Here is a 144179-nt window from a genome sequence, read left to right as displayed (position 1 = left end):
GAGCGAGGAGGATGTTGGGTCGTTGCAGCTTAATAGTGAGATTAATTGCTTTATCCGTTCACACTGCCTGTCAGTGGGTACCTTAACTGCTGATTGTGACAGGTGAAGGACAGGCTTTTGTCATATGGGAAACTCTCTGCATTCTTCTATCGGGGTGGAAAACTAGGCACGGGCTTTGATGCTTTCCTCCCTGCCTGCCACCACCAAGGAGCGGTGCGTTGCCATGCCGCTTGGTCTTCCGAGCTGTGCACCAGAGGGCTAAAAGCCACGAGACACACACCTCCGGGGAGCAAGGGAAACGAGGGAGAGGCCTGGCACTGCTTCAGCGGCTCACCAGGAGTTGGACTCCTCCGAGGTCCACCTCTGCCACCCCTGTCCCTGCCAGAAGCCGCGGCCAGCGTGCCACGGTGCCCAGCGGCCGGGCGGGTGCCGCCGGTGGGAGTGGGAGCCCTCCCCACGCTGCCCGAGAGCTGCCCGTGGGGCTGGTGGTGCCAGCTCCTGCCCGAGCCGCGCGCTCCCGCCGTGGCTGCTGAGAAACTGCCCCTTTCCCGCCTGGATTTCATTTTGCAGTTGATCTGATGAGCGTTTTGACAATGAGAGGAATGTTTTCTGTCGTGCCGATTTCATAATGGGATAGGTATCTTGGTGTAATCCAAAGAATAACCCAGAGTGTGTGTTCTGTCTCTTGTAGGAATTTTTGGTCTGGAAAATAACCAACTTGAGGAATGTTTTTATGCCTATATTTACTATGCTTTTTTCCTTAATTGGAAGAACACTTTTAGTGATCTTATACTGATTTTATTTGCACTGAAAGCAAATTTAAGCAAGGCAAATGTTTTAGACTGCAAATCTCTACATATTCTTCTGTGGCCTTGTCAAAACAGCCAGGAAAATGCTGGCTGTTTATTGAATAATCACTGTGAGAGAGTTACTAGGAGGAGATGGGTGTTGCTGTGAGCTATTTGCACATTCTGATCCAAAAAATAAATAATAAAAAATAAAACTCTGGGAGTGTGAACCTCTGTTCCAGGGCTGTGGCAGCAGCTCTGCCTTGCCACTGCTGTTTCAGACTGACTCTTTAGTCAAATGCACAGTTGACTGGATGTCACTTAGGTTTTTTAGCACTACACGTGACTGTAGATGAAAATGCTCATGTTTATTGTGTGGACTTTCAGTCGTAATGTTTATAGGGCATTTGTAGTAATATTGATGATGTCTGCTCTCTGATTAATCTGTGAGCAATTTATCTTCTGGTAATAGCAGGTGCTGCAATCCTGTCAAACAGTTCTTTGTTTTCTTTCTGTTCACTGAATATGGAAAAAAAAAAAAAGTTGACAAATAGTTATGTTTAGAACCCCATAAATTGGAATGTAACTTTAGATTATGAACAATATTTGTTTAAAATCCCAATTTTCAACACTTAGGACTGAAATGAAGAAAGTAAATAATTTTCCTTCAGACTTTGGAAATGAGGCAAATATCCTAAGGGTATTGTGAGTTCAGTGAAAACCTTGGTTTCCTAAGTTGGTATTTCTTTCAGATGTATTTTTTGGTCTAGCCTTTGTGGCATCATTTGTCATATCTTTTTCTTCCCTGATGAGAAAATAATACTTTCCTGGGTTCTCCTGTAATACCTATAGCACCTGTAGAATATTGTCCTGTTGGTTTTGATGTCTTTGTGACTTGGTATTTCTGCTTCTGTGAAGTTTCTTTTGTTAATGTCAACTTGTCCTCAGCTACATGACTTGGTATCCGCAATCTGTATGCAACTTTCATGTGCTGGAGGCAGCAAAGAGCTCATGATTTAACCAAGTAGGACTTCTGCTACATTTCCTATCACTTCTCTGTCCTGGAATAGTTTGTGTTTGGTCTCTTAATGGTATTTCTTTTAGCAATTACCCACTTTTCTTTCCTCTGTATTTCCTTAAAATTGTCTCCCCAATGCTCTCATGCACTAGTTTTCTCAGTTTATTGATTTTTATCTTCAATAAGTACTTTATTATCCAGTTCTCTTCCTTCTCTTTTTGGCAAGAAATGCAGTTGCATTATTCATTCAGTTGCTTTCAGTAGGTGCCAAATTCTATCAATTAAATTTTTTCTTCATAAGATTTTTTTTTTGTTTGGAGGGGTGGGGAACAAAAGGTTTCAAATTGTGACTTGTTTTGGAATTTTCTAGTGCTTTCACTGAACTTCTCCTTAGAGATATACTTACTCCAGGTCTCCTTGATGTCTCTTTTTTGGCCAATACATGGTAGAAAATTAGTTGCTCTTGACTACAAACCTCTTCTGTGCTTCAGCTTTTGCAAATCCAAGCTCACCTAACAAATTCAAAAGTGTAATATGCAGCATGTTATTTGTCCTTGTAACATCTGTAACAAGGTAACATCTGTCTTGCATTATTATGCAAAAACATCAGAGCCAGTTTATTTTTTTTTCCTCCATAGTTTACATGCTCCCCTGTACCACTCAAAGCAGCAACAGGCATCCAGCTCAGAGAAACTAAGCAGGCATTTAACAGTGAGGCTTTTCAGACAATCTTGGTTATTAGTGACTTTACTTAGTTCAGATGCAATAACAAAATATCTCTGATACAATGTCATGCTTTCTCTGAATGGGACTATACCTATGTCTGACTCGTACATTGCTAATAACCAAGAAATTGTGGACTGAGCTCCACTGTACAAAGCAGATGCTATTTTACCTGATTAATCATAATAGCAATAGTATTTTCAGCGAACGGACAACCACAGACTCCTTGTGCATTTGCAAAAGTAAAACTTCCTCCCCAAAAGAGTAGAAACAAAGAGCATAAGGAGGCTTTTTGCTCCACTTCCTCCAGATTCTGTCTCCTGTCATTATCAAGCTATCACTACATCTGCTGCTGGGTTTCCCATGTATCTTCTAGTGGTTTTGACCGTATTATCAAGTCAATTCACACATTTAGCACACAATACCCAGAGAAGCTTCATGGATTTCCTTATTCAGACCAGGGTTAGTCTGAATCGGACTCTGTTTTGACTCCTGATTCCTGTTCTCTTATTTTTCTGTGAAGGCTTCTATTGTTCTCTAGCACTGATCCAGGCTCCCAGTACCTTGACAATATTTAATCTGATGCCTTGCTGTTGAGAACTCTGGAACAGGCAGAGATAAGGAATAATGTCTTGCTGCATGAGAAGGAATGAAAGACATTATTCCTTTCATTGGGGCGTGCCTGGGATATCTGATCTGAGTCTCACTGGCTGCGTTTGATATTCTTGGCAAAAAAGGTCTTGCAAAGTCTGAGGAGCTTTCATGGGAGCCTGACTGGTAATTTGCCTCACAAGTCGCAGAGGTTGTACTCAAGCCTCTGCATCTTTCTCCTTGTCTTACCCCAGGAAGTTTCTGCAAGAACTTTTCAAGTCTCTTAACTGCTGTATTCCTCCAGGCAGAATTTCCCATCCCTCTGTCTTCTTGTCTTTGAAAAAGAAATGGTACCTTTCTCAAAGCAAAAGCATCTTGCTTGCAGATAAGCCTAAGAATTTAGAGGACTGCCTGAATGGGGTGTGTAGTGCTACAGAACAGTCACAGGACTAACACCAACTTGAAGTGTATCTTCATGGCTCTTCAAAGGTGGACTGATCATCCTCCTCTTGAGTTAGCTAGAATTACCAGCCTAGATTGAATCTGGGGAGTTGTACTAAATCCTAGGCTTGCAGAGTCATGCTAGCATAGTATCCATCTTCTCTGAATGTAAGCCAGACAGGTCCGCATGACCGCTGTTCTCCAATACAAATTTGTACTTAATTGTTCTCAGAGAGATTTTGGTTTACCTTCAAGGAGTATTTTGAGTTTCTCCTCTTGTTCCTCATTTGCATGAGTTTAGATTGACATTATATCAGGAGTTAATATTTTGTAAATTCTTTTGCTACAAAACCTTCTGCCAAGTAGGATTCTACTATGTGCAGCTTAGCACAACAAGGAAAACACAAATGTAGAATCTCAAGCAATCACTCTTTGCTTTTCCAGGTGATGATTCTGTCAATTTCCAAATGATGCTTCAAGAAATAGTCAATACTGGAGCAATTCTGTCAACTCAGTTTCTATAAAAAGTTCAGAAACCTGTTGTGCAGAAATAGGTTTATTGTGCAAGACAGAGAGGGACAGCTGATTTCCATGACAGAGGACATCGTGTATGTTCAGAATGGGCAGGGGAGGGTAGTTTTGTTCTCCAGTGTTTGGTGTCAACTGATGAGTAGATTTTCATTGCTGTTGGACCACATGTAGCATCCTAGAGGATGTCGTGGAGTCTCTCTCCATGGAGATATTCAAAACCAGATTGGACATAACCCTCAGCAACCTGCTCCAGCTGACTCTGCCTGAGTAGTGGGTTGGACTAGATGATCTCAAGAGGTGCTTTCCAGCCTCAGATATTCCATGACTCTGACTAGTATCAGGGTTTGGAGATCCCAAACTAATGAAAGGTTCATTCCAGCAGAGTTGCCAGGTCTTAGTGTTGGTGCTTTGGATATGGGAGAAAAATATTGTAAGAGACTGTTATGCCTTGTAAGGAAGATTCAGAAAGTTAGGACATGTTGTCTGAAGGCACAACTCCTCTGGGAAGTCAGTGGCCCTTTGATTGAACACTGACTTCTGAAAGTAAGGGCTTTGGTGTTTGTGCAGTGCTTTGTCTCTGCTGGGTCAGTGCTGCACACAGGTGCATGCTCCTCTGGTGTGCTCCTGGGTGGGATGGGGTGAACTGTAGGATAGGATTAGCAATCAGCATCCTGCAGGTTTAGGGTGGTGCAGTACCCTCCCAGTCACAGTCAGGGTTTTTTCTTGTAACTGAGCATTTTTTTCCAAGTGTGTTACGTTGCCACACAGATGGTCCTTGCTTCAGCTGAGTGTGTCTCAGTAGTGCCTCAGATGAGCAGGACTTCCGTGTTGTTTATGAGGTCAGAATAGGAGGATACTCGGACTTAAAAAAAATTTACAACTTTTACTTATTACTAAAACTTTTAAAAAGAAACAAAGCTTAAAAGAATGACAAAGTGTATTGGGTTTACGTGGCAAGGTTTTGGTAGCAGGAGGGGCTGCAGGAATGGCTGCTGAGAGGAGAAACCAGGGGCTGTGCTGCATCTTGGACAGCCAGTTCCAGCCGACTCCAAGATGGACCCATTGGCTGGCCAAAGCTGAGCCCATCAATGACGCTGGTGGAACCTCTGTGATATATTTAAAGAAAGGGCAAAAGAATGCTGCACAGGCGGTGATGAGGAAGAGGAGTGAGAAATATGTGAGGAAAACAACCCTGTGGACACCAAGGTCAGTGGAGAAGGAGGGAGAGAAGGTGCTCCAGGTGCTGGAGCAGAGATTCTCCTGCAGCCTGTGGAGGAGACCGTGATGAAGCAGGTTGGCCCCCTGCAGCCCATGGAGGACCGTGCCAGAGTAGATATCCACACTGCAGCCTGTGGAGGACCTAATGCTGGAGCAGGCTCCTGGCAGGAGCTGTGGCTGTGGAGAGGAGTCCACACAGGAGCAGGTTTGCTGGCAGGACCTGTGGCCCGTGGGGGACCCACACTAGAGCAGTCTGTTCCTGATGGACTCCACCCCATGGAAAGGACCCACGCTGAAGCAGTTCTTGAAGAATGGCAGCCCATGGGAAAGACCCATGCTGGAGCAGTTCGTGAAGGACCGTATCCCATGGGAAGGACCTGTGCTGGAGCAGGAGAACAGTGTGAAGAAAGAGAGGCAGAGACAAAGTGTTATGAACTGACCCTGACCCCCATTTACCATCCCCCTGTACTGCTGGTGGTGAGAAGGAGGAGGTAAATCTGGGAAGAAGAGGGACTGAGGGACGGTGTTTCACATTTTGTTTTTATTTCTCACTATCCTACTCTGTTATTAATTGGCAATAAATTAAATTCATTTCCTCAAGTCTGTTTTGCCTGTGACACTAACTGGTGAGTGATCCCTGTCCCTATCTCAACTCACAGGCTTTTTCATCATATCTTCTCCCCTTGTCCTGCTGAGAAGAGGGAATGAGAGTGTGTCTGGGTGGGCACCTGGTGGCCAGCCAAGGTCAACCCACCAGATAAGGCTTATTCACTAACAGTGCTATAGTATGAAATAAGATGCTGTAAACATAGATTATATACTCTTAAGGAATTTTATGCTGATGATACATCTCTAGATCTTCTCACTTTAATCTTATCACTCTGTACTAAGCTCTGAAAAAATTATTTCTACTCATTCTATTCTCTCAGCTGAGAATAAGTACTGCAGAGCAAGGAAAAGCAAGTGCTTTTTGGATTGATTTTTGTCTGACTGCTGTCACAGTCCAACAGAATTTATATGCCAGTGTAGTGATTTTGTCTAGCTGTGCTTATATTTTGGATTTCCATTCGAGAGAAACCATGGGCAAAACCTCTGAAATACTTTATATGTTATATTTATCATCTCTGAAGTATACAACCCCCTCTTCCACACAGAACAAGCGACCACATGCAGAACAATGTGCTTAGTACATAAATGTCTTGCTTGTACTCACTTCATCTCTTGTCTGAGAGAGGAGTTGTGTGGAAGAAAAGATGAGTGAGCCAACTACTGAAAAGCTCTGGCCTGGCTGCTTTCCTTTATCTTCAACTTGCTTGAAATATTCAAATCAGGAAGATCAGAATCAAATAACAGCAGTTAGTGTATTGTTGGGATTGCCCCCTTAATCAGGCAAGTTAGCTGTGATACCTTCATGAGTGCTGCCTGCCTCCAGGTCTGAATCTCTACCAGCTGCACATACTATCACATTCTTTATCATTGTCTCTCCTGTGTAATCAATAGTGGTTGCCTATTTCATTGTGCTATATATAGCAAAAAAATTTAAAATGTACATATATATGCAAATATCTTTATGCATATGTACATTTATTTATCTGTATGTGAAGCTGTGATTATATATACACAAAAAATTATGTTTTTTCCTTGAGAAATTAATTTCTTAGTAATTTCATATCAACAGAATATCTCATTATATATAAATGTTGTGAAAGACCTTATTAGACAAATAGACACATGAGGGATAAAATGAAAAGTTGCTGTGGAAACCATAACCTGAAATAAGTCTTTATTTTTTGCACTCAAAATGCCAGTCTTTGTCTTCTATTAGAATACTGTTTGCATATCATTTCTTTCTTTAGGAAAAAGAATCTGAATTGCTGATACACAAATGGAATCCCATCTGACTGTGCTGTAAAGTGAATCTCAGACTAATGGAAATTCTTTTTTCCTTTCCTGTGAGTATTTTAAGACCCTCTCTTGTCCTGGTATCAGTCTGGTGTAAGGCAGAAAAAAATGTAATCCCTGGTGGTCATTACTGCCCAGCTATGACCAGCTGCAGCAGTTTGTTGGAGCTGTTGATATTACTGCCTTCACTGGAGCTAATTTTGATGTAGGAAACAGCTTGGGGTAGGGTATAGAGGAGGGAAGAAGACAGACTAATGAAGATGCTAAGGCGTGGAGGAAGCATTTTGCTAAATACAAAACATTCCTTAGGTCTCAGCTGCAGCTGTCATCTTCCCTCTATAGCACATTCTTAGAAAATCACATCTTAAATATGGCTTGTCAAATAAGCAAAAAGCGACTTGAGCTCTGTATATACCAACCACTTTGGTACAGAGAGGCTTGATCGCACTAAAGTTGGTGTCCATGTTCTATCCTTGAGATTCTTCTGTAGCTGTTATTTTCTGTAGTCATCTGTTGGCAGATGCATTCACATAGTGTTAGCCTGGGTCAGGAATGTGCTGTTGAAAAGAAACTCCCGATGGTCCATGCTTACTATGCTGGGTTCATACTGTCAAGCAACCTTGGAGCACACAGAAAACACTGGATCTTTTCTGATGGAGCTACAGCAGAATGAACCCTGTGGGTACACCTAATGCTCTCCAGCTGCTAGCGGGCACTAAGTTCACAGGATCAGACTGTGATTAGCCCAAAATAAAATCCCCCCAACCCATGCTGTGCTCTGTCAAACCACTCCTGCTGAGCTATACAGCAGATGAGATAAACATAGCTTTTGTTAAGCAAGCTCTTCGTGCAGTGTGTTGGTTTTTTTTTTTCTTTAATCTGTTTTATATGCAAGAAATAACTTGAGCATCAGCTCCAAGAAGGCACTGAAAAATGCCAATTTGCAGTGCTTGTGCACTGAAGATGTCTCGATGATTACACAAGTAGAGTTCATGGAAAATATGGGGCCAAATATCAAGTATGCTCCTGCTATGTGCCTTTCTGTCTAGGAAAAATCATTACAGACTGATTTTTCTGGTGACCTGCTAGCCCTGGATTGCGTGGCAAGAAAACATAGGACCCATGGCTGCATGTACGCACTGTTGCCAGCTAAGCCTCATGTTTTTATCACAAATGTTGAAATACCACAGAGAATGATGTAATGTCAATCTGTACAATTATTTGCAAATGCATGAGTCCCATTTGACTTATTCAGTAGTTACATATTAAAAAAATAAACTGGCACAGAATTTCTACTGTTATCACACAACAGCTTGCATTTAAAAAGCCATTGTGCTAAAGTGTAATTTGAGAATTAGCATATTTGTAAAAAAAAAAAAAAAGGAAAAAAAGCAAAAAGCCAAATGCTCAGAATACATCTACTAAATAAAATGTCAAGACCAGTCCCAGCTCTGGAGTTTATACTCAGCAAACATTTTATATACAGACACTATCTGATGTGCAGGCAATTTCTTTGCCCTTCTGGTTTTAGTGTCATCGATGTAGAGCTCAGCCATGGTAGAATTTGATTGAATTTGCTCTTGAATGCCTCTATGCTGCCTTATAATCTGAATAAGGAGTCAGCTGTGAATCAAGCCAGCTCAGACATTATGAAATTCATCTTTCTTTTAGGAATACAGAAGTGACATCCTGGAGATGGCTCTGGACTGTTCTAACTGTGTACTATATTTTACAGGGTGATTCAGAATTGCCATACTAGACAATGACATTTTTATTTCAAAGATAAATACGAGGTGATTCTTTACAAGTTTCACCTCAATTTGTTTAAGAAGGATTATGAACGTTTTCCCTCTGCCAGCATGGTTGGCCTGCGTTAAATGAGCTGTACATTCCTAGTGGATTGGTGTCCATGCCATAGAAAACGGCTTCTACACTGGCATCTTTGTGGTGGGTCTTTGCAGAGGCAGACGGTGAATGGGTATGGACAGGGAATGCCATGTAGCCAGTGCTAGACTGAGGAAACTTGCCTGACCTTGTGATCTCGGCAATATGTAGGATGGTTTCTGGCCACAGGGCTCTTGATCAAGCCCCTTTTCACGACAACGGTATTTTTGTTTTGATTAAAAAATGTTATTTGTTTGTTGCAGTATAACAGCCAGTAAATGGAGACGTGTATGTATGTTATCTGCCATCTGAAACATAAGCAAACAACCCCTGTCCCGGTGTCTTGATAAGAGTGGCAGAAAGTTACTGTCCTGAGGTAGTATTTTGGTTTTGCTCACTTTGCATTCATCTGACAGGAGTACTCCATCTGTAGCTAGTGGGGGTTTTCTGGCTGCATTTCATACCGTCTGCTTCAGCTGCAGTTTGTGGTTTACAGAGGGTGCTCGGGATTGTGTGCACTAAGTAGGCCAGATCCCGATAGCTGAGCATTCACAAGTAGCTACTTGCCTTTGATCACAAACAATTTATTGATGAGTTACTTGGGAGACTATTGCTGCATGGCAAGAAAAAAACCCACCAACATCCACTCTGGCTTAGAGAAAATATAAATAAAGTCTAGGAATAATTTAGGTTGGAAAGGACTTCTGGAAGTCACCTGGGCCAAACCACTGATCAAAGCAGGGCTAACTTCAATGTTGTATTCCATCTTGAACAGTGGTCAGCAGCAGAGAAGAGAAAAAACATAGAAAAATACAGCTATCTTGTGGTTTGAAAACCTTATCTAGCTTTTTGCAGTTAAGGATGTAGGACTTTTTGAGCTGGAGGTAGCATTTGAATAATCTCTTAATAACCATTGATAAACCTGCCCCGTATGATGACTTCAATCTCAACTAATTTTTTGGTTTTAATCTCCAAAATAAACTGCAGCAAAGCATTCCGCTAATTTAATTATGTTCTGTGAAAAAATATTTATGCTGGTGGTTGAAACCCACTTCTTGATAATTTCCATATGTGCCTCCTGAAGAATCTAAGTGGCCTGAAATGAAAACAAAGCAATAAAAAGGCAAGTAGGGTGGGGTGAGGTGTTCTCTGCTGTGGCTGTTGTTATTTCGTAAAGGGAGGCCCCAGAATACAAAACAGTAAATTCAGCAGAGTGAGCAATGAAGGAAATTAAGAGGCTTCCAGATGCATTAAAGACTGAAGGCAGAAGGTATAAGGGACCTATGTGGGAAGGTTTTTATGTATGAATTGTCTCAACTAAGAGTTGTAGGACAGAAACCCTGTGGGCCAGGTGTGCAGGTAGGGGCAGTGTAGTAAAATGCCAATGGACAACTGATGATACAGTGGAGAAACGGGTACATGGACCTTCATCACAGCACCTGGAAGTTAAGTGCTGAGAGGAGAAGGGATTACTGTGGTGCACCTGAAGGCTTGATCCCTTGCAAGAAGAAAACAATCAACAAGTAGCAAGAGAAGCAGAAATGGCAAAGATGAGCAAAGCAGCTTGCCCCTCAAAAAGAGAGGCAAAACTCAGAGGCCTGTTAGTAGCTCAAGGCTTCAAGAGGGACAACGTCAACATGAAGAAGTATTAAATCCTGAAGGAAAAAATAAAACAAAATAGCAGGCTGTCCAGGCTAGTTGGACAGCCAGGAAACACTGGGCCCTTTGGTGAGGTTGTCGATGCCATCAGTGTCAACACAGCTGCTGGCAGAGGACACCCCAGCAGCACTGTGGATCTGTCCCAGGGAGGCGTGGGGGATGCTGCTGCCCCTTCTGCCTGCCTCTCCTTGGCCAGCAAAGGTCCTCAGATGCCTTATCGAGGTCATGAGTGCAGCAGTTCTTAGCCTAACAGCTCAGAAATATCCTAGCTGTCTCTTATGTGTGTTAGCCGATACATAATTGCTTTACACTTCACAGTTATGTATATTTTCGTGTGCCCAAACTGACCCAAAGGAGAGGCTGTAACATGTGCCCAGGATGAAGGACAGTAGGGAGAAAACCCCAGAGATTCTGACCTGTCCCCGAAAGGGCACATCTAGGAGCATGAACAGCCCTTGTTGAGGAAAAACTAGGTTTTTTTAGTGAGTGGGAGGATTATGAACTGCAGCCCTGAGGAAGGAGCTGGGACACGGTGCTGAGGTTGAAAAAGATCCTGAGGGTCAGAGGAATGATCAGCAGTGGATTTTTCCCTGTTAAGCATCAGTTCCTGGAGTGAATAAAAAACAACTGTGCCAGAAAGATACTCAAAGGAGAGTTTGCTCAGGTGAGCTTTGGTAAAGTACTTTCAGTCCTTGGGAGGAAGTATGAAAGCCAGAAAAATTATTGCAGGCTAGTGAATTCTGTATAAGGATTGTGATTAGGAGGAAAAGCCATGCAAAGGGGACTCATCTCATGATGGATAATGCTGAAGACATAGCTTCCTCAGATCCTAATTAACAAGACTTACGAGAAGAGCTTTAGACTAAGAAATGAGGAAAATAGTTTGGGAGAGTAGTGAAATCCTTACAGCTATTTTTGTACTAAAAAGAGAAGGTGAAAAAAGGAGTAAAACTGCCGCCAACTTTAGTCAAGTTGGCAATTCCAAGTCAAATTATTTACTTTTACATGGCTAGAATGTATGTGGCCAATAGGAGACAACAGACATGCCTGTGTATTCACACCAGGCAAGTGTATTGCAGATGATGAGCAGAGCATGAAACTGAATATGATGTTGACTGGATCAAGGTGGAATAGCAGCAGTAATTATTACATGACAAGCAGCAATCATGTTGGAAGCTTGCTGTACAGAAATCATAGAAATAACAGTTTAAAGGTAGTGGAGGAATAGAATAATATTTTAAAGATGTTAAGAAATTATAAAAAAAAGACTGATAATGTGGATAAAATAGATTAGTTATGATCAAAATCACTCTAGGAAAGGATGTCAAAGGAGGCCCTTCTAGGATAGACTGGGGATTTGAATTTGGTTATGAACAAAGAATTATTTAATGGTATTAGAGAGAGAAATACTCCTGAGATTTGTATCACAGGTAATTGTAATTTCTCAGTCATCGAGACTGAAAACCATTATCAATCACAGGCCATGGGTGTGACAACCAAATGATCTGTTTAATTGAGCAGTTGATGAACCAATGGAGGGTGGTACTACTTAAAATTTAATTTCTGTGACTAACATTAGCAACTTAAAGGAGATGGTTGTAGAAAAAACCTTGAGTGAGCATGTGAGGTTGATTTAGTTGATGTGACCTGGAAGACTCTTATTCTTAGTTTAGAAAGGGAAAACCATGCACAGCTGGAGGGAAGTAAATGGTGAAGAATGGATTAAGAAGCTCAAGATTTCACTTTAAACGAAGCCTGGAATTTCTTTATGTTAAAGATGTAAAGCTGTTGGGGACTTCTCTTCTAGAGCAAAGGAAACAATAGCCCTAGCCAGCTCTGGAAATAACAGCGATTTCTCTTGAAATGTATGTTAGGAACACACAGAGACCCTCCAATGACAGGAAAAATGGTTACCCAGCAAAGAGACCTGTCTTAAAGATCAAGAAGCTCAGGAAGAAAATGGGAATTGCTAGCAGCTGTGCTAAGGCTGGTCTTGCAAAACACCTTCAAATGTTAAACAGTGGGCTCTCTCGGGGTATGTGCAAGAAGAGCTGTGATGGAAACAGCCCTGAGCTCTGAAGTCCTCATCACATCCCCACAGTTTGGGAGAGCCGGGTGACCCTGTGGGGCTTGTGTTTGGAGTCACACACAATCACTGGTCTATAAGTAGAAAAAGTGTGTGCATGTGTGTGCGTAAGAACCACCACAGAGAAACATTTGGATTTATTTTCTTTAATGAGGGGGACACTTTGGTCCAAGTTTGCTTTCAGCACATGGCGAAGTGGGCCAGGTCAGACACCTCTTTGGCCTGAGACAGGTGCTCAGGACAGAAAGGGCCAGTGCATGCAGTGAAAAGGTTAGCGAATTAATACTACCAGTGTCTTTCAGTGCAAAGTGTTAGGAAATTTTAATTATCAGCCTTACCAGTAGCTTGATGTGTAATGACTTCACATCAGAGGATTCAGCAGGTGCTTGGGCAGAGAAGAAGATGAATGAATCTGTCTTGACACAAGGTGAACATTCAAGATGACTCCCATTAATTTTTTGTGTCTGTTCCTTAGGAATGGAGATAAATGCACACAGCAGCAAACCCCACCTGCCAGGGAGGATGTGCCCCTCCTCAAATCTTGTCATGACTGTATGTGAGTAAGAAAGCAAATGGCTGTGATGATGTGACAACAGTTGGCCAGCATGCAAGGTGGTTTTGCTTACTCCATGTCTGGAAGATCACACGCCTTCTTCAGGATACCAAGTGGTAGCCTGGGGAGTTATCTTAGCCTAATGTTGAACAGACAGGGAAAATTTGATTCTGGACTTGCACAGAAACGTGCTCAACATTTCTCTCCTGGCTTCACACAAAATTTCCTCCTGTGCATAATTTTTCACTTTCCAAGATCTCTGACAACATGAGCTGACTACATCATTGTTTGCTCTCACTGATTACTCATAAAACCTCTGATTTTTTTCTGTTTTACCTTAAAATCTCACCTGTTCGAGTCACAGTTCCAGTGTTTGATTTACTCTCTGATTATAGAAGAAAGCTGATGTTCCTGGATCTTAAAACGATTGAAAACTCAGTGTAACTGGACATCACAGCTGCCAATGACAAATGAAAAGGATCCCAACTGTACTATTTTTCTGAAGTCTTAGCCATGATTTTGAACAGTAGAGGTTAAAAAAAAATGATACTAGCTAAAAATAATAAATACCTATACATTCTTTGAGAAAATCTCTACTCTAGACCCTGCACTTTTATGTCAAAGTAGCTGCCTGGCTTGTTTTCTAACTTTAACATTTTACAGACTTTAAAAAAATGCTATAATGAAGCCTAAGAAGAGACTAAGATAATGTCATAGTAAGTGAGAAGAGTTGGGTTTAATTCTTTGCTGCTGTTTTTTTTTTGTGATCTCAGACAAGTAGTTTTTCTCTCTCTGCTTTGATTCTTCATCTCTAGTGAGGACAATAGCGCTTTCTTGTTTCTCCTGGAGATGCATTATTTTAAACTCCATAAAAGACAATTAAGAGCTCAAACACTAAAGCAAGGTGTTTTAAATACAACAGCTCAACAAAAGTAGAAAAAATCTCTGAGGCTCCTGATGTTTAAATTCAGACTGTTTAAATATTTCTATCAATCAGTTTGTTGTGTCCTCTGTGAACATGGGAGATGAACTAGTAACATCTGCATCTCAGTGGGTTAAAGATATGAACCCTGTGGGATGAGCTTGTTTCTCTTCTTTGTTAAAATAGGGAATAAGGTACTTAATGAATTGCTCTTGTGCTGTTTGACTTTTGTGGCTAGTTACAGCTTGGGCCTAGTAATATATTTAACCAACTTCAAAAGAGAGATGAGGAGATCAGCAAGAAGATTGCACAGCACATTTATTCCCCTATAGCTATAAAGGCTGTCCACAAAAGACACTGGCCAATACCTTTGGATTTGATGAACTTCAGGCAGAAACAGCCTGAAAGGAAGGAATTCCCCAGCTACCTCTGGACAAAACAGCCACCTGAGAGAGAAAACTGTTGACTGATAGCGCTGTCATTCAGACAAATGTCTGGTTTATCATCAGTTTCTTTTTCTTTAATCCCCATTTTCTTGGGGAGCACTCTTTAGTCTTCTGGGGACAGGGTAACATCTTTATTTTTGTACTTCACTGGTTTATGCTTGAAAAAAATTCTAGGTTCTCAACTTTGCTCTCGTGTCACAATTGCAAGCGTGCAAATGGACTAACATGAATTTGCGGGCAATGACTCTGCAAGTAGGAGCTATATATCAGACTCTGGCTGTCTTGTCTGTGAAGCCTCTCTGGGCAAAGCAGTGGGTCAACTGTGAAGAAGTGGGTGGTACCTGTGTGAGGGGAGAGAGGACCATGATGATGCAATTGGAGCAAGGAAACCACCACAATGTGTGGGACATAGTATGAAAGAAGGAAACAGAAATACATCTCCAAAGGAGCAGGAGAGAAATGGTAGCAGAAATTACAGTCTTTTCCTGGATTAGTAAAGGATTATTTTGTATTTACATTTCATAACTTAGCAATGCTTTAAATGTATGTATATCCAGACCAGAAAATGCATTGCTGAGGGAAGCGATACTCGTCATGCCTCTTCCTGGCAACAGAGACCAGAGTCATCTGGAGCATATTCGTGCTGGCTCGCTCTACACTGTTCCCACAGCATGACGCTAAGCAAATAGCAAGCTGTACTAATTGGTCAGCAGGGGATTTCCTTGAACAAAAAAGGCCCTCAGAAGGCTCAGAAGTGCCCATACCTTAGCACAGCTAATGACAGCAGCCTACATAGGAGAAAGTGCTTGTATTAAGTGGAGTTCCTATAGGTATACAGGCCTGGCAGCTCCCTTGGCTGTGTGTGGGCTGACCTTTCCCTGCCTGCAGTGACCTTAGCCCTGTGGACCTGTGAGCCAGCATGTCCCTGCATTGTCCTTCTGCAGCTGCAGGCAGAAGGGACACCAGCTTGGTTGAACGCACAGAGAGAGAGACCTGTTGGCAAGGTACTCTCCCTAAGTGCTGGATTGTGGATTTCACTCCTTTTGGTTGTGCTTCAAGCCACGTTCAGCAGTCTGGCTCACCATCAGTCTTCATTTCCTTTTCCGGGGCCTGGGGAAGCTGCTGTCCTTACGTGTTTTAGGTCATTAACTCACTTCATTTTACCTTAGGGCCTCTGACAGATACATTCGGTAATGCAGAGAAGATAGCTCATTTTATATATGTGATCTCCTGCAATGTTGATGATATCGTTTGAACTTCTTGCCTCTTTCAAGCAATGAAACTTCAGGAGATGTGTTTGAACAAGGAGACTTGCCATGCTAGAATATTCGTCTGGGTACACCACGTAGTGACAGAAATATGTTGGGACAGGAAAACAAGAGAAGGAGTTTACTTTGTATTTGCCGATTATACAGTGTAATTTTGCAGATAGAAAGAGCCCCTGTGTTATTTCTGCATCAAACAAATATCAAATATTGTGAAGAGTACTATCTGGCAAAAAGTCCTACCCACACTTTCCTGGGCTATTGAATAGGAGGATGTGGTTTGCACCGCCTTGTGACCACACTGAAGGTGAAGTTATTGTTTGGAAAGCTACCTAAGTGACATGGGAATGTGAGCTCACCACTATTTAAAACTAGCATGTCTTTAGGGTGTCTAAATATTTGTAATTACTGGAGTCCTACTTCCTTTACAGCAATATATCCCGCAGCAGAAGGGAATGAGATGGGATCATACTGCCACTGTTTATTTCCTTGGAAATGCAGCACAGATAACTTTAATTGGACCCATGCTTCTTATGAAAGATTTGGAGTAATCTTTGGTTTGATTTTTTTTCTCCCCCTTGCAATTCAACAAAACTTGGAAAAGGAAAGAAATTTCCAGATCTGGTGACTTTTTGACTGTATAGCAGTGAAAGAGAGCATATGGGAAAGAAAAAAGGGAGAAGACATTGATAGAAGCACAGGAGTCAGAAAATGTCATAATTTTCCTTTCCACTTCACAAAGCAGCTCCAGTGGCTCCTGTGCTGCCTATATATATTTAAAAAAAAAAATAAATAAAATTCAAGCTGCAAGTGAATTGTATGAACAGTTATACATTCACTTTCCCGGTAACAGGAATGGAACTGGACAGCTGATAGGGATCAACTGAAGCACTTCGGTATAAATCAATGATTAGGCAATGCAAGAGAGAAAATTCCTTAGCATGAAAAATAGCAGGGGGATTAAAAAGAGTCCTTTCAGCTCCTGAGTTCTCTTCTTTCTCAGAAAAGATATGCCACCACGTATCCCTTATATTTGGCAATTTCTAACTCTGGAAAGGATCATTTGTGACACGCTCTATGTTTGTGTACACACATTTGTGTGGCCTATACTTGTTTCTTTTTCTACTTTTTCCAGTCTAAGTCGAGACTTGAAAGCTTCTCTACACAGTAACTGCAGTTTGCATTTCTGTTACATCCAAATCACACTTCAGATGCTCTCAAAGATTTTTTTTTTTTTTTATTGTTATAATCCTCTTTTTTTCAAAGCTGGCTAGGGGACCCTCAACCAGCACTTCCTGCAAGTACTTGGCTTTGTCACATGGGCAACTCTTCAGTCCATTTTTCTCTCCCCTTCCCTAGTGTGATCTTGTGACTGCAACATAGCAAAGTCATCTATTAATTTCAACACTTCCTCCTTCCCACCTCTGTCTTGTTACTGTATTTTAATGCATTTCTTCTCTATATTTCCATCTTTCTTCTCCATCTGCCTCCCCCTCTGTTGAGACCAGTCATAAATAGTCAAAAACTATGTCATGAGTGTGTTGCTGCCTGAGTTTCAGGCAGTTAGACAGTATTTATTGATGGAGTTGCACCTCCTGGGGTGTAATTGTACATCCACTGCTGCAGTCAGCTCAGAGCTGGATACTCCAGATGCAGTCCAGCAAAGAGGGAAGACGAGCACTCAAACTCCCCGGATGCTGCTCTTGCGAATGTGTTTGTCTTACGTGCTCGTGGCCCTACAAACCTGGATGGTTTGTAACCTGCTGCCCAGTGTGCCATCAAATCCTGGGACCTCGGTAGAATTTAACAGAAAATATAAGAAGACAGTAAGACTTAAACTATGTTGAAGTGTGGATATTTTTCTTTCCTAGAATGGGATTCCAGTCATTGCCCAGTCTTTAGTTTCAGAGACAATTCTCCACTGCCCTGTGCCTTGCTTTGTCCTTTACACCAGTGCAGTGTGAGAGTGGTTACAGCTTTTAGAAATGAGGAAGTTTGAGCCGCTTTACACAGTACTGTGCAATAGCAAAAGGTGGTGAAGGGCAACTGTGAACAAAACCTCTAGTCTGGTAACCACAAACAAATCCAAAACAGTTATTATAATTGATGTCATTACTTTAAATGGAAATGTGAGTTGCTATCTCCTACATGCTTGGTATTGCTCATGACTACTTAGAATTTAATCCCAAAAGAGTTGTAGTAATGGTCCCTTATGTTGCTGTGTATGTTCACTGGCCTTCAGCTGTGATCCTTCTTTGTGTGTCAGTGTGTACCTACTTGCAATAAGTCTCTAAATTTCTAAACATTGGTCGTTAATGATCAAGCCCTAACGAAGGGGAGTGCAGGTAGACCTCTGGGGCCTGAGAACTTTGCTGGGAAGGGGAGGGATCCCGTGCTGATGGTTTCCCAACCTGCGGGGCCCTTCGCGCTGCCAGGCGCAAGCCCCCACCTAAGGGTGCACCCACGCAGGCCTGGCCGCGGGGGGGTGCCCGCCGAGCTGTGCTGGGTGACGGCCGGGCACCGGGGCAGCACCGCCTGCGATGCGGGGGGACAGCAGGGAGTGGGGTTTTTCAGCCCGACGGGCCCGGTGGAGGAGCTGACCCTGCTGGCAGGCCGGGCGGGCGGGTGCGGGCAGCGGCGCCGGCGAGGCGGGTCGGCTGCCCCGAGGCCTGGCGAGGGGGCCCCCCCGGCTGCCCGGCGGCGAGGGCTGGGGGCCGGCGGGGCCGCCGCCCCCAGGCCCGGCGGAGCGGGCGGGCCGCGCTCCCGGGGCCGCTAGGGGGAACTGCCCGCCCGGGAAACGGCGGCCGGTGCCGGGCGCTCGGCAGCCGGCCGGGCCCTCCGGCTGCGGGGCTACCGCCGGCCCGGCTCGCCCTGCCGGGCCCTGCCGCCGGTGCTTGGCGAGCGGGCACGACCCTGTCCTGCCGCTGCAGCGGGTCTGCTGCGGCACGAACGGCCTGGGACGTCCAGAACAACTTAAAAATCGCCTCTGGTTTCTCCTGTTTCCAGAATCCCGGGTTTGCATGCTACAGGATTTCTAGCCTTCAGATAGACTGTTTGTTTGTTCGTTTGTTTTTATTTTCGAAGCCCTCTTAATAAATGTAACAGCCTGAACATCGCGGCGGCTCAGACCTGTCAGAGCCAAGGGACCTCCTGAGCAGAGGGGTGAGCTTTGGTTTCGGTCCTGGTTTTGTTTCCCCCCTGCTCCTCCCCGGGTGCGCAGGAGGGTGTCTGACTGCAAGGAGGACTCGGCCTTGGCCTTGGCCTTGGCCTTGGCCCTGCGTGGGCTCTGCGGCTGCCCTCGGCCCGTCACAAAGGGTTGCACCCTTCAGGGGGTGTCTGGTGGCTGTGGCAAAGCTGCTCTGCCCCTCGAGAGCTTTCCTCTGAACAGAGGCAGAGCCCAGCCTTTGGGGAAAGCCTGATCTGCTGCTTTGGCTTTTCTCCTCCTCTCTGACACTTCTTTCCTCTGTGCTGTGTTTCCTTGTCTGCACGTTAGTCTGTAATGCATCACTCCTCCTTTGGTTTTCCTTGTGCAGCTAAAGATGAGAGAAGGTAGAACAGGTTACCATTTCACAGCCTTCCTCATTCCCCTGAAGCGTTGTTAAATGAGCTCTCCTGTCCAGAAACACAAAATAAGTCAAACCTTCTACTGAAATAACTCTTACCCTTCATTCAAGGTGTACATTGTGTTGTGTCTAAAGAACAGTCAGAGCATGGAGTGGGGTGAGTAGAAGGGGTGCTTCAGAGGACTGTTACTTGATTTATTTTCTGTTGAATATAGACTGCCTTTTTTTTTTTTTTTTTTTTTTTTTTCCTGTCTTGTTTGCAGTTTTAGAGCTTGGAGGGTGTTTCAGTTGCTTTTTGTTAACTCTTCTCCAGTCAAAGGAAAAAGAGAAGTGGTGGAATAAATTGGTTATGAAGTGCTTTAACGCTGTGTTCAGTGAGCTGAAGACACAGGCGAAGGCCAGGCTGGCAGGGGCTGGGGAAGCTTGGCATATTTAACAAGGAGAGGCAGGAAACATGGTAGTGGTTTAACTGTGTAACTTGTATTTGTGGACCATAAAGCAAGTTGAGTGTATACCCCTGGCCATGTCTAAAGCAAGGTACAAAATCTCTATTAAGTACTCTTCCTGTACTCAGAGTGGCATTTGAGAGGGCAGCATTGAAATGTAGACAAGATTTTAAAAGATGTGCTTTGATACTACTCAGTTTTTTTTTCTCTGCTGTTTGTAGCCTTTAAAATCTCAGTACTTGCAATTCCCCAGTCTTACCGGCTGTGTATGCCTGGTGCTGACCAGTATTGTCACACTAGTCTTCGAGAAGGATCAGATAGAGAGTGCTGTACTGACCCTGTGTGGGATGGAGATGGCAAAACAACCTCCTCTCCCTCTCTCAGCTCCTGGGAGGTGACAGGCAGCTTCAAAGTGAACTGGCACTTCTGGTAGTTGGAACTGAGCTGTGATGAGTTCAAGCAAGTTTATTTCAAGGCTGCCTGGCTCTATAAGCAGAAAACTGCTCATTCTTTCTCTCTCCCTGTTCTCCTCCTTCCCCTTTGCTGATTTGCTTTGCTCCACAGCTCTCATTTTCTGCCCTCAGACTGTGGTATGTGATTTCTCATGCAGTTCAACAAAGGGATGCTCATAATCCTGCACCTGGGGAGGAATAACCCCCATGCGCTGGTATGTGCTGGGGGATGACAGGCTAGAAAGCAGCTTGGCAAAAAAGGACCTGGGGGCATCCTGGTGGACACAAAGCTGATAGTGAGCCAACAATGCACTTGCGGCAAAGAAGGGCAGTGGTGTTCTGCGCTGCATTAGGAGGAGTGTTGCCAGCAGATGGAGGGAGGTGATCCTTCCCCTCTGCTCAGCACTGGTGAGGCCACACCTGGAGTGCTGGGTAGAGTTCTGGGCTCTTCAGTATTCAAGAGACATGGACATACTGGAGAGAGTACAACGAAGGGTCACTAACATGGCGAAGGAACTTGAGCATCTCTCCTGTGCGGGAAGGCTGAGAGAGCTGGGACTGTTCAGCCAGAAGGCTCAGGAAGAACTTACCAATGTATATAAATACCTGAAAGGAAGGTGCAGAGAACATGGAGCCGAGCTCTTTTCACTGGGGCTTAGGACAAGAGGCAATGGGCCTGAAACATGCAAGGCTCCATCTGAATGTAAGGAATACTTTTTTACTGTGAGGGTGACTGAGCACTGGCACAGGTTGCCCTGAGAGGTGGTGGAGTCTCTATCCTTGGAAATATTAGAAAGCTGTCTGGACATGGTCCTGGGCAGCCAGCTTTAGGTGGCCCTGCTAGAGCCAGGGGGGTTGGATGAGAACCTCAAGCATCTTGTGGTTCCGTGATTCTTGCACTAGCTTTGAAAACACCCTTTGTTCCCTTCTTTTGTTTTGTATGCCAAATGGCACCCCAGGACCTCACCCAGGTTGAGGTGATGGCTGCCCACATCCCTCAGTTTCTGGTTTTCTGCCTGTAAAAGGGAGATAAGGCCTCCTACCTACCTCACACAATTAGTTATTTCTTTTACACTTTAAAAACAAGATGGAAGAAGTACTTGTCAAAATGCAAAAGACCATCAATGACGTTAGGAACAGTCCAATGGTAATAGAACTTATGTCAGTGAAAAATAAGGTCATGCTTACCTGTTACAGATATAATTTGCTTGGAAAACTGGTTTAGGTTCAAAATGACTGCAGTTTACTTGCTGTCCAAGTAGATGTGGAAGAAAAATCCACAACCTGAAGACCTCTGACTTGAATTTTTATAGTATTAAATTCCAATATTTTTGCAGTATTAAATTCCAATATTTTTTGCATTTAACCAAGCTGAATGATGACCTTAAGCTTCAGAGCCGAACTTTCTGATGACAGGGAATGCAAATCCTGTACTGACCAGCACAGAGCTGATGAGGTAGTTCAACACTGTCTTGCTAAACATGCCGGAAGGGTTGAAAAAGCCCAGCTCAACTAGGATAGACATTAACCTGCAGGAACTGAGATTAAGGGACCATTGATATCTGGTTGAACTCCTCTTGCCGGGGAAGGTGGGCCAGATGTTGGGTTGTTCTTTATTTTGTTACTAGTTAGTACTGACCAAGCTTGCTGCTGGTGGCATTCTCCTTGAAGAGATCTCTTTTTGCATCTGGTTAGGGGGGAGCCGTGCTGCTCTGTGTTGAGCCCACCTGGTCATGAGTCAGTTCAGGCTGCTTCCTGGCTTCCTCTGAAATAATAGATAGATGTGGAAGATTTTGAATATTTTTGCTGTGGATAAAGACACAGCTTCGCTTCTGCTGGTTAACGATGTGTGTTTGTGGAGTGACTATCTTCTAGTGACTGCCAGACTAGAAACAACTGGAGTGCAAACTGGCTGATTTCTTATTTCATGGCTGTGGACTATTTTATGCATCTTTGTACTGTGAAATATGGGAAACCAGGCTTAGCCAAAAGTGAGTTGCTTAGCAGACGCTCGCTGTCATACAAATTAGCCACAGCTTTTGCATCTTGGAGTGCTGCCAGCAGAGGGCTAGCTATTGCATTAAATGTCTACTACCAGTCATGATCTAAACTGAAAGTGAGAAGATTAATCGCTCTTCTAGCATTATTTTAGCAGTTAGCACTTTTTGTGGCATTAAACATGTTTTTCATCTTTAAACCCAAACCATAAAATACTGCTCTGAGTTCCAAACCAATAAGTGTACGGGAAGAACAGGAAAAGGTTTAATTTAGTGAGAGAAAATATCATGCATGTATAGGAACTATCTTGCTTTAAAGTAGAAAGGGAGGCTAATTTTGTTAGTGCTGCCCATCTGGTATGTGACAATGAATACCTTCAAGGCTATAGTTAAAATAAATATAGGTCTTAAAGAGTAGATATAATTGATTTGAGCTACTAGTGGATAAAAAGTAATAGCATTCAATAAGCATCTTCTTTCACTTTACCTCTTCCAAGATTTTTAATACATAACTGTATTAATGAAACACATCACTTTTTCCTTCCCTAAAAGTATTTCCCTCTGAAATTTTCCCGAGTTGCAGAGTTCTTACTTAAGAATGTGAAGTAAACGACTGGAATTTAGGACACTCATACTTTAGTAAGTTCCCAAGGATATAAGGTTGCTTTCAGTCATTGGTGTCTGAGTGAGGGATCTGATACCAGAAAGGCTGTTTTGAATTCGGTTGGTAACCTTGACTGTTCATACCAATGCTGTTGACTTCTGTTTCTTCTGTTCTCTGTACTTTCTTCTTAACGAAGCTTGGTATGATCAGGAGACTTTAATTTCTTGAGTTACTAAATGATGGCTAGAAACACTAGATCAGAGAAATGTTTGTTTCTTTTAGAGGTTTAGCCTTCCTGGTTCAGCAGAGAAATAAGAAATTTGACTCAGGCTCCCCAGAAGACAAACGAAAAATCCTGAAAAAAATAATCTGTTTAATTAATTTCAGGATTTTGCAGGGGAGAAGATGCCAACATCTTGCTGGTAATTTTTAGCAGTTCTGCTATTGGTACTACTGTCCCCGTAGTACAGCAGTACTTTTTGGAGGAGGAATACGAGAGCCACCATCAGACACCATTTACTACTCACTTGGGTGTTGGAGTGCTCGAGTGCCTGCTGTGACCAGCAGATGACTGCTGACCTGTTAGCTCTCCCCCTGAGAACACCTGCCCATGCTCAGGTGCAGCTCTTGTTTCCAGATGAGGTACAGTGTCAGGTTTATGCTTAATCCTTACCCGGCTGCTACAAGGGTTTCCCCTTGCTTTTCTTGCAGCATTTACTCTTTGGTGTGTAGAGTTCAGAAAAGCCCTTCCTTTCAATGACTACAGCGGTCATTTTCTGTTTCCCTTCTGCAAGAGAATCTGAAATGCAAAGGCCAAGTAGTCATGTGTACTTGCCTAGAAATAATGCTGAGTTTGTAACTACTGGAGAAAATACTTTGGCACATAGTTATTTCCGTGTACCTCCCTAGCACTGAGAACAATTAGGCACCAGCTGAAGACAGTGACTGCCAAAAGCGCATTTGGATGAGGTGGGTGTTTCTGGGTGGTACAGTCATGAGCTAACAAGTGTGACTGCATCACTAAAACAGAAGTATATTTGTATCCTCAAGCCCTTAGGAGGGGTATGCCATCCTCAAGAGGAAAGGACACCAATAAAGCATCTGTCAGGGAGGAAAGGGAAAGAAATTAGTACAGGATAATGAGGTGTATTTAACTGCTACCTGTTAGCAAAAACCATCCACCTGAACTGGATATAGCATTCACAGCTGCTTCAGGAATTATTCTCTGTGAAAGCTGAAGTGGGAGCAGGTCAGCTGCTCCAAATCCAGTTCTCTGGGTGTTAGAAGAAATCTGAACTGATGGGCGGGCAGCAAACAGCAACGGGGAGGGCAGTTGCAGGAGGGATAGGGATCCAGGAAGCTTTGTGCAAACCCCAGAGGAGATGTAAAGCCTTTCCCTGCAATACACACACAGAGTCTTCTGATAGAAATGGGAAACCAGACATCATTTTTTCTATTTTCTGAGGCTGAACTCTCACAGGGTACAGAACTACTTGCAAAAAAATCTTAGCTTCAGTGCATAAAATCTTGCTCCTGCTCTATCTTTGAGTCCAGTGCTAAGCTTCAGTGGATGCCTGTGTACTTCATGGGGAGGGGAAAGCAGCATCCCACAGAAATCTTAACCTTTATTCATTTTGAAAGAGGAACTCACGTTTTTTTCTTAACACATCACATGCATGGGTAAATGCTAGAGATTAAATGATACTGTGTGGGGTTGTGTGATAAAGTGTTCGGCACAGTGGATTTTGTTAGAGAATGAGTGAGGAGGTGCAGTCAGACACCAAGAAATGATGGTCCGCAAGCCGCAAGTGCTTTTAATAGGATAACTACCCACTCGTTTGCTTAGATTACTTGTAGTTGCATCTTCCACCACTGGGGTGTTGAAGGGTGAGCAGATACAGCTCAGTGAAAATGATACAAAAGAAACCACCCTGCATCTTGAGAAATGTTTAGCAGCTTAATTAGATTCAGAATATAATACTGTTAACAGTGCATAAATGACAGCTATTTTCTGTTTATCTACATATCATTCCATTCTTTGAGCTTTGTCCATTATTATTTAAATAAGAGTATATTAAGTATCTTTTCTCCTCAAAAGCAACCCCCTATTTTTTCTTCCAATCTGATTTCACAAGGTATTGTCAAACTTCTTATGTGTAAGAGGATAAACAATATACTCTACCCTCCAGCAGTCATAAAGGGAGAAGCAGGGGGAGAGGAAGTCCTGCCCCTAGGTATCCAATGTTATGACTCAGTACTCAGGAAATGTGGGAAACAGAGGTCTTCAATCTTAAATGTTTCAGTGGGGTTTTCTTTGCTGCCTTCTGCTAATCTGCTAATCCTTTTAGAAAGCTGAATTCCGTGGCTCTTTCTGGAGACAGCAGAGCACAGCTGATGTTTAACGCAGTTTTTTCTTTCAGCATAATGCAGCCATTACCGAGGTCACGGGGGCTGCAGGGGCTGTGCTCTGACTGCAATGGTAGCAAGTGCGCTAGCTTGCACTGAGCATGAGCCAAATTCCATTCTGTCGCATCCTAGTATCTTCAGATTTAGCTGTGCCACCGCTGCGCTAGAGCTACACGGCATGACAAGTGAGCTTTCCATTAGATTCTTGGCTGGGTTAAAATCAACAGTAAAGCAAATGCACCGTTTCGAGTACTTCTGAATAGCATCTCATTTGGACCTTGATGTGAAAGGAGAATACAGTAAGTTGCAAGTGACAGAAACAAATTAGTTCAATATCTCAGGTTTCAAACCTCGTCATCTTGCAAGAAACACTTCTGACAGCTGTTGTGTCAGCTGGTAGCTAGTGGGCAAAATATAAAAATTATTAAACTCCAGATTTTGTAATGCAGGGGAGGGAGAGGGGGAGGAAGAAATGACAGTGATGTCTTCTGTATGGGTTTTCTTGTCTAATGCAAACTGCTGAAAGTTTCTCAGAAGAACAGCTGCAAAGAGCAGTGATACTTTTCCCAAACTAAGGGTGTGCACAGTGGTCTCACGTCTCAGCTTCTTTGTGATGTCCCTAAGCTGCTGGCCCACGTGCCAAATCAGAGCACCGCTGCAGGAGACTGCTGCTGCTGACAGTGGGGTTTGTAGTTCCTGTAAGGAGCCTCAAGTCCCTATTCCTGCTAGACAGCATCGAATGGCTGGCAGCGAATTCAAAGCTGGGGTCTTAGTGACATAGATTGAATCTGTTTGTCCTGAAAAGTGCAAGACCCATCCCTGGGTTCTAGTGTGGCTCTCAGTGATGCATCTGCACTCAGGGGTAAATGCCCACTGCTCTGTTAGGACTCTCAGCTGTCGGCAAACTTGCAATACTGGTTCTGAGGCAAAGACTGTTCTTGCACTCATGGCTTGGCATCTAGAGCATGTAAATCAAGGTTGGACAAGGTGCCATCTTTGAGACCATAGAAGGCATCCCACAAAGGAATTTATTCATTGTGGTTATCCTTGACTGAACCAGCTGGCCGGGGCTGGCTGGAGTGTTTACAAGGCCCTTCTAGCTCTGCTGGGACTGGGGGAATGGACTAGATGCTCTGGGGGAAGGAGGGGTTTAGAGGTGCCAGCCAGTGAGCACCCCACAGGATCCCCTGCCCAGGTGTGCACTGCATACTGCCCTTACTGGAGAAGCTGCTGCACAGCCTTTTCCAGACACCCACACTGCCAGCACCGTGGTCAGTCTCTGCTTCCTCACATGCTTGGAAAGAGGGTGCACAGCCCTAGAGCTTGAGGCAGTTGAGAAAAGACTTCGGGGACGTCGGGCTTCTGGGGGTGGAGGGCTGAACATGCTGAGCGGGAGCTGTCAGCCCGAGTTCTTCATTAGGTGGCCCTCAACCAAACCTCACTAAGCCACCCGCCATCGGCAGTGCTGTGGGGGTCCTGGCACAAACTGTGTGGCTGGGTTTGGTGCTGAAAGTCAGAGGAGCTGTGCCTGGCCAGGTGTGTGAGGTAAGGATGAGGATGCGAAGAAAGGTGTATCTCACGCTTCTCTCCCTTCTAACATCTCCGTAAGGAGGACCAGCTGCTCTTTATGAACTTACCCTCCCCAGTGCTCACTGAAGTGGTGTCTCAGCGCACCAGGCACTGCGTGCACCCAGCTCACGGCAGGTGCCCCAACTGGCTGTTTCCCTTGGGGCTGTGCCCACGCTTGCTGTGGGTGGCAGTGGCAGAGGGCTCACAACACTGGCTTGCTGTGAAACTGGAAACCCATGAAAGCACCTTGCCTGCTGCTGGGGTGCTGCGAGGGCATAAGGCAGGGAAGTCCTTCATCTACGGGAGGAGGCAGGGCTGCAGCTGCACTCAGCTAACTGACACAGAATGATGTTAGATATGTTTAAAGCTACTACCCTTCACTGGGAGTGGCTTGGCTCTATGCTGCAGGCCTGTGCCAAACTAATAAAATAATGACTTAATTCCAAGGTGTATTTTCTATCTTCTTGTTTGTAATTAGGGTTTAAAACCTGCGTGGTGTTTTATTTAAAATTTCATTGATGACGGAGGGTTATTTTTTTTACAAAATTTTGTTTCTTTGTCTACTTCAAGCATATATTTCCTTCATATTTAAGGTAATACCTTATGCTTCAAGTTAGGCAGCTATGCAAATCCCATCTGGATCAGAGCCATAATATACTACCTCTTTTTCCAGGGAAAAAGTGATCCCAGATAATCCATCTCTTTAAAACTTGGGCAATTTATGCTCCCAGTACTACTGATATAAAAAAGTCATATTGTAAATGCAGAGTCTTGGTGCTTTTCCTTAAATACAACAAATGTAATCTCATTTACATAAATTTATACAGGTTAAAAAACAATGTGTATGTTCTCCTTATATGAACAAAAGCTCTTAAAGATATTGCCTACACCGCACAAGCTTCTGGAAGGCTTTCTTGAAGTCTTCATTAAAGATTGTGTAGATTAGAGGGTTAATAAGGGAATTTATATATCCCAGCCATGCTAGGAAATTAGACATGTCTTCTGAGATGTGACATCTTTCACAGGTATTAACAACTACTTCTTTTACAAAAAAAGGAAGCCAGCAGATCACAAATGCCCCCAAGATCAGACCCAGTGTAGTTGCTGCCTTTCGCTCTCTTGTGCTAGAGATTCTCTGTTTTTTCCAGGACTTCTCGTGCTTAGATTCAGACCTGGGGCTTCGTAGAGTGATATTGATTTTATCGCAGTTCACCAGAGGATCTGATGTCTTCTCCACTGTGCTGGGCATTGAAGCCGATTTGGTGCTTCTTTCACCTGTGTCCAAAAGGACTTGTCCATTTACCTCCTCCCTTACAATCCGGCTGATGCTTCTTCTGTGAAATGTCTTTGCTGCCTTGTATATCTTGTAATAAAGGATCAGAATCAAGGCCAGCGGGATGTAGAAGGCGCCAAATGTAGAGTAAATGGTGAAAACAATGTGGTCATGTTTGATGATGCATTCGTCATCCCTGCTGGTCGTCTGGTGCCGCCAAAACAAAGGCGGCATGGAGATAAAAATGGATATGATCCATACCACTGCAATCATGATGCCAGCGTGCTTGGGTGTCCTTTTCCGTGCATATTCCACAGCATCTGTGATTGCTCTGTACCGGTCCAAAGCAATGGCAGAGAGATGCAAGATGGAACATGTGCAGCACGTAATGTCCACGCTCAGCCAGATGTCACACACCACTTGCCCCATGATCCAGGTCTCCTTTACAATGTAGACGATGCTGAAGGGCATCACTAGGACTGCCACAAGGAAATCAGTCACTGCAAGAGAGCAGATTAGATAGTTGGCGGGGTGGTGGAGCTTTCTTGTCACAATTATTGCAGTCATCACGAGAGAATTGATGGCCGTTGTCATTAGTGCAAGCACAGACAAGGTAATGGAAATGAGAATCTTGGATGTCACCCATTTGAATAGTTCTTCTGATGTACCGTTTTGTTCAGTTGAGTTTATTAAATCCATGTTCCCTTTTAAAGGTGATCTTTACCAGTAGCAGTTACCTGTTAGAAAAGTAAAAACATTCAGAAAGTACACCCTTAGTCTCCAGGAAGTCTTGATTTTTGTCATCTTATGGGCCCCAAACTTAGAACCTCAGACTTGCTATTAGAAAAGATTGTGGCTCCAGATGGATTTTCCTGGCTAGCACTACGTGGGATTCTCTCCCTCCAGAATAGGGGCCTCTTCTTTCTCCTTGGCCATGCTGTTGTGAAGGGCATGTCCGCATGGCGTGGGAGAGGTGCATGCTGTGGGGCCCAAGAAGGTGCTGCCCTGTGGGGAGCTGCACGGCGCTGCACAGGGGAGCCTGCTGCGTTCCTCGAGCAGGGCAGCAGCTTCAGGGCAGTCCCTGGGGTGCAGAGCCAGCCCTCCTGCTAAATATTCACTCTGAGTGGACTCTAGTGGAGGCTTGAAACTGGTTAGATGTGGATAATCTCACCCTAAAGCAGGTACTAATACTGCTCTTAGGCTAGCACTGTCCACTCCGCTAAGCAATGTAATGACTGTTGAAAACTTTACTCCACGGGAAGCAAGCATAATGCTTCTTTTCTCTATACAAACTCCTTTTCTCCCATCAGTGTGTGAGTCCTCCCTTGTGTGTAGATAAACATGGGCTTTCTAAACTGGGACATAGTTTTAAAGAGAAAACAGAAATGTGAATCATTGCAGTATAAACAGGAGAAGGAACAATTGCGTGTTGAAAGTTTAATTTTAGAGCTTCCTCTTATGCGGCTCTAAAATGAAACAGCTGAATATATTTTAAAGCTTTAAATAGTTGACTTATTGTCTGACTGAAATATTATACATAGATTAGAGTCTTGAGAACATCTTTACTTTTCCTTAAGTTCTGCTATTCTGTGGTTGCTGCCGAAGAAAACTGCAGAAAACTTGGATGCGAGTTGTTCTGCTAATGACTCTGTCTATGGAAACACTATAACTCCTGTTATGGATCTGCAGGAAGCAAAAAGCAGGAAAATACTGCTGAAATAAATTCTCGGTTCTGTTCTGGGATGTGAACCCTACTTTCTTATCAAGAAGGATTCCTGAGCACTCTATAGACTGCAGCTGAAGTAGGAGTTTCCAGCTTTTTAGATTGGAGCTTGTAACTCACAGTAGGAGGATTGGGTTTCATCCTCTTGTGAGCTTTGACTGGCAATTTATTGTGTGTGTAAAGTCTACCTGATGAACCCCTAAGTGGGGTTCACTCTGACAAATTTTAGAGTGTAGTCAGTGTGTTGCACTTGTGTTGCTTTGGATGCCACATGTAGGGAAATAAGTGAACTAAGTGAATAATGTTTCTTAGGAAAAATGGGTCTCATTAACATAACTAAAGCTTTTTGATATTATGCTGGAGTGGCTGAAAAAGAATCTCATATACTGTTTATAACCTTGGATTCAGATCACTGACTTGGTTTGATATTCTAACCTGGGCAATGCTTAATATGCTACTGACCTACTCAAAAAGGTTTTTAGCATTGCTTGACCAACTTTTAATTGTTTGGAAGAACAAGGAAAGGAATTGTATTTTACGTGGCGATATTTACAAATGCTGAGCAGAATCTTGTCCTGTACGTGAGCTGATTACAGCATGCATGTGCTCTCTTTCTCTCTGTGTTCCTCTCTCTGAACTTGAAATATACTTGACACGCATAAAAATAGATCTTTTATCATGTCGGTGTCACCTTAGAACCTTCTGAATCCACTTTAATTGCTAGTTTGCAGATATTTTTGCCTAAAGATAGCTGCCTTCCAGAGAAGGAATAGGCACATATAGTATTATCTGGTGAATGTTAACCTCTGCTAAATAAAACTTAATTTTTGATCTTGTATAAATACATGGGAAAAAAAAGTTTATTGGGAAAAATTAAGACTTCTGATGATATCCAGCAGTTGATCATATTTTAGAACAGTTACTCATTATGGTTAATTACCTTATACATTTCTAACTCTTTGCATATTAGTCCTTAATTGCAAGCAGGCAAAAAGCAATTTAGAGATAATGAAATCTGATTAATAGCTTTTGAAAGATTATGCAGTTTGAGACCATAGAGTAAGGAAAATAGTATGGGTGGGTTCTCAAAACTGGTGTGTAGGAATAAGTAGGTTTCCTTAGTGCTGCAGTGATTTGGAGGCTCGCTGTAAGAAGCACAGTGACAGAAGTCTGCTTACTTGCCATGTGCAGTGATTATGCTTCTCTGTGTGGTTTTAAGATTATCGGATGGTATGCTCAGATTTCATTCAGGCTGCTAGCAAGGAAATACAGCAGTATTGATGACAGCCACACTGAGTTTTTAGTGTACTGCTGTTAGATAGGTAATCGTGTTGGGATCTTCTGTTCGTGGGACATAACCTGTTTTTTAATGGTACCCATCTGGACATATGCCCTCCTGCTCCTATGTGGAGCGTTAAGACCCTCTGCTGTTGCCCTCACAGCCCTGGCAGCAGGTGTCCAGGGTGGTCCCCGTGGGCTGCTGTGCAGACCAAAGAGTGGGGCTCCATCCAAGGGAGACAGTGGTATGGTGACAAGATCTACCCCCCAAGGTAGTGGCTCCCTTTGAAGTTACGGAGCCATTCAGTGGGCTGTGCTGCTTAGGGCTGCCAGTCACAGAGTTTGGTGGCTTTCCTGTCCAAGGGGGGATGGGAATCTTCTGCTAACTGTGGTGGGAATTCATGCAAGGTTATTGGGCCATCATTAGCTAAAAAGATTGTTTTATAAATACGTGGAGTTGAAACACTGGTAGCATTTAAGATCTGCTGCCTCTCTCTCTTTTGATCACTTCCAGGATCAACTAATTCTGGATTTTCTCTTGCTAAGTTTAACTCAGTCCAATCAGTGGTCATCACTGGCTTCTCTTCTCAGCAAGCAATGGAACCTCTTTTAGGAGTATGAAGGATGATCCTATAAATAGTGCACTGGATTAGGATGCAGGAGAGCTGGCTTCTGCCCCTCTGCTGTAGGCTTTCCGTGTCAATTTTTGAGCAAATACATTGAAGTGCTTCAGTTAATTCTCTGTAAAATAGCTACAGAAGTACTTCCCTGCTACCCTGCTTTGCATACGTATATTGCCTTCTCTTAGTAACATGAATTATCTCTTGTATGCATTTAGGGCAGGGAAGATCTAATCTCAGGTGATCCCCCAGGTGCTGTGGGAGAACTACAGCTCAGTTTGCTGTTATCCTGGTGTGAATCTACCAAGCTCTTGCCTCACAGAGCAGGCACAGTCCCTCTGTCCTGCAGTGTGGGCATCTCTTTATGGCCACATACCTGACATAAGACTTCAAAATGAAGCATGGAAGACTTGGACCTCTGTTCTATGAGCAGTGAATTTGTTTTCGTGAATGAAAGCAAACTTGCAGCCATGCCGAGCTGAAGAGAAATCTGTATTTCAACAAATGTAGAATGGGTTCAGCAGTGACCTGTAACTATTTTCAAATAAATTATTACAGTCCATTTGTTGTAAAGGCTACTTTTGTGGAACTAGAAACTCAGTGCCCCTCTTGAAGGACTAAACTGAATCTATCAGCTTATCACTGATATTTCAAATTCCATGGAAGTTGCTCTTGCTGCAGTTGGAAGTGTTGTCTTTTATTATTACCTTTTCAATACACAACTGTTGTTGGAAAACTTCAGAAAGACTTGAAGCTTCAATTGCATTATATTGTCCTGAATTTAAGATTGGTGAAAATGCTGTCTTGTACTTGATCTTCATTATAGATCTTAACACCGTAAATTAATCTATTACTGCTATTAAACTACAGATATGGTATTTCGGTTGACCCACTAAAATACTAGCCTTCAATTGCTGCACAAGAGCCCTGTAAACAAAGGAAGCTGCTGTTCACCTAAGATAGTATATCTGTTATCTTGGATACATGAACATTATTGTTTGAGGAATTAGATACTTCTACAAATCTTTTTTCCTTCCCTCCCAGATACGGCATGTTAAAGTGACCAGAATGTAAGTACTTCCTTGTTTGTAAAAACACATATATCATCCTACTGATCTGGTTTAGAAGGCATGGGGGAAAATGTCTGTGCAGCCTTATCGAAAAAGTAAACATTGAATTTGTCTAGTGGCCACTCAAAGAAAAGGGAATGTTGTTGGCGCTCCTCAGTTTTGCAGGAGCATGTGTATATGTTACTAAGTCCATAACCACCTATTTATGTCAGAGATTTACAAAATAGTAGTAAGATTGCTCTTGTTCAATAGCATTAGTCTGCCCTTCCAGGTTTGGAAAAGAGCATGCCCCTGCCTTTGAGCAAACCTGGAAAATAATACGAAACACCAGTTACTGGAGAACCATGGCTGGGAATGCCTTTGGGAAGGGCATCATGAACCTGCTGTTTGGGATTCTGAATTTAGACTGAACTGCTAGAAGTTCACAGCTCTTGATTTTTGGACCTGGTTTGTTTTATATTGCTTTAAGTACTGGTGGTGAGAAAACTTGCTGATTAGAGTTTAAGTAGTGCTTTTGAATACAAGTTTTCTGAGTGTATGGGGGGGTGTGTTTGCTTGATTTTTTTCCATGTGGGTTCTTTAGCAAAATGTGTCTTTAATTTAAAAACAGTAACAGTACACAGAAAGCAAAATGACTGAGCTAAGGGTATTTAAATTGCTATAGACAGTAATAACAGCCTTTGTGCATTAAGTAAACACAAAGTTGTGTCAGTGGCACAGATAGATCGTGCCCGTCTCACTCAAACAGGCTTCAGCTGGCCTTGAAATGATGAGGTGTTTCACCTGCTAGCAGGATCTCTTGCTCTGTTGGCCAAACTGATTTGTAAGCTGGTGAGAAAGGTCTAGCTTTTGTGCTCCAATGGAAGTTGATCTTGTGAACTTCTTTTCCTGATGAAAGGGAAGACTATACTTGTTTACAGCTATCCTGTTTTTATCACCTGCTCCTGAATAGGCTAGCTAGATACTTACTGAAGGTAAGACTAAAATAACTATAGAAGGAGAAAGTAGTTATACGTACCAGCTTTGTATGGGACCTAAAATTGCTTCTGAAACTGGTATTTAAGAGCTTGTAAAAATTTTCCCTGGTGTGGCTCTGCACCTTAGATAGCAACCACGTGGTGTTCAAATGACAATTAGCTTAGTAATGATCTGTCATATTAAATATAAATAAAGGGAAATAACACTCTTTTAGATTAAACAAATCTGCTTAAGAAGGGTGAGCTTGTACTTGGATCTGAGAGGGGGATATGTACTTCACAGAGTGTCCCAGCAGATGAGGGAGAGGGGCACTTTCACTTGATTCCTAGGGTCCTGTCCTTAAATTCTTGCCTCCCAATAACACTTTCTAAGGCTCTTAAAGCTACAGTGCATCCCCTGGGACAAAGCAGAGGTAACTGGCAGGTTTGTAAGAGAAGTTACTTGCCAGCTGAAGGCAACTGCTGCAAGCCTGTCATTCATGGAATGCGAAATAGATAGATGTCTACCAGCAGTTTGAAGTGCAAAGCAGGAACCACAAGGTTGCTAGCTTTCCTTACCCCGTCTGCATTTTTGTATCCTTAAAACTCTTCTTCCCCCTCCCACCTCATATCTGCTGTTTAACCAGGAGGCAGGGTTATTTCTAGTCCTTATGATCTCAGCAAATACTTGTACGTGCATGCTGAAGTAATGCTTTGCATTCCCTGTTTTACGTGGTACTCTCCCAGTCCATGGGATTAGGCACATTCTGGACCTGAAATGTATTGGTAAACTGGAGGAATATCCCAAAAGCTCTTTAGGTTTTGCTGCTTGAGTGTCTATTGACTAGAGTTATTTATTGTTTTCACTTGTAGAAGGTTACATCAGACCCATTTCTAAAAATAACAGACCACAAATAATTGTAAATTCACAGATAAATTAATTGAACTAATATTAACTAAAGATAATACAGAATTCTGCCTCCTAAGCATCCCTCAGGAGAAACATGGGTAAATAGTTAGGTTTTGCAGTGTGCCCTGAATATCAATTTAACACATGAAGGAAACAAATCAGAGTCCTGGAGAATAGGTGCTTCCTGCTTAGAGATGCACAAATCCACTTATTGCCTGAGTACAGGTGTTCTGATTTCTTGCAGAATGGCAAAGAAAAGTCCATTTCTGTGCCCTTTATGCAAAGCCCAGAAGTTATATTGTAAACCTGCATTTGATGCTTTTCTTAGCTATGTTGCAGTCTGAGTCCCTGTGTTGGCAAAATGATACACTGCGGTATGTTTTGTGTCAGGCACAACAAAGATTATGCTTGCTTTAATTTTCTGGATGGCTCTTTAAATTCTTTCAGCCAACAGAAATAATCCCAAATGGCCAAAATGACAGAGTCTGACAGACTTAGCCCTGAAAGTTACTGTCCCATATGTCTGCTCTGTCATGTTATTGCTCCTGGAGCAAAATCAACAGGAGGGAGGTAGTGCTTCCTCTGAAGCAGCTGAAATGCAAAGTATGAGGGCTTGCTCAAGTTGCCAGGGAAGGTGAACTTGCCTTCTGCCACTGGATGCTGACAAGAGAGATGCAAGTACCAACTCAGTCAGGACCAGAATAAAGATGGTAATCTCTGGCAAAGGGACAGAGTGAAGCACTGAAATAGCTTCTGTCCTTGCCTCCCTGGTGTAATTAGCTCACCTTCATTTTTCCTACTGAGGCTGTATAAATTGCAGCTTGCTGGCTGTGACTCCTTTGACACATCTCTCTCCAGCAGACTTTGGTCTTTGCTTCGTTACTTCATGAGCTTTACCAAATGCTTCATGTTTTCCCGTCTGCAAAATACCAGACTCTTCAAGCCCAAATGTGATGACCCCACATAATCAGGATTCCCGTGCCACTGTCACAGGGGAGCAGCTCCTTGCCTCCTGCATTTCAGAGGTGTTATTGCAGTTCCTGGGGAGTTACCACTTGAGTGAGCTTTAAACTCAGCCAGGTAGGCATAAGCAGAGCACTCAGTAAAACCTGCCTGGGAAGCAGGGTTGCTACATAGGTGGGGTTAGTCTGTGAAGCACTGCCTGGTGCCTTTGCTGGGTTCTCTACTTGCATCGGTTGGACAACAGTGTAGTCCTATGCTGCTTGTCAAGCCTGCCTGGAGGATACCTCCCCTGCTTATTGTCATCACATCTGTAGCAACTGCTGCATTTGCTCACATGGAAGAATGATGTTCAGAAAGTAATTATGCATTCCTTGCTACTTTTAGTGTTGAAGTTGAGGGTTTGGGTTTTTTTTGTCTCCTTTTGGAAAATTAGTCACTCATCTGTGTTTGCTCTTTATTTCATGTCCCAGTGCCATCAGTTTTAATCTAGTTGAGGGAGATGGTGGCGGGGAGAGGGGGTAGGCAAGCTGGCTTCTCGGTCAGTCCTCTGGGAGGGGGGAAGGAGGAGCAGCAGCAAGAACGGCATGGTCCACAGGATGACGGACTTGCTTATATAAAACAGTAAGCATGCCTCCCAAATGCAACTTCAGTTGTTGGGTGACTGGAAAGTGAACCTGTTATGAATTTGATCACTTTGGCTGGAGAAGGGGAAAATTTCAGACCCATCTTTGTAATTCTCCAGAGGAGATGGCAGTGATTTATTTCTGTAGTCGATTAGATGAGAGGATTCAGTTTCCTGTGTTATTTGAGGCTGGTCTGAATCCCTAGACCAGACGTCTCAGGGTAGTGGTGTGGATAGCTGCCTCTTATATTGTATATGGTGTGGGAGAGCCCCAGAGGACCAGGTCATGGACAGTAGTGCCCGTGGGAGCTGCTCCCTGCCATCTCTTCTGCTGCTGATGTTCTCAGCTGTGTAAATAAATGCCTGTGAGAAATGAAGTAGTGTCTGGGCACCCCATCCCCCTGTGTGTGAACTCTACACTGAGCAAAATGATTCCTTGATGATGGCAACTATTGTATACAGACTGACAAAGTCCCATGTAACCACGTGGCCAACAGCCTGTCCTTAGAGGCACATGTCTCCTTGGATGGGGGGTTGGATTCTGAACTTGGACCCTCCATATCATGAGTGGGCCATTTACTTCCTATCCCCACTCGTTGGCACCCATCCTTAATTTAGTTTGCATCTAACAGCCTAAAATGTTCCATTCAACCAAAAATTTTCAGTGTTAGAAAGAGACGTTTAAACATTTTTATTTTAGTTCTGTTGAAGAGAAAGCAAGGCTTTTGTTTGTTTTTGTTTCAAGTTTTTTTCGGATTGGCAGTGAATCAAAGAATTGACTGTTCACCCATTTGTAGATGTAATTTGCACAACTAGTTTCATACTGTGCAGGAGTGGCTTGCTTTCATGATTATCAACTAAATTTGTACAGTGAAGTGAAAATGCAGAAGGGCTTTGCTTGTGTTTCAAAACACCACCTTTCAGGTAAGGGCTTGAAACCTGTAGGAACCACAAAGCAGCATTGGAGCAAGGAGGTTGAGAGGCAATTTTACTTCCTTTGAACAGTAATAAAATGCAGCCTTGTTTCTTCCACTTCCCACTCATCCTTATGCTTTGGGGCCATGTGTTCTTTGCCAGCCCTCTGAAAACACATGCCTGTGCAGCTGTAAGTCAGACCTTTTTCACTGATACACCTACCTCTGCAACTCTATTACAAGGAGTTCAACTTTAAAGGAAAAGGAAAAAAAAAAAAGTGTTTTCTATTTAATAGGCATTTTGGTGGAATAGCTTCCACATTACCTGACTTCTAAGATAATGTGGGCACCTTATGTCTTAGTTCCTTGGGAATTTTATCACATGTGTTTTTTATTATATAATAACTGTGAAAGCTTTTATTCAGCTGGAAGAAACTACCTTGTTTACTCCTGGACAGTAACAACACAACTGATATTTTCAAATACGTGTCTAGAAAAGATCTCTGTTTCAATCTATAACAGAAGAAAACATCATTTTCAGGCTATCACATGGGCTAACAGTAGGATATTTGTTTTTCTGCTGTGTGCTCACCAGGACAGCTTTGAGGGAGAACTGGTCTCAGAAGAGTTTGTTGGAAGAGGATTGAAGGCAACTCGTCACTGTGTTCTTGCTCTGCAGCAGGGCTTCTGCATGACACAAGAACAGTACAAGTCTGTGGTTAATCACTTACAACTCGGAGAGATGGCAAAATTCATGTAGTCTGCAGTCTCAGCTCTGCCTAGTCTTTGGAGACTGATGCTTTTGTACTAAGATTATCTTACTGCATACTTCCCAGTGTCTTTCCCTGTACTTCTTTTCACAGTATCATTTGTCTTTATTCTAGTCCACATCTGATCATCTCCTAGACTGAAGGACTTTCCCTAGGTCTTGTTACCCATATCCAATGAAATAACTCTATTGGATAGTAAATTCTACACTGGCTTTGCACTAAACAGTAGTTCTTTAGGTTTTTTGTTTTGTTTTGTTTTTATCAGGACTAACAGAGGCAATTCAGGCGATTTCCTCTGAATGATGCGCATGTAGCCCTGGCCAAGAAGTATTTTAAGCAAAACAAACAAAACAGTCCTTAAAGTTGGTGGGTTTGAGAGTGGGAGGGAAATTAAGAGCATCAACTTTTTAGCCGAAGTAGAACTCAAAATTTTTTTTTCCTGTCTCCTTGGGAAAGACACAGAGAAAAGGATTTACATGCTGCCAGAAAATCAGGCAGAATTTGTTGAAAGCTTTCTCAAAGTGATGTATCCATGGGAAAGGATTTTGTTGTGGAGGAGGGTTTGGTTTTTTCCTTCAGACAATGCTTTTCTGTCAGGGTGCCAGGCTGCCTTGCCCTGATGACTTCCACCAGCGAGCAATGGCAGCTCTAGGGAGAGACCGTGTAAAGGGAGTGAGGAGAGGAAGGACAGGTACGGGTGCAAGGTCCTGCAGTTTGCCTGGGTGCCAAAGGGACGTGGGCCCTGCTCTGTGCAGAGGACTGGATGGAGGAGGACATGCCGTGGGGGAATGGCATGAAAGACCCTGTCCTGTCCAAAATGCTGGCAAACTGTGAACCCGCAGGAAGCAGCGTGGGCTGGGGAGGGTGGTCTTGTTAAAATCTGTACTGCACAGGGTCTTTCTTGAAACTGCTACACAAAAGCCTAGCATGGGAGAAGTGAACTTTGAGAGCGCAGGTGGAAGGCTGGGGAAATCTTACTATGTGGATCTGAGATGCTTGCAGAGGCAGGTCCTGTATTGAAGCTGTAGGAAAAAATCTCAATCTAGGAACCTCCCCAGGAGTTTTCATTTTAGAAGTGGTAGCTAAACTGTCCTTGGGTCAGGCTGGCTTAGATCACAGTGGTTGGACTGTCTCGCAGTGGACTTGCAAACACACCATGTGGTACAGTATCAGCCTGTAGAGATCCAAGCTGTGCCTCCTCTATAGGTAAACAGGGACTCCTGTTGGTAGAGTTTGCATAGTGACGAGGTGGAGGTATACAGCTGATACTGGTGCTTCCTAACTGGTGTTGCCGTGTTTTTTAGATGTTTCTACTAAGATTTATTCACCACTGTGTATACTTAGGTTGGGGGCTATCTTTCAAAAATCCAGATTCTGTGCCTACAAACTTAGATCTGTACTAAAAAGGACATGACTTTTACTGTACTCTGCATAGGGTGCTACAGTGCTGGTAAAGCAAAGCATAGAGCCATTTTTGTACGTGCTTTCTCCTGTGTGGGTCTGTTAACTGGTCAGACTCTAGGTGAGCACCACAGGAAACTTTTGTCTAGGGAGTGTATCTTTCAAAGGGAGGGGCTACCAGATACCTAGGAAGTCCTCATTTGCTGCATTCATATGCTTTTCTGGTTGTGTGTGGTTTTTTTTTTTTTTTTTTTAGGACTTAAATCCTGTCATTGACACAACTGAATGTTTTAGCCAGAAGAGTTTAGTTCACTCAGTGAATTGGCATAAGTGCTAATGGCAAAAAAGCATTTGTTCCATGCCTATGTCTGAGATCTGGGATACAGCTATACTGGCAAAACTTCTCTAGTGCAGATCAGGCTTTAGCTTTCTTCCTTTTCCAGTTTTAAAATACTCTGGAGCTCTTGAATCTCTCTCTACTTCAGTTTATTACTGCTTTACAACATGATCCCCTTTAAAAGTATCAGTATTTGGAAAAATAAGTCCCAGGACAGCCTGCATAAAATCAAGCGTGTGGTGAGGAGAGCTATGCAGATAGGAGAGAATGCATCAGATGGGAAAGGTTCCACTCGAGGAAGTGGAGTGCCTATACATCTGTATCCCATTCTGCTGCTGAATCGCATTGAACATACACAAAGACAGTAATTTCTTTGAAGAACTGGGATGCCAGATAGCATGTCTGTGTGGCGTGGTGGAAGCCAGAGTTTGGGATTTCCGAGCTGTCTGAGCAAGCCGGCAGGTTCACCTGCCTTGTCACGGGCTGCTGCGGTGAAGATGGGAGGGAGGTGACTTGGGGCTCGTCTGGGAAGGGCTTGTGCGCGGTCAGGATGGGCATCTCAGCACTGTGTTTTGGGAGACAATGACTGTCTCTGCGGTCAGCTGGCATCACAGCTTGCTGAATAATTCCTGGAAACATTTGGTCTTGGGTGTATATTTAGGGGTATAACAATTTAAAGGAAGCTCGTAGCAGCAGGACAGTGTTAAAATGCATCCAAACAGAGAAACAAGCTTTCTGGATCTGTCAGGTCTCCTGTTGCAGGCTCTGTGATTACTAAATAAGGTCTTAAGCTCTCTAACACTTTGTGAACTCATTTTCATTTCTGATAGGAAAATAACAGACTGTCACACACAGCTTTTTTCCTTTGCATAATTCTGATGAATTTGACACTTGACATACAACACAGATGACTGCTAACGGCTTCTTAAAATTTAAGCAGATGATTCAGAATTAATTATGAAAACCGGCCTTATTGTTGTCCCAGAATTCAGTACACACAGCAATTGTCCAACAAGGTTATTCTGCTTCAAGTGATCCCCCAAACTTCTCATTTTGTTAAAGCCACTAAAGAATCTTAAATGATAAACCTAAGAAACCATTTCCAAACAAAATTTCAAAGGTCTTTTTACTGTTGTTGATTTTTTTTTTTCCCTCTTGAGAATCTGTCAATGTTGGCTTTCTAAGATCTTGTTTTAAAACAACTTTGTGATTAGGAACGCCTTCATCACTGCAGAGAAGTTTAGATACTACTTTATCCTAGGGGTGCTTATAGGCAGCAATTCAACTCTTTGTTTCCTGAGTAAGAAAAAAAGTATGCCGTTTCAAAAGAGGGTTGAGCAAAGCTATCTTTTAGATTTAGATTATAATACTAACATAAAGAAGCAATAATTCTAGCTACTGTTTTCTCCTTAAGTTGTATGCTGAGAAAATGAAATTTGTCTTTTTATATGATAAGAACATTTCTTTGTAAACTTGGTGTATACTTGCAATATCTTTCAAAATATTTCACTAGGACTTTTAAAAAGGGCATTTGACAGTACTTACATATGACAACATGTAGTATTAATTTGGTGGTGAAGAGAAACATTAAATGGTCTGTATCTAATTGCCCAAAACTGCAGGAGGCAAATCTTCAGAAGGCATATCAGTACTCTGAACAGCTTTAGGAGAGTTGAGAAACCTCTGGTGGATTCTCAGCAATTGTAGGTTGTCTATGGCCCCTGTAGTTTCTGAGAGAGATAAAGATTATAAGATGTGCTTTCACATAATAACATAGTAAAAAACAGGAGTAAAGGTCAGAGGCAAATGGTTAATGTACTGATCTTCAGAGGCTGGAAGGGGCCTGGAAAAAGCAAAGGTAAGCTATTGCTTCTGTATGGTCTGGCTTGTTTGTTATGTATGGGAGCAGCATTGTGCTTAGCACTGTTGGAAATGCCGAATTCCTTTCCCTAAATTGCTCACAGTCCAACTCTCACATTGGGAAGTTGGAGGATTTAACTATGGACTATAGTATGAGAAACTATTTTTCTACCAGGAGACTGGAAAAGACCAAATTATAATTTTGAAGCCCTCTGCTAAAATACCTTTTTCAGTTTTACCCTTTGAAGCTGCTGAAATTTATGGAAAAAGGCTTTTAACATTTTAACATCAATATACTGTTGACAAAGAATGAGAAATACAGTATAGGGTCTCTCATTGTATACCTTCATGTCGGTACATATGTATAGATTGCATTGTATTTGTGCCTATCATTTCTATGTTTTCTATTTTAAGAAGCCAGTATTGAAAACTATGTTTCTTTAGTGTTAAAAATGAGTTTTTGCTCTTTGAAGCCGAAGAATATTTTAATGTTAATTCTTCTGGAAGGAAGCAGTGAACAGATTTAGGCAAGTCTCCACATCTGTATAGTCCCTATTTCGTTTTCTGATTTCAGTTTTTCCCACTTTTAGCCACTAAGTGATGACATTACATTCCGGGCTTCTTTTACCTCTTTGTTTCTTGATACACAGTCTTTAGGATGTAGTTAGGTCATATATACCAAACATTCCTCCAGTAGTCCCAAGGTTTAGATGCTTTCTCAAAAAGATATGGATCTAGCTACAGGTAGTTATATACACATATATAAAGAGGGTGCTTTCTCTTATCAGTTGACCTGAGAATCTGAGGCTTTAAGTAAGCCTGAGGAGAAATAGCCACATCACTAGCTGATGACGCCAATTTTGTATGGCCTGTCATAGCACCTTTGTGATATTATATGTAGCATAGAAAATGCTAAAGAACACCACCAGGCTCAATCCATTGCAGAATGTAGGGACTGACTAAGTACATAAGTCCTGTGGCACGTGGGCTCCATCTTCAATACTTGAAAATTAAAGTCCTGAAGATCACGCTGTGGTTTCTTTGGAGCATGCACTTTAAACAAACAAACAAAATAAAGAAACAACCACCAAAACCCCAAAACAAAAACCACCACGGCAAAATGAACCAGGAGAGTGGGAGTTTGTGAACAGGCAGTGGTATCTCGTGTAAGGGAGCCAGTGGAGCCGCGTCCTGTCTGATGCGGCTGGGAGCTACGGTAACTTTATGCTCGCTTGTTTGTATGACTAGGGTATGCCGCCTACATAAAAGCATACTTGGTCAATCTAAAAGGGCACACAAATAAACTTTTGCCTGCCTGGCACTCCCAGGTGGTGACGCGATGGTGGGGACCGGGTGGTGGCAGGAGGCGGTCGGCATGCTGCGTGCGTATACCCTCAGGTTAGGGAGGTCTGTCACCACTGTGACTGCCCCTGCTCCCGCCGTGGGAAATCTCTGCCCCGGTGCCGGGGGGTGGCCGGGCTGGGGCTGACCTCATCACTGGCCTTGGCTTGTTTTGCCTTGCTGGGGGCTGCGGGGCAGGTCTGGCTGGCCACCTAGGCCACGCTGGACCCAGGTACTCCCAGGGATGGGAGGAATCTGCCCTCCTGCAGTGGCATTAGTCCCTGAGGGTTGGGGGGGTGGGTATTGGTGCTCCGGTAAGACTTTCAGCCCCTGTGAACAGGGCGGGAGCCCTGTTGCGGCTGCTGTCAGAGCAGGGGAAGCTCCAGCGCCTGCTGCTCCTGCTGCAGCCTGCCCGGCTGCCGGTGTTCCTCTCTCCGCTTCTGAGGTACAGGCCCTGCTTAGCAGGGGGATCGCTGAGCCCTCAGCATCTGGTTAGCGACTTGCTATGTCAGGAAAAGCTGTTGGAACAGAAGAAACCGAATGTGGTTGCCAGCATCTAAAGAAATCAAATATACTATTTTTACTTGGAAGCTCTAGCTGTAGGTGTTTAACTCTGGGTTTTGGGGCTAAAAAGTTTTGACACCGTTAGCTGCAGTTCCGAGGCTTGCTGTTGCTTGACCTCTACTGCAACATGTATTATCCTTTCTGATAATTCAAATGGATTGCTTCAGACCCAGGCACACAATCACAGTATTTTCCTTCTGCAAATAATTTATTCCACTTTCTTTGTTTTCTCTGTTTCTGATAATGAGAATTTTTTTTTTTTTTATTAGGAAGCATTAGGAGCTCATTTAGGCCATGCAGCTAACTTTGTCCTAAAATCTTAGAATCTGTTGTGTTAGAAATAACATTTTATTAAGATTACATCTATATATTTTTTTCCTTTTGATTACTCCAGTATGACCTGATTTGACCATAATATTGACTGTCAGTACTTTCAATTCACTAGACAGTATGCAGCACTGCATGAAAGAAAACCTCATAGACATAACCATTTATTCATCAATTAATCTAAATCCAAACTTTAATTTGAAAAAAGCTGTAACAAACAGCATGGGAACTTTCAGAAAATATGTGATTTGAGGTAGTGCTGTAGGAGGGAAAAATACTCAAATGTACTGAAGTCCTTGCTTCTCTATTATTTTTGGCTAGCAGTGGTAAAAATGCTACAGACCTTTAAATGCCTTGAAGGTTTCTCATATATCTCAGTTGGAGATGAGGTATAACTTGGAAAAGAAGTGCAGAAGGACACTGAAGAAAGAAGCAAAACAAAACAAAACCAACCCTGACAAAAAAAGGAACCCAAACAACACAACCCACCCCCTCTACCCCCCCCCCCCCCCCCCCCCCCCCCAAAACAAAACTACAACAAACCAACCCCCAAAATAAAATTTGACTACTTCTAATAACCCTCAAATATGGTACAGGATCATTAGATTAACCTTTTGTTATGATGAAAAGCATTGCTGTAAGATGTGTTTCAGATGTATTTAATGGGATCAGCAGGTTTATGCTCCTTATTACATTGAAATGGATAAAGATTTTAATTTAGATAAATGGGTACGTGACATGGTCTGTCTTTTTTTTTTTTTTTAATATATCTGCTGCTTTTATGTTGGCTTCTGACTTCTGTGATGATTAACAGATAATTACGTTTCCTGTAGTGAGCAGTGTAGAAGTTAGATGGCAAGAAGGAAGTATGTTCTTTGTGCAGATGTTGCTTCTGCAGCAACACCCAGGGAAAATGATGGAGCTGGTGTTTATGTGGATAATGCATGATGAAAGCAGCTGCCTCTGCCCAACACAGTGAGCTTGGCTGCCTTTTTTACTGGTTTGCCTTCGCCCAGTTTGGAGGACTGTGGCAAAGTGTGCCTCTTCAGGCTGAAGAAATAGATGAGTCGGTTTAAACGCTAGAGATTGTTACTCAGAAGTTGATATCTATGCCAAAACTATTTTGGCAAGGTCCCTATTGGATGCTGAATTGGGGCAATGTGGATCAAGCAAGTGTGCTGGCACCCTCATGCCTCCCTGAACCGATTTCTCTCTTCTGCACCAGGGCACCTCCTTACCCCCTTGGCATTGCATGCCCAGGATCCCACGCGCCCCGTGACGCCCAGCAGCTGGTGCCAAGCAAGGTGGTGGGGTCCCTTCTGTTCTTTCATGACTGCAAAGGTACCAGGAGATCTTGGGTGAATGACTGACTTAAGTGTCTCTGTATCTAAAATGGGCATTTCAGTACTTGTGATTCATAAGTATATTGAGAACTGTTAGCTGTGTGGATAGTCCTGGAATTGAAGAATTGAAGTAAGGAATAAAATGCACTTAAGATAGAAAGTATCTAGTTCAAATAATCTGTTACAGTTTACAATTGTTCTTCCTTTGGTCTGACTGTGGGCTAGTTTAATCAGAGCCATTTAATTTCATCAAAGGTTGCTCAGATGCTGTGGTGCAGAGTGCCACTAATGATACCCAGAAAGTCATGCTGCAGAGCAACTCTGAAATAATGATGCTCAGTATTTACAGATGTTATCACGGGCAGATGCTTGCACATTGCTTGAGGTAACCTTGTAAAGACAAGTGATTATTACAAGTTTGGGTCTCTGAAACAAACCTGCGGTGAATAGCTGGAGCCTCAGGGGACTGCTCTTAGCAGCGCCGTATTCAGAGAAGGAGCAGATCTTCCTGCCTTTTTTCTCTCATCCCCTCCTGGTGGGATAACAAAATGCAACGAAAAGGGGTTTTGTTCATCAGACGTATCAGGTGTTTTGAACACAAAGCAATTATTTCTCAGTCCTTTTTCCCCAGAGATTTCCTTTCAGCTAGAAAAATAGATACACACCAGCTAGGTCTCCTTGCCCTCTGCCACTGACAGTATCACACATGTTTTTCCCTGTCTGGCTGAACACTTGCCAGACCAAGGCTTAAGGTGTGCTAGTCTTAATAGGCTTTAAGGAAAAAACTGTTTGATTGTTTCTTAATAATGCAATTTTTTTTTAGCTTAATGTAATTAAAAATCTGCTGCTGCTGTGAGGGTTGTTACAGAGGATCCAGAAGGAGGATATTGACCAGTCTTCAAAGTACAAGAAGTTGGTGTCTTGGTGACTCTTCTTTTGTTGACAAGTAATACTAGAGAAGAGGTACTTGTGACCTTTTATTCAGCTGTTGTGAGTGTGCTTTCTTGAGTTTTTGTGTGGGTAAAGAAGTATGCCTTGGAAGGAAGCTTGGCTGCGTCATTAATGGTATTGTGCTAATGAAAATCTGCAGTATAGTTTAGTTGTTGAGACATCAGTTTAGGAAATCAGTAGCAGAGGGCTCTTAATCTGCTTGATTCCATGGCACGACAAAGTTATTTTCCAGTCTGAAGCTGAAGTATTTGATTTTTTGACTGCAACTGTATGTGCCCCTTTCATCTTATAAGAATAATAATAGCAACAGTTATTTCTTCAGGCCTTTTCAGCTGCATGTGTTGGCTGCATTGCAGGTTGATAATAAAAATGGTGTTATAAATTGCAATGACTTGCATATGGAAATAGGTCTTTTTAATATTCTCAGTTTGCCATATATGATGATTACTGAACTTGCACTTTAAAAGCAGTTATATAAAACCAGAAATAGGTGTGTCACAGGAAAGGCAATTGTCTTTGAAAAGTTTTCATAAGCTGTGCTATTGAGTATTTATATGTGTGGCCTCAGAGCAGGTCAACTAAAAAGTATCTGCCTTTAAGAATGTCACAAGTGTTGCTTGGGACCCCTGGGAGAAGCAATATTTGGATCATTTATCTATCAAAAAAAGACCAGTGAGCACAGGAACTGTCTTCTGACTATCGTCAGAATAGTAAAAATGTCAGTCTGTGCAATTCTTGCAGTTTCAAGACTTTGCTTTTCATTTAAGAGTCTACTGCCCTTTAAGACCATTTAACCAGAGCATTAAAGGCACGTTCAAATTCTGTGTCCTGTTCAGTCAGGATATTTTTATTCCTATAGGTATGCTACAGATGCTTGAGAATTAACAGTTCAGTTGGAAGGTGGTGAGAAATCCAAATGCCTCCTCCTGGGACCTAGTTTTGTGTGGTTAAAAATTATGTTTTACCAAGTATAAAGAAGCTTCTAGTGCTATTGCTATAGTCATATATAAGAGAGTTGTTTAAAAAGACAACAAAGACTGCCTATATTCATTAACTTTAGCCAAAAGGCATAGAATCAACTGTTTGCTTTTCCTAGAGCTCTGTTTTCTACCAGAGAAAAGCTCATAAAGATCTCCTATTCTCCATGAAACAGGACAAAGAACCTCATGTACCAATTTCTTGAGAAAGCCTTTCAACATCTAGTTGGCTTCCTGCATATCTTTAAAGGACATTTCATCTTAGTTAAATATTTAAAACAATTGCGAATCAACCTTAGGAAATAACTTAAGCATCTAAAATTGTAGTGATTTAAAAGAATTAAGTATCATTTAATAGTATTTCCCTCTTCTGATATATTGCAAATGCTGCATCAAAGACTACATTTATCTGTTAAACTACATATTCAATACCTAGGCTTAATGGTGCCCCTGCTCCTCCAGGCACTACTGCAATTTTCCAACCTATACATATGGAGTTAATGAAATAAACATTCTCTATAGAGGAGTTGTAGCCCTTCATTCAGTACATAGAATTATGATAGTAGTAATAATAATGAGTGGCAATGGAAAAATTCACATACATATAGATGTAATTATCCAGATTTTCTGTGTTTGGACATCTGGATTGACACTTTAATTGGTTGGTGTTTTTTATTAACCTTTCAGATGTTTGATAATATGAGCAACAGAGTGTCTGTGGTCAGGGAGAGAAGTTGACTATTTCCCCCCCACACACACTTCCTTGTGTACTAGAAACACAGAAACTAGTGAAATTAAAGACAAGTTTTTGCCTTTTGTTTTAGCTGCAAAGCTATGTAAAAAAGGATGACTTAGTACTTCAGGAGAGGTAGATGAAGTACTTTCCTTTTGCTCTAATGGAAACAGTGTCCTGAAGGCAAGCCGAGCTCAGTCTGCAGTTTTGTACAGCTTTCAGGGTATCTTTCTGGGCAATTTGACCAAATGCTCCCATTTGGCTGTCTTTCCCCATCCATACCAGCAGCGAATTGGTTACATTTCCCCTGCCAATCTCTGTACAGTCTGCAAGTAGTCTGAGCAACAAGCACTTTCCATTAGTTCTGCAGCAGAGAACCCAGCAGCAAATCATTCCTGATGCATGTCCCGGGTAGGAGATTTGCTTTTCAGGTCCAGTGCTTCTGATCTGTAATGTAGAAACCCAGATTAAGTGCACTGAAAGGTTACAGATAGCCTTGTTAGCTCTCACTTGAACTTCTTGAGGACTTCTTTTGATGGAGAAAGTACAATGCAGGCCTTATACGTGTAAGGGGGAATACTGAAAACATTGAGTGATTTATTAAGTCTGGAGAACAAGGTGGAGATATAATGGGTATCTAGGATGCTGAAAAGCCCTTTGAGACAAGGATCTTACCATTAAGAATGACTTACTGTTTAGTGGTACTTTGCATTTAAGTTTTTTATCTTGAAGCAATTATGATTTCAACCAGGTGTTGAACTGTAAATAAGTTTTCGAAGGTGTAAGCACTTTGCTTCCCAGTCATCTGTTCAGGCACTTAGAAAATGCCTGCTCTCCTAAAGCACCAGTGCTTAGCAGTCTTGGTGGATGTGCTTGGTGAATTGAAATAAAATGCTGTTAATTGATCCATTACAATCTCCCTGCCAAGAGTTGTCTCCTCCGAGGAAAGGCCGTCTAAGTTTAGGTGCTTTAAACTTCTTAGAACGTGGATTCAGACATGGCAAACCAAAATGTTCATCCTACCTTGTATAAGGCTGCAGTAGTTTTCTCTAGTTGCTAGTGCAACAAGAGAACAGAGTATAAATAACTTTTCTCCAAGTAAAGCCAATGGAAAAGTTTTTGACTAAGTACTCCTTGATGTGTTTAAGGATAATAAGACAGAAGGAGGCCCTTGGGTTTTCTTGTACCTAAAGCAGAGGTACGGGTTGAAGGTCTCTTACATAAAAATATATAACTTGAGGATGTATCCATGAGGAATAATTTTTGTAAGATTTCTCTCCAAGTCTTATTTTATCTAGTAAGAAAATTAATTTTCCAGAAACAAGAGTGTGGCTGAAAATAACTGTGCTTTGAAGTTAACTTGGTGCTTAACTTGAAAGTCTATCCTTTTTCCATTTCAGATGGCTGATGCTAAACTGTGACACATGTTTGATTTCAGTGCTTTTGACAAGAGGTATTGTTTGAAGCAGTGGAATCAGAAAAGAGCTTTTCTGCCAAGGATGGCAGATGACGCAGCACCAGATGAGGCATCACCAGCATTGTTCTGGGGCTGGTTGTTCATGCCACATGCTTGTATGTGGGCAACAAAGGGATCTGGCATTATCCTTGGTGCACTTGGCACCTTAGCAAGCAAACTACACCTATGAAGTTCAGGAAAGAAAATTGGAACAATCTGTGTAGTTGGTAGGTTGTCTTAAAGCACATTTAATGTTGACAGCTTCCTCTCTTAGGCTGAACTTGGCCTCCATGTTTTACATTGTGTAAGCTTGTCTTTCTTGGTGGAAGTTGGATGAAGGATTAAAAGTAACAGAAAGCACTTTTTTTTTTTTCTGCCAGAGAAAGCTATCCCTAGGCTTAAGCTCCTGATAGTGGAAAAAAGGCTACAGTTAATATTTTTCTAACACAGTGGTACATTGCTCGAGTGTATGGAGAAAATAAAACCTATCTGTGTCTGTCTTTGTACTAATGACACTAAATACAATGGACTTGGGGTCTGAGAAAGTCAGTGACCACTCTGTGTTCCCTCTGGGAAATTCTCTTTTAAAAGCTTGAGAGAAATGGCTCTAGCAGCCACCCATGTTTTAAATCCCAAAGGGGCAAGCTTCAGCTGGCACCCTGTCTCCTTGTCTGCACTGGTCAAAAGGATTAAACCTAATCACTCAGGGAGTGGGTGGGAATGACAGCTGCCTTGTGCACCTCTAGCATGGCTAGAGGTGGTGTATGTCCTCCCATTGCTTCTTCATCCGTGAACTGTGGCTGGAAAGCCCCATGGGGAAGCTCAGAGAAGCTTTTCTCACAGGATGGCTTTCTGCTGTGTTCAAAATTTAAAAAGTACTATGCTGGAGCATTAGAGAGCAAGCTGGAAGTAAATTAAGACAAAATTAAGACAAATCAATTAGCTACAAGTGCTATTCAGAGAGTGTTTTGAATTGAAATAAGCACCTAAGATCATGGAGTATTCTGTCAACTTCCTGAACATAAGGGTGGAAAATGGAGGAAGTCCATTTTAGTACACATGTTAAGCCACACTAATTAGAGCTAACTGATGAGTTCCTTCTGTTGGGAAATTTTGAGTCTGTACTCTCAAAACAAGAGCAGCTCTTTAGAGGTCTAATTCTCTAGCATGTCATGTATACGTTCCCCTTATGACTGCGTAAGATTTCAGTATCCACGTGTTACACCCCACATTGGGAGTGTGTGGGGAAAAATAATGCTTTAGAACACAAATGGTGGAATTTATTTGACTAAGTGCAGCCTCTAATCCTGAAATGTCACCCTACACAGAGAAACAAGCATCTCTAGGGCATTTTTATTCTCATTATGAAGTAGATGTTTCTACTGAGTCAGATGAATTATGCCCGAGGGTGCTTATTTCTCCCCACTGGTTATAAAGGGAGCCTAGGAAGACTAATTCAGATATAGAAATCTGCAGTATGGACCTCTAGAGCTAGAGGAAACAAATCCTGCCCAAGATACCAATAATAGAAATTTGGCAGATAAATTCCCAAGCTGAATATTTATCATGTCTATAGTGGTGTTACACAGTGGTCCAAGAAGTTTGTAGAAGTGCTTAAAAACTATGGGGATGTCAGGGCTGCAATGATTCATCAATGAAGATAACCGACAGAGCAAGGGCATACAAGAAGTATTTTTCAGGATGTTTGCAGTAATGTTAATGTCAAGATCACTTTTCTCAGGAAGTTTATTCCATAGGGGTTTACCAGTTATCTTTACACCCTTGTAAAAGGGAACTTGGTGGAGAGGCAATAGGGAACTGAGGCCTCATCTCATTTCAGCCTGTCTGTGTAACGCTTTGCTTATAAGGTAGGCACTTTCCTGTAATTCTTTTGACCTTAAAGTTCTCCTTTTCTTTCTCTCTTCTGATTTGAAAATAGTATATTGTGCCACTTGGATTTTATCCTATTTGTAATAATCAGTTTCTCATAAATGGGAATATGGAAATCTCAGATGTGAGGTAATGACTCAATTTATGGAACTAAAGAACTTTTAGTGAGTCTACAACAATATAATTAAAATCTCAAAGAGTTTATATGTTTTTAAAACCTGCCATGGATGTTGGGATGTGTTGAGGGCCTGCGTCTAGTACTGCAAAGGCTGGCTATTTCCCTATATTAAACTATACAAGCATTTTTAATTTCAAGGACATGAAATTGCAAGCTGCTAAATATATATATATATATTTTTTTTTAACCTATATGTGTCTCTATAAAGACAATGAATTGTGACTGCCTTCTCATCTTGTGCAAAGAACAATAAGTCTTAGAAGGCAGAAGCTTTAAAGATTGGTAGTTTAATTAGAAAGTGCCCTAAATGAGAAATCTCATCAGTTTAATAAATTTCCTCTGGGATGAAAGAGGTTTCTCTCAAAGGAAATTGCCAGATGTGTGATTATTTAGGATCACTAGGGAGACCTTGGCATTTGAAGTCAGGGAACTCTTAACTGTGAAGTGTTTGTTCCTCACGATTTTGAATTGGGTGCCTATGTGCACACACTATATGTATGTATATAAAATTGAAGAATGTGTATATATGCATACATATATGTGTGTATATATGCACACACACACACACACACACACACAAACAAACAAACAAACAAAAGGAATAGGTATCTTTCCTAGTAGTGCTGGGGGGGCCATAGGCTGGTATCAGGAGATGTTTTTGTAGGGGGTAGTGAGGAAACAACATTGCTGGAAAGGGACATGTGGAGTGTCCAGAGATTGGACTCCTGCTTCCAGGCCTGGGCAGACTGAACAAAAATCACCCTTTGCAACCTCCCACACTGCTGGTGGGACTTCTGAGAGTTTATTGCATGCCATGTGCCCTGGCCAAAGCAAAATCTGGCAGGGATGGAGAGAGTGGTGAATCTCTCCTTCCAACAGCTGCTTTCTGGTCCTCTTGGACACCACGATGTGGTGTTCCCAGCTCACGTCGTCCAGCCTGCCCTGGGCCAGACAAGGTGCAGCGAGGAGGCAGCCGCTCCCTTTGCCCTGCTGCCAGCATCCCCCCTGCCCGCGCTTTCCCCAGGACAGCATTTCACATCGGGATGGCCTGATGAGGCAGGCTCGGAGCCATCCTCACCATGTGGATTTTGGTTACCTTGCTCTTCTCACACTGATGCCATTGGGAGTTATTTCAAATAACTCTCACGTCCTTCTTCCTAAGTGATACATGAATAACTTGGAGAAGCTCCTTTGGGCCATTATTTTAAAATGGCAGTTCTGAGTGATGGTGGTACAGGCTGCACTATGGAAAGGTGGTACGCAGCGTCTTTCATTTTCTTTATGAGCTAGCTCATCTAATATGCTTGTAGTTGCAACAAGCTTCGAGGGATTTTGCTGCTTAATCTGTATTTATTTGAAGTTGTGTAATTAAAAAAATCATAAAAAGTTATTTTTGGTAATGTATGCTGCTAGACTGGCTTCTTGGTAGTAGATCAGTTAGACTAATTTTCTTAAATCTGTTTAAAATATATGAAATCAAGCAGTATTTTATACAATTTTATTTCTCAGTTCAGCCAGAAATATTTTATAATTTCCTCTGCAGGAAACATTGAATTGACTGGTTTAAAGTTTCTTGCAGATTCAAGATTATTTTAACCATTTTACCAGTATAAGGGGGGATTGTTGAAGAGACATCTGCTTTGGAAAGGCTTATCAAATTTTCACCCCCTCATCATCTGATTAGTGCTGTCTTGTGCATTCAGTTGCACAATCTCAAAGTGCTGTCTGACAATTTACTGCAGTCTCCTGCTCATTCCTTTGACCTAGAGATAGGGCTGTAAATGTTACAACTACTATGCTACCAGGAGGCATTGTTTTAGTAGGAGAGAGAGAAATATTTCCTGTATCATAGCAGTTTCAGTAATGCTGGTAAGCAACAGACTTTTCTTAATTTTCAAGTAATACAAAGAATGTTTCTATCTGATTAGAGTCCCCAAGCTGCTGCTCCATATGTTTTCAACCTCCTGCATTGCAATGATAGCATTGTATATGGGGAGAGAAGAATTTTAGGAGTTACCCTGCAGTTATTTTGTATCTAGAAGGGATGAGGGGGCAGGGATTTCTAAGATTTGTGCACTCAGAAACATAGGAGGTTTCATATTTTACAGTATCTCTGCCTCCTTCGCCGTACCCGATTTCTGTCCCCTGATTTAGCCTTCTTCAAAATGGTTAATTCACTTGCAAATGCTCTCAGAGTTGACTGTCCTCAGGAGACAGCCTGTTTTTTATATAAATATATAAATATTGTATATCTAAAACCTCGTCATATTAATTTTGTATGAATTCCCTGTTGATTTTAAGAGTTACAGGATGATGAAGGTCCTCTCTGGACCTTCTTTTCCTTGGAGGACAGTCCAAACTTCTAGAATCCCATCTGGGATACTACAGTGCAGCATACACGATCAAGGATTTCTGTGATAATCATGTCAGTTCTGCAATAATGACATTGGTTCATTAATAGAATATCAGTTCTCCAAATATGTTATTCTCTCTAGTTTGAATCCTGTAAAAATCATTTGTACAAGAAAGCTGAGTAACATAATGCTGCGACCTGAAGCAGTAACAGCACAATAAATATTAATTACAAAAACACATTAAAAAATAAATATATAGCTAATTTTAGAGCAGCAATTAAATGACTTATTGCAGTAATTTTTGTTGAAAGTACTAAAGCATGGACAATTTCATTGATATAATGAATATAAGCTTGCATACAGCTAATGCTAAATGATGGAGAAAGGGAGATTATTAGAAAGACTTTGCGTGCGTATATATAAAGTGATCCTTAAGGACAAATCAAGAGAGAAGTTTGCTAAGCAAGCATGTTTTACTAGCTTGATGAATTTTTTTTAATTTGCTGAACTGCTGGTTTAGGCGATCCATTAGGTATCTAATGGAAATGTTTAAAATAACTATTTTAAAATGACATTTTCAGTAATAAGCCAAGTACAACTACAGTATGTAAAGCTGATAATAGAGTTCATGTAGTACACAGCAAATTGACTATGGCCACATTTTCTGTTTCTAGTGTACATTTGTTGAAGATTGAGAGTTCACATCCTGACTGCACAGGGTTGTAGTAACAGGACAAGATATACACGGGCCTGCTTGCAATATAGAAGTGCTAATTCTGTGTCTTAAAAAAACCCCAATCAGTTTAGAACTAGGATGAATTTTTACTAGGAAGGACTAGGAGTTTCTCCTAAGTACAATTTTGTTCTGGACTCCTCTCGTTGTTATCACAGGGTGGTTGGGGCAAGGAAGCAAGTGCAGGAAACCAAACTGCACCCCAACGCACGCTTACGTTTAGAGCAAGTCAGTGTGGTATTTCTAAGACTGAGCACACTAACACTGTTCAGAACCTGAACGAAAGAAAAGTGAAATAAGGCAGAACTTGCTCATTCTTTGAAAGATTTGCAAAAGCTCCTTAACAGAAGAAATTACATATTTTTTGTTTTGAACAAAGCATAAGGAAATGTGGGGGTTGTGACTGACAAGTTTCTGTCTTAGAAACGGTGGAAGTTATAACATTTTTCAAAAAAGATCTTGAAAGTCGAAATGGCTGAATCACAGTGCCTGTCTTTTCTATGGTATCCAGTTGGAGGTGCAGAATGAGGATATGTGGCTGTTCATAATACTTTTCAAAGGGGAATTAAGTGTTTTCACATAATGCTTTAAATATTTTTCTATCGCTGGGCATATTAAGGTGGCTATTTTGGAGGAAAAAAAAAAAAAAAGAAAAAAAGATTTTGAGGTCTCACCCGAATACAGAGACTGCTTTACTTGATAAAAATAACCATTATGTTTCTTCCTCAGAAACTCTATAATTTGAGCAGCTTGGCTCTGTATTCAGGTCACTGCAGTCTCAGCAAGCAGAGGTGCATAGAGGGAAACCTGCCCCATGACGGCCAGCCTCCCTGTCAATGATACTGTCGTGTATTTCTTCCCCAGACATATGTTCCTCAGTCCTTCATGGTCGTCAGACTCCAGTTCTCATATAGCATATAGTTTCTTATATAGTTTCTCATATAGTTTCTTCTGTGTTATATGAGGTGCGCTAAAGAGAAGCGTTTAGAAGAGCAGAGCAAACACGAACGATGCCTTCCTGTAGCCCTTTGGGGTAAAGGTATGATTCAGAAATGGGCAAGCTGCTTATGGCATTGCAGAGCTGGCTCAGATCTCCTCTGAAGCGTGGGAGAAAGCGTGACTAACGCTGCCTTGCGGGTGAAGGGGAGGTGCAGGGGGGAGGAACTGAGCTGGACTGGAAGGTGAGAGGACGGCCGGGCTGCCGCTGTCAGGGCAGGGGCGATGGCAGCAGCTGTGCTGGGGTGAGCCGCGGGCTTTCCCCCTCTGTGCCGTTGGTGGCACCAGCCGGCCCAGGGCCGTGGTGGCTGTGTTTGTTTGAAAGGCTTCTGGCAGAGGTTAACTGGACACCCTTGGCAGCCTGGTGTCCTCGGAAAATGGGAATAAAGTTATGGCTGGCTGTGCCTTGCTGTGGGTCAGTGGGAGAAGCAGGAGTAATAACGCCAGATCTCTTGGCAGCGTCAGTTCAGAGCGTTAATGACCAGGTAGCCAAGCAGCCAACAATTTCCGTGGAGCTTAACTGAAAAGCGTTGTCTTCCTAACTTGGCTGTAAGGAATCGGGTGAATGGAAAGACAAGATACTACTAAGGAAATGGAAAACGTAGAAGGTGATGAGTGCTTCTTGTTCATCCATTTTTTTGAAATGTGACGAGACAGTTGCCATAGAAATGCTATTCTCTGCTTGATACAATGTGCACCAGTTCCAGGAAGCCATTGATGGTTGTCACAAATAGCTTTCCATAAATTTAAATATCTCAGAGTAACGTAAGGGGAAATATGTCCTTGTGTTTTCTTATAGAAGATCAGATTCTGTAAGATCTGCTTCTGCTTTTACTAGAAGAGGAATATGACTGAGTTGGGCATCAGCTGTTACATATGGTCTTCAAAGTGAATGTAGTTGCAGTTTGTTTTAGTTGTAAACAAAGGACAGCATATGCTTTTCAGAAAAGAATTAACTTGCATCTTTTTAACACAGTTTTGATAGACCAGAACTTGCAAATAATCTTGATTTATACTACCAGACTATAAAGTTACACAAATTAATTTGGTTCAGAATATAATTTTGGCTGTTTGAAATAATGTACTGCATAAGAATAAAGTGCTCAGAAAGAAACAGTTTTCAGTTGTAAATAGTCTGAGATATTCAAAACTTCATAAATACAGCTACTAAGTGTATTAGGAAAGGTCAGCTAGCAAGAAAGATACTTCGCATTTAACAACATTTAAGAAAATGAAGGTTCTGAAAGTATGTTGCAGATGAAAGAGTCAGTTCATGGCTACATTTAGTAGCTCATGCTATCTACAAAATTTTGAGAGTCAAGCATTATGCTTATAAGAACTTGTTTCTTTTATTCTAAGATTAAAAGATATGAAAAATAAATCTGTTTTATGGGAGCAAATCCCTTTATAGAAGACTAGACCCTGCTGCAAATGAAGTTAGAGCCAGCTGATTTTCTTCCAGAGCTTTCTGGACTGGAACAGCATCCTTAAACAGCCTTATATTCTTTAAGAACTGAGACTGTTAAAAAAAAAAAAAAAAAAAAAAAAAAGTGAAGATGCTTCTTCCCTTTTCTGATAGTTAAATTTGGAACTTTGTAAAGACATGCCAGTAGTAATTAATTATTAAAATTTATCTGGCCAGATGAATGAGCTGTGTAACATACAGATGGAGTGCTTACTCAAAAACTGCAGTCAGAGGAGTGCTAGTTTGCTTCTCCTGTGCTGCCTTTCTAGTCTAAAAGGACCTCTCTGGCCCATTGTGCCTTAAAAATTGAGGGTAGGGCAGCTGCAGGCTAGTATATGATTTAATGGGAAGGCTAAATCTATATGAAAGACTAGGTCAGAGATTTAGTGTTCCCTTTTCCTTTCCCTGGAGTCTGCCAGCCACTATAAATTACCAGTATACCCACTGCTACTCTGCTGAGGAAGAATGAGCTTTCCAGCAAGGCAGCACCCAAACCATCCTCAGGGCACAGAGATCTGGCACTTGACTTGCTCCAGGGCCTCTCTGAATCCAGCAGGTGAACATCACAGCCTTTTTCTTCGGACTCAACACCTCCCAGGTGTCCTGCCTGGCAGGGTTTCAATTCAGTCCTGCTCTGCTCTGCTTGTTATTAATTCTTATTGTGCGGCAAGTGTGCAAGGAAAGTCTGCTCAAGTCCCATGTGGGCAAGGATGGGGAGTTAATGATACCCTGTGCTGGAACAGACTGAGCAGGAGTGAGTGTCACCCCGTGGGAATCAGATGCCATACTGGGAACCCTGGGGACATGGGGGTCCCAAACTGACTGCCATCAGCCACGACGTGGGATTCCAGATGCAGATTTGTGATTGAGGGCTGTGGTCGTGCCCTATGGAGGGATGCCATCGCTCAGCACTTTGTGTCTTGGAGAACTTGCCAACCGACATCTGGTTCATTACAGGACAAACTTAATTTGGCACTATTGATTTCCAGAAGCCTAAAGCCACACTGAGGGTTAGTACTGCTTCTTACAGTTCGTGTAAACAAATATGCGCTGTCTGGTAAGAGCATAATGTACTTGTTCAGCATTGTATAAGAAATTGCAAACCTATTTTCTCAACATCAGTAATCCTATTTCTTACCTTTTCAACCTCTGATTTGTCAAATATCATTAATCTTGACAGAACTAAATTGTTTGAAATAACCAGATTGTCTATCCTGAACTGGCCTACTGTGAGGCTCTCAAACTTGAGGGCTCTTAGCTCTCCAAGTTAATTTACATGATGCTGCTAGCATCTTGAAAATACTTATTTCAGTTTGTAAACAGTGTACTTTGATGAACGGCAATCTATTGTCAGTGACCTTGTACCTTCTCTCTAATTCTGTGCTTTCACAACCGGAGATAGAACAAATGTTACCCATACTGTGTGTGACAGATGTGTCTCTTCTCTTTAAGAACATATATTCTGTTCTGTTTTCTTGAAATAGATAAAACTGCTACCGTTTGGTGTGTGGATCTGGCATCATTAGTGTCCATCCATGGACAAAATAAATGTATGTTAATAAATGCTGACCAACAGGCTTGACTTCTATAGTTTTCTATTACGTTATCTTAAAACCCTTTATAAACAAATTCTCAGTGTCAGAGAGTTTCATATTGCACCTTCTTCTTTCAGAAAATAAGAGAAAGTATAGGAGGGCTAAATGCCTTGTCCTACCTCCCAGAGGAAATGGTTCGAAAGAGCCCAGACAAACCTCTAGATCCTCTTTGCCCCAGCCTGCACTTTGCTTGTCTTCTTCCCCTTTGCTCTCAGTGGTACTCCCTAACCTGCCTATTGAGTGTGTTTTCCTGCAGAGGTGTTTATGCCAGCAGGACTGCCCGACATAATATCCACCTCCAAAAAGAGCTGAAGAGAGCACAGGGGAGTGCCTTCTGGTGGGGATGATGACAAGCTTAATGACTTCAGCTGGGCAAACAGTCTTTTCTTCTTGTCTCTCTTCCTGGTTGGCCTCTCCCTTCGGTTGGCAGTATGAGCTGTGCTTGTTCCTAGTAGAAGGTAAGGTTTTCAGTGGCTTTGTATGTGTGCACCTGCGGTGTTGAGAAAGGAACAAGGCAACCTTCCTGGAAAGTGCACTGTCCCAGCATGAGGCTGCCCTATTTGTGTTGCTCCCCTTAGGAACCATTACAAAGAACAAGGATTTTGCTAAAAAGGTGAGGTGCTGCAAGCATCTTCCTCCTTCTGCAGTCCACAGCCTGTGCTGAGATGCAGCTCCATAGGGATCCCTCCCTTCCCATACTCTCCTAAATATTGAAACTTGCACCTGCTTAGGACGATTTCCCCCATTATGTGCTTGAACCTTTACCTCATGGAGATTTTTTCCCTTCCCCAGTGACGTCTAGATTTACTGCCTCCTGGAAACATTTGTGTTTAACTTCAGACCAGGGACAGCCTGGTACACTTAAAGCACGGTGATTGCCTGCAGGAAATGTCAAGATAGTCTGTTCAGTCCTGCAAAGCACACATCTGTCTTCTCTTATAGAAGGGAAAGTACTTTGGCTTTTAAAACCTTTGGTAATAGAGGATAAAGAGCAGTAAAAAACTGCCCAATCTCTGTGTGCTTAGTCTGCTGGGAAGTCTGGAATTTTTTTTTAAATTTTTTTTAAAGAAATAAATCAGTTACCTTAATATCTCTGTCTCTAAGTCACCAGTATTGAAAATATCTTAAACTACTGTTACAAAGTGTTGCAAGATTTCTTATTCCCAGTCAATTAAATATTATTTTGTTCTCTGTCCACCTACACCTCCAGTAGTAAATTTCTCTGCCAGGAATACCACAGACGGTGCAGAGTGCAGGGCACAGTCCCTGAAGTGGATGTGTCTAGCTCTCAACTTACAAAGACCGATACCCCCTTTGGAGTGGGTGGTGTTTCTTAAAAACCTCAACTGAGAAGCAGAGGGAATATCACTGTGATGTTTTGGTGACAGGTTTGAAAGGCTCTGTTACCAGCCTGGTTACAGCAAGAGCATCACCATTCTGAATTAAGATGCTGGAGTCAAAACTGAAGGCATCAAAGAAAGATTAGTCCAGCTCCAGCACACCTGATTAGTGATGGGGTTTGATTATGATCTTTATTATTTTTTTTTTTCCCTCTCCTGCTCAGCACTAGCTGCTTTTTATTTTGCTGTAGCTTGAGATCAGGTTATCCTGATTTAGAACGTGGAAGTGGACAAAACCCAATTCTGCTCTTAGAGCCTGGCTTCAGCCTCACATACTGATGATCTGACTGATGAACAGAAGCTTCTGAACTCCTGAGATGGGACAATAAATACATTTCTAGAAAATAATTTGGAGTAGAAGGAAACACCATTTTTTGGTGCTTCTGGGGAATTTAAACTCTTCACCCTCCTGTGGCTTTTCACAGCCCAGCAGGTGCTGTGTGCTCTGTCATAGAAACCACACGTGTGCCTCATTCTCAAGGTCCAGTGTCATGTCTCCTCCTCCCACTGATTGCACCTCCAGAGAATGACAATATTTGCTGGCCTAGGTCTTGCAAACAAGGTGGGTTGGCTTCACCAAATTATGCTTGGAGTGCAGCACTCTGCCAAACATTGCGTACAGCTCAGCTGTCTAGACCTATATCGTGATGTTTTATTTCAACTTCCTTCTCTTCACTGTCCACTGGCTTTAGTAGGAATTTAGTCTAAGAAACAAATAAATTATTCCTTTCCCTAGTGAATTACTTCCTTTTAAGAATCAACCAGCTTTTCCCCTGGATCACTTTATCTGACTGTGTAGTTTTCTAGGTGGTTAAAATGGCCAGCACAATCTTACATGTGTCTCCTGCCCCAGCAGGAGCACTTAAAGATGGGTCAGTACAACAAAAAGGCATTGCTGCCAGGCGCTGACATGCTGTTTTGCAGTCAGCTTGGAAGAGAGCCTCCTGCAATGAAACCCATGAAACCCTGAATCAAATGATAGCAACGAGCAAGCTTGCAGTATGGTATTGAAGTGGCATAAATCGACCAAAGAACAGAGTAGAGGATATGCAATTTATGGTTTGGGAATGTTCTGTACTTTTAACCTTGCTGAACTGCGTGGTGTCTGTGGGCTGGGTGGGCAAGAACAGAGGGTTGGGGTCAGCAATAGCAGTTTCTGTCAGGGACAGCCTGGTGAGGCACCCACAGTGGCCGTTCGTTCCTTTTGTAGTTGAACAGTGGGACCTCAAAGGAGGGAAAGAAGTAGTTTACAATGAGAGGAGAGCCAGCAAAAAAATTAGCTGGGAATCAATTCATCAGTCCCCTGAGGGGGCTGTTAAGAAAAGACTATATTTGGAATTTTGCCAGGTTTTTGATAATTTAGCCTGAAAACTCCCAGTGAAGAAGAGGACTGAAGTTGCATAAAGCAGTGAACATTGCCAACTACTGCTTTTTCTAGCTGTCTGGAGATTTTGAGAAGCTTGAGTGTCCTATGAAGGATTTGGATGCTGTTCCATAGGGACTCAAATGAATAAAATATCACAGAGAAAAGCTTTAAGAGAAAATTATTAGATATGTGTTGCATCTGAACTCATGCCTGTAAATCCTAGGAAGCCTTGTAAAGGTTCAAAGTCTTTCTTGGAAGTATTGTCTTTAGAGTTGCTACTGATAGTATTTATTACTCTTTCAAGAATTAGGATATATGTATTATTCAAATGTTGTATGCGTGTTTACAGTCTAGTATATTCAGAGTTGTAAAGGCAAAAGAAGGGATTCATGTGTTCATGTGATCTCTTCGCATATAAGCTTATTTTCTTCTCTATGGGGGGAAAAAAACAAATACGTGTGGTGCAGCTATGCTATACATAATTTCATGTCACGATTGTAGTTTATTCTAACTGAACATATTTTATACATAAAACATAGACATGTAGCACTGGCATACAGATAGGATGTGTTGGAGGCAGGAGAACAAATCATTGAAGTGAGAGTCAGGATCTTCCTAACATTCAGACTTTGATATACGAGCCACAACTGCTTGATTTGTAGAAAATCCTTAAAATACTCTGAGAGCGACTTTTCCTATACACTATTGTTCTCCTAACATTTTTTCAAAACTAGCTGCTGTTAAAAACAGCTATTGTTAAGCTCACCAAGATCTCGAAGTATTCAAACACTTTCCCACCAGATCCTGCAGATGCACGCAACTCCACCGGTGCTGGCCCTGTAAGCCACTGAGCCAAGCAGGCTGTGCTCCCTGCTCCGGCCAGCGCGGGGACTGGGGCAGGGCTCCAACCACAGATACTGCACTCACTTCTTGCGTACTGGATGATACGATTTCCTCAAGTGCTTATTTGTAGTGGTTTCTGTTAAAATGTGGTCTTAACAGATCTCACTTGTGCATGTTCTTCTGCTGCTCCACCGGCTTCTCCCCTTGCTCAGAGTGGCAAGGGGAATGGATGAGAGACATGCAGGAATTTGGCCTCAAGCTTTCCTACCTTTTCATTTAAACCTCACTGCTGGCAAAGAAACACAGAATTACTACCAAAATAAAAAAGCAGCTCCAATGCACATAGTCAAAACTGTTTCTAATTCTCCAGATGATGTGGGATTTCTTGGTGGTGTGTTTTGTAGTTTTTGAGTTGGCTTTTTTGTTTTGTTTTGGTTTGGTTTTTTTTTGGTTGTTGTTTGTTTTTTGTTTGTTTGGTTGGTTGGTTGGTTTTCTTACATGCTGCCTTTTAGCAGAGATCTCTTTTCTTTGCAAAAAACGTTATTGCTATGAATTGGCAGGAGGTGCAACACCATTTGCCTTTCAGCTTTGTTGTCATCTGGACATGGCCATGTATGTGGGAATTGCCTCCCAGTGTTGTTCACCTATTCTTACAGAATTTTCTGGGGAATGTGGTTATCTTTTGATATTTTTCTCTCTTTCCATCATGTGTGATCGTCTGGTTGTAAATAAGTTCAGTACCTTAAGCAACAACACTTCCAACACCATGTGTGCTGTGGTGAAAAATGTCACTGATACTATGTTCGATACAAACAAAACAAACTGCTTTCAAAAAATAATCTACTGGTTTCTTCCCTTTGTGGTTCCACTGAGGAAACCTCAGCTTCTTTTCTGGATTACCTACTCACTTGAAAGAATACTTTTGCCCTGTCTAAAAGTGCCTAAAAGGGATAGGACTTCCCCCAATTTAAGGGAATATTGAGTGAGAGACTCTAGCAGGAGTGAACTAGAGATTCTTTACTTCTAAATATGAGAAGGTAACAAAACAGGAGGTTGCTTGAAACTAATCTACTTGTTAATCCATAGATAAGATGTTTTTGATAATATTTGTGAAATTCACGATACTCATGATGAGCGACTACTTGTACTTTATCATTAAAGTCACAGGGTAACGCTACATGGATTTACTATCAACCTTGCAAAGGACAAGCCACAGGGGGCTACTTGTCGATGTGTTTGAAAACAAGGGAAAGAACAGGTAGATATGCAACTTGTACCTTTTTGTTTTCAACTAAAGCTCCCCACGTAATTAGCCATGTGGCCACTGCAGCTGTTGTAATGGCTCTTAGCCCTGAGTTAACTATCTCCTTATGTTGAGTCAGCAGCGATTGCAGGTGTCTAAACAGGAAGTATGGGTTGCAGTGCTTAGCTCCAGAGAGTTGCTTCAGCCTTGAAATAATCTTTAAAAACAGGAACTTTTGACTTTGTATGGCAATTCTTGCAAAATTGTAGGAAGACAGCAAAGCTGTGACAAAGGCTGAAAGGTAACAAAATTGAGGTGATAAGCAGGCATATAGCTTATAAAATTGCCTTCTCCTTTGGTGTCACAAGTCTTTCTTCTAGTTCTGGCAGAAAAGAGATCATGAAAGACTGGCAGATAGGAGGCTTCTAGCTTGCAAAATGTTTCTAGCAACAGGTACAGCTTCATCTATCTGCTACAAGACCTGGAGGACAGACTATCTATGGCTAATCCTCATTTCACAGCTAGAGAATACAACAGAAGGGAAAGAGATCTGACCTGAATTTTGTCATGAGTAGGGTGAGGTGAAAGCTGAATTCTACTTTAAGTTATTACAAGAAAGAAACTGAACTTTTGGTAATTTTAAGATTGTTAATTTGGGTTCGTGGGAGACAGCTGGCCTGATAGCTCAGTGGTTTATCTATCCTGCATTGGCCTCATGTTGTGTGTGCTTTGGTACCCTATTGCTAGGCTTCTGCTCTTGTACAGAGGTCCAGATTTCTGCAAAATTCTTGTCATGCAACACCTATCTGCTGCTTGGGGATACTGTGTGGTCAGTAAATCAGTAGCTAGATTATAGAAGTTCTAGTAAGACTTAGGTCTTTACAATGTCCTTGGTAGTTCATCATTGATGAGCAGAAATATAGTAATGTAATTTCATAAAGGCCAGTTAAACCTTTCAGAAATAACGTCAGTAGTTGTGCTTATAGATTAAGGGCAGGATCTAGGCCTCATTTGTGGTTGTAATGCATCATTGTTTATCACAGAATACAAAAATTTATAGCTGAAGGCATCCTGTTGTGGGAGACTTTCCCTCTGTGTTGAAGTGGGTTGGTCATAGCTAGAATTTTAGTGCCTGTATCATCACACATTTCATAAGTCATACAAATTATTTGCATATAAGACAATAATGCCTACCACCTGACATTTTATAGGAAAGACTCACAGAGGGAAGAAACCAGAATTCTAGTTTTCACCGCTGGTTGTTCATGGTGACATATTTAGCTACAGGCTTGTCTTGTTAATTGATTGAATTATTTAAAGTATTGACTTATTTACAGATGAAAAAATTAGTATTTTTGTCTCTGACAGCCTTAGGACTTGGAAGAATAATCAAGATCTTCTTACTGATCCTTCAGTGCCTTAACTAAAAAGGTATTTCCTGTGTACTGGGTAAAAACAGATGGAGAAATATATATATATTTTTTTTCTTTCCTTTTTGAAGTGCTTGCTTTATGGTCACTAGAAATTTCTCTTAGCAGGATTTTTGGTTCTTTTTCCCTGTAGTACACTCTCCGTAAATCTTAACAAAGATCAGAATTTTACTACATCTGTAGGTGAGCCCCACAAATTTATTTAGATAGGTAAATTTTGTTTCATATGTTAACATATATATATATTTTGTGGACTTTCATTCACTATCTATAATGCTTGTCTGCATTTATAGCGTGAGAAATGTTGATGTTGGCTCAGCAGTAAAACCCTCTTGGGTTTGCGTGCCGCCGCTTCCCATGCAGTGCAGTGCCTCAGGCTGTACAGCCCCCTTGCTTCCCCCCCATCCCGCCCCAGTAAAGACGTGTGAGTTGTGTTTCTCACCTCAGAGCCCTTTCCTCTCCAAAGTGTGCACGACCATGTACTTCTCGATAGTGTGTTGCAGAGGAACCTAGTCACTTGTAATTTGTTCTTTCTTCCACAGGAAACAACACTGCTAAGTCCTTTTACTGGGAATTAATCTCTCTGTCTCTTACCCTTTGAGTTGCTGCCAATCAACTATTATTTAAAAACCAAGCTCTTAGGTGATGATGGCAATCTCATAAATTGCTGCTTATTTTCTGCCCTAGCTTACTGAGTCTACTGGTGTAAATTCAAGCATGTACAGCTACTGATTTGGTCAAGTACAGATTACTTTTATCCACATCTTACTGCCCATAGTGGAACATCAAGCAAGCAGCTAATGTCACTTTTGATTTGCTCTGTACCAACTGTACAACCTTTATAACTTGTTGCTTTCTTTGCCTTTGAAGCTATTGCAGTCCTTCTGGTAAAATGTTCATACCACATTGCTCCCAAGAGAGATGTGGGAGCAAGGAAAGAGATATGTATCATTTAATCTGTGGCTTGCATCATGCTTCAGCTAGTCTCTAGATATGACATGGATGGTTAGTGTTGTGTTAATCGTTAATTACAAAGAAGTTCTGTTCAGATAAACCCTGGCAATTTTGGATGTTTACCCAATGAATAGTATGTAAATCTCATGAACTTGCAAAACTTTCTGAAATAACAAGCTGTCTGTAGGATGTCAAGTATTTTAATTCCTGCTTCAGGCTTAGTCAAATACCTTGAAAAACCTTTTCTTACTATTTTGCAATATTCCTCCTCCTGATGTTACTCAAGAAATGCAGAAATGCAAAACCCACAAATGTGGGAAAAGATTGTGCTAAATAACCCTTTGAATGTGTGTTAAAAGAAATCTCTAACAAAAAACATTTTTTGAATTCTAGGCACATGTTCAGCTTGCTTTACTACTAAATATGTGGTTTTCCCCTCCCATAGTGGAAATGGAAGGCCAGTTAAAATCCTATCTCATTTAAATAAGTTACTCCACTATTGAAAACAAGTTAAAAAAATACTTCCAGAAACTTGTTTGAGACCTACAGTTACCAATCATGTGATGTCTAGAACTATTTTGTTAAGCATGCCCCCTGTTTAATTTGTTCCCCAGACTGTAATAACCAACTTGAAATGTATTGCTTTATTTTACTTTCACCATTAACTTGCTTATTGTCAAGAGATTGTTAATGTAGCTGATGAATATCTGCATTCCCTGCCACATTATTTTCAAAGGCTTTCTTTCTCCTGTTTCAAGGTGTGAGATTGATCCTACAGATGCTTATTTTGAAGCATTGTTTGTAATATTAATGGCTTAGGTGAAATGGGAGGGAATGCAGTGAGCTTTCATTTCAAATTTATACAACCTATAGAAATGCCAGAGAGATTTGCTGTTTTGTATTCTCCTGCAGGCTTAGAAAGAGAGGTTCCCTCACACAGCTGTATTCTGTGTGGGGATGCTTGTCTCCTTAAACCCATCAATAGTGAGGCTCCTATGGGGTGGGGGGAGTCACAAAATCACAGAGGTCTTGGTTCAATGGGACAGCTGGAAGTCACCTTGTCCAGCCTATTCTTTGTAGCTGGAGGCTTGCTAACATTAGAGACCAAGTCAGCTATGGCTTTGCCTAGCAGAGTTTTGAAAAACCCCAGCAGCTGAGACACTACAAGCTCTCTGGGCAACAGTACTGCACTGTCCTCCCAGTCTCCAGCCTGAACCTTTCGGGTCACTATTTGTGAATGTCATCCTTTGTTGTATTGCCTGCCACTCTCAAAAACAGTTTGGCTCCATTGCCTTTAATGTCCTTTCAGGTAGTTGGATTGGATCATCCCTTCTTTGAAGACTAAATGACCCATGCTCCTCAACCTCTCCTCACAAGCCATGGGCCCTGGGCTCTGACCATCTTGGCAAGTGGACTGTCTCCATGTTCTCCACATCAATCTTGAGCTCATCCCTCATCCCAAAAGTGGATGAAGTACTGCAAGTGTGGCTCTAGTGGTGCTGACTAGAGGGGGAATAACCTCTCAATCTGCTGGACGTGCTTCTCTTAATGTGATCATTTGCTTTATTTGTGACAAGAGTGCAGTGTTGGTTTATATTAATCTGGCATCCACTGTAACCATGGGACTTTTTCAGTGGGGCTGCTAATCAGCCCATTTGGTTTCCATACTTTGCAGATGCCTGAGGTTATTATTCCCTCAGTACACAGCTTTGTACTTTGCTGTGTTGAACTTCATGATGTTTGTTTGCCCAGGCATCAGATTTATGGCCATGTCTCTTTGGATTGAATCTCTGCCTTTTGTCATGTCAGACACTTCTCCTAATCTAGTATGCTAGAGGGTAATCCAGAAAATTCATAGGCAAGTTTCTGCTCTGATTTATTCTCTTGAGGGACATTCTCTGTCCATTAACTATACAGGGAACCATGGAAGATTTATTCCATAAGATATTATTGGGTTTTGGGGGTCTTCCCTGCAAAGAGGCAGTGTATATCAGCTTTAGCTTTCAGAAGTTAGGGCAGTGGGAGATATAGAGAGACTACAATTGTGTTTTCTCTTTACTCTGCTGTGCCCAAGTCTGAATGGAACAAGAGCTTTTTGTCTGCTGTGATGTTCTTCTGCTTTGTGTCTATTTCTACCTTCCAAATATTCCATCTTTAATGGTTATGGCACCCATTAAACAGAGAAAAGTCTTATGACTGAACCAGCTCCACAGACTGTTAGCCTCATTATGCAACCTTAACTTAATGTTCAGACTGTTGGTACATTAGTAATTGTTCAGCATAAAATGTTGGCTTGTCTTCTTGCCCTTTTTCTTCTATTAAGGTTCCATTATTTGTAAATAGAATGAATTCTGGCCAGTTAACCTATGTAATTTTTCTCTTGCTAACCTTCTTGTTGACATCATATTAACTATAGGTACTCCCAGTTTTTCTCAGATTCTCTTCAGACCTTCCACTGTAATATTTTGAACACTAAAATTCCAATGGATATATTTCTGTGCATAATCTTTTTCTTTTTGCATGGTCTCTGTCAAGGGATATGTGTCTTCTTCTATTGACCATGCAGATATCACTTGAGTATATTTAGTTTCTGCAGTGGTTTTCAACATTTATTTTTTTCCCTTTACCCTCTTTTTCCCCCCATCAGTTTGTAAACTACTAAATCTTCCAGTAGAAATGCAGTTCCCTATGTGATAACTCTGATGTACTGCACCAGTAATGTGATGGGTTTAGTTTTTACCTCCCTAATAGTTTTGAGTGCAACTCTGAGAAGTAGTTCATATAGAGGTTTACAGAAACCAAGATGAAAACAGTTGTTTTGTTTTACATGATGGGAAAATGGAAAAGGAATATTCTTAGGCTGTTGCTTACAGTAGAGAAAGCAGTGTATGTTAAGTGGTGATAAGTATATGCAATATATTCTGGCTAGTGTTGCCTACAGGATTTGCAGCAAAACACATATTTGACTCACTTTGTTCGCTGAGTGATAAAGATCTATTAAGCAAAACCAATTTTTGAGAAACAACAAAAATCCTTCACTTCGATATAGCTCTTCAACAAAAAATTACAACACGAAATCAATGTGCCTCATTCTACCCTTTCTCCTACAAAGCAAATACATCATATCTCAACCTGGATGAGGACTAGGTTGAAGAGAATGTATTTTAACAGGGAAAAGGTATACTACTACTGAAAATGATAGCAGCACTAGGCTGATGAGTGATTGGCTTGCTCTCTCTCAGCAGTAGCAATTTCTCTTTTCAGCCACTAACCATCCTGGATGTAGCCATATGAAAAGCCCACTGCTGAGGGGGAGTGAGTGTGACATTCTCTTCAGTGGGATTCAGAGCTAAATTAGCTCAGTCCTCCTCCCTCATTTCTTCCTTCATGGGTTGCTGTGCTGTGGCTGTATTAATGAGGCACTGGCCTTGTACAGTATGTCTTTATAGTGCCAAAGTTCAACTGAAGTTTGGTAAGGCTGTCTGCAAATGTTTGGTTTTCTACAATTACAGGTTAGAGCTTTTAAAAAGAAAGATTGCTTCATTCATTCCACAGTGCACTGTCCTTGTTTCTTTCCTTTCTTTCTGGTAAGCATTAAAAATGACCCATTATATATAAAGAGATGCCTAGGCTTGCTTGCAGTTTCATTTTCTTCCACCTTGTTCCAGCCATGGGTGAGTTTACTCAAGTCAGAGATCAGCTCTGGTGGTGTTAGTGGTAACTACCTGTAATGGGTATGGTGGTTTGTTGTGTTCACAGAAAATGAAGTTACAGATAAAAACCCTTAAAGTTTCTTGCATTATTTCACCCTGTGAAATGTGGAGTGTGTATGGAAGATGACCCAGTGCAGTGGTTCACAAAGTGGTCTTCTGTATTGGTGGTGGTTGGAGAGGTGGGCAGCGCTTTACTCTTCAGCTAAAATAAGTACCTGCTTCACACTGCTTTGTAAAGGAAACCACCTTTGATTTTATCAGTGTTCTCTCCTTCAACTGCAAGATCCTGACTTTGGCACTAGGGCTAGACAATAAGGAGGAGAGTACAAGAAATGTATGCAATAGACAATTATGAAAAAGCATGCTTAGAGAAGATGCTTCTTTCTAACTGCCATAAGCTGCAGGTTGGCTGATGGTTGAAGGATGAATAACTGAATTGCTTTTTAGATGACACACTTTAGAAGTGGTGTGGATATTCCCTTTTTTAGTTGGTCACACGTCCTGATCCAGCAATGTGTTTTAGCTCTTTTTAAACTTGGATGAGATTTTGAAATAAATAAAATTAGCATATGCTTCAACACTGTTCTCAACCATACGTTCTTTCCAAAGTCCAGGCCCTAACTTTTAAGAAAGCAATTATTTCTAGAATAATTTCCTGCATTCGATATTCCCGTGTGCATTCAGCTGACGTGCCTCATGGTAGACACCCAAAACTCGGAGTGTGTGTGACATGGGTCATGCAGAAAATGATTGTTGAACTCTCAGATTTGTCACACCTGACCCCCAGCCCAGTGCCTTAGTGATGGTCCCATCTCCCTCCACTGAACCTGGTGCACGCATGAGGTAAGAAGTAGAAATCCGTGCCAGTTAACTATGCCAGTGATTTAAGTGATGAAGCTGATAGAAGAGCAGAAGCAGAAAAGTGCACTGAGGGGAGCATTTTTGAAGTACTTAATTATAGAGTGCCTGAAGAAGGCTGAGCACTTTCTGGAGTACAGATCAAGTATTTTCTTCTCTGATAGATTAGGCCACTTTGGCTACTTGTGTCAAGTCCCTTCCAGACGTGCTAGCAGCGCTTTGATTCCTCCTACTCCCCAGAGGACTGTAATTAAGCAGTTACTGCCTCCCAAGTGTGCAATTATGTTCTCTGAAACCCAATAACAAGCCCTTAGTCTGAAATGTCCCCTGCTTCCTGCATTAGCATTCTTCTGATAGGTAGATACCTTATTGTGATTTGGTAAACTGCAGAGAATATTTTGTCCTCCAGACAATTTACTGAATTTGAAGAGTCTTAGGGCATTAAAAAGAGGACATGAAGTAGATAAAATAAGTGTTTAAGTACGCTTGATAAGTATTTTTTTAAATAAAAGCTTATATAAAAGGCTGAGTATCTGTTGAGTTTGCCAGAGATGAGCAATGATAGACTTCTGAGGACCACAAATTTGGGTTTTGCTGTTTGTTTTTATTTTTTTTAACCCCTCTTACAAAACGGTGATTCTAAGTAAAAGATGTTGGAAGAAAGCTATCCAAAGAGTCAGAGTCTCTGTGCTGGTGACAAAAATAAAATTAAAAGAGTTACTACCACTTAAAGCCCCTTGTTTAGACTAGCCAAACACTCATTTATGTCAGTTCTGATTTCAAGTTTCTTTGAAGACAAAACTTGTTTTCTGAAAATTGTATGTGCAAGGCAGTAATATAATCTGCTTGAAAACCATTTTTGAGCAGTAATTTGAGTATCCCACCATGCCAATGCAACTATCACATCTGACAAATAATTATCTTTCTCTTGTTTAAGGCATTCTAGCAATAGAAATCAAACAATTCCTAGGTGTGATCTTCCAATGCAGTCACAAAAATTTGAGCTAAACCTTCCTTTTTGCCATGTGTGCCTTTGTGCTGTGCTCTGGGTGGGCACGGAGACCATTTTACTCTTTCCCTCACTGCACCAGCCTTTAGGCTTTCAAATGTGCTTTCTCTCTTCTTCCCTTGTTTAGTCCAAAGAACTTAATTTCTTTGATGTTTTTTCTTAGGCCATATTTTCTAGCTCTTTGAATGTTTCCCTTGTTCTTTTCTGTGTGCTTTTCAACACATACCTGCCTGTCTCAAAGTGCGGTGCTCAAAAAATGGACAGAGTGGTCTGGGTGACAGCTTATCAGTGCTGAGCTGAGCAAAAGGATTTTATTCTTTTTGATGCTTTGTTATATCCTTGTTTTATGTATTGCAGTATAGTATTTCCTTTTTTTTTTTTTTTTTTTTTTTTTTTTTTCCCCCTTAATAGCATGGCATTGCTGTCTCGTGCACCGTGTGATCCCTTAGGTTGCTCTCTGCTGAGTTTCTCATAGCCCTGCTTTATGCAAGTGATTATTCCTACTTAAATATAGTGCTTTGAAGTTTACTAAGGACAATGGCTATCTCTTTTTAAATGGGCTATTTCTCCAGATTGCCACAAACACTCTTCATTTAGGGCCTAGTTGTCAGAATTGGGCCACAGCCCAGAACGCATTTACCAGAGAAAAGTGAATGCCTATGTTTGGACCATCATTACTTAAGAGGACTTGAGCTCAGGAGTTATTAACACCATAGACCTTCAGGGAAGGTTACAAAAATTCAAAATAGGAATATTCTAAGGAAAACAGGGAATATATAGTTTTAAAAGTAAAGTTCATTGCCTAATGTCTCTAAGTAGTAACTTTTCTCAATTTTACAAGTCATGGCAAGTTTCAAATAAGTTGAGTGCAAACAATTAGGCTGGTTCTACACCAAGGATTAATGGCAATACCTTGACCAAGAAAACAAAAAGTAAAGTATGCAAAAAATTAAGGAAACACAGTGACAAAATTTTGTTTAGCAGATAATTCTAATAAATTGTGACTTAGCTAGTGAACATAAGGTGTCAAATGCAATGCTAAAAACTATACAATACAACTCTCACTAATTTATGTTCCAAAATTACTTTTGTAATCACTGCTACTCTCTGCCAGCATCTTAGTACAGGCTGTGGTGACATGTCTAAACTATGAAATCACTTCTAAGAACTAACCTGGAAACATGTAGCAGTACTGCAGTTGTGCCAGCTGTTTTGGGCAGGGACGGTGACAAAATGTGTTCATACCCTGAGCATTGTTCATTAAAAGCACTGGGAGCAAGACATGAAAATAACAGCATTATCTAGATTGTAAACAGCTGCCTTCCAAACATAATCTTAACTTCAGCATTAAACTTTTTTGGGTATCTCTTCAGTTCTGTTACACATAGCACTAGTTAGTATTTGTGTTTGAGAGGAATGGGTGAGATGTCATTGCAGAGTATTTGAGTTCTGAGTGTGTATGTTTCTGAAGAGAACAGGGAGCACTAGAATATTTATGCCAATAGTATGGCTATTCCTTAGTTAATTAAAAACATCTGGTCAAACTGACATCTTTATTACTATACACACAATAGAATACAGTACCTTTATTCTGCATCCTGTTGGTTTTCATGGGGCTTTCAGTTTCTTACAAAATATTTCTGTTAGTGTTGATAATAGCAACATTTAACTTGAATGTCCCTGTATGGATGAGAAGAATCTGGATTTGTGTAACAGAAGGTAAAGAAATCTAATTTAGGCAAATATTTTAAAGTGTTGTTGAATATATTGAAAAACCATCCCACACCTAAAATGACAAATGCTTGTATAGGACATATCAGCACTGCTGTCATAATGCAATATGTTGTATGACATTATTGAATCTCCAAGTTTGCTAGTGAAGAATGAAAAGAAAACCAGAATTGTTACTTCATACTTTAGAGACGAATGTAATCATCATGAAATTAATTCAGGTGATGATGCCTAAAACTATTCATGTATTTTCCACCATAAGATGTGATTTTTTGACTTCATGTAGCTTTGTAGAAAAAAAGAATTATCATGCTGATTTTGTGCCTCAGGATGAACTGTAGTGGGATGAACTAAAATGGCTGGGTTGTTTCAGAGGAGGATGAAGAAAAATGTATGATTTTGTCACTATTAAAATCCTTACAGCGGTTTGACCATGAAAAACCTTGGGAGCAGGGAGATGAGAAATGACAGTGAGGGGGAAGACTCATGGTCATCCCACTGTAAATTACCTGTCCTCCTGGAAAAGCACCCTGAGCAGACTGGTGTGGAGAGGAGACAGATTGGATGTGGCTGGTTGTTAGTGCTTGCTCTCCAAAGCTGGGAAACAATCCCTGTGCCCACTATGTCTACGTTTTTCTCCTAAGCCAACAGCTGTGACACTCACTGGCAAAAGGTGTATGCGTCTGCTGCTAGTGGTCAGCCCAGAGACATTAGCAACTTAAAGCACATTCTTCTGCTCTGTTAGCTTGGTGAAAGAAGCTGGTGGTAACAATCCAAAGGTATTAAGCTCATGTATCAAGGTAATGATACATGATTGATGTTCCTGGGGCTATCCTTATGTTGTTTTTAAAAGGAAGAAAATTCTGCAAAATAACTATATTGAGAGAAAACAGCAGGTGTATGGTTGCTTGTGCAACCTTAAGGTGGTGCTTAGGGTATAAGTCAGAATTTCATAGAGAAAGGAGTAGTGTGTCAGACTTCTGCCTGCTTTGTTACAGGATCAAAGTGTATGTAATGAAAGAGGAAAGAAATTAAAGACTTAGGGATTAGACACTTGCCTCTGGACCTTAAAATGAATATTAGCCCTCTTTCTGTCCTAATAGCACTTATGAACTCCCTGAAGTCAGTTAAGTAAAGCTCTTGTCCCTCCATGTAGTCTTCAGTGCTTGGATTGAGAGCCCGTCTCTGATTTGCAGAAGTGATAAACTGCTCTGAAAAACTGATATAGAGGAGGTGTATTCTCTAAGTAAAAATAAACTGCTGTGTATTGCTAAAACCTCTGGCAACTAAGGATATACTCTTCTTAAGCTGGGATCCTGCAATTAGTAGATGCTGGTGAGTGTCTGTCTTCAAAATGAGAACAATGCTACAAGCCCATGGGGGGTTGGGGCAGACGCCTTCACTGGGCTTTGGGAGAGATCTACAGTGGGTGAACGCCACTGAGAAAGACCATGAGGGAGTGAGCAATTCTAACGTGCAGTGGGGATAAAAAAATTATTAACTGGAAAAAAAATAATAGGATCTCTCTGTTCAGTGGGCATGGTCACTTTGACCAGTAATTGTAACAGGGTCCCATGGGAAAAATAACAGTGTGCTCCAGTGAAAGACTGTACAAGAAAGCCACCGTGCAAAGGAGTCGAATACAAGTTGTATGACAGTTTTAAGCTTGTTGTTTCCTAACTTTTAATTGTTTGTAACTGAACAATATATTGATTTGTTTATTAGTGTTTATAGGGCGGTCTTGGTCATGCAGAGCTTGCAGGGTCTTTTTTGTACACTCTTCATGTACATGTGTGCATACAAACCAAGAGACTACTTACCTGCCCAATAAGCCTAAAAATGTTGCTTGTTAACCAGTGCATTTTTACAGTGTGATCATTTTTTCAGGTACAACAGCAAAACCCAATTATGCAAAAATCTACTTTCCTAAGATTAGGAAGACTGTGATTCACAAGAAATATTTTCAGTTTCAATGTATTTCCTCTGGAATCTGCACTCTGGGTGTTTACAGTTGTTTATTTTACATTTCTAGGCAACAGAAACCTACTTAATGTCAGGGAATAAATTAAGTCATCCTTCAGTGTGTCAGTTTTAATCTGGAGATCATTCTGAACATATTTTAATGACTTTGCATCTAGAAATATCAATCTGATAATTTGTCTAAACTCCTTGAATAATATTTCTTACAGTTACACTTATTTAAGAAAATTAATGGTTTAAATTGCAACTTCACTGTATGTGAAATGTGTTTCTTAAGTCTCCTTTTCTTATAATTTACATCTATAAATATTAATATTTCATGAAATTACTGTTGTCTTATTTAGGATCCTGGAAATAACTAATTTAATTCAGAAAGAACATGTATTATTTTTATTTAGCTAATGCGATACTATTTTTAAATTATATTGAGATTTACCTGAGATACATAATTGTCCTATTTAATTCTGTCTTACCCAGAGACCTGATGGACTGCTGTTTGACTTTGTCACCATTAGATGTCAGATGCAGGGGAGGGGACTTCCTCTAAACTTCGTGTTGCATCTCTAGTGCCTTTCCCAAATTCTGATCCCAGTGTGCAATGTAAATAAGCAACCTCTTTTGCTCTTCTGTTTGTAGGAGACCTAGAAAAACCTTTGGGAGATTGGGAACTGTTATTCCTCATGAAGCCTCTCCTGTCATGGTTTCAGTTGATCTCTCTTCCCCCTTTCCCTTTTTCCTGAGGATACACTGCCCTTGCACTGTGACTATGTTGTCTTTTTGCCTCCTGATTTACTTCAGGGCTCTGATCCTCTCTTATTATCAATACTGTGCATGAACTAAAATTGGGTCCATTACAGAACAAGCCAATTTCTAACAGGGCAAACCTGAGTACCAAAGCCTGGAGGGTTTTATGCCTGAGCCTGCTGCAAACTAACAGTAATGACACAAGCCACCACCATGTCTGTCCCCCTCTAAGGGCAGATTTTGTATCTTCAAATTCTTACACCCTCATGCCATAGCACAGTCATGTAATAAAAGTGTCATGATATAAAAACATTACTCTGGTAGGCTAGGACACGGCTTTTCATGTTCTTAGCTTTTACCTGAAAAAACACGTGATAAAAATAATACATAATAACTATGTCCTGGTGCCACAAGGGCTACTAGCCTGGGGGAGAACATCAGAGAGGGCATTATAGGTTCAAATCAAAGATTGCTTTGGCCCTGGGTCATGGCTCCAGCAATGGAAAAACTGTCAGAGAACCAGAACCTGACCCTGCGGGTGCTAAATCTAGCACTGTTCACAATGATGTCCACAGTCAAGTATGCAGGGGCTCCGTGAGAAGCACGCCAAAGATATGCCTGTACCTCAAATTTGGAGAGCTTGTTGACTTCAGCTCTTGTGCTGACCATGAAACTATGTCTAAAATAAGTTCTTATGATGAATTGTGCCTCCCTAGAGCATTATCTCATTTCAGGTATCGTCTAAGCAACTGTCAGCATGGTTACTTTTATGTCTGTCCTCAGCTCTGCCAAATAAAGGGATGATAAGAACTAAGGGGCAGAAAAGTATCTCAAGTGTATGCTTATGGAAAACTATATGAATTAAGTGCAGGTAGCACTTCCCTTAGGAACGTTCCTGATCGGCAACATTTTCTCCTGACCTTTCAGGAACTCCATGGCCATGAAGCAATTTTCCATGGATTTCTTCCCACAAATTTAGTTAATTATTGTTAAATAATGTGTTTGCTCCAGAGAATGCAAGGTGTGAGTAGCATGCGTACAAGACCATCTACACCACCTGGTTTGGCCAGGTTTCTTTTGCTGGTGTGCTACACAGAGACCATTTCAAGGTAGCTTCAGGTTCCTTTTCTACACCTGCCTATTTTTCTAGATGAAGATTAAATTCTAGATGTCTCCTTGTTCTGTGTGAAAAATGATGTATACCTTGGTAGGAATATCTTAAATTGGAACGGGAATTCCTGCTTTCTCTCAAGTGGCTTCCATGTTAATTTGCACATCGGCCTCTGCTGGCAATTTTTAACTGAGCTACTGCACTTCCTATCCCTTTGGCTTCTTATGTGCTGCTGAACATTGGCTTGTCATGCCTGCTCTTACACTTTTATAGATGCATTTGGTTTTATAAAGGAGTAACCACAGGGCAAGCAAGGTCAAAACTGTCACTGCTCCAAATGAAAAACAGGATTTCAAACCAAGGGGGAGAGTGACTTTGCGACACCGTCCTTTGAAAGGCAACACTAACTGTTCTTCAGTAATAAAAATCACCTCTGTAACTATGAGAAGACAGAAAATAATTATTACAAAGATATTAATAAGAGCACCTCTGAAATGTGCATGTGTTTGAACTGAGATGTTTAAAGTGTGTTTCAAATTTATCTTGATTATGACTCTAAACTTGTAAGATGATGAAAAATAGTATTTCTCTTTAGTAGGAGTGGGTGGTGTTATCTATTAACATAAGTTTGGAGTCACACAGTAACATTTAAAGTCTATTTATAAGTGAAAAACTAACAAGCAGATGAGTGAATATAGGTCAGAGAGGAGAATTAAAGAGAATGGGAATAACACCACCTCTGGCTACATGGGCTGGTAAGACACCACTGCTACCAGGGGAAAAGGATCAGAAAAATCACCTGGTGTCTAAATAAACTGTAGATTCTTGCAGCAGAACAAAACACCAAACATTATGAGTGTGCTTTACAGCACTGTGGACTCCCTGAGAAGCTTTGTGTTTCATCCCAGAAGCAGACATAGGGTACTTATTATTCAAATAGCTACCACTTACCCTTGATAATGCTTTCAAGGCATACCTGACTGAACTGTAAAAAGCCCATCTGGTCAAGTGCTGTTTTATTATGCCCAGGCACTGGCTTGCAAACCACCGTAGATTGTTTCCATAAACTACAATTTAACTGTCAAGATTTAATTAAGAACTGCATCAGAGCCTTTGGCATAAACAGGATAGTCAGGGGTGTTGGACAAGAGGACTCTGACATGGCAGGGGCTTACAAATTTGTGCACTGACAGAGTTTTTTTCCCAACAGTGAACAGGAGCAGGATTGCTTAAAAAAGCCACCAAACCCCAAAGCATCCACCTTACATGTAATGCACGTGATAGTTTTACATCGTTCTCATCAGTGTCAGCCACGTTATGTAGTTGGTTTTTGATTGTATCAACCTGCATATTGCAGTCTTTAAAATCCTGGGAAAAGGACACATTTTATGGCACTATCAAATCATCAATTTCCTGTACACTTTTCTGCTATTATACAAAGATTATTACATTCCCTGAAAATATGTAACAGTTTTAATCTGGAATAGGATGTGTTGGCTTTTTTCTGTACAAACAGGCTGTCTGGCAGGCAGCAGCAGATAAAATTTTTATTTTTAAATTGTAGTGATTTGAAGTATTATTTGTATAAACGTGCATACACATATAAGGATTATTTTAAAAACCCCCCAAAAATACTAAAGCTGACATAAATGCCAGTTTTAAATAAAATTCAAAAATTGTGAAGCCTGAAGGACAGCTAGACATTATTCATGGACACAAACTAATATAAATTAAGAAATGTTTCTGCTGTAAACCTCATGTGTTAAAAGTAATCAGTATTTACTTTATTATTTCTGAATATAATAAGGATGGTACATTATCTGTTTCAGTAATGCAAAGTTAATTTTAGCTGTCAAAAGGTCAGAGTCACAGACCTATAAGAGAATATGTTTCCTGAGTGAAATCTAAAGGGACATTTTAATTTGTTTCTGTTCCATTACTTCTGAATAAATTGTTTTGAAGCAAATAACAAATTAATGTAAGTGCTAGTCTTCTGATCTGGTCCTAAAATTTCTAGAAGCTTTCTTAAGAAAGCTTTTTTTTTGTTATTTTTAAAGTATAACAAAATAGGTGGGTTTTTTTTTTGTTTTTTTTTTTTTTTTTCCCCCCAGTGTTAAAATGACTGTGTGAAGGTAGTTCAAGCAAGAGTTTTCAAAATTCAAGTTCCCTTAAGTGATACAGTTGTGACAGACTTGTTTAAAATTTTAAATATGTATTTTATGTACAATTTTCAGGGTTGTAACTGTATTGGCTGGTCCCAGATGCTTATCATAGGGGAGGAGAATCCTAAACTTCAAGTTTACAAATTTTAATTTCTGCTACTGAAATGATTATTGGAAGGTAAGTAATTTAATTTAGAACTGTTTAGAGATGAGTGTAGGCAAAATCCTCTCCTGTAGTTTTTATACTCAATAAAATGCATATTCAGTTTATGAGGCCCAAAGTAACAAATTTGTCCTTTAGTTATGCAAGATAAATTACTGAGAAATTCCACTGGAAGCAGTGGGAGTACCTGCAAGCACATTTTTAATAACAAAGGACATGCCCTATTACAGCATTCATGAGACACTGGCTATGAAGTTATTAAAACTGCAACAGTTATTGCCACACAAAGCTGAAACAGGTAACAATAAAAATAGATTGAAAATGGATGGCAGCAAATTTATGGATATTAATGAATAAAGATACAATACTTGTTATTGAACATGATGACTCTGCACGTAACCTCCACCTCAGGAACGTCTAAGCTGTTTTGAGTAGGGCTGTCCTGATGTGACTGTGTTTAGAGGCTGTTGCAAAGCTCTGACCCAGCACCAGCATGTTTTTTGAACCTTACTGAAAAAAAACATGTGTAGTGACATGGAAGATCTTATTTCTGTTGTTTCATAGCAGTGAAATATAAAGGACTGAACTGGGACAATGTTCTATTTAGTGTCGTGGGATTCTTGTATTCAAGCTGGAAAGCTTTTGCCAGATGGTTAATTGACTAAAAGAATGCTTCAAGCCCTAGAGAAGCAGGCTGAAAAGTTTTCTTTTTCTCATAGATTTGTCCTGCAACAAACAAATGGTGTGTCTTGGGATGGTGAAGGACTGAATCCATCAGCATTGTCTTAATTGTGTAAATGAAAAGAATAGTTGCAGTCAAGAACTCAGAAGTATCACCTGCAAGATGTAACCACACAACTGCGACAAAAATAGCAGCTTCCCATTTAGCGGTTTTCTGTGCTGTGGTTAGCCAGAGGCCTCAGTCATTTCCATCCATCAGCATCATCATTTCTTTCACTTGTTTCTGCTTTAAGCTTTGTCTTTCTTCAGTTGAGAATAAGTGAGAGCTCTGCTGTACCAGAACTCATACCACACTGCGGTATAAAACCTGCCACTTAACATCAGTCATTTTGTGTGTCCATCTAATGAGTGAATAACTGAATGAGAGATACAAGAGTCAGCAAGTTAGCCCAGCACTTCAGAGTACAAAAAGCCTCTAGCTAGCTTGACTTCCTTAGGTTTCCTTCTATATGCATTGAGTTTTCACAGTTAGATCCTAAAATAAACTCAGGAACATGGATACTTCCCTATTTTCCACAAAATTATGGCTTTCCCTTCTGTAGGATAAACTGCTACAATTTGCCACTATCTTTTTCTACCACTGAAATATCTAAGAAACCAAGAAATGTTCTTCCAGTATTTTGCAGATCAGAACACTGATTTGTTTGAAACAGGCATGGCTATACTCTGCACTTCTGCTAGACAGGTGTACAACACCAGTGACTGTAATCCAGCCATCCAGAACTGGCAGGAGCAGCAAGGTGCCAAATCCCCAAACACAAACTCACTTGGCCTTGCTCTCCTCTTCCAGAGGCTGCAAACAAAATGTAGAGAGCACAGGGTTCCTTCAAATCCATGCAAAGCTTTTTTTCTAATCTCTCTCTGCTTTCCAATAGGGAGAGAAGCTAGTGAAGCTGCAAAGCTGCCATTCTTGATAGAAAAATGTTATTCATATCTCCTGGCGACTGTTTTTCAAAATCTAGGCAGGATAGATCATACATGAGGACTGCTATTTCATTTTCTCCAGGGACAATTTCCTAACAACTTGAAAAAGAACTTCCCCTTTCCTATGCGTCCCCTGTATCTCTGGTCATTGCAATTGGAAAAATCCTTTGGAATTACTAGTGTGGAAGGACAAGAGAAATCTGGAAATGTTGGAAAACAGGTATCACTCTGGGAACTGAAGTTTGACAGCGGTGGTCAGGGGTCTGAAGTGAGGCAAAAAAAAGAAACCACTCAAACAGGGATAGGGATTGTGCACGTACAGCTTTAATCATGCTTATCATACCACTGACGTTCTCTGGTACTGCAATTTAATGCAAATGCAGGCTGAAACCATAGCTGCTGTCGGCAAAGAGGGCTGCGCTGGCACGTCCGCGTTTCGGACTGAAATGAGGCTGTTCGCAGTCATGCTGCTTTCAAAGGGTCTGAAGTCACACTACTTAACCTGCTTCAAGTCACTATGTATGACCCAAGGACAGCCGGGTATAGGAACATATGTGCATGTTACGTATAGAATAAAACAATTGCTTGCGGAAATATTTTTAGAGATGCGAGTTTACAACTGAAGGTGCATTTGATCAAAGGCAGATGTAAACTATTAAATCCCTACACATTCAGACTTCAGTTGCCTGGCATAACTTCAGTTTCTGAAGGCCTTTAGTTAAATTGTTACAATTTGTCTAGCTAAGCAGGACCACAATTATTTTTAAAACCAGTTTTTCCCAAGCCTTCATTTTGCCTGTTTACGCTGAAAGCTAGCAAATGGACCATTTACTGCTATATGTTTGTTCAGTAGAAGATGGGCTTCTAGACACTATTGTAGTAACAAAATTATAAACAAATAACCACTCCAGGTTAAATCTATACAGACCTTCATATTTCTACTTTTGTACCTCAGATACTGTCACAGCTTATGCAGTGCAGCAATTAAGCAAGCTCCTGGTTACAGTCACCAAGTTACAGGGGCATGCTGAGAGTCTGACCCTATGTACAACATAGGTCTGTAGCCTCCAAGTCATGAAACTGGCTTATCCTTTTGAAACATAAATTGCAAGTGTTGAAGGTTGTGGCTTATGTTTGTGTCTTAAAAGCAGCAAGGGAGAAAGACAAGAAAAAAGTCAAGAAACAACAACATTTCTGCACCTGTGAGAAAGGCAGCAAAACTTGCCCTTTCTTCTTATGGTTCGGTTCAAAATCCATCTTCCTGAGACACATCTCAGCATCTGGCCATCAGCGTTGTTGCCAAATGGTCAGTTTCTGTTATTTTAAATACCTGCCTGAATCCACACCAGGTTTCTCAGCTGCTTCCTTATTTTATGTAACAGATCAGTGCAATAACTACTAATTTCTAAACTCTATAAATCATTTTATGGAGACAGTGGCCACGATAACTGAAGACATGAAGTTCAAATACGTGTTTAATGTCTCCTCCTGGTCAAACATAGCATTTTTATATTTTAGGGTTGCCTTTTTGTAAGTTGCAATAACAAAATGTACACTGCTTAATGATGCAGTTTGTCTTAATTATATTTAAGCAGGCAGTTTCTGATTTTGTGGGGGTTTTTTCCTGTCCTGCTGCTAGTGTTTTAGATACACTTAAAGGGATAATGTCTGTTTGTCCAGTTTAGCAGTATAAATATTTGTAATTTTTAAACAAATCCTGTTCCAAAGTGAAGGAAATACTATACCTATAACTTACTTCAGAGAACTGGACATTTGTTTGCCTGGTCAAGTAAATAACAAGTCCCTTTGTGATCTTAACAAGTACAGAATTAAATCTACATTTCCAGCTTGGTGCAGAGATAAGCAGAGATCTGATTAAGACTCTGAAAATTTCCATTCCAAAGCCCTGTTTTCAGGGCTGTTTACTGTTCTCTACTCTCTAAGCTAACCGTAACCAGCTGGTTGACATCTTCAGTCTGCCTTGGGGTTCTTTTAAGAGTAGGAAAAGAAGGAATTTCTTAATTTCCAGTAAATATATGTTAGAAAATTTTCCAGGAGTCATTTTTCCAGAGGCAGACATAGAAAAGTTACCAATGTAAAATCTCTGTGAATATTTTTCTTGGCTGAGAAATTCTAGCCGACTTTTATGACCTTGACTTTTGACATGGGATAACCTTGCTGGTGAAACACATGGCCTTTGACATCTTTGTGAAAGCTCAATTAAATTTGAGTTACTGAAACAAATAAATCACAGTATGTACAGGCTTGTTACAGACTGTCGATTTTTGACAACTAAATTCTACAAAGAATATCAGTGTTACATTCCTGTTTACTCATAGGAAAAATACAAAGCAGTGTATTTTTATCCCATTTCCAGTCCATTGTCAGTCTCTTGTGTGCTCCATTATCTCCAGCATGTCAGCAGTATGACTCTGAAGCATCCTGTTTTGTCAAACAACTCTTCGTTAGCAGATTAATCTTTGCAAACTGCTCTGGATTACAGCCATATCAAGAAATCCTGTGTTTAGAATAAGTTGTATTTTCAATTGGCTGACTTGAATTTTTCCTCTATAGAGATACTGATCTTTCTTTCCAAGGACCTGAAAGATCCTAGGGGAGAAATTTCTGATGATAGGCTCAGCTAAAAACCAACATACTCTTTCAGGACAACACTTACATGCAAGCTTTGATTTTTATGGGTTATAGCCCTTAGCTGACATGAGAAACTGGGCTTACAACAACAGAGACCTTTTTAAAATCTTTGCTTCAAGGACTCTTAAAGCATGCAACATCTATGACCCAGAAGAACACTCGGAAATTGCTACTTGCCAAAGTAAAGTTTACCAATTTTTCTTGAACAGATCATGCTACCTGTTCCCCTGCAGTAGGGAGATTGCAAAAGGTATTTGCCTATGTTTATTTACTCTATGAATGTAAACATTTTTTTTTTCTTCTTTTTTTTTTTTTTTTTTTTTTTTCTTTACTATGTTTTTGGTAAAAAACCATTCTCCCTGGAGGTACCCACTCCTACTAAGTGAGCAAGTTTCATGCAGCTCCTATATACAAAGGGAAATGAAACTCTCCAGTTTTCTAAATTTTCCAGCTACTGCTGGTGGAACTCATCTCACCTGCTTTTAGGTGTCTGCCTAAGGTAAAAGCAATGTGATGCTTTTATCTGTGCTAGACAGTATCCTTTGACACCTTATGCATTCATCATGGGCAAAGGAGTGAAATAAATACTTCAGTGAGATTGTGCTGACCTATTGAGACCAGATGACTTGCACCTTATGAGTGGCTCTTTCTCTCCATTACTGCAAAAGGAAGCCTGGAGTGATTGGTTCAGGTACAGATGTCTATCTTTGGTCAGATGAATCCTACTCTAAATTTGCAGGTGCTAAGTGTTTAAGCTTTGACTGAGAACAATAAGGAATGTATGACAATCTTCTGCTGGGAAATTTCTAAGTGTTATTGAGATAGTCAGCAGGAATAGATGCTAATACAGCATCGTCCTGAGGTTTAGTATCCTAAGAATCTCACATTTTGGAAAGGGAAAGAGATGTCTCTTCTCTGAAGTAGACTGCAGTGCAACAGAAAAAAAACTTTACTGCTATATCTTAGGTCCTGAATAAAATCCCAAATTTGAGTGTTTATCTGCTGAGTTTTGCTGTACTAACCCTATCTGCAATAACAGAGCTTAGTTTAATTTCACTAAACATGTTTAGGTGATGACAATACCGTGTCAAAAAAAGGACACAAACTTATCAAACATACTGTAGCTACCATCATTTTTAGAAACACGTTTTAAAAGTCTGAACAATTTTTCCCCCAATTATTATAAATGTCTGTGCTTTACTGAAATAGCAGTAACTTTCCTTCCCTTAGTTCAAGTGTAAATGACCCTATTCATTTGTAGCTAAAATTGTGCTCCCCAGATCAGTAGAATTACAACTTGCATGATTTCAGCTGATAGAGTCTACTGCAGCTATAACCTAAAGTAGTAACATATTTTTTGCAATCCATGATAAAAGAAGCACTTGGTAAAGGTCAGGTTTTCAGATGTCTTGTAGAAATGTCATTAAGTACCGTCTTCTGATAGGTCTTCTTCTGCCTCAATGCCTGTACCAATTGTCTGGGATTTCTGATTGAAGTGCAGCATCTCAGTGACTTTGTTAACTTCAATTTAGATGGTTCCAGTATAATTAAAATAACCTCAAAGTCAAATTTAGAAGGTGGAATTTTGAAAAACTCTCTGACTGAACTCTATTGTATGAAGTAAAACAATTTTTAAATTATCCATCCTGAATGTAGACTGCTAAGATTTGAGTGAATGTCTGGGAAAGTCCTAAATATTTGAACAAAAAGCCCTGCTAAAGCTATTATTTTATATTAATGGGGGCAAATACTGTGCAAAAATGAAACAATTCTGAAAGCAAGGCCAATTTGTATTTCAATTTTCCATTTTAAATCCTGACTTTGTTTATAATGATGACTATTTAAGATGTCAAAAGACTAGGTCAGTGTATATGTTAAAAGAGTGCAGGTATAGAGACCAGAGAAGAAACCAGATGGCCAAGAAGTTGGAATGAACTCTAGTTCAATACTGATGAAAAAGGCATGCTTAACAGCATTATTGCTGTTAACAGACTCCAGAAATTTTTTTAGTTGAGCCATCTACAAATAGGGAAATGCTAATATTTACTTGGTGACTTTTTGTATGAACATCTATGTAACTAGCTTTCAGTTGACAGACTGCTACAAAACAAAAAGATGGCCAGCAGCCAAGAGGTGACATTGGTCAAATACAAATTCGGTAAAAAAAAAAAAAGAATAAAAGCTGCATATTAGATATGTGGATCAGTTACACAGTGAGATGATAAACTTATGTCTGTGTCTTGCTGGAGGTGCTTGTACAGAGAAGAGAAGTACTTCATGACCATGAGGTTTCAGAGCATATTTGCTCTCTTTATACGGGCAGCAATATGTGAGCTTGGTAGACTGTGTCGTGGTTTGAGCCTGGTTCAGCAGCCAAACACTGTGCAGCTGCTCCCTGCCCCCCCCCCCCCGGAATGGGGGAGGGAATTGGAGGGATAAAGGGAGACTCACAGGTTGAGATAGAAATGGTTTAATAATGGTAATAAAATTAAAACAATGACAGTAATAGAAAATATAAATGGGCAATGCACAATGCAATTGCTCACCAGCTGCTGACCAATACCCAGCCCATTCCTGGCTAGCAATCCCGAAATACTAAGATCCTGCAATCGCAATCCCAGAAGTGAGAGAGAGCCCCCTTCCTGATCACCCCTCCTCTATATACTGAGCATGACGTTACATGATATGGAATACTTCATTGGCCAATTTGGGTCTGGTGCTCTGCCTGTGCTCCCTCCCAGCTTCTTGTGCACAGGCAGGACATTGGGGGTTGGAGAGTCCTTGAAATCTCAGCAGCAGCTGAAAACATCAGTGTGCTATCAGCATTCTTCTCATACCAAACCCAATGCTCAATCCAAAACACAGCACTATTCTAGTTACCAAAAAGAAACATTAATTCTATTCCAGCCCAAACCAGGACAGGCTGGCACTTAAAATCTGCATTATATTGTCCTTTAGGAATGACTAAGGTATCAGAGAGTCTTCTGGCATATTTTGGAAAAATCTATGAGCCCAAACGATTTTCTAACTTCATACACATTCAGGATACATTATCCTGGATCCCAGCCTTAAAAAGATCACTGCAACCTCTGTGGCGTTCCAAAGGTCTCTGGATTGAGGTGGCTGCCAGGAGATTGAACAGTAAAGAACATGCCAGCTCTGAAAATCTAGGGGTTGAGTTACATGGAGCACTGCAGGCATTAAACTCCATGGCATATTCTCATCTGATGTATAGCTGAACTTGTACCATGGGAGTTTGTTGGTCAGCATGAGCCTGCAGGTTGCTTAGCCACGATTTGATAAACTTCAGGATTTTCAGTAAACTACAGTCAGTTTCACTGTATTGAGCTGAGGAAAAACCCCTGCAAGATCAAAAACTGAAAGTAAAACCAAATATAATTCGGACATCTTAGTGCCTGATATGTATCCCAGTGAAGGTGTTATTTAGTGTCCATTTTTATGGACCACCCTTAGCCTAAGTGATATTGAGTACCCCGTAAGATCACAAAGAAAAAAAAAAATGGAGTACATTCAAAGACAAATAGATGGTCAATATTTATGTGGATTACAAAAAAAAGAAGTGGCATAATACAAATCCACGAGATGTTCAAAGACAGTAGTGCTTAATGCATTGGAGAAAAGATGGATGAATAGCTTATCCTTTCGGAATACTGCTGCAGCAATGTATTCTAAGGACAGAGACTTCACAACCTAGCTGCTGTCCATTGAACTAGCTTCAGTCTTGACCTCATTGAGGTATATGAAATATATGAATAGTCTACAAATAAGCTGGTATTTTAAATGATAAATGCTCATAAGTACTTTTCTCCTTCCTGCCTAAGCTTTACTCAAAGTCTTCCATTAAAACATATAATTGAGTATCTAGACAGTTGCACTTTGATTTGCATCTATTGCCAAAACAATATATCTTTCAGATAAGACTTTCATGCATTACTTGTAATAATAATGTTTTAAATTAAAAAACTGCTTACATGGGAATAATGAAGCAGGATAGCCAAGAAAATAGCTATGTGCCTGGGCACAGAAATTCATTAAAGTAAGAAAAATCCATGAAACAGTGATGATAATGAGGAAGGTAGTGAGCCTCAAAGTTAACAATACTGAAAGCAGAGACTGCATTTAGGGCTTACTGCATGGGAGGGGCTGTTTTACTATTTTCAGAGATCTTTCTCTATTTTAAAATTCTGAGAGATCAAAAAAATTGTGGCAACTCTGTTACTTCTACATTGCCAAAGGCATATGGGATTTTACTAGCACAAAACTGGGCCTGATAGTTCTATAAGGAATAATCCTTTATTTTACTTATGCAAGTATTAGTATTAATGTTTTCCCTTCTTCCAGTACTAAGAAACATACAATTATTTAATAATGACAAACACCACTGCTTGAAGAAGGCTAATATTTAATGTAATCAGGATACTCTGCTTTCTAATTTCCCTCCCAATATCTATTTAAGTTGCAGATAGTATATATGTTACCTATATTTATCTTAGAAATAAGTTGTCTTTATAAAGCCTTTTTTTAAAATAAATATTTGAAAAGGTGCTGTTTTCATCATTAAAATATTTTTACCTCCCCCAGAATATAAGGAGCTTGTATAGCAAGCGCTAATGAGAGACATGCTTGCCTTTCAGTTGCGTTCCCTTTTCCTCCTTTGCTTATGTTATTACTTCAGCAACTCATGCCAGTATTAAAAAATGGCCCTAACATAACAGTATTTCCCATCTGGTATTTCTCTGCATCCCTGCCTGTCTGCTGAGCTGTGCTGCTGCTGTTGACGGGCTGTGGGGAGTCAGGAATGCAGAGAGGGCTTATGGGAGGAGCTGACGCTCTACATACATCCAGCCGGGGACAAGGTTTATAACTCTGATACCTGGATCCACTGACTCCTGTGACTATTCAAAGACAAAAGGTTCTGCCTGGGACAGAGCAACCCTCTGCTGCTGGAACACAGATGGTATCAAAGTGTTTTATATGACACAAATGGTTACAAAATGTTCGGTGCACTAAAGTGTGCTGTCAAGACCTGTTTTCTTTAAGCTGCCAGTCTGCCATTGTCTTTTGGAAACTAGCATGCAGCCAGCAAACCCATTTCCATCAAAAAAAAAAAAAGAAAAAAAGCCCTGTTTATACTTCCCTTCCATTTTCTCCTGCAGGGTAATTTCTCTCTACAATGTCACCTCAGGTATTATAGAATTAATGAATAGCCAAGATTTGTCTTGTACTAGATACAAAACAGTAAATAGTAAGAAGGAAAGTAGGTTTTAAAAATAGTAAGAGAAAAGCAAAGAGAAGCTTTCAAACCAAACATTCCCCACAGCTGAATCTGCTGAATTTACCACATACAGTATGAGGCTCATCCCTTCTGTATTATGGGCACAGCTGTGTTGAGAGGCATTAACCTTCTACCTGCAGTTGGTTCAGACAGTGCTGACTTTCGTAGCTGAACCCAGTATGGACCTGAGCACGTTTCATGCAGTCTAGTACACAACTCACAGGCTAAAATTCTGGCAGAGACAAAGAGCGTCATCTACCTTTCTGTTTTCCTGAAGCCTTAACAGTTATTCCAACTTGCTACATGAGTCTCATTACAGACATGTAATTAATTTCTCCTGATTTATGATACATTCTTTAATCCCCCTTTTAAAAGCTAAATTAGGCAGCAATGAGGTGAGGTCACAGATCAGAAGAGCTCCCATTCAGCATATACCTCCAATACCTGGTTCATTCATCCTCTTATTTGGCAGTTGGAGGAATTCCTGGACAAGGTAAAATCCAGCTTGGAAGTATAAAATCATACAAGTTTGGGAACTTTGTCTGTATTTATGTGTTCTTCATGGCAGCAGGAAAGACTTGTAAAGACTGAAACTGGCCTGTATTCTGACCTGTTTTTCACTAAAATCTGTATGTTTCATTAAGATTACCCTGAAACAATTAGATGACTTTATTTTCATCAACTTTGCAGTTACCCAGTGACACTTTTTAATTGTTCTGTTATTACAGGCACAGCAACCTTGTCCTTGCCTCTCTCAGTGCAAGTAAGAATTTTAAAGCGCACCTTGCCAGATCTTTCAGGCACCAGGAGTGTGGACACAATCCTGAGATGCTAGGACTCTGAACTTGTGTAGATATAAGCGAGGGTAAGAAGCACTGAATGTGTGAAAACATCAGCCTTGAGGGTCTGTTTCTTTCTCCAGCAAAACTGTAATGAGATTAAATACCCCAGAAAGTGTGTCTTTGGATGTTGAATGGTGGCACATTTCTCGACTCCCATGTGCAATTTTCAGGTCCATTTATGAGCAATCATACTTCATCTGCATTTGCTCAGGCAATTGACTACTGAAGATTTTAATTTGCTTCTTGTGACTTTATTATCCAGATGTCTCAACCTTAAATGGCAATTTTGTCTCTTGATACTGTTGCAAGAATTTTTACCCTTCTGTTTTTAAATATCTTTGTATTCAAGCCAGTTTTAAGTGCTTTATGGATTGTTATCATTAAGATGTTGTATTTGAATCACTATGGGAAACAAAGATTTGGGGATTTCATCTTTGTTGATGTTAAAAATCTTTAATTATGCTCTATGGGAAAAGTCACTTCTTCGCAAAACTGCGCAGCACAAAAACAGAAATAAAACCAAGCATGCAGTGGCATGAAATGACCACAGGCCAAAAGTGAAAATCTTCTCACAAAATATCTTTGTGATGAGCCAACATCAAAAGATTTTAGGTTCAGCTAGGCACAGAGAAATTTGGTTAAACAAAGTAATGAGTGCTGCTGTGCTTTTCATCTTCAAAATGTCTTACAAAGGTTAAGTCTTTAAAATATATATGTGAAATGAAGCGTTATATTGCCACCGTTGTTTTTTTTTCCCCTCAGTTGAAGTGGATGTTGAGTTTTCAAATGTCCAAGGCCATGGAGAAGGTCAGCCAGATCTAGGACTGCAGACTAAGCTTCTCCTGAAGTGCCTGAACTTCATAGACTGTGCTGGACATTCTTCATTTATTCAGTTGTCCCTCCATCAGCCACTGCCCTCCTTTTCTCAAACCGATTGTCCTTTTTGACATATTTTCCCTGGCAGCTCTGCACTGTGTGTATCAGATTGCCCAACTAAGCCTGCAGTAACCCTGTAGGTCAACCCCCACCTGGCTATTTTCGCCTCCTCTATTACTCCAGGCTTTTCACAGTGCAGACTTTTCTCTCATTCTGCACTACTTTACAGAAAGGTCAGTCCTGCAGAGCTCATCAAAACTCTCTATTCAATGTGCTTTGCAGAACCACTACAGAAGACCAAACTAAATTAATTTGATCATCTTTAAATTAGGTACATCCCTCACAAATACATGTGTAGGCCCTCTGTGTATGAGGGTAGAAAGCAACTCACCATTTCCCGTGTTTGGAATAGCCTTGAAAAAAAGCTGCCTCTGTGCCAGGAAGCCTGGGGATTGGACTGGAAGTAAGAATTAAATCACCCTTAGCAACACTGGACACTGCCAAGAACCTACAAGAAAGCAAAAAAATCATCAGTATAGACTCTGTAAGTGACAATGAAAGATCTCTACTTCAGGGGAAGGAAAAGATCTTTCTGAAAGACTAAAATGTAATTTGTAGGATCTCTTCAGCTAACTGGGGATGATTCTTTAAAAGCTTAGAGGGCCTGTGTCAGGAAAACCTCACAGAATTCACATAACAACATAGCTGGTAATGTCTGAAATTCTTTATAACAGGCTAATGACCAGCAAAAGCCTTGCAAGATTTCACACTCAAGAAATTGGCTCTACTTAGAAGGACTCAAGAAATTGGAAAAAACAACCTGAACTTTTCTGAAGCTAAATGGTCAGTAAAAGGAAAGGAATGAGGAAGCCTGTGCTGTTTAGCAAAGCCAGTAGTTTTAGTTTATCTTACGCTATTAGCACGCAAGTGCATCTGTGAGGTGGTAATGTCAACTCCTATTGACTGCAGTGGGAGCCCAGGCACTTGGCTTTTTGCAGCATTACCTCATGCTATGAAGCTAAGGCCATAAATGTGCCAGAGTACGTGCTCTTTGAACTGCAAGGCATTGTTTCTTGCTTTATCAGAATATTAAAGATTTTTCTCATCAGTTAGCCCTGTCTCAGGGTAAGCAACTACCTAAAATGTACGTCAAAACAGTATGCACTGAAAAGTCTGCACTGTGAAAAGCAGAAATGTAGCATTCAACCAAGAACAGGTTGATTTAAATTTAATTTTAAATATATATTATTTAAATGGCTAATGTGCTTAAAATGTAGAAAATCAGATCTCAAAGGCAGTTTTTGTTTCAACACAGAAGAGCAGCCAGGAAGTAAAATGAACAAAACCAAGACAAAGTGACAAAAGAAATCATTGATTTCCTGGAAAAAAAAGGGTAAAAGCTAATAATTTTTCATACATTTTTGAATAACACAGTAATTTATCCAGAATCTAATTATACTACCATTTGACTGTGACTTGGTACCAAATGAGTTCTTACAGCTCAAAGCTGTTTGGGTCAGGTTTTGAGGACGGTTAGAGACCTATTTGCTTTACCATATACTTGACATTATGGCCTATGGTCTAAGCTAGGATAGTCAGTGATGTGGTTTCTGAGGTTGTCAGTGCAACTTTGGGAAGATCGGGTTTTGTTATTGCTAAAGGAAGGGAAAAGGGAGACACCCAGACAGGGAGGCACCCAGAAAGTTGTGAGATGTAACATCAGTCCTGTATATGTTGAACAAATCTGTAAAAGTAAAAGCTGTTAATATTTTTGTACCCATGCCACTGGTAGATGTCAGACTTACATTTTTCAAAAATTAGTCTCCTGCTCAGTACAGAGCATTAACCTTCAAAATGTAACTTATTGGCAGTAATATTAGAGTTTAAATAGCAAAATGAGTGCCCATGCTCTCTCTTTCCCTGCCCTCCTTTGCAATGCAGATTTCTCTGTCTCTCGGCAAGGACAGAAGGTAGAGTGACCATCATGACCTACTATGGGAATATGCTGCACTCAAGATGTGAGTAATTATGTACTTAGCTGTATCTCATTAAGCATCCAACAGATGATCAGCAATAACTGATCGAGACAGATGCAGCATAGGTCTCTTGTCTGGTTTTGCTTGGAAGTTGTTAGTATAACAATTGTCTGCATCCTCCTCTCTCAACACATGTGGCAAAACTATGTTCTGTATGAGAATGCAAGAGTGCACGACAGCAAGAATAATTTTAGTATGAACTTAAAATACAGCAAGAATAATTTTAGTATGAACTTAAAATACTCAAAAGCATTTCCATCTTAAGGGGTGGAGGGAGGGGAAGCTGTCTTTAGTTCCTATTGGAGATCTGGTATGCTATGTTTCATTCCAAGGTAAGAAATTACAGGTATCAGAATGTCTAGATAGCACCTACACACCTTAGAGATTTTGTTTGGCTTTCCTAAACAAATAAGAAGGCTCTGTTTCTTGGCAAACTCAAGGTCCTTTTTGTACATGCCTTCCCCCTACAGTCTATCCGTTTCCCAACCTCCTTTCCTTCCAGCTTCTGCATCTTCACATTTTCATCCTTATCTCAACTATGTTTGCAGGTAACTCACTGTTTGAACTCAACCCCTTCCTAATTGTACTCCATTTTTCTTTCCTGAACCTCTAATGCAAACAGGAATATTTCTGAAATCTGTGTGCTCATATAGTCAAGAATTTCACTGTTGGCACGCCATCCAATGACTTCATTCTTGTCCGAATGGGGAGAGAGTGTCCTCTGAAGGGGATCTGGAGGCCACCTGGGTGCTTAGATCACTATTTGCACCTTGTTATCTAGCTTGGAGTGCTGCCAGGCATTCCTGTGCAGGCAGATTTGCAAGCTGCCTACAGACTCTTGTTAAGACCTTGTCTGGATGGTACGGGAGGATGGATGTGGGAGTCCTTGTTGATGATATAGCAGTATGGATGTAGCTGTTTTACCTCTCACCATTTTCAGTTTAATTAAAATATAAGTACCCTGGACCTAGAGGTTCATCACAGGTACTGAACCGACATCTCCAAGGAGAACCCTACATAGCCAGTAGGTAAAGTTCATATGGAATTATGCTTTCTTTTAGCTTTCTAAGAACATTTGAAAAAAATAGGTAATGTTCAATCAGTAACCGAGTCTGGTTTTTAAATAGTTATTCCTGTAAACTGAGAACAGAGAGGAAGACGTTACAGAACTGCAGAAATAAGGACTTTTGGAATCATTGATAAATAATTTACAACCAGGGTAATTTTTGTTATGGCAGAACATCTTTAGATAAAGGGAAAAATCAGGGAATTGCCCCAAATCCTATGAATTCACTGTTTTTTTTTTAATAAGCAGAAGCCAAGCTTTTAAAAGATGAACAAGGTTGTCTTGTACATATAAGGACTTCATATTTCTAAACATAAACAAGCCTCTCTTTACCCAGTATAAAATAATTTCACATCTGCTCAAAATCCCAATAACCTCAGTTTATCCATGGCAGCAACAACTTTCAGGAAGGTAATCCAGCAGAAGTAAATCTGGACATGCCTCCATCTCTGAAGCACATTTATTGCTTCCATTGCTCCTCAAGTCTCAGAGTTCTCCTGCCTCAAGACTGAATATTTGTTACGCCAGGTTGAAGTTTGCCAGTTACCAAAAAGCAGAACTATCAATTCCAGCCCTCCTTTCCTAGCAAAGACATTGATATTATGAGGGCTCTGGTCTTGTGAAAAACAACGGAAAAAGTCTTGTGAAATGTGTGGACTACAAGGGCAAGCTTTTTTTGTGGTTAAAAGCAGCATTTGCAATAATTCCAATACAAGACTAAAAGTGACTTTTTTACTGTGTGGAGGATGCTAAATAAGACTTTTTAAATGGTATCTTGTGCTAAGATAATTATGGGAAAAAAAACCAGCTTTACCTGACTCTGACAGCTGTTTTAAAAGCTCAGCTGGCAGCTATCCATTTGCTATCACGCAGAAGGCCTAGGTTCAGAATCACACACAAATTTTTGTCTTCTCAAAAGCCATCAGGAACTGGAGGTGGCATAAAGAAAATGACAGCCTTACTGCAAAGACAAACAGAAATCTATATGTGATCTTCAGCTAAGTTTGTGCTTGCTATGTAAAAGGGGCAAGGAGTTACAAGTAGATAGTATTTCCCAGAATGGCTTGACATCCATAGTTAGATGAGAATTCTCTTTTTCTCCAAGTTTACAGTGGCTGCATCAGATGTGCCAGAAAATGATGGATTGGTGCAGTCCTATAAATCCCAAATACATATGTAGTATAGCTTTTCAAAAATAACTTACAAAACAGCCTTCCAGGAGAACAAGGAGTCCACAATAATGACAGCACACTGACAGTGCAATAAAGAGGAATTTGTTATTCTGACTGCAGGGGTTGACAATGACCAGAGGGCAAATGCATAAAATAGGAAGGAAGAGCCTATACTCAAATGTCAAAAACTCCCTGCCAAAAATGAAGGAAAAAGATATGTGCTCAAAATGTGTTTACTGTGTATAGGGATAATAATAGTAATAAAAAAGATAATTTATCTGACCACAATAAATATTTCTGAGCTTGAAGCTGAGGATGCAGCATTACATAATATCAGCTGTGTATAAAGAAATGATTAATTCCAAATGTTCATTGCCATGAAATTAAAAGAAATCTTTGCTATCTAATGGTGAAGAAGGTGGCAACAGAAATGAAAACGAACACTAAGCAAGGGGTTAATTATGTAGGATGGTCTTCTTTGTGAGTAATTTTTGTTGACAATTTTTAAGCTACTGTTCAATTCTAGAAACTAATCTGATCATTATCATTATTTCTTTTATTACCTAAAGAGGATAATATCTACTCACAAGTGCAACTACTTCTGTATGAAATTAATTTTGCAGGTATAAATTGCACCCTCAAACAAGACATCAATCCCACAAAGGAACAGCAATAAATTGAAAGCCTGCTTGTTTTTCTGAAGTTATTTAGCTCTGAACAAACCTTCCTATGCAGTCTGTCTGCTTTTTATTTTTAGTACTTCCTTCTTCATTATTGAATGATTTTGAGAGAAGGATTTTTGTTCTGAGTTTTTCTTCCCCTGATATTTCTCATATGAAGTTACAATCCTCTGATAGCTTGTATGAAGAGGATTAGAACATGTCATCACTAATTGCAGATGAGGATTTAAAGCAGGGATGGGCAGGAGCAGCAGAAAGATGAGGTTGCCAGACCTGTCTTGATTCAGACTGCATGGATGCTTTGCCTCTACCTCTGCTGCTTCAGGAAGTTAGCTTGGCTTCCACATCTGTCCTCATTTTACGGCGAGGGAAAATTGTTTTTTGTTGAACGTGATGAAAGACTAACTTTTCTGGCAAAAGACTGATTTGACTACTGTACATTGTTCCTAAAGAACCATTTCTACCATAAGGACTACACAAAATTATTTGGTTCATAAAAGCACAAGAGAAGGAGCAAACAGAAATCACTTCTGAACTCCAAAATAATGCCAGATTTCAGTTGTGGGATTATATCTTCCTCCTCCACAATTTTGTTGTTGTTTCTGCTAGACTGTAAACTTCTGAGTACTGTCATTATATCTTCACATATACCATAAAAGTTCTTCCTGTGAGTGTGGAAGTTGTAATGGTAGCATACAAAAGCCCTAGCCATCTGCAAACATTACTGTTACTTAATGGCTAGCAATTTGACTAATAAATTTAAGGAATTACATAACTTAAGTAGCAACTGAACAAAATTATGTCAGCATGCATTTCCCCCTCTTTTGCTTCAAGATGAGTCAATTATGAAACACAAATCACAGTAATGAATACACATTTTTAACAATTTAGGGTCCCAGGCATTGATTAACCATGACTGAGAGAACTTTCTCTCATGACGATAAATGTTATATTATAAAGAACCTAAAAGCTCCCATGTGAGGCCATGGACTACTAGGAAGGACACTTCGTATTAGCCCTAACATTCTCTGATGGGTTAAAGTCTAAGGAGATAAGACAAAGCAAGCAAGGCTAAGTAGTCAGAGTTGCTCTGCACTTCTCTGTATGGATTGTTCCCCAGTAAATTGCGTTAAGTAAAGGAAAGAACTTAACATAAATGCCCCTTCATCTGCTTTTAAAAAAGATTCTTTTCTTTCAAAGCCTACTTTCTCCAGGCCTTGCAACAGGACAAAAAAGTGGCTCTGCAGTTTCAAAAAATGGCAAAACTGATCCAGAGGAAATCTAATTATCTTCAGACATCTAATGAAAACCACACAGTTTTATCAATTTTCAGAACTTGTCAAACCTTGACAAATCAGGAACCTGAAGAGGACAATTTCTTGATTAAGACTGAAAAAGAGATTGAATTTCATTTTCAAGGAGAAAGGACATTTTTTAATTAATAAAGATAAGGAAATATGCAGTAAAACTACCTCCTTGTCTAACCTATCAACAATGTTGTAACCAGAATTCCACATTTCTCTTTCTCACTCCCATGTCAAATTTTGGGCTTTAATTTTGGGGGATGAAAACATTTTTTTTTTAGTCATTTGGAAAACAACCTGTGTTTTAGTTAAGGAAATAATTGATTGCCTCAGTCTCCTCAGAATTAAAGGAAAATAACAGTTATGTTAAATAGACTTGTTGATGTAACATGCTGATTGTTGGTCATCTGAACTTGTGATGTACACCAGTATCTCACTGTGAAAGCTGTGCTAGTAAAATGACTTAAGTTTGGGGTTTGTTTGTTTGTTTGTTTGTTTGTTTTTGTCATTCTATCACTCAGTCAGAGCACTTCTAATGAGGAAAAGAAGGGATTAACAGAGAGAGGACAGGGCCAAGGATTTTTGAATTCATACACCATTTCTTGACTGGTATAACAGGTAGACTAAGTATGTTGAATCTCTCACAGAGCAGTATCTTACAATTCAAAAGGGAAAATCTTTAAAGCAGGCAGCATTGTAGTCCCATATAACATTCATATATTATAAGTGTAGTCCCATATAATATAAGTGATCACATAGCTCAAACTTTCCTGAAATGGTGGCTGTTTTAATCTATAGCTGTTGGTGATGCAGGGTTTAATATAGACAAAGTTCTTGGAAAAAGAAAGGAAATCTTGCTGAAAACTTTATCAGTGGCTTGACAACTGGTTTGGAGATAGACAACTTTTCTGTTGGTTTATCTTTACTCTCAGAGTTTGGGGTACTAGACACAATGGCGGTTTACAGAAACCTGCTCACATTATTTAACTCCATTCTTTCTAATGCAGGTGCTGCTGTCAAAATAGCTTTTGGGTAAAACTCCTGTGTGGGGCATAGAAATGGTGATGGATACAGCTGAGGCCTGCTAAAGGTACTGATTATATTTTTCTTCCAGAGAAGGCAAATAAACAGCCTGTAGACCTAGCATAAATGGTCTTGGGGAACATTTCTATTATCTTTCACTGGTTTGGATTGCTTTCTTTGTAAGTATTTTTTGAGGGCAAATGGCTCAGCCACCCTGTGTGTGGAATAGTTCCATCATTTCTTCATCTGTTTTTCAGCAATACTGGGTTGGAATTGGAGCAAACATCAGGAGCCGCTGCCAGGGAGGTGCGGGGGGGGGGAGTATGTGAGCAGGATGTGACCAGAGTGAAAGCTCCCCCTTAGCGAAAGAAATTTCTCACCAGAGTTCTCTCAAAGTTGCAAGAATGTACCGGAAAGAATCACCTCTGCAACTCATACAGCTTAACAGAAAATGGATATTTGTAAGAGCAAGTACCATTGTAAAAGGAAGATAAGATATGATTTGGGAAATCTAAGAATCTCAACTTCTACTCAATATTTTCAAAATTGACTAGTGTTTGTGGGGCCCTAGTGAATACAACTCCAAGAGATGCCACTTGCAGAGCTACCTTTTGAAACAGATTTATTTAATAGTGATGTGCAATCAAAGAATTGCTCTCCATTCTGCTAAATTACATTTTGTTTCAGGACTCTAATCTGAAGCCATACTCAAAGCTGCATCAGTTTAGAAAAATTAGCCAGCAGTCTGGCTGAGTTTACATCTCAAGCACATTTTTATAAGCAGGGATAAATCACTTTTTAACTTTCTGCACAAAGAAGGTTTTCTTGTTGATGTATTTGAGAACATTGTAGAAAGATTTGTAATTAAATAAGGAAAAAGCAGGACTTTTATGAAGAAATTAATTTTTAATGTTATTGAAATCGGGGAATTTTAAAAATACCATGCATTGGTTATTTTTGCTTTGTACCTGAAAGCTGCACAAAAGTAATTGCATTTCTCTCTAAAAGACAGTGAAGTGAGAAATAGTCAGCTTTCTTTTACATTGGAGATAGAAAATTTATCAAATAGAGAGACTAAGATTTAGATAAAGTTTTCTGGATTTTGCCTGAATTAAAATATATTCAAGGACAAGCTTTCCAAGGTCTTTCAACTAGTCATGTACTAAACCACATCTTTCTATCCATTAAAAGTGTCTATGCTTCATAGTATGGCTTATTTTAAAAAATTATGTGTTAGAGCTCAGAAAACATGCAGTTGAGCATCTCGTACCAAATATATAAGATGCCCTCCTCTTCCTTATCCTTCTCCAACCTGGGGTGGCCAGTTTCGTGTTCTTCCTTGTTTTGATTAAGGATGAGGTACAAATCTGATCTGGCATGGTAAATACTATATTCCAGTGTAAGTCACAGACCATTGCTGCTGTTATTTATTCTCAGATAACATTCATCCCCCCAATCTCCAACTACAGGCTGCAAATTCTTAATGGCTAGCCTTTTGCTATAAGTAAAAACTACATTATTTCTCATTTGCTACAGTTGCTGTGGGCCACCTCACCTGTGACAGCTGAGATAGCTACACTAGCTGTTGTCCATTCTCTGTGGAAAGATTTGAAATTTTCCAATGTTCTTTTTCAACATGGATTGGAAACCAGATAACTTTTTAATGTTAAGAATGGTCACTTGCACCTCATCCAGTTTCTCTCTGCTTAAATAAATGTGCACACACAGGCCCACTGATTGGATCAGTCTCTCTAGAGAGATTTTCTTTTCCTTCTTAGAGCAGATGGGAGTATCTGTGTACATTTGAGCCTATCTTGGCAAATCCCAAGAAAAAAATTGATGGTAGACCGATGAGTTGATTAAATGTCTTTTCTGAAGATTTTCCCCACTGTGAAGAAAGCTAGTTTTACTTAATTTTATACAAAAATGGAGGCTAATAGGGAATGGAAGTCTACACATAAGCAAAAAAATCCAAAACAGCCCCCAGCCCCCCAACTTTTTCTCCCAGATCTGTTTAATGTAGGAAAAAGTTGACTGCACAAAGCTACTCTGTCGTGAACTAGTGAGTCACTGCTTCCAATCTGTACTTCTTAGGTTCAGGCTGACACATTTGCAGCTGAACTTTTTAGGCTTGCCAGTTCTCTGGAGCAGATGTATATTACAGAAAAGTTGGGAATTTCAAGATATATCTCATCAATTTACCATGTATAACACATCTGAGAAACTGAGCATCTAACAATAAGGAAAGGGAGAAGAGAGAGGGAGAGACAGATCAGACTACAGGACTTGCAGAAGTGCTTTCACCTTGTTAGAAACTTTTAGGACCTAAAACTTACTATTACTTAAATATCTGCCCTAAACTATATGCTATAAGTAGTAACAATGTGTTAAAGTATTTTTTAAAGAAGTGAGTAAATCTGTTGATTAGTTAATGTAGATGTTCTTCAAAGAAGACAAATACAACACCAATGACATGACTTTTCCTGCCATATCTTATGAATGAATAAAACATTAGGTAAGCAAGAAGAGGTCAAAGAAGGACAAGAGGCTTGAATGAGGAATGCATTTTCAGCGGAGGGGATAGAGGTAGCAAAACTATTATAGCTAACCATAACTGAAACAGGATTTTTCACTCCTTTCCAGCACATGGAAAACAAATTTTTCATTGTCATCAGTATCCCTTTACATTACAAATGGCAGGAACATACAGGTAGCAGGAAAATCAGTCTTCAAAATCTGAACATTTTAAAATGGAAAAAAATGCAATTGATTTTAAGCACACAGTGTTCGTGCAGAAGATTAGCTAAATCAATTTTATACTGAAAATATGTAAGTGCCCATAGAGCATTTTGTTTGGGAGTAAAAGAATATTTTCTTTTATATTTTTTATGAGAATTCTATTGCACTCACCCCACCATAAATTTTCCACTGATGTTTATAGACAGTTCAAGCATTTGAAGCCAAGACTTGATGCTGTAAAATTTCAGATAAAAGCTGTGAGGTAAGAGGGCAATATGCAGAACATCTCAGAGTTTCATATTCAGATTCCCACAGAGAAAACATCTTTAAGAAAATTATGTATAGTGAAAAAGCAAAGAAGTGTTTCATCTCATTATTTTCCTCTTAAATCTCAGGCTCATACCCTCCCCCTTAGCTTCTGAAGACACAACTGTTTACTTGTCAATCACAAATAATGCTTCCCTTTCTTTAACACCTTTCTCCCACCTCTTAAAATACTTTCCACTGTTCAAGTATGGTACCGCTTAAGCCAGAAGTAGTGAAGTCTAACTAAATGTCATATTATCCTGACTGGATAGTTAAGGAAGGACTGTGAGCCTGTCTAGTCAGGAGGAAAATAGCAGTCTTACAATAGCAAATCCCCTAAGCAAGAAAATTTAAACAGGAGTGATCCTAGGGTTTTAAGACAGGCCCTGTTGTTTGAAGCCTCTTTTAGCCAATGTGGCACTTGTCAGGGCTTGGACACCTAGCTGTGTTTTCAGAAATGTGTGACCTGATAGTTGCTGTCAATGCATCTTGCCTCATGTGATGCAAAAGAGGTCTGACATTGGCCCCAGGGTCGTTCCTGTTAAGACTGGGACTGCTCTGTGACTGCTCCTAGCAAGCGCTGTCATCTCCATCTCCAACAGCATCTGATCTGCTTGTGGGAACTGTAACACAAATCAGACCAGCCAAAGTGCACCTGAGGCAGGTCTTACTTGCTGAGGAAGGAGTGAGGTGAGCCAGCGTCCTCCCCTACCTCCCTGGGCTTGTTGTTCTTGAGCTACTTCACCAGAGCAAGAGGCAGAGCAAAAAGAGCAGAGCGATGCAGCGATGGAAGAGTGCTGGACAGAGGGATCCTGCTAGCCCTCAGTTTAACCATAACCTTCAGGTTGTGGAGGATTCTGCAGGACAAGAAGGGTTTGGATGAGTAATGGTCAAGATAAGACAAATGGCTAATAACTAGCCATGGACTGCTATGTGTGTTGCTGAGGATGTGGTTAATGCTAGTATTGGGTTTATGACATGTGCCTAAAGGGCTTGAGGACGTAGGTTCATTCCTAAATACCATGGATAGATGAAGGTTAGTGCTAAGGAGGGTTTATGCTGTGGGAAAGGTCTCTGCAATGGTTTACTGCCTTGGTTAGTATTGGAAACAGTAATGCCTGAAAGACAATATGCTCGAGGTTTGTCAGTGGTGGAGACAAAGTTGAAACCTTTAACCCAAGGATGAGGATCAGGTCTGGCCGAGACATGGGCGGGGGAGGCAAAGGGAAGGATAGTGGTGGGACAGGGAGGATGGTGCGGTGGGGAGAGTCACATTTGCTGCTCTGGCTGTTGCACAGGGAAGAGGAGGGAAGACAGTGACTCCCTGCACATTGTGACTGCACTGCTGTGGCAGCCAAATGGGTTTTGCGGGGCTCTGGCACTGGCAGACTTGGAAGCAGAGCATATAACCAACTTAGTTCGCTAAGTAATGCCAGCTTAGCTAATCACTACAGCTGATGCTGATCTGGAGATTTAGATTTATTGGTGGTTGCTGCAGGACCTTTAGGACTTCTGCTGACAAAATCCACTGGTGTAAGGGTGCTTGTGCAGGAGGAAGATGTCACTGCACTCTGATTTAGTCTGCACTTCAGGCAAGGATTGCAGTAAGGAGCTTGGCAACAGGGTTTCAATAGTTATGATTATTTTTGCCTCCTAACAGACTTGCATGGCAGGTTAAGCAAAGGGTTGATGATATAATAGAGCAGCTAGCTCCAGCTATGCAGGAAGGATTTGGGAGGAGGATAGGTGTAAGCAGCGTTGAATGCTGGATTCTACCAGTAAGAGCAGAGTTTCTGAGAGGTTACGAGGAGTGGGGAGAGAAAAAATGAGTTGAAGAAGGAACGGTGAGGAAGAAAAGTGTGAGGGAAGAGACAAAAGCCAGATGAAGTTTCCTAGGGCTTCTCTTTTCATCTCTGTCCTCCTTCCTGTCTTCAGGGTACACTCTGATGTAAAGCATGCCCTCTCAAAAACTGAGCATGCTACCAGCTACAGCTTTCCATTATGTTTACAGTAAATGATCTGATACCTGCTTTTGTGACCTGGCCACCTTTAACATCCTGAAATCACTTCAGACTCTTTTTCTCACACACTTTTTAGCAGAGGACAAAACACAGCTGACATTTTTTGAAGGGGCTTTTGTTCTGATCATTTTAAGTAAATACTTTTATGTTGTGTATCCTCAAATCTCTGGATAGTGGTGCTCATCATTCACAAGAACAGGAATAATACATTGAAGAAGTATCCAGCTACTATAGATTGTGAAGAAAATGCATAAAGAGCTATTATACCTGTATACATATATATGCATATATTTGTATATAAGTGAAGGATCGAGGCACCAAGAGTAGCCATCTCACAATAAAAACAGAGTTGCTTCTGTCTTGAACAAAAGGAGAAGCAAGATACTGACTGTGTGGGTGACATGATATTGTAACTTGAAAACTAATTAAGGAAAGAACAGAATTTAAATAACACTTGGATGCAACAGCAGGAAACAGAAGGAACAGGTGTTTAACAAGATTTCTTTTGAATGTTTAACCTCTCCATTAATGCCAAAACCCAAACTCTGTCAGACTTTGGCTCTACCTTGTTTCTTTAGTTGTACTTTGGCTGTTTCATGCCTCAGAGCATTTCTTCTGCTGTTCATTTGTCTCTTGGGATCTGGGCCTCTGCCTCTAAGTACCCTTGATCTCCATTGTATGTGTCACTTTCCCTTCAGGAGTCAATAGGATTACACAGCTGTGAATAAGGACCAGCATTTGTTACTTTGCTCTGCGGTTCACTAGAAATCTCCTTACAAAGCTGGATGAAATTTGTTGCTGTAAAACCTAGAAACCAGGGAAGGCTTTTCTTTGAGATCATTGTAAAATATAAAAGCATAAATAAGTGTTTTCCAATGCTTCAGGTATTGGTATAATCTGGAGGGATATCTGTTAATAGAATAGGTCTTTCACTGCTGACACCTTGCTCAGTGACTGGGACTGCATAAAACTGGAGTGGCTTTACATCTTCAAAGAATTTCCTGGTTTAAATGACCTTTTAGCAAAAAGCTCTTTCTAGGATTTTATATGCTCTTTCACAGTTTCTTGAATTTATCAAGTGAAAATAAACTAAAGTGATATCTGTTTTAAGTCACCTCTTAATGATATGCATGTTTACTTTTATCATGATTTTAAAAAGTTTCTTCCTGAATTTCTTTGAAGGGTTCAGGGTTTGACGAGAATAAATTATTATAGGACTCTCTCTGTAAAAGCATGTTTTCTTTAGGATGGGTTTTCAACAACTTTGGACAATAGACAAAATCAGTATTTGATGTCAGATTTTGCCTGTGTGAACCTCCCTACTCTCCTCTTACACCTGTTTAGAACTCTTTGCGGCAGGGACATTTGCATACACATCCCTAACTCTTTAGGCTTGTTTTCACAGAAACTTATCCCATGCTTCTTTTTGTTCTTATTATTCTTCCCTCTCCTCTTCCTCATTGCTTTCCACCCAGCGTGCAGTCCAACCTGCTAGCGGATGTTCTTCCAACAAATTAGTGTTTTTTTTTTTTCTTTTCCATTTTTCATAATTAGCTTTTTTGGTTTTGCACGTGCTGTTCAAACTTGATTAATAATCTCACTCTTCTCAAACAAACTGATTCACCTTCTCACCCCATTCCAGTGTATGTATTTATGAGAACTCTCTCCTGTACCTTGCTCTACCTTCCCTGACCTGCCTTTCTATCCAGAGAAGGTTTAGGCTCACTGTCAGGACACTGACTGCATCAGCACACTCTGAAGCCTCTTGCTTCAAGGGGTATGACTGGCTGGGCTCAGGGCTGTGACATTTGCTGTCAGCTTTTTTTTTTCTTGCTGAATGTTAGCTCCAGGGCTGCTGGTGGCTTGAATTCCCCTAACAAAGATTCTGTATAATCTCCTTCCCTATTGTTACTAACAATTATGATCTGTAGATATTTCATTCTCATTTTCCAAATTCCTCTTTTTTATTTTTTCTGATGGCAATGCACCAAGAACACAATTACAGTATGCAGGGACCATGCTGATCTCCAGGATGTGGCTGTTGAAAGGGGAAAGAACAATTCAGAGCTAAGAGCCCATCACTAGGTACACCTGGCTTGCAACTTCCCTCAGATTCCTTCACTTGAACACATTTTGTAATCTTGAATTCAGAAGTGACCAGCAACATATGGAAGCAGAAGATCCATTGGTAACATGGTCCAAACCCTTACCATAGCTTGTTTAAAACCAGTGTTTTGGGCTCCATTGCTAAACTCCCAGGAAGTACGAAAAAACCTAGGTTGAGTGTATCTGCAGATACAAGAGATTACATGTGTGGATCCTGATAGCTCCCTACCTAGCAGGGTGGTTTTGAGGTGCTTAGATGTGATGAAACCCATCAAGCTGACAGATGCTTTACAGACCTGGTGCTACACCATTTCTCACTCAAGAGAGTTGCTTCCTGTATGCCACTTCATTTGTTATGATCTTTATGAATATTAATTGGTATATGATTGCCTCTAAAAATACTATTCTGTGAGGAAAACTAATTTCTGATGTTCCATGGATTGGTATTGGTGAGAAATCATAATGTACTACAGCCCTGTGTAAATGATTAAATAGATTGTCTTCTGTTTTGATTTGTGAGTATCTATGTATATATTGTTTTCCTTGACAGCTTATATTGAAACTCCCACACCTGGAACTTCCACTACATGTTTTAAACCATTTCAGAAGTCATTCATGGGTAGAGGAGATCACAGTTTTGGGAACTGTAATGAAAACTCACTATTAAATAAGGGATACACTTTTTTTTTTTTTTTTTTTTTCCCAGCCTGCTTTCAATTAATGTAGTAATTCTGCTCTTATGTAGAATTTACTCCTATATTTATGTGGCAGAGTGGTTTCATTTTCATTTTTGGTCCATTCCTGTTTTAAGAAGGAATCTCCCTGCATGCATCCCCAAAATTCCCTTATTCTTTCAGAAAGCATTGTGATTACATAAAACTAAAAGCAGAGATCTTAGTAAACAAAACCAGAGGAATGAATCAATCTTTAAAACTGGCTATGACAATGAACTCACAATTCACATATTATTTTTGTCAGCAGCATGTCCAAACTACCAAGACCGTTCTTGACAATCACAGCTGTGATATCGACAATAACTGAACTACAGGAAAGCTGCAGTTAGGTCATACTGCCTTGTCACTGCAGATGAAACAAATTATAATAGTTAGCATTACTGCCTACTGAATTTGTAGCATGTTTGGTTCAGTAAAAACGATTCTAATGATTAACAGCATCATAAAATATACGCTGAATGCCTTCCTGCCTGCCTTATGGGGTTGGCTCAGGTGAGGAGCATGATGGTGTGGGTCAACCCCAGCTGAATCAATTTGGTCCCTGTTTATGGTGGGCAAGTGCAGAAAAAGATGATGGAATGGGCTGGGAGTGAAGGTTAGGGAACTGGGTGGAGCCAGATGGCTTTTGGAGACCACCTGGGGAAGGGGAAGTTTCCAAAATGAAGCAAAGGAGAGGCTAAGGCCAGTAAGTGGCCTTTTAGTGGAGAGAGGAAACACTTTGGGCTGTCTGTACAGTAAGTATTTGAATATGTTGTCGTAAGTAGGAAGAGGCTAGTCTCTGGATTTAACTGTTGTCAGAGCTGCTGGTCAAGGTGGGGGTATTAAAATTAGACTCTTGGCTGGAAGAGTATTGTGAAATTGATTTTGTAGTTTTACTGTGTTTTAGCAATCTAATTTTCAGAGTAAGTTTTACAGGGCTTGCTGCCAATTGTTTCAAACAGAGCTTGAAAAATGCTCCTGCCTAAGGTAAATACTAACAACTTCAGAAGAACCCAACTGCTGTTTCAGAGCACTTACATAAATATATGTTCCACATCTGCAATTACTTTTTTTACAGAATTAAATTTCTTTTAAGTGCTATTAATGGTTTAGAAGTTCTATACCAGCCTCCTGCATGCACAGGCTATTTGGCCGCAGGTGTCTGATTTAGAAGGTCTGCAAAACATCTACTTTGCGTGTTTGCAAGCCATCCAATAACAAATTGCTTGATAATGATGTTACAAACAGTCTCTGTGTGGTAAAATGACAAAAGCCATGGATGAATAAGAGTATTGTAAATGCCTTAAGTACTTTCAGTAGTAGGTAATACGATGGGAGAAATGTCTGGAGGTCCAAAAAGTTGTGTCTCATGTTAAAGGTAAGGGACTGCTTTTTTTTTTTTTTTTTGGCTCATCTTTTTGCTTTTCTCAGTTTTGGCTGAGGTGGTTTGGCTTAGCCTGGGGGAAATGGAGAGGAGTTGCTACCCCAGTCCTAGGAATTGAATGTTGGCAGGCGAGCTGGCACATGCTACTTGCAGCCAATCAATGGGGCCAACTTTAGAGTAATAAAGCTGAATGTTGAAAGGCATTTGACTCAATCTCACAGGATTCGGAGGAAGGAGAAGAAAAACTTGAAAAACAAATGATGTGTCATAGGCAAAAAGAACTTTCTTGTTCTTGGCCGGTAACCAAAAGAAATTCTGATGCAGAGGTCTAATACAGTATAGGTGTCATGCAAGCAAATTGTTTTGGCTGTACCACTGCACCAGCAATTCAAGAACCTGTAGCATAGACTTGGTTTTCTGTCTGCAGCAATTCTTAGCTATGCAAATCCCTGCATAAAGTGACTGACCTCTGTTTTAAAACAGTGTGAGTTCCTTGTCCCAGCTGCTTTGTCTGGAAGGTTGATCCAGAGTTTCATGCTGATAAGCATGAAATCACTTTTGTGTTTTCTCTTTCCCAACTTCCAGTTTCAGTTGATTCACTACCAGTTTGTATTTACTTGAACTTTTACTGATATTATCTTTGAAACAGATCTTCTCTTACCTTCCTATTTGCGCCCCCCCCCCGCCCCAACTTTGGTTAGACAAAGCTGTCCAAGCTCTTGTAACTTCTCTGCTGAATAACCTATTCCTTTAATAACATTTCTATTCTCTCTCTGTACCCTTTCTAGCTTACAATAATTTTTTCAGAATGTAAATGACCAGAAATGTAGTCCAAATAGTGTCTCAGCAAAGCTTTTCAAAAGGACAGCCTTCTATTTCTCTTCCTCTTCCAAAACTATCTTGCCTACAGCACCTTCAGATGTCATTCGCTTTTTCCACACCTGCATCGCACTAACAGCTCACAGCCGTATGCTGATTGACCAGTGCATCCTGATTTTCTTCCTTTTAGCCATCTCCAGTACACAATCTCCATATAAATTGTAAGAATTTCTTGGTTTTGATCCGTAATCTCCTATATGGTAAAACACCTTCTAATTTTTATCATGATAACGTGTTATTGCCTATTGGCATAGATACCCAAGAGCTCCAGTCTTATTGGGCAGCATTCTGCAAAGCCATATCTGAGGAAAAAAAAGCATAAATCTCTTTTACTGTTTTTTATTGATCAGATAAAAACCTCCAGACTTTCCCAAGCCAAATATAAAGCCTAAAATGTGACCTAGAATATGAAATGCTAAGAACATGGTTCATGCAGGTTCGTGATCTTAGTTACAACAGCCTGGCAAATCCTGAAATGGTTTCAGTTGTCATATCCACTATTTTGGATGAAAGTTATAAATAAAACAAAATAGGCAGAACTAAGATAATTGAAGTTGGACACAAGTACTCAGACTTATAAATTTTTTATCTATTTAAAATGTGTAAAAGCCAAAACAAAACATTTTTGAATACAGTAGAAATACTATACAATAATGTGATTGGATTCTAATCATATAGACATAATCTGATCATCGATGTTTGTTTTGCACAGATACTTTCAAAACCAAGACACTTATTAAAAGAACCACTCCAAGTTGCCACACTCTTCAATGATCTCAAAGTTTTACTTTGTAGTAAAATATTCCAGATTTTACTCTGATATCCTGTCTAGATCTAGAATATTTATCAAGTAATCTTTTAGTTATGAGGAAGAATGAGCTAATGTACAAATGGCACAATCAAACAAAATACATTTAATTGCAAAAACTTGAAATTATTTGTAATGTTTAAAGTAAACTATTTATAACCAAACAAAACCCACTGTTCTATTCCCCAGTAGTGACAAATTACAAAAAATTAGAATCCACAGGTCCCACAAGTCTACAACTGATAAGCTTGCAGAGTCCAAACATAAATATCTTACTTTCTCAAGGAATATTGAACTGCGAGAGATGCTGAAAAATTTGCAGGATTAGGGAGGGAGGGAACGATGGAAGGAAGGGCAGATAATGTTATCTCCTTGACGAGATGCACAAAAGTGAAGCAGCCCAATTTTACACAAAAAGCTGCATAATTTAAAAACACTTTAGAAAAGGATTGTTATTACATCTGACTTACATCACCAAAGCAGAGCTTGGCAAGGAAAGAAGTTCAAACAGATTCTCAATATACAGATGTGAGTTCTAATCATAACCTTTTGCTCCTTCAGAAGCTTTATGCCATCTACTTTTCTCAGTATTTCTATAATGATAGACACTAATGATACTCAGAAATCTTACCCATGCAGTTTATAAAGACAGTGTTTGCAAAGCGTTTTTATGATTAAAAATAGCACCAACTAAACAACATCACTGCTGCCACTGGGACACGTAGATGCATTGATAATAGGAGGATGTGGGCAGCTAAGTGTACCAGGCAAAGAGAGCCTTGTGAAGAAAAGATGATCTGAAAACTTAAGAATTTTACCAAAGCATTACAAATTGAAATTCACAGAAAGCTAGAGAATAAATTGCTGCATACAAAATTCATATCTGAAGTGCTGAAATGAAATGCTTATACCAAAAAGGAATGTTGTGCAAGAATTGTTTAGTGTGTCAAGAATTTCTTGTAGGATTTTTTGAAGGGGTAATATAAGTAAAGACTAATTGCTCAATAGCAGGGAACCTGAGCAATCAAGAGCTGGGATCCAACAAATATCAAATGTCAGAAACCTCTTATTTAAAAGCCATCATAGCAGAAATATCATCTTTCTTGCAGTATGTCATATATGCATCTTGGTTAATGAATTGCTAATTAATCTTGTAAGGCTAGAAGCTAAAAAATCACAGACAGCAGCATGGGTGAGCAATCTTTACATCTGGAAGAGAATACTTGGTAAAGTTAAAAGTTTTTCAGATCCACAAACAGCCAGACATATTTTCATCTTTTATGCTCAGCATAGTGTTTATCTGTCATATGTCAGATTATGCTTCCCTGAAATGATTCTTTTTGTGTGTGTGTTTTTTCTTTTTTTTTTTTTTTTTTTTGTTTGTCTCTTTTTAAGCATTTAGGATTAATAAGTCTTCTGTGCATCAGCTATAAAGAACTCTAGCCTGCTTTCAGTGTCCTGGACCAGCTCAATCTGTGACTGAGAATATTTTCATTGAATCACAGAATGGTTCGGGCTGGAAGAGACTTTAAAGACCATCTAGTCCCAACCCCCCTGCCACGGGCAGGGACACCTTCCACTAGACCAGGTTGCTCCCAGCCCCATCCAACCTGGCCTTGAACCCTTCCAGGGAGGGGGCAGCCACAGCTTTTCTGGGCAACCTGTGCCAGTGTCTCACCACCCTCACAGGGAAGAGTTTCTTCCTTATATCTAATCTAAATCTACTATCCTTCAGTTTAAAACTGTTACCCCTCATTCTATCACAACACACCCTGACAAAGAGTCCCTCTCCACCTTCCCTGTAGCCCCCTTTAAGCACTGGCAGGCTGCTATAAGGTCTCCTTGGAGCCTTTCCTTCTCTAGGCTGAACAACGCCAACTCTCTCAGCCTGTCTTCATAAGAGTCCCTCTACTTGGGGAACTTAACACAGCATTTCAAGTGACACAATACTGAGAGGAGCATGATTTTTAAACAATTTTAATACACCCATTTGAAAGAAGAGATGCAGTTTCTAGTTCTAAAGTTATTAAATTCAGTGATGTGGTCTGAAAAATTGCAGGTAAGAGATCAATTTAGTTAAATGTAGACACATAGAATCATTTAGGTTGGAAAAGACCCTTAAGATCATCAAGTCCAACTGTAAATCTAACATTGCCAAGTCCACTATTAAGCCATGTCCCTAACCATCACTTCTACATGTCTTTTAAATACCTTCAGGGATGGTGACTCAGTCGCTTCCCTGGGCAGTCTGTTCCAATATTTGATGACCCTTTTGGTGAAGAAATTTTTCCTAATATCCAAACTAAACGTCCCATGGCACAACTTGAGGCCATTTCCTCTCATCCTATCACTTTTTACTTGGTAAAAGAGACTGACAACCACCTTGCTACAACTCCTTTCAGGTAGTTGTAAAGAGCTGTAAGGTCTCCCCTCAGCCTCGTTTTCTGTAGACTAAAACCCCAATTCACTCAGCCTCTCCTCCTAAGACTTCTGCTCCAGACCCTTTACCTGCTTCATTGCTTTTCTTTGGATGCATGTAATGCAAACATCTATGTATTATGGGTGTTTTTTTGCATTCCATTTATATTCAGTAATTCTTCTAAGGTGCAGAGCTTTACATCTGAAAATAAAATGTCTAAAACACATAAGAATTTAATTTTATCTTTTTATCATTATTGGCTATAAAGAGAGTACAGGATGACCTCCTCAGACATAGGTTTTTAAGTTACATATGAAAATCTCATCTCAAGCAATGGCACCAACTGATATAACTTCATAAAAGAAATAGATTTATAGAAAAGATATGGTTGATGGATTGCTAGCTTTTGTGTGAATATCTGGCTGGGCTGAAAATAGGCTATGATAAATCCAGTGTACTTTAAAGTGGATCAGCAATACCACTCAGCGAATCTCACCTACTAAGCTAGGTTTTTTTTCTACTGAGAATGTGGGGATAGGGCAATTCCTTTATAATGCACTTAAGCATGTATTCCAGAACCCGTCTGGCAGTGGAGGTGCTAGGTGGCTCATATCGTTTGCATGTCCTTTAGCCTGAAACCTCCTGCAAGAGTCAAATAGTTGAGGTTCTACCTTGGGGTCAGTTAGACCTTCACATCTCTGACCAGACAGTACAGACCTGTGCAGCTTTTCATGACAATCAAGAGCCACTAAAAAGGAAATCTTTTAGGGGGCCTTTATCTGTTCCAGAAGTTTTCAGTTGCTGTAACTCATGCAGTTACTAACAACACATCTTTTTTGAAGGTGTATGTTAAACTAGAATACAGAATATACATTATTTAGTCTATGTTTCAAGTAAGCACTTTAAAAACAGGATATAGGCTTTTCCTGAGCTGTGCACAGTACTCAAAGTACTATATCAAATCTGAAACTACCATGAGTTAACAACAATGGGTTTATCATCTTGCAAATTTAATTTTTAGATGAGAACAAAAAAACTTAAACTCAGCTTTCAGGTCTCTGAGGGCTTTTTTTCTTTCTGTTCCCTATTCTTTCTTTACCCTGTTCATCCACTGAAGAGGGGAAAAAAGAACCAGAAGAGTAGAAGTCATTTGGATATTGATTCAATGTGTTAACACTTCTACCATTGCCGTTAGAGCTACAGTAGTTGGAAATAAAGCAAAAGAAACATTCATCTTACATTCCTCCAGCTGGAATACTTCGTTTTCTGACTCTACATTCTTCCTGAGTGGTAGACACTACTTTTATTAGAACAATATTAAAACAAAAAAATCCAGAACTACTTTTGGTTATAAGTTTGAAATGCTAGCCCTGCTTATATTTCTCTTTTTCTGTAGTGAAGATTAGGACAAGTATAAGCCCAATTACAGTCACAGGAGCCATAGGTATACACAAGTGACTGAAATAGTGCCACACCCCATCTGTGAGAAACCAAAAGTGAAAATGTATAAAGAATATTGCTTTCCTCTTACAAGAATCTTGCAGTTTGTGTTTCCAGCTAATAACAGTAGAAATGGTGCACAGGCTAGATGATTTTACAGCTAATAAAATAGTGACTATGTCCAAACTACGTGTTACAAATAAAAGATTAGATCGAGTTCTCACTTGGTTTTCTTAGGCATATGTTCAGAATGCCTACACTTGCAATAAGAATTTGTGTAGGGAATTAATAATATTTAAAATACCAATGGAAATTCAAAGATTGTATTCCGTAACTGTGCTAAAATTCATGCTTTAGGCAACACATTGAGAGAAAGATAAGCTACTGGTGTGCATCAAAATGAAAACTTTAGGACTTCTATTTATGCATGTTGATTCAATGTATTAATGTGTTATGTGCATCTGAAAACAAAAATTGCTTTATCTTACTCTTTGAATATGTGAGGCCAAGAGGAACAGAGAAAACCCTGCCACAGGGGACAGGAGAGTTCCCTTGTGGTTTTTGTGGGATTAGACATAAAGGATGGGGCTTGCTCTGGGTATGGCTCCTGTGCTTGGGGCAGTCCTAACAACCCTGGGGTCCTTGTGCCACCCCCCAGCATGGCACCCTAAACCCCATGCTCGCATGATTTTGGCATTCTGAACTGCAGAACCGCACAGAAAAATCACATCCTAGTGTGCCATAGGGAAGGGAGTCATCCTGAAGCCCTGTGCCTCATGCCCTCAGGGCCAGAAGTGGTCCTGGCCCTCCTTATATTTTGTTGTACAGCTGAAATGACCTTGGCTGAGCCTGCTCTGGAGGGTTAGTCCCTGAGGAGTTTGAACATGAGTCAGCTTGCACCCACTGGCATGCATGGTCCACAAAGAGACCCACTAGCTTGTGTCCTGTGGGTGCTATAGGCATTCTCTCCCTTCTTCCCCAACTAAAAGAGGTACTGTCTCTTCTGTGGTCTTCATTTCTCTGAGTCTGAGTGGAGAGTAAGTGTGTGCAAGGGGTGATGGGGTGAAGAAGGGGGAATATTTATGTATTCATCCTCTGTAGTACCTCCTCTTTTTACTTCTTGGCAGTAGAAGACAAGCTAATTCCCTGTACCTCCTCCTTTCTCCACACTTCCCCCCCCCCCCGGCCTTGTTCCTAGGCTGTAGGGAACTGGGAATCAGAGAATTAGAGCTTCCTCTTTAGGCTGTCAATTCAAATCCAGCTCAGGCTAACAATTGCTGTTTCAGTGTGTGTAAAATTAGTTTTCCCCAGATTTCAGTGGCTGTACCTCAAAACATAATTGGTAACACTGCTAGAAGTCTTAGCAAATAACCCAAAGACTGAAGTCTTGACATCCCCAGAGATCTCATTGAAGATCTGAGCTGAATCATATCCAAAGGTCAAGAGAAGATAATTATGCAGTTTAGATGCTTTAGTCTACATACCTGTTTTGGAGGAAAAAAAACCCACATCACATAGATGTTTCCCAGGAATTTCACCAGGTACATGACCTGTACACAATGCACTGTTAACAAAATTGTTAAAGGCTTGTAAAACAGCATAGCTTGCCACTCGAGTATGAACTAGCTATCTAGTGGTTTGCTGAAGGTCTGATGAGAACATTGCAATTGTATTTTACTGATTGCTTCCGTCTTTCTAGAAAAACTAATGCTTCCTTTAATTTTAAGCCATAAAGCTATGTCCAGCTCTGCATGCCATGGTGTTTCTTCCCCATCAGTTCAGCCATTCTGCTAAAATCTATTCGTAAAATGATTTTATGTTTCTTAGAGGATATTGCAAAAGGGTGGAAGAAAACAGCAGAGGCATGCAGTGGATTTGGAGGGTCTAAATAAATATGAAGATAACACTGAATCAAAACACCAGCACCTTCTTTAATGGCTTTGTTATTGACCATTTATCTCATCTGGAGATGAGATGTCTCATCTGGACACACAGATGGCACTAATCCCCCCTGATGTATAGAGCAGTATAAATGTCATGTTCAAATAATGTATTACAATAAATAACACACACGTTTCCCACAAAGTTCAGTCACTTTGTACTAAAATTGATGTATTCATTTATTAATATTTAATGTTTCTGCTGTGTGAGCTCCAGTAATAGTTTTCTGTAGGCAACTTGTCTTTTATTTACAGGCACATATAATTGTATTTGACAGCAGGAACATAAAAATATTTGCAGATAAATTTTGCTTGAAAAAATAAAAATCTCTTCAATTTAAAAATATTCAAGGATGTTGAAGAACATATTTTAAATGTTAACTAAAGAGTAGTTAAACATTTTTGGAACTGCCCTGTCTGGCACAACAATCCGTCTGTTTTAAACAGTCCTCTGTTGACTATGTTAGCAAATGTTAGGATTATTTGCTATTAACTGACAATTTCATCTTCAAGTACATTTATAGAGTTGTGCAGCATTGACACTAGTACGTATATCATTTCTTGCAAATCAGTATAATGCTGAAATAATCTCTGTGCAAACATATTTAGTTTTTCATCTTTATGTCTGAAGATGTTGATGGGGATGGAGTTAGAGATATTTATCACCATCTTTACTTTGATCCCCTTTACTTCAAAAAGGCAATAAGCTGAAAAATTCATCCATCTGGAGAAGAAGGGAAGATAGTTTCATCTGTCACTGAAAGTAAACAGGCATAAAGGATTGGCTGACTTCTGGATGTGAGTGGGTACAACATAGATGTCTCTCAGATACTAAGTGTTGCATAGTGGTCTTTCACCAAAGCAGAACTCCTGGGTATTTCCTTGCTACTAGACCAATGGTGTGCAATATGATTCCATTGATTATTAGGGAAATCAGATAACACTACGATGACAGTAAATACTGATTACAAGTACCAGCATATGTTACTCTGTATGAACAAAGAAAAGGAAGGAGAAAGAGAACACCCCACGTGTTCAGGCCATACACAATGCATATAAAACTTTCCAGTTTTCTAAGGCCAAAGCTGTCTCTTAAAGAACAAAACTAAACTAATTGTCTAATTATCTCTTCCCAAGCCCTGAAAACTTATTTGTCCTGGAAATTTTTTTCATAGGTTTGGGTAAAGTGAAGTTGCCACAGGTGTACAGCAAAAGGCAGAGTGGAATAAACGTGAAAGACAGCAGCACTCGGTCCCAGGTACTTGAAAAGCTGCACTGAGAAAAGACTTTATGTAGCATCTCCCACTCTGATGTAAAATTACCGCCTACTTGGTATGTTATTTATGTGTATTCAAAGTCATAGCTACTAGCTTGCCTTTGAAGCTGATGTTTTAACTATTTGCTTTGGTGTGCAAGCCCAGCAGAGATGTGCTGACAGTAAACTAGGTTCAACATTTCCTTATTTAATGGCATTGTTTGTTAAATTCTGGTCTGCACTGGCTGTGCAAAAAATGCTGACAGGAAACAAAATGCTCAAGTGTCAGTGAATCAATTTGGCCAGAGGATCCTTTCTTAAAGGTAATTATACATGAGAAGAACTTTGCTTGATTGTCAGCTTGAGTTCGTAAAACTGGCAGATTGGGGGAAACAAAACAAATTTAACTTGCAAACAACGTATGCTTTACATGCAAATAACTGACAGACAACAATTCATAAAAGTTCTTGCCTGCTGCTTTTATGGCCACTTTCCCGACAGAACTACAATTTCTATGGAAGCAGAAAGCACTACACCCTCTCCTGAAGTTTTAATTGTGATCAAGCTAAATCCGTTTAGCATGGGATAGTCAGGTCCACAACCCCTTCAAAGGCAACATAAAAAAACCTGTTGATAAACAGCCTATCCTTTCTGTGAAACAGAAGTGCAGAAATAACAGCTTTTATAGAAGTGTCTGTGAAGTAGCCAGATGTAAGATACACTGGGTGTTTTGTTTTGTTTCAAAGCAGATAAATATAAGAATTTTCTTCTTAAAGGTGATTCTTTTTCTTTCGAAAAAATTGGTCTTGCGTAAGCAGGAAGAACTTCATAGGGAGATTGCAAAAACAAAAACACTCTTGCCCCAAACCCAGTCTCCAGACCCTTCTCCATGTGAGATCTAAGGGTAACAATGTCACAGCATCCTTCCAGACTCTTCCACATTTCAGCTGGGGACAAAGGGGAGCGGATTCTCCATGGATTCTCACACAACCCTCAGCTCTCTTGTTTCTCTCTTAACTCTGGTTTGTAGAGGTGTTTCAAATACCTCAAAGTGATGTTTTGAGGATGAGAAAAAGGATACTAGCAAATTTGATTTCCAGGTTTTAAAAAAAGTCTGTAATCAAATTGAATTGCATAACTATATATCAATTGTTATAAAGGGAAAATACATTAAGAAGATTCAATAGAAGAAGGAATTGGTTTTAGTAATAAATAAATATAGGTTAACTATGAAATGCCTTTGTTCAGTGACTGGGATATGGAGTACAACTGAAATGTATATTTGTTCTACAGATTTTTTTTGTGGTTTTAATAATGATGAAAGTTAGAGTTGACTAAAATGAGAAATTACAGAATTGAAATTTATAATAAATATATATTTGCAATTGCTACTTAATAAGATACATTCAGAAGTAGTGAAAATATAATATGCACTGAAAATAGTAGACACATAAGAAAATTGCATCACAAAAATTAATTAAATTGGATTGCAAGCCATCCATTACACAGTAGAAATGAACTTAGAAGAAGAAGATATGGCTTGGCATGTAAAATAATTATTTTAAATGGGTATATGTATTAAAAGGTTGTGTCAACATGCACACACAACTCCAGTGACCTTGTCTGGTAGGGAACAGGGAATTTTGCCTTCAGACTGCTGTAGGCTAACTGGCACTGCACTCCTGTTTTCCAAGAATAGAATAGTTAACGTTATTCTTTATTTGACGAACAGTTTTTTCTCTTAAACTACTGCACAGCTTTTTAATAAGAAACCTTAGGGTGTATTTGTGAAAGGATTCAGATATTTCAAATGGGTATGTTAAAGCAAATGTAAAAGGGATTTATGAAGGTGATGTGGCAGTGACAACAAGCTGGCTGAAGAGTTCACAGACAAACGTATATTTAAGTTTGGTTAAACCTGTGGAGGGAATATCCCATCTACTCCAGACTTGAAAAGCATAATGATAAAAATTACTTGTGCCTTCCTTTCTATTCTGGTATTTCAACACTGCCAATAGTTTGGTGTAGCTTTGAAAAACTTTGAATAAACTTTGTTAAAGGTTCAAAGTAATGGATTGAGGGAAAATACTCAGTTGCTTTTCCTTAGACGTGTGTCTCATCCAGGCAGCATGGGTGCAGTTGACTACACGAGCAGTGGGTGACCATTGAGGGGTTTCAACCACCGTACAGCAGGCAGGGCTTGACTTTTCCATTTCCCCCCTCCACCCAAGGAACAACTGGCAGAACTAGAGAAGCCGGTGCCGTGTCAGCACTTCTGGCAAAAAAACTTTGCCTTGTGAAGGAATCCCTGTACCCAGTTTGTTGCTGGAGTGAGGGGTACACAAGATGGAAGATAGTTAAGCTGACGGCAAAGGATTATTACTGAATGCTGGAATATTTATCTAGTCAAATGTCTAGGAAACTGTGGAGGAATCACAGAGACTTGATCATAAAGAAACTTGTAGTAAAAAGGGCTAGGAATGGTCTCCCTTCTACCTGCCTCAGGCAAATTTATCTCTAAACCCATTTTCCAAACTGATCAATCTCCATTTCTAGCTAGTTCTGTGCCAATTACTCTTGTCGGAAGATTGTTCCCAAACCTCATTGCATTGAAGGTTAGAAATGTTTTTCTAACTTCATGATGTGTTTGTTTTCATGTTAACATTACCCTTTAGCTAAAATATTATTTTCTCCTCTTTGGTTTTTACTTCAATCATATGTTTGTTGACAGAACCCCTATCTTCATCTCAGCTGTTATTTTGGCAAGCTCAGTCAGTCTTTCAGCAACTTCTGTGCAATTGTATAGTCATTTAAGAATGGATTGACCCAGCAGAATTATTGAAAATACTAGTTACTCTACCTGATATTTTGCATTCTATTCTTTCAGAATTCTGCTGTGATGATTATTTAGTCTCAAAAGACCAAATAAGCTCCTTAGCAATTTCCCTAACCTGATTCCCTTTAGCCATTCAGCCTTTTGTTCCATGCTCGACATCATCTCCTCTGATTGAAATGAGGCAGAGTATTTACTTAGTTCTGGGGTTGTACCTAGATTATCTTTAATCTTTGTCCCATTCTTCCTGCATAGCAACTCCATTTTCCCCTCCTGTTTGTTTTAATATCCTTTGCAAAGTCTAATTTTCACTGTATGTTGTCATTTCTTCATCTCTAACACTCAGCTTGCTTTGCTGCTCAGTACTTTCTTGTTGGTTCTGCATACCCAGCATCTGTTTTTGTTGCCACTTTTCATCCTACTGGGCAAGTCTGTTTACACATTTAAAACAGCAGTTAAGGGTTTAAATGAGGAAAACACATTTCCTGAATGTGGTACTGCACTATGCTTCACAACTTCCAGGTCAGGTTACTTTAGCAGCTTGTTTTTATTATCCTAAAGGAAACTCTCATTAGACAGATGCAACCTTCCGTTTGCTTCCTTAGTATCACTTAGTATGTACCATTTTGCATTTATATGTTGGCTTCCAAGTTATATTCTGGGTGAAACACCAATTTGTGTTCTATAAAGATTTATCCAGCTTTATGTAGCTTCTGCATTCTCTCCTAAATGGTGAGCAGATTAAACTTTTTCTATTAACTCCATGGATGACATTTATGGACTGTGTAGAAATGATGTAAAGTACTTTCTCTGGTAATTCAGAAGAAAAAAAACAATTATAATATCAGTTTCCTCATGGTAGACATAATTTTTGATACAGTGGTGTAAAATGAACACTAATCAGAATTTTAGAAATAAATAAACTTTTATAAGAATGACAGTAAATTAATCCTATATATTTATGCTATCACACATTTTCAAATCTGCCTTGTACTGTTTTGCTAATTTGTTTCCTCATATTCTCTACCTGCTCCCACACTTTTAATAACAACTCCTTCTGTAATGTTGCCTTTTGTTGCCTCCCATCATATTTTTCTTTCATTTGCTTGAATTGCCTCTTTTTCCTATTGCTGTTTATTTTTAACTCCTACTTTCAAAGTAATTTCTTGCTTCACCTAACTGCCTTCATAACACTGAGCTAGTTTTGCCCCGAGTATTTTGTAACAGGCAACTTTGAGCACTGTAAGGTCTCTTGCCATCTTGGTGCTAGGGAGGGGAAGCTGTCCTTTCCAGCATCTGTTGCCTAGCAATCTCTTTCTCAGGTGCCTTTAGCTGTACAGCATTGTGATCAGAGCTTAAAAGGCAAGTGCAAGGGGAAGAGAAAATGGGCTTGAAAAACACTGCAATCAAAGCACAGCACTTGCTGCAACATTTGTGATTTTTACATGACAGTGAAGAGACCCCAGCAATACTTTGTGCCCTACATCCCATTACGTACAAAAGGCTTAACTCCTTTTGCTAAGTGCACTGCACTCCTTGGAAGAGAGAAAGCAGTTGTTACCATCTAGCAGCACTCCACTGGATGGTGTGGCATGACTCTGCCTGTTCAAGAGTCAAACTAATATTGCTCAGCCTTGATTTCTGTTTTTTACATCACCTTAGATATTTTCACTAACCATCAGGTGGCATTCTTACCAGAGGCCAAGGGAGTAGCATGTGTCCTACAGGATAAAGTTGGTATAGGTGGGATGGAGTACCCTGAGCAGCTCTACTGTTTGTCATTCAGGTATCGTTCAGAGTCAAAGATCCAGGCATGGCTTTGCATGTAGCAGACCATCACTGTGATCAGTTTGAGCTGTTTCATGACATAGCAACTGGTCCATGCTGGCCCCTGCTAAAGATGCAAAAGTTCTCCATGCCTTGACACCGACCATACTGTGTTCAGGCTTTAAAAAGGCATATATTGTGTGATAAGGCTTTGTTAATATGGATGATGCCCAGGTTCTTGAGATGTCAGGCTAAATTTTATTTGTGCTATGAAACCAACTAATACCATCATTGAACAAAATTCATCGGAGTGATTAGTACCGTTCATGATGTTAGGGGGAAAATAAACTTAATCACCCTTGCAAAACCAAACATCTCTCAATGACATCATCTGGATGTGAATATCTAGATTAAGACAGTATGACCCCAGACTAACACAGCATTTTCCAAAACCATCTCTGTAATTTGGGTATTTGGGTTGCATTGACTTTCAGTGTGATTGAGAATTAAAATAATTTAAGCATTCATACTTGTGTTTTATCTATGAACTGACCCCTGAATAAAAACATGAATATGTACTCTGTTATTAAAAAGTTGTATTTTACAAGTGATACATAAAAATCCAGGGATAGAAATAAGTAAATCATCCTGAAGACAAAAATTCTCAGAAATCCGGAAAGGTTAGGGTACAATAACTAAAAAAGATCTCTTGGTAATCTCTTGTCTTTCTTTAAATTCACAAAATAAAGAATTTCACTGGTCTGTCTTTCAAAATGATAACAGGGAAATGCAGTAGAAACATAGATGATTTAGAATTGTACTTAAAGTTTCTGCACCACTACAGCATTAAGCAGCTGTTTCCCAACTAAGAAGCTGCTGAGCAAGTCTCTTGACTGTGATTTTGGAACTTCACAATGACATTTTCACATGCATTTCACTTTGGTCCATGAGCAAAAACCACACCCTGCTGTGAAAATAAATTATTTGTCATAATTCTATTTATTACATATCATAAAAGATCCCAAGATTTTCAGGGAACGTGGTAATTAGTAGCGTACTCACCCACCCCCATGATTCTCATATTTTCAGACTTTAGCCATTCTGTAGTGCATATGAGTTTCAAGTTTAAACTGATTATTTGCTAATAAGATAACCTTTTAATAATAAGCATATAAGAAGATAGTCAGATGCTTTGTTGACTGGAGAAATATTAAATCAAAGGGTTGATTTGGAATGACTTTTCTTTAACTTTCTGAGCTTGGAAAGGCAGTTTTTCTATCTGTTTCATGCTTGGTTTTAAGTTTTCTTAGAAAGGTGTTTCCTTACCTGTGCTGTAAAAAAAAGTGTAGGTCTTGACCAGAAAGACAAAGGAATGAATCTTCAGAAGTAATAGATGTAGGACTTAGTCTGAAGGTATTTTCCTTTGCAAGGCTGGAGGAGGGAAATGGGATAGAAATGAGATGGCGAGGGTGGAATTATAGTTGGACTGAGAGCCCCACTGAACCTTATTCTACTTTTGGACTTTCTGAGCTCCCACAAAGTATGCTTTATATATCAATAAATGAGTAAAAACTCTCCTTCCTCTTTAAACACTTGAAGGGAACACATTCATTTCCCTGCTTTTGAAGGCTTGCCTACATGGGCAAATTATGAGAAATTATGATTTTATCTGAAAATTTTTGCACAGCAACTAACAGGCAAAATTGGTCATTTCTCACTGCCCTTTTAAATCTGTGCAGCAGTGCATCTCTGACACCACAGCACCACAACAAAAGTTAGTCTCATGGTGCTCTCTCCCATCATGGGGCTGGAGGCAATTTGCTGTATTTTTTCTTCCCTCTTAAAGCTCGGTCAGAAATTCTATAAGAAGCTCTGGGAAGTCTGGGACTGGAGAGCAGCAAACACTCAAAAAGTGTCAGCTGTGTCATTTGTGTCTTTTTCAAACTGTGCCCATTTTCAAGTTGTCAGCCAGTGAGGAAGGGAAGTGGTGCAGCAAGATCCCCAGAGTCATCGCTGTGGGGCTGCTGATGTCTGCGTGCGCCACTGCACAGCCAGGTGGCATGAACAGCCAGTTGCTAAGTCATTTTGGACAGAGGAGGGTAAAATCTAAGGGGTAGTTTGGTGAGCTCTGCCTGTACCAAATAAACATCCAATAGCTCAGTTTCTGGGTGCAGAAAATCAGTATTCATTTTTAGGAAAGGATGTGATGTGGGATGAGGATATGTAACAGTGGCATAAGTGTAAGTGCCCTCTCAGCTGCATTTTAGGCACTTTTTGCTGCCCGCTTTCCCTGCGGCTAGAGCCCTGCTCCCTGGTAGGAGGTGGCCAGGCAGGGCCAGGCATCCTGCTGCTCTCCTGGGAGGCACACGTTATCCTCTGCTTATCGACTGGTTTATGGCGCCTTTAACCAACTAGGCAAAATAAAAGTTCACCTGTGCTTTCGGTGGCTGCAAAAGACTAGGTTTTTGGAAGACTGAAAGAACAAAGGCAGTGCTTGCTGCAGGGCCAGAGGTGGTGGAACAAGGCTTGTCCACTGGGTTTTGCACAATGGCTGTGGCAGCAAGAGAATGTTATTGGCAGGTGAAAGATACTTTCAGAGACACTTTACACAGCTGGTGATGCTGCCTCTAGCACCTGCGGTTAATTGTGAAGCCTAGTGGATCAGAAATGCCTCGTCCTCCTAATTTTCATCTACAAGCCCAATTGAATCTTTATTACCCCTTTTTAATGCTTTCCAATGTTTCTGTAGAAGGGTAGGGCATTATGTTTACAGCATGAGTGATTTTATGGAAGGGTATCAAACTCATGTCAACAACTTGTACATATGCAGTGAAAGCTTTAGGGCACTGGAACATAAACCCCATCAGAAATGGCACAACCATCTAATTGACTAACAATGTGGATGTGGAAAACAGTGTTTAAAATTATCGAATTCATTCCAACCTTTACTCTCCCTCTCGGAAGAAAGTGATGTTGTGTTTGCTTCCTAGAAGCTTTGCTTTTCCTCTCGATGCTGAAGAAAAGCGAGAGGCTGTTGCATACAGGAGGGAAGCTGACGGTCTCAGTATTCACTGCCAAGTGGTACACAGTCTCTGCATCACTCTCCATAAGGGGCAGAGCTTCATTAAAGAAGGGTAGAGGGTAACCATATGACACAGAAATATTTTCCATTTCTGTCTGTTTCTGCGCCATCTCTAAAAGCTGTTTTTCCATGTCTCTGCCTCCTATAACCTTTTTTCTTTTTTTTTTGTTTTTTTTTTTTTTTTTTTTTAAAAAATCCTCTCCTCTTTCTACAAGACCTTCCTCACTTTTTTCCTCCTCCTTTTCTGATATCTGGACAGACTTCAGGTTCCTACATGTTCTGCCATTCCCCTTCCAGTTCCTGATCCCACAACCTCGCAGATATGCTGGGATGCTTATGGGACAGAATTGAAGCAGTGGTGGAGCTGGGGAAGGAGTTAAAACTGGAGACTGGGAAGCTTTGAAACAGAACACAATAGTTATTGTGCCAATTTTCATCTCCATAGCAACACTAATTCGATGTTTTTCCCTCACTCCTGGGATTCCCCTCCTATGGTCTCCTCCTGGTCTGAGCTGAGTCCTGGGCTCAGCCTGGAGACCAGCATTGGCATGGGGACTTGGAGGGTGCCTGTATGGGTTTGAATTGGTAGAAGGACTGTTGGGAAGTTGCTGAGAAGCAGAGGCCTCCTTGTGCAACACTGCTGGCTATCCTTATGGTAGGGGACAGATGTGCTCAGGAAGTTTGCCACCAAGGAACAAAAAGGGTCTTGTTGAGATGGCAATGGCAGCTGGCACAGTAGGCAGCAATTTTTTCTGTTGGAAGGATTCTTGCAGAGGTCCTGTGAGGATGAAAGGTCAATATTACTTTTATAGGTGACCCCTCAGAGAGAGACACGCTTGCTTTTGAATGTATTATCTTGACTTTAAATTTGGTTTTAGATCATCTGAAGGTCTACACAAATTGCATAGCAAAAATAGACTTTTGCAGTAACTTTTCTGAAATCAAATCATTAATAGTGCTGAGGCTGTGATTAATGCAAACTGAATATCTTTAAATCTGTATGCATCTTTAAATATCTTACTTTGGGTAATATGTCTTATAAAAGGTACAGGTAGATGAAAGCTCAGAAAGTTCAAACTGTAAAGCAAACTACTAGCTCAATTGCATTTTTCTCCTATACATGCTATCTTGGTAACCACGCTTTCATTATTACAAGCTTGGGTTTTTTAACCCTTGCGGTACCATCACACTGAGTGAGAAAAGGTGGTTAGCTGGGAGGCAAGAGACTTTAGATATTCCATAAACGCAAGTGTCCCAAGGTGTATTTGTCACTGCTTAACACTGCTGTGTCATTTGGAGAATGCCAGAGGGCAAACTTTGAAAAGGAATAAAAGGCACCAAGAGGGAGAAGAAAATGTTAGAATATGCTGTTGTGACAGATGGTGAGATGGTAGGCTGTTCTCAGATGGAGACATGTTGAAGAACTTTATTTCTCCAGTCTGGACAGCTTCTTGAGAACAGGCTGGGGGCACAAACGTCCAGAAAGCCTCAGAACAGCCTTCATCTGTGAACTTCAACTACTGGCAGGAGAAAGTTAGCTAGCAGCTCTCTAGGTAGATGTATTAGACTTGAACACATTCTGCTAGTGTTGGCTGTCCATAAAGATTTATCAGGAATCCTAGCTGGAATTCATCATGCCTTGGCTGAGAAACATTAGTGCTGGCCACAAAATACGGGAGTGCGATGGTGGTCTTCCCAGCAAACCATCAGCACTGTTTGGAGCCAAATCAGCAACTGCTGGGAGCTTTTTTTATCAACAGACCTTGATTGAGCTTGCAGTAGTGCAGTATCCAGATGCTCCCATCTCAACTAGTGGCCCTGCTGAAGGTCTGGCCCTATTCTGGCAGCTAGAACCGAGCACATAGGTGTTTCTTTTGAGCAGATATCTATTAGGATTTGCTCAGGTTTTGACTCAGATGACTGTTGCAATCTTGAGAAAGGTATATAGTTCTGCAGCTGGAATGCACCCAGCTATGCAGTGGCATATAAAGTAGAAATGACACCTGGGCACCTCCTGGAAACTGAGCTTCCAGGTAAACCGACGGTGCAGTGAAGGAAAGCTGCAGGAAAGTTAACTCAAAATATAGAACTGCTTGCCTTATCAGGTGACTCTGAAGCTAAATTGATAAGTCATTTTCAAGCAAGTGTTCCATTTCACCAAAAGTATATACTAATTATATAGAAGTCATCCTATAGACATAAGGCATTTCAATTTTTTTTAAAAAAAGCAATTAAAAAAAAAAGGAATAACCCTAAGTATCTTTTACTTCCTCTATTCCACTCTGTCCATCCCTTCTCCCATCTTTCAATCACATAGCCTTAATACTCAAATTAGAGACCTTCCTTTCCCCACACATTCAGAGCCTATTGCATACATGTAGTTTCCAGAGCACTGAGTGGGCTTGATGTACCATCAGGCTGGAACGTGTTAGGAGCTAATTCTGGGATGCGTGAGTACAGGAATTGTCATGGGAACACAGCCGATAATCAAGAAGGATAAAAATTCCACTAGGAAAACAGACTATGGGAGGCTTCCATCATGTTGCTCAAAACAACCTTAAAGAGATAATGCTTTTGCAATTATTTCAAAGGAGATGACATGCAGTGGAGATCCCTGACAAAGCAAATCACCAGTAATTAATAAAAAAGGGCACAAAAAAAGTAATTTCTTCTAGTTACATAAGGACATAAAACTGTCCTCCTTCTAGGCCCTATTAATGAAGAAACAAATAATTTGGGGAGTTGGTTTCCCTCTGCCTGAAACTCTGCTAATTAACACTGTTAAAAAAAATATATATATTTTCTCACTATTTTTTTTTTTTTTTTTTTTTTACTGACAGAAAAGGAAGGTTTGAATTAGCCTAACACACAGGCAGCTGTTAGTCTTGTAATCCAGTTTCCTTGGGAAATGATGCTTAGGAGATTGTGCTGTCTGTCAGTCTCCATGAGTTCCTTTTGAACTCATTGCCCAGTTTTAACTAAACTTGCAGAGAGATAGAGAGTCCTTGTATGTTTAATGAAAACATGCTGCCAAATAGACACAAGGCAAACCCCTATTAATGGAAAGGCCACAGCATGTGTTCAACTTATCTTGATATTAGAGGATCTCTATGAGGGAACAGAAGGACTGAAAACTTTTATAAGAACAAGAATGACAGGAAAGAAAGCTTCCAAAGTTTCACCGCTCAGATAACTTGTTGGGAGTTTCTATACTAAGCTCTGTGACATAAGTACTCTTAATTTTTTAATTCCAACCTGTACAGGGCCTCCTGATAATTAGTGGCACCATTTCAGTGATGAAAAGCCGTATTGAAAATCAGTGATCAGTTGGCATTGCTGGAAATGTCTTGCGAAAGTCTGCAGAACCAGCTGTGAAAGCCTTCTGTCACCTTGCAGAGAGGGAAGAGCAGTAAGACCAAATAACCATATGCTAATTCTCGTCCTTTTAAACTTATGGCTGGCTACAGATAAAATCAGAGGCACATCTCTCACCTGGAAGCCTCCAGAACTGCATGCCCTGCTTATAACTTATTTGCAGATATTTTGCATGTTCCCATACCAAGATGACAGACTGAATAACCCTGAACTTGAAGCCGCAGGGAAGCTCATCCCAGGAAGGTCTGTCAGCGTGGGCCCATCCTCCTGGACTTCAAGTAGCTCTTACTCTTCAATGTGTTTTTCTTCCTAGTTCTTTGTTAAACAGGGGAACGCTCCTCATCTTGCCTTATGAGTCAGGAAAGCGAGACATAGGGAGATTAAACGGTGAGACCATGGTCACACACTTTGGCAGAGGACGAAGTTGAACCCAAACCTTCTGAGCCGCGGGCGTCTGGGCGACCCTGAGAGCCATGCTGTGGGAAGGGGCAGCCTCGGGCTCACCGCAGGGTGGAAAGCTCTTTCATGGGATCTCTGCCCTTCCTCCTTCCTCAAACCAGCTCTGTGATTCCTGCTTGCGCTGTTTCTGATTGTACTTTGGCATATCAGATGTCCCGGAGCTGACCACTACGCTGTCACTTTTGGAGTGACTTGTATGCATATCCTAGTGCAAGACTTCGTATTACAAACTTGCTTACAGAAGTGGCTTGCTACCCTCCCTTTCAGCATTCATGAACTATGTCCAGAAATACTCTTAAGTAGTTGCTAGCAGCCTAGATTGTGATTCTGACTGCATAAAATATAAGTAATTTCAAATTATGATAATTAACTACATAATTTGATTTATTCTATTATAGTCTCTGTGAGTTTTTAATCACTGTACCTTATCCCCAGATAGTGCTCTGTTAAGGCTGAACTGACAGTATATTGTATGGTTCAGAAAGGTCTAGTGAGAGTGCTAGGCTCGTATGAGGGAAAAACCAGGCAGGTGATATAACAGAAGTTCTATTTCAGTCTCTCACCTGTAATTATTCCATTTATTTCTTATTATCTGTATTTATTCTACTGCATTTTGATTTAGCAGCCTCTTTAAGATCATGTTTCATATGTATATTTACATTTTGAATACTACGCTTACTGGAATGCCTAGTTCAGACTTCCTGAACTTTTGTAATCCATTAACATTTCCCCCTGCTCAGAAACGACTTCTCTGTTTCCCTGCTCCAGACAGGCAGGCACTATCCCCAAGTCCAGCCCAGCTCCTGCCTTCTTGCTAAGGAAGAATCACCCTGCAGCCCACTTGCAGATGCTGGCATGGAGCATGTTCTCCAGAGCAAGGAGACTGCCCGTCATTTAGAGGAACCAGGCAGGGGAGGAAACTCCAGAACCAGCAGATCCTTCACAGCCCACGTGAGGCTGGAGGTAGCAACAGTTTTTGTACTGCTGTTAGCTTGGTTTCCTCAGCACAGTGCAAGGAGGGGAGGCAGTTTCTCAGACAGTGTGATCCAAACCTTGTTCTCCAAGACAAGCCTCCTGCCTTCAAAACTCCTTCACAAGCAGTGCTGTAGTCAGCTGTCCTGGTTTCAGCTGGGATAGAGCTATTTTTTCTTCTTAGTAGCTAGAATAGTGCTGTGTTTTGGATTCAGTATGGGATTTGGTATGAGAAGAATGTTGATAATACACTGATATTTTTAGTTGTTGCTAAGAGATCAAGGTCTTTTCAGCTTCTCAGGTCCTGCCCAAGTGCAGGTGCACAAGAAGCTGGGAGGGAGAACGGCCAGAGCAAAGGACCCAAACTGGCCAGTGAAATATTTCATGTCATATAACATCATGCTCAGTATATAGATGAGGGTTAGCCAGGAAGCTGGCTCTCCTCTTCCAGGATTGAGGTTTTGGGATTTTTGTCTGGGAACACTAGCCAGGAATGGGCTGGTCATCAGTCAGCAGGTGGTTAGCAATCACATTGTGCAGCATTTGCCTGTATATTCTATTATTACTACCATTATTATTTTAATTGTATTTTATATAATTTTGAAATTGTTTTTAACACAACCTACGAGCCTCCTTACCTTTACCCCTCCATTTCTCTCCCCCACCTCCTGGGCAGGGGAGGGTGAGCGAGTGGCTGTGTGGTATTTGGCTGCCAGATGGGTTTAAACCATGACATCAGCACCGAGGATAAAGGGGTGGTGGTGGCTTGGGTGTGTGCCTGGGAGGTGGCAAGTTAACAGTAGGACAGCCTGTTCAAATAAGGTTTTGCTTTTACAGTCACTCATGTAGCCCAGCGCCACAGGCTGTACTACAGCCTCCTCCTTATCACAGTGGAGAATCTGAAAAGCACTGCACTAGGAATATTTTTATCTTTTCAATTTATTTGTTCATGTATTTCCTAAGTTGTGATAGGGACCCTTCTTCTACCACCCGGTGGCTCCTCCAATCACATATGTAAAATGGTAAAAGACAAGCACTTTCACAGATTAAAAAAGAATGGTTCTGGGCACTAGAGTACTTAGAAATAACTTGAAATCTAAATTGCAAACAAACAAAAAGCATAACAGTAGCTAGCTGGATAACCTTTCAGAAGGCAGAAACAGCTTCTGAATTACCTCTTTAGTTACTTCCTTTAGCACATTATCATCACTTTGATCTAAATTGAATTGACTCTAAGCCAGTTTATTGCAGTGTATGAGCTGCTCCCCTGTAGGCGCTGGAGATGAGGCTCTTGCCTGAAAGCTAGGCGTGACACTGCTCACTCTCAAAGGCACTGAACGAGAGAGGTGAGAACAGATTTGGGTAGCTCCCCCCACTACAGAGACAGGAGAAAAACTGATTCTCACTTTTGGTATAGGTTTTAGAAGGAGGTGAAGGTGCAAAGAAAGGAAGAAAGGTATTTTTTTTCCCCTTCTTTCCCCGTCTCTACCCTCAATCAAAACTACCTTCTCTTCCCTGGCTGGGAGGTAGCTGTGGTCTGGGAAGAATGGTTCTGCCCTCGGGGTCTCTCCATCCCCCCAGGATATTTTTTTTTTTTTGTGTTGCAGCTGTTTCAGAGCTGGCAGCTGTTGCAGGCAGGAAGAGGGAAGTCTGAAAAAAAGGAGACAGGGTGCCAAAGTCTTTCTTACCAAAAATCAAGATAAATCCTTACTCTTGCTGATTCCTACAACTCTTTAGAGGGCAGTACATCCAGCCACAGCACCTGCTTGACAGGTGTTAGTCCAGAAGGTTTGTAACAGGGAACATGAGGGGTATGATCTGTTTTCATTACCACAGAAAGAAGCTTTCTGTTTCAGTCAGGACAAAGAAGTCTTTTATTTCCTGTCGTCTTTAATTACTTTTCCAATTTATTAAAATCTTTATTTTTATATTCTTAATATCCCTGCAATGCTTTGAGTTCTTAGGTCAGTGACTCATACCTACAGCTGTACAAGAGCAAATCTCTTTTATATAAATGGCTTAATTTTCAGGCTGCCCATGTAATGTTATCATTCTTCCAATGATCTATGCTTCTCTAGATTAAATGAACGAGTTTCCAGAAGGTAAATGTGTTTGATCTCAACAGAAAAAGCTTTACGTCAGGTCACTGCCAAAGAAGTGTACACAATATTGTCTCAATAAAAAATTAGAAAGTAAAACTCATTTAGTCACTGGTGTACCACACATTATATATGCAGAAAAGGCAACGCAAAATTATGATGTTGCAAAAGTAGTTCCCTCAATAACAGTTAAGGGAACAAATGAATTGGTCACACCTAGAATAAGTATTGCTTTTATTAAAAGAATAGGCAGTTAAAAAGTCAGAATCTCATTTCTAAGTGAAGTAAGTTCTGATGAATTAAAGCAGCTCCTGTTGTTTACATCCTCCTTCTTGTGTAAATGGTGCGTTGTCCTACATGTATTTTCAACATATCTGTCAGTCTGCCTTTAACTTAGGCTCTATGCTATTGCACTGAATTTCAGTCTAGATTCCCGTGCCACTTCCACCAAGGTGTTTCACAGGTTTATGAGAGAAGTAAAGATACATGTACTGTCCCCTCTCTTTTTTGGCTACATACCTCTTTGATACATGCTGGAAGTCAGATTTCAGCAGACAGATGCATCCAGGTGAGAAAAATATTATTTCCTTTCTCACCTTTCTGCATTTTAAGTCCATCTGAATCCCATTTTTGCCAGATAAATTCTAGCCAAATCTGTTTTTCCAATACTTTGTACAAAGCTTTTTTTTTTTTTTTTTTTTTTTTGGTGAATTTTCTGATGGAGACAGAGATGAGCAATTTCTAAACCACTAGATGATGTTCCCTTTGACTATTACAAGCTGATATCCATGTTGCGATGGTCCTGGTAACTGTGGAGATGGTTACCAGTTTATCCTTACCACACACCTGAGAAGTCAGTCAGCATCACTGCTATGTTACTTGGGGAAGATAAGAGGCAAACTCCCTGACCTAGCATATCATCACTGGCTTTGTCCATAGGCAGGGAGTCTGCCTCTCTCTCTGAATCAATTAAATGAACGGAACAGCCCTGTTTCCACCTTATAGACTGTGGTGGTACATTCAGTAAAAAACAGGTGATACTGCAGTAGTGGAGACCACATGAGTCCTTTAAGGAAGAGAAGCATCTCTGTGGGTCTGCAGTGGAAAGCGTTTGCCAAAGAGAATCAGGACCTGTCCTCCTCTTTCTCCATCCTTGCCTCAGCATATACCCAAATACAGCAGATACAGCCCTTTCTTGCAAGTGATTTATGTGGATGCAACACAGACACCGTGCTTCTAGCATATTGTTTTTTTCCCCTGTTTTTCATGTGTTGCATCAACTAGCCTTCAGAATTAGGTTTTAGAGAAATAATAATCTAGAGGGATTTTCTGCAAACAGGTACTGAAAAAAGAGGAGTTTGCCAAAAATATGTTCCTCTCTTCATTAGGATGTAAGTCAAATCCCTTGAGTGTCTTTTAATACTCTTTTATTCCAGCAGAGGTCAGCTCTGCCTGTGCTGGGGAAGGGTAAAGCAGTTCAAAGTGTGGGTGCCTGCACACCTAGCTAACAACACAAAGTGCTGGTTTCTTCCTACTCTCCCCTCACAGCTACCAACCAAAGCCCATTTCAGGCCCTCCTCTTAAATGGAGAAAAAAGGTGCTCTGAACCAGCTCATCTACACCTTCAAGACTGCTGTAACAAGCTGCTCAGCCATTCTTGCTGCTGTTGCGTAGCTCCATGCCTGTTTGAGAAAGCCTGTAGCATGCAGGAGGAAGAGAGCCAGAGAGCATGGTCCTTCATGAGGTTAAAACTGCTGCAAGATGAGAAACATCCAGAGAGCAAGAAGTTGTGTCTAGAATGTGCTTTCTAATTACCAAACTATTAGGGAAACAGAAATACTCCCGTCCTGTTGCATCTTCCTTTACTGCTCTATTGAAACTGTTAAAAAAATTAAGGTCCCCATGCTCAATAATGTTTTGTCAAACTTTGTTCTGGCAAAACTATTTGCGTGTATTCACAAATAATTTTACTGCTTTAAATGGCATGGTTTTGGTTGATATATGGTTCACCACAAATGTTATTTCCCCAGCTCCATCAGTTAGAGTTGTTCTTCAACGTTAGCTCTTCAAAGCACAAGACAAGAAACGTTTTGATGCTGAAGGCAGAATGTGTTTTCAAAACTATGTAGTTCTATCTTCGGTTTAACATCCCTCAGTTAACATTTTTTATTTTCCAGTTTTGAAGTGTCAACATGCATTTCACATTTTGCACCTAAACCAAATTTTCTTACCTAGTCACTGTAGTTTGAGGTCTGATCTTGCAGGTGACAGTTCCTCCCACTCTTCTTTCCTCCCCTCCTCTTTGGTTTCACAACCTAGCCTTTTCCTTATGACTGCTCCTCTTTTTCCCACCATACCCAAGGAGGAAACTGTTTAAGTATTCAGAAGTACTGTTCATGGCAGAATGCTCTATTATATAGCCCTGAAAAAGTGCAAGATGCATTTATCTGCTTTTCTTTTTAAAAATTAAGTTATTGCTACATTCAGAATTTTTGTTAGTTGTCATTGATGACTGACGTGCTTTACAGACTTTTGAAGTTAGAAATTAATGACTGATTTTCTAAAATTAAATGTCATGCTTTAGACAGAAATCTTTCATGTAACCAGTGATGTGCACCACTGAGACAGCAGCTGCTTATGAAGGATAATGTCTAAAAATACCCAAAGAATCTCACTGTAAATCTAATGCCTGTTTTTTTGTAATTAATATTTTTCACAACTTTCTGGTACCTTTTTCAAATTTAGCTTCTTCACACTGAAAAAGAGGTAAAGTTTCAGTCCATCTATGCACCTCTTTTCTTTGTTCTATTAGAGGGATTTGTAGTTTGAAATAACTAAATGTGGTCTGCTTATTTCTTACATGTGGCTATATATAATAAGAAATGAGTGCCATTAGTCTAACAAACTACTAGGAAAGCAAATAAACAGTTTCAGTACAAGATCAAGGATGGGGCTAATGAGCAGCAGACTTGACCTGTTAGCTGAGAATTGAGAGAAGAAACATAAACGCACTAGAAAGAGGTAATTACGGTGTACCATCATGGTGAACTTGCACTCCATGTGTGGTTGTGTTGGCCCAGCTGCAGCCTTTTGGAGTGTGAGATGAATGTTAAGGAAAGTGAGTAAAGCTATTTTCCATTTTAGCACTTGTTTCTCTTGATGGTGTTATCTGTTATAGGTCAGGCAGCTACAGATGACAGCTTAATAGGTCATCTTAAAAACAAGATATACACCCAGAGATGTTGCTGCTGATTAAAGATCACATATCTAAGCGCAGAGGACGCACTTGGCTTTTAGATGGCTACAGTAGATTGAGAATTCCAGTGTGAATATCAAATCGTGTCATGATATCATATATACACAGCTCAGACAACTGCTTCACCAAAGAGCAAGTAATTTTTTAGAAAACTGTCAGCATTTGGAAAGCTCCTGTTCTTTGCTGTTACCTGGGGGTCTGGACAGCCCAACACTTACAGGTACTTGCTGTCAGTACAGACAGTCATGAGCGAGCTCCACACTTAAGCCCTCTTTACTTGTCTTTCCTTAGTAGCTGTATTCAAATATAGGGCTTTTCTACATCAAATTTGTCTTTACAGATAGTTCAAAGACCCACTGACTTTTGTGCCAGAAACTAATGGAGGTGTCCTAGGTTACTCATCTTGCTGTTTCATTTTGTCATCTGTCTGGTGGTAACTGTCTTGCCCTGGCTTGAAGAAAGCACATCTGCTTTCCCCAAGGAGAAAACTTAGTGTCACTAGGCCACAGTCAAAATCAGAAATGCAAACAAAAAACGTAAGCTTGAAACAAGCATATCTAAAACAAATAGAAAAGATACCTCTATTGCTGAGAGATCCCTGCTCCCTAGCCTGTGTGTGACTGGTGCCCATAATATTAATGTTCACTCGATTTCGAGCAGTGTGAAGAGCTGTGCCCACACTGCATGGCATCTAACACTGGTCCCTGTGGCTGAAAGACATTATTACTATTTTTTAGAGGTTTTATGGTTCAAAATACCTGAATTGATGTGAGGGCTGACCCACTGGAATAGTAGTTCCATAGCATAATGCCAAGAGGGAGATAGGTTGCATGTGCTTGAACATGGCATGAAGGCTTGTGAGCCCTTAAAGGCAGAAGGTCTGCTGAGAGCACGTTGGGAAATACTATGTAGGACCGAAAGATCCCAATGTGAGTATGGTCTCAGCTATTGTCCTTATTTGAAGTGGTCTCCTCAGCAAATCACCTCCAAATCTACACCTGGCTTTTGTCTTGGAGAAAACTGGTCTGCTCCGTAACAGAATCCAAATGAACTAACATCGGTATAGTTTGGATAATCAGGAGATAGGGACTTAACAGCAAATAAGGGAAGTGACAGTGTAGACATACCCACAGATCCTCTTTATTAATAGAAAATAGTTGTTTATTCTAGATATAAACATCCTAAAATGTCACTTAAAAACAAAGAAACGAGAAAGGAAAAAAAAAAAAGGCAAAACCCCACAACCACCCAAAGCTTTTGGTCTAGATGAAAAGAAACACACATTTCATCTTTTCCAAAACAGCAGGGGACCTTTTGTCACTGGCAACTGTCAGTCTTCAGGTAATTTCATAATAATACCTGCAGTACAGTCCTTGAGAAGAGTGAGGGTTGGCTAGAAGAAAAAAATTAAAAGCTGTCAGTAAAAGGCAGAGTGAAAATGAGCTTAATTTATAACCCTAATGTAAAAATTCTTTGTGCAGAAGAGAAGGTAATGATGCCGTTACGTTGGGAAAGCCCAATATAGAAGATTGTTTATGTAGATACCAGTGTTAGAGAGGACAGAATGGAAGTAATTTCACTAGGAAAGAAATCAACAGACTGAAATGCATCTTCTACAGAGACCAAAATGCTATTAGACTTCTAAAGTTTGACTTCTCTGTTTTCTTGGGTGGGTAATTATATGATTTGCTTATTTTGTTTGGTACATTTGGATTTTCTTCTGTGTCGCTAAATAACGTCGATGCCATTTTTTGCTCCCAGCTGCTCACTTGGGTGGCTCTTGGCCCTGGTTCATCCCCTCACTGTGCTGGGGCTGTCTATGCGTCCCCTTACCAGCACTTGGCTCTGCCTGCCTGCACCTGGCTGTGTCCCCTCGGTGAGGCAGTGCCTGCCCTGGGGTCACCTCCGCTCCCCGCACGTCCCCCCCTGCAGAGCAGCCCTGCGTGCTCGGTTCCCCACATGCCCAGATTCAGGATGCGGATGACCATGGAGCAGTTTTCCAAAAAGGATCTGCTGGTTACATCATCTGAACACGAATCAGCTCTGTGATGTTGCTGACGTATATTGGGATGTACATCTCTGCCCAGCCAGTCATTTCTGCTGTCATATTTGCACTCTTGGTTGCTCCTGCCGGATAGTATCGCTGATACTTGTTATATTCAGGTACATTTCTTAAAACAACTTTAAATTCTAACACAGTTGTTCAACCTGTTTGCATTCCTCCTCAACCTTTTATGATGTGCACACTTACCAAGTGTACAAGTTATTCCCTTAGCTAAAATGTTAACGAATAATTAAATACTAATTATTATTAAACTATTAATTAAAATATCACACGATACCCAGGAGAGTCTTCTGGACAATTACAGGTGGTGCAAGCCTTACAACTTGGCAGTAGTTGTTATAGTGAGTTATTAAGACCTATTTTCTGAACAAAGTTTTCCAGGCAGTGGTACATGCTCCTTCAAGTATTTTCATCCAAGTCACATTTATTGCTTTGCATGTGTGGCAATGTTAGAAGCTTGTCCTGTAGTCACTAGGATTTATTGTAACACCAGTTAGAGGAAAATACTATGATAAGTGACTGGGCTGCATCTGTAAACAATACAGATGTGGTCCAAATTTACCTACATCCTCTACTGGTTGACATATCAGGAAACCATGGCCTGAAATCTCTCTCAAAGATCATCTTTTGATAATAGACCTCTCTGTTTCAGTTGTTTCTCTCTCTGTTTCAGAGCACCGCCTTCTCATCAGTGATTCAGTGAACCACAGTCATCGCAGTGAGTTAGGAAACTTGTGCTCTGTGGGCTCCATCACCGCCTACTACAGTGGTTTGTCCAAGCCATGCTGATCTTTTATAATCTAGCACAAAGCTAAGGATAAGAGAATGAGTACTGATAGCTACTTTTTTTTTTTTTTCCCCATATTGAAATTAATAGATAGTCTTACACTTATTACAAATAAACTGAACAGATTTAATGCTATCAAATGAACAGCATTTATGCTAGGTAAAAAGAGGAACATGTTCCTTTTCTCCCAGAGGAAGAGACGCCGTTCTTCAGCAAAAAATCCAATTATAGCTCAAATCTATGCATCTAGACACTAACAAATGCGGTTATGATACAAAGAAGTCATCTGCACTTACAACTGGAAAATGCTTGTTTTTCATATATTGCAGCAGCCCTACAATAAGTGTTACACACACTGGCTTCTGGACTTGAGGAAAAAACCCAGCTATGATGATTATTGCTGCCCACACATAAAGTTTTTCAGTCAGGGCAGTGTCAGTGCTTTCACATGAGTGCAAACAGTTAGCAATCCAGGAAGTCAAAAGACCATGAAACTCAAGCAGCTGAGGATGAGGAGAACATGGTCTGCCTGAAACCTAGCTGCCATGAGGTAAGAAAGGTGGTGAGACTGGGAGGAGGAGGAAGGAGAGAAGATGCAATGGGATGCTGAAGACACACTATGCTGCTGACCTGAAGAGTGATTCACTGAGCACTGTGTCCTCTGTCAGAGGTAGGAAGCAATAAGCTGAGACTATATGGCATTCCCATCCATGAAAAGACCCAAGCCAACTGTTCTGCTCTCCTTGTTCAGCTGCTGTAGGAACCAACTACAAGGAAGGAAGTGTTACTATGGGAAAAAGGGATGGAATTTGATTAAAATAAACTTTTATTCCCAGTACTGCGAAAAAAGGGAAAGAGGAATCTGACTGTTGTCTGTGTGCCCATAATTGTTATTGCAGACATGACTACACAGTTACATGTATATTAAACACTCATAAATTCTATTTTGGAGGTCAAAACTTTCTAAAATTGTCATATTTTTGATTGTGACTTATAGCAACACAGTTCAGAAGTTCTCCTCAAGTCAGGAGAAGATGCCAAATGCATCCACGCTTCAGTAGGTATAAAGTACCCTTTGGAGGAATTCCTGGTTTTGCGTTATCATAGAACATCCATAAAATTCTAATCGCTTCTCATTACTGAACAAGTAGTTGCTCTTCTAGGTTAGGTAAACCAGTTCCAGTCCTTCCCACTTATTCTGTCCAAAATTTACATAATGGATCAGACCTTTCTGTGTCTCTCTTAGTTTTTGTGTCTGCTTTCCTCTCCTCTTTCTCCAGCAGGTCACATTCCCAATGTTCCTTCATAATTCATTGCAACTTCTTCTTCATTCATATGGGGTTTCTATTTGACCTCCATGAAATTGGTATGCGTGTTTGTGTATATACGCATATAAGCACACAGACATATTCATATGCACAAGTAGGTAGCTAGATCACCTTAGCCTCTCTTTGCACCTCATAGTGACAGTCCTGCTAATAAGCTATCTATGCCATCTGATATTTCCTGTGGCAGTGTATGACTTTTTAACTGTTTAGCACCTAAGTCGTAACTGCTATGTTTGCATGTGGGCCAGCTAACTTGCTGATTCTTTTTTTGGATGTTTTTGCTATTAAACCTTTCTATTTTCCACCAACAAAACCCCAGTTCAATCAAAGCCTGAAAAAGTAACACTGTAATTTAATGTAGTGGAGTAAAGGTTTCTTACAAAATGCAATGAATTAGGCCCAAGATTTTCAGGGAAAAATAATTTTAAAATTGGATTTACGTGGCCATTTTTCAATCTGATAAGCCCTACCTTCAATTTTGGGCTTCTTGCCACTCAAAACTTTCAAAATTTAGCTTGTATTTTGACAAGAAGTAACAATGCTTAAACTTATACAACAAGGCTACTTGATTGTATGCTGATGTAGTTTTTCAAAAGACAAGATCACAACTAGTGCTTTATAGAAATCCTCTAATTTTTAGATGAAGACAGTGATGTGTGAATCCTTACATCAGGCTTTTTGTGGCACTGAGCTGCTGATGCTTCATGCTAGAGCAAGCCATGTTTGCTATTTAAAACTATCCAGCCCTTAGTCTTGGCTCTCTGCCTCTCTCCTGCAGAAAACTTGCAAATGCACACACAGAGATGCACAGCTGTAAGAGTCAAACCCAGTTTCATAACTCTCCCATTTCCAAGTAAGCCTCACAAATTATGATGTGATACACTCCTGCTGTAGGCAAGTGGAACTCAAAAGTGTTTAGTCAATTCTTAGGATGTCTAGGTCTGCATATTTTACTGTACTGCCATGTGCTTTTCTTCCTCCAGAAACTGCAGAACTGAGGACATGAAGAGAACTTGAAGGAAATGACCACCAATTCCCTTCTCTTGCTCCATCACTAATTTGCAAGATGAACCATCATGAAAGTAAAACTTGAAATTCAATATATATAATACACATTCCCAACGTTTTCTGAAATGTGCCCTGGTTTTAGTTAAAATGTGGAGCATATACACTGAAGGACTTGCTTCTCTGCCAGGAGCAATAGCCTTGTGCAGCTTTCCCACCATAGATATCACGTCAACTGAAAAAATACTTTGTTTTATTCTTGCATTGAAACTTTTCCAACTTTATTACATTTGGAAACATAATATAGTAGTAGAGGGCAACATTATGTCTAATATATATAATTAGTTTGCAAAGAAATATAACCAGGGGACACATTTTTGATAGAATCACTTCTTCACACAATAGTTGTAGAATAATGGGTCACATTGACTGATCCTTCTTGCTAAATGCTATGACAAAGTAAATGAGCATTTATATAAAATTGCCGTAACAGTTGAAGCTTGAATTAGAGAGTCTGTAACCTTTGTTTGTGATCATAAATTACAGGGAAACCCTGTAGGCAAGAATGTAACATTAAAAAAGAAAAGAAAAAAACCCATCATCCAAAACCAAGAGATACAACCGATCTGATACTGAAAAATGCATTATATTGTGTACCTAATGTTAATCACCTAAGATCCTATAGTACAAATTGCCTCCAGCAGTTTCTAAAGTTACCTCACAGGTTAAATGGACACCCACAGGTGAAGATTAGTCATTTAAAAGACAAAGGTATAAAAACTGATTTCAAGTACTAAAGTTGCCTTAAAGTCAATTTCTCTTTCATTTTGAAGCTATACATTCCCACCCCACCCCTCTACCCCATTTCTGGGTGAAGGGCTGATACTAGGGGCAAGCCACTGAATCTGGCAATATATTAGGCTTTTTCCAATTAATAACTTAAAGGAAAATGGTGCAAAAATATATTACTCTTTCAGATCCACTAACTTCAGTTGTAACTTCTAACAGCTGTGCATCAGTAAATTATTAAAAATATCTGAATTTTAATCACTTATGACCTCTTAAACACTAAAATAGTGGAATGTCAACCTCAGAGGTGGAATTGGCACAAAATGCCATGAGCACCTGAGAAGTCATATGGAGTGTGAACCCTTTTTGCCTGTAACCCCAGCTCAAGAGGAATTTTAGGACTGAAAAAGTCAGTTTCTACAAGTGGTGAGTGCCTCCTGCCTGCATGTATGCTGTTAGCCCTCTTATTTGTTGCCTGGATGAAAAAACAGGTAATTTAGAGCTCACAGGGAGGGAGGGAGGGAGGAAAGAAGGAGGAGGAGGAATTCTGCAAGGAAATATGTAAGGAAACTTGCTTATTTGCAGGTTTCACTGAAGCCAGTGAGAGCTGTAGAGCCAAAAACTTCTGGGAAAAAATAATAATGATAAAAAAACAACAGAGGCTTGATTAATGTCTTCTTAGGAAAGCAGACTTTCTGACTTACCTAAAAGTCTATTTTAGCTATTGCATTAACATTTCACAATGGCTGGGAGCTGATGACCCCTTTTTTCCCCTCCATTTATACTGCAAGTGCTTCAGTCTCCACAATCAAAATGAAGAAACTTCCAGATATTTATGACAGGCTTGGCAGAAATCTGGGCTTGACAGAAATCACACCAAAGAATGAAGGCACTATCCTGCCTGTGAATGCTAACTGTGAAGAGGCAGAGGAATGAAGAGCAGGGTGCTTACAGAACCTAAAACCAATCTGATGCAAAGGGCACTGCTGTACCTTTTGCAATGCTCAGGCAGTAACAGTCCCCAGAGTTACTAATGCTCTGAGCAGCGCTGCTGACCAGTGACTTAATCACTCGTGTCCTGTGTGCAGGAGAAACTTCAACCCCTACTTCCATATTCCTGTTTAATGCAACACTGCAGAAAGTTAGCGTGCAGCATCAGCACACAGCAGTTTCTATGTTCATGAACAAAGATTATTTTTAGCCCCTAAGCAAAATAGTTGTCTCTTGGGTCAGAGATCTTAATGTTTAGCAGACTAGAAATAACCAACGAATGCATATTCTATCCCAGTTTCAACACTAACAAGATAGATGGTGGATGAACATAAGTTTTTGGAAGATGAGTTAAAATACAGCTATAATCACAGCAAGCAGCAGTTTAGAGCAGAAGCATATGCTAGGCGCTTTGAAGGGCACGTGGGGTCCTGCCTCTTTTCTTTGACCACTCAGACCAGTCTCTAAGGTAAGGTCCCTAAATTATGGGCCCAAAAGTAAATGTTGTAAATCTCTTCTCCTTTCCCCACCACTGTTTGTAGTACTCTGTGGCTCAAAAACTAGAATTCTAAGTCCTGTGCTTGGGCACTCTCAGGTTGGTAAGTGTGCCTGTGCAAGTGTATATGCACATGTATGTACAGGTAGGTAGATCAATACATGACTGACTTCTTGGAAAGGAAAGAAACAAAATTATTGAAGAGCAACATAGTCTATACTAAGCTAAGCTTTATCCCGAGTTAAACTTGGAAGTTTAGCTCCTATTTTACAGCAAAGTAGTTCAGGTCAGTCATTTTTACCAACTGTGCAACTGATAGTGTCCATTTCCTCTTATTTTGTGAGAATAAGGCAGTCTTTTCTCCATGTATACACTGATTTTATTTATTTTTTTTTAACTGACCTATCATTTTTATTTTCCTCAGGTAAATGTCTGCTGGGTTATTACTCCAAGAAGAATAGCTAATAGTAGAGAGCATAAATGTCCACGAAATTATAATATCGAACAAAGCAAAGACATATAATCTCCTAAAGCTGGTTTTCATAATGTGCAGAAAGCCTGGGGTTGCCCAGTCTCATAAAGCATCCAACTAATACAGTGACTGTATAAAATTAATAACCTCTCAAACAAAAGCCCACAGGATTAGGAAGCTATACAAATCGTGCAAACTGTACAAACCGTAGCACATTTCTGTCACTTGTATGGAAACCAAGTAATTACAGGGCTGAGAAATACGACTTGGTTTGGGTCGGGTGACCTTGGTGTGGCAGGATCCACAAGTTGCATTAGGATGAAAACAGAAGACAGTTCACTCGTTAACATCATAAACTAAAGAGATTCAAAGCCTACTTGGATTTTCAGATGTGAATGCCAGCATACAAAATCAATCAGCATACAGGATTGCATGTGCGTAGCATACACACATCTATGCCGTATTAGATAAAGCATCGGCAAAAATTAAACTAAGGAAAAGCAAAATCGAGGGGATGCTGCCACATGAAATTTCAACATTCAGGTTAACAAAACAAGTATTTGCAAGGCCGGTATGAACTGGAAAGGTTTTAATTCCTCAGTCCAACTTTAGGATAAAGCAGAAACAGAGTCCTGCTCTGTTCGAAACCCCAATATTTCAAGTTCTCCAGCAGCACAGGAGAAGTTAATTAACGAAAACCAAAAGATGATGAAATGAAGCCAGATAAACCATAAATATCTACATACATAAGCACACAGCAAACAAGATAATGAAAAGTTAACTAGATTTACCGTTGTTAATTATCCAAGTGGGCGGTTTGTTTGGGTTTGGCTTTTTTTGGAAACGTCGGGAGCTGGTTTCACGAGCACTGGTCCACACGCATCCGCGCCGCGGCAGACGCCGGCCCCCGAGCGCAGAGAGCAACGCGCGTCCCGCCGCTCCCCCCCCGCCAAAAATGAGAAAGAAGAAAACACGGTGAGGGGAGGGGAGGCACCAGCCGGCCAAAGCAAACTCCGACACCCCCCCGGCAGCGCCTCTTGCCCGGAGGGCTGCGGGCGCGGCCGCTCCGCGCCCCTCCGCCGCCTCGCAACTTGCGCGCGTCGCGGGAGCCGCCGGGGCGGGGCGGGGCGGGGCGGGGCGGCTGCCGCCGGGGCGGGGCGCCGGGATGCGGCGCGGCGATGCGATGCGATGCGATGCGATTCGATTCGATTCGATGCGGTGCGATGCGATGCGATGTTCGGCGACGCTGCTCCACCAGCGCTGCCCGCGGCCCCCGGGCCTGCCGGCTGTGCCCGCCGCTCCGGTGCAGCGTGCCGTGGGGGGAGGGATGCGCACCCCCCACGCACCCACGCCACCAGCCCCCCGCCTGACCGCGCAGGGTGCAGCGGGGGTCCCCCGCGGGGGCTGCCCTGCGCCTGTGCCACCTTCCCGGCTCCCCGAGCCGGACGCGGGCTGGGAGGAGCCGCGCGAGTTCTCGGAGGGTGGGGGGGGGGGGGGGGGTGGGCTGGTGTGTCCGAAATTGGGTGGAAAGGCTGCTGCCAAGTCGGCGTCTTTTCAGTCTCTGCCTTTCAGGGGGAAGAAGAGGAAGGTCTGCTTCAAGCACCCGACTTCTGGCGGTGGTTTGGATCTTCAGAAGCGTGTGCTGAAGGGTGAGACTGTTAGCCTCCTCCAGAATGTTATGACCGGGCTGTGAGGAAGAGGTGCCAGGCTGCATGTAACGCCGTGCAGAGGTGGGCAAGTATGTGCTCAGTTCTTCTGCAAAGGCAAAAGAGCAGCTGGCAGGGTCATGTATTTGGACCAGGAGATTCTGAAGTGCGCAGTAATACCTTAGGGGTGTGCATCGGCGCGCCCGGGAGGTGATGGACCTGCTGGCCCTGGGCTGAGCCCGGGGCTCTGCAGCGCCTACGGCCGTCGCGCACCCGTTCCGTGCCTTCTCTCTGCCTTCTCCCGGCCCTTGGCACTGGGCCTCTGCACTCAGAGCGTCTCAGTGGTTGCTTCTAGCCCATCGTTCGAGGAGGCCGAGTACCACGCAGAAAACCTATTTGCAAGGAGTGCTCTGAGCAACTCTTTTCATGTTGTTTGCAATTCGCTTCTCTGATGCATATTTTGCCTTGGTGCTAAATAATCCTGGGTGCTGGTTAGTACCCTTTCCTTTAGCTCATGATGTTTGTTGTTCGCTTGGACCTCTGTTTATACAAGTCTTTGTTTTTGAAGCAACCCAAAATGTGTTTCAGTGAAACCAGCCCCTGCATACCGTTGCAAACTTTCATTCCACAAAAGCTGAAAGTACTAGAAGTTCACTTATAACTTTGGTTAATCGAAAAGGCAAAGGAAAACCTTTACAGATAGAAGCTCTAACAACTACCTGCATCGCACAGGCACTTTGTAGTTTCAACAGTAATTAGAGGCAG

General features: G+C 40.7%; 1 protein-coding gene across 6 annotated transcripts; it reads right to left on the bottom strand.

Annotated features, from left to right (window-relative positions):
* Positions 1-24877: 24877 nt before the first annotated feature.
* Positions 24878-142850, bottom strand: HTR1F (5-hydroxytryptamine receptor 1F). 6 transcript variants are annotated; one of them, XM_042789013.1, is made up of 7 exons: positions 142560-142850; positions 100894-100956; positions 91094-91210; positions 45774-45868; positions 41447-41631; positions 37986-38080; positions 24878-29074 (listed from the first exon to the last, which is right to left on the bottom strand). In XM_042789013.1, the coding sequence occupies exon 7, from the start codon at positions 29034-29036 to the stop codon at positions 27936-27938; it is 1101 nt and encodes a 366-aa protein (XP_042644947.1). In that variant the 5' UTR covers positions 29037-29074; positions 37986-38080; positions 41447-41631; positions 45774-45868; positions 91094-91210; positions 100894-100956; positions 142560-142850; the 3' UTR covers positions 24878-27935. The 6 variants fall into 6 exon arrangements, with proteins under 6 accessions (XP_042644947.1, XP_042644946.1, XP_042644949.1 ...); XM_042789012.1 differs by lacking the exon at positions 100894-100956; XM_042789015.1 differs by lacking the exons at positions 41447-41631; positions 100894-100956.
* Between the last annotated feature and the right edge of the window lie 1329 nt (positions 142851-144179).

This window comes from Tyto alba, unplaced genomic scaffold (genome assembly GCF_018691265.1).
Source record: "Tyto alba isolate M040663 unplaced genomic scaffold, T.alba_DEE_v4.0 Super-Scaffold_14, whole genome shotgun sequence".
Taxonomy (NCBI): domain Eukaryota; kingdom Metazoa; phylum Chordata; class Aves; order Strigiformes; family Tytonidae; genus Tyto; species Tyto alba.
Note: the sequence above shows the minus strand (reverse complement) of the source record. Positions and strands in the feature narration are given on the sequence as shown.

What these genes read in the sequence shown, in the direction of transcription:
- HTR1F (XM_042789013.1), bottom strand. Translation starts at nt 29,036, where the DNA reads ATGGATTTAATAAACTCAACTGAACAAAACGGTACATCAGAAGAACTA.